Source organism: Plectropomus leopardus, chromosome 16 (assembly GCF_008729295.1).
Source record: "Plectropomus leopardus isolate mb chromosome 16, YSFRI_Pleo_2.0, whole genome shotgun sequence".
Lineage (NCBI taxonomy): Eukaryota > Metazoa > Chordata > Actinopteri > Perciformes > Serranidae > Plectropomus > Plectropomus leopardus.
The window spans coordinates 24,219,843-24,364,021 of record NC_056478.1 but is presented as its reverse complement, the minus strand read 5'-3'; the positions used below and the strand labels follow the sequence as shown (position 1 = coordinate 24,364,021).

At 39.6% G+C, this 144,179-nt stretch overlaps 5 protein-coding genes and 1 non-coding gene across 9 annotated transcripts in view; 3 read left to right on the top strand and 3 right to left on the bottom strand.

Annotated features, from left to right (window-relative positions):
• cnksr3 (cnksr family member 3) overlaps window positions 1-2,978 on the bottom strand; it is a 51,306-nt gene extending 48,328 nt beyond the window's left edge. The window contains exon 1 of the mRNA XM_042503961.1: window positions 2,764-2,978. Within this exon, the coding sequence (XP_042359895.1) occupies window positions 2,764-2,815 (52 nt within the window). The 5' untranslated portion in view covers window positions 2,816-2,978. The remainder of the gene's footprint in view (window positions 1-2,763) is intronic.
• A 2,235-nt stretch (window positions 2,979-5,213) lies between these two features.
• Window positions 5,214-8,265, bottom strand: rps7 (ribosomal protein S7). Its single transcript, XM_042503960.1, has 5 exons — window positions 8,087-8,265; window positions 7,562-7,647; window positions 6,207-6,293; window positions 5,960-6,075; window positions 5,214-5,469 (listed from the first exon to the last, which is right to left on the bottom strand). The coding sequence occupies exons 1-5, from the start codon at window positions 8,136-8,138 to the stop codon at window positions 5,247-5,249; spliced, it is 564 nt and encodes a 187-aa protein (XP_042359894.1). The 5' UTR covers window positions 8,139-8,265; the 3' UTR covers window positions 5,214-5,246.
• On the bottom strand, window positions 5,872-6,092 carry LOC121956028. The gene has a single exon (XR_006106662.1). It is a non-coding gene; the product is annotated as a small nucleolar RNA SNORA73 family (small nucleolar RNA).
• Window positions 8,266-8,468: 203 nt separating the features above from the next.
• Window positions 8,469-13,239, top strand: rnaseh1 (ribonuclease H1). Its single transcript, XM_042504059.1, has 8 exons — window positions 8,469-8,979; window positions 9,633-9,754; window positions 9,963-10,142; window positions 10,359-10,458; window positions 10,598-10,652; window positions 10,779-10,863; window positions 11,015-11,139; window positions 12,952-13,239. The coding sequence occupies exons 1-8, from the start codon at window positions 8,846-8,848 to the stop codon at window positions 13,066-13,068; spliced, it is 918 nt and encodes a 305-aa protein (XP_042359993.1). The 5' UTR covers window positions 8,469-8,845; the 3' UTR covers window positions 13,069-13,239.
• Window positions 13,240-47,113: 33,874 nt separating this feature from the next.
• On the top strand, window positions 47,114-116,388 carry myt1la (myelin transcription factor 1-like, a). Of its 4 annotated transcripts, none has more exons than XM_042503364.1 (24): window positions 47,114-47,141; window positions 61,529-61,617; window positions 61,738-61,792; window positions 62,736-62,769; window positions 70,485-70,547; window positions 81,497-82,029; window positions 84,297-84,930; window positions 87,046-87,461; window positions 90,365-90,499; window positions 93,487-93,577; window positions 96,688-96,798; window positions 98,041-98,261; window positions 100,061-100,356; window positions 101,000-101,017; window positions 102,187-102,411; window positions 106,153-106,304; window positions 107,480-107,548; window positions 107,722-107,784; window positions 107,892-107,975; window positions 110,671-110,892; window positions 111,168-111,259; window positions 111,337-111,440; window positions 112,257-112,400; window positions 116,189-116,388. In XM_042503364.1, the coding sequence occupies exons 3-24, from the start codon at window positions 61,738-61,740 to the stop codon at window positions 116,327-116,329; spliced, it is 3,903 nt and encodes a 1,300-aa protein (XP_042359298.1). In that variant the 5' UTR covers window positions 47,114-47,141; window positions 61,529-61,617; the 3' UTR covers window positions 116,330-116,388. The 4 variants fall into 4 exon arrangements, with proteins under 4 accessions (XP_042359298.1, XP_042359297.1, XP_042359300.1 ...); XM_042503363.1 differs by lacking the exon at window positions 47,114-47,141 and adding an exon at window positions 47,424-47,492; XM_042503366.1 differs by lacking the exons at window positions 47,114-47,141; window positions 116,189-116,388 and adding exons at window positions 47,424-47,492; window positions 113,910-114,077 and having other exon boundaries at window positions 84,300-84,930; window positions 110,671-110,898.
• Window positions 116,389-120,478: 4,090 nt separating this feature from the next.
• Window positions 120,479-128,412, top strand: e2f6 (E2F transcription factor 6). Its single transcript, XM_042503483.1, has 9 exons — window positions 120,479-120,722; window positions 121,205-121,519; window positions 122,375-122,415; window positions 123,016-123,059; window positions 123,278-123,464; window positions 124,224-124,379; window positions 124,538-124,652; window positions 124,768-124,915; window positions 128,293-128,412. The coding sequence occupies exons 1-9, from the start codon at window positions 120,612-120,614 to the stop codon at window positions 128,328-128,330; spliced, it is 1,155 nt and encodes a 384-aa protein (XP_042359417.1). The 5' UTR covers window positions 120,479-120,611; the 3' UTR covers window positions 128,331-128,412.
• Window positions 128,413-144,179: the final 15,767 nt, after the last annotated feature.

Genomic DNA, 144,179 nt, shown 5'->3' with positions numbered 1-144,179 from the left:
CAATAAAATTCACAAATGAAAAAGTGCGCGTATTACACTCAACCAACACCAGGGAAGGCCACCAGAGAAAGTGTCAGCATGGGAGGAACTTTTACTTTGTAAAACCCCAGGGGGGTAATTTTTATTAATTCATTTTTATTTTCACTGAACTGTATAAAAAAATGCAGGGAACTTACTCTATATTATGTTGAAAGTTTCAGTTTTTATAAAACATTTACCAAAGGCATTTAAACAAAACTTTGTGCTGAAGTTATTATATTCCAAATTCTAAGTTTTTGTATATATTTTCATTTTTATTGTAAATGCAAATGGGGGTTTTTGGTTGCATTGAGTACAAGTAATCGGTATTTGTATCGGCCCAAAAAAAACAAATATCTGTCAACCACTAAGTATAATTATCTAAGCATGCTGAATACAACTTCCACTTTCAAGTTTATGAACCATAACAGCAAAGAACACATTTTACCAGTGCAGAATCTAAAATAAATGCAACTGTTACCTACTAGTCTGTGTTGAGGGGATCGACTGTTTAAATCTGGTGGTATTCTCTATTTTTCATGTTTTTGAGAGAGTGACAGGATACGGGGAGGGAAGAAGTTTAATTGGGCCATCCAGGTCATGTGACTGACCCCTGTGTTTGTCACCCCTTTTATGCAGAACAAAAGTCAGGTCTGATTAAATGGCAGCGCTGCCACAGGAAAGTGTCACCATGACCTCTTGACCTTCCACACAGCAGGAGGGCGATTTTTGTCAATAGCTGGTATTGTCTGGGTCTTTATTACACTCAGCTCTGCATTGTCTGTGCTGCTAAATGACATGTGTATTGGTATGTATGTGTGTGCACGTAGGTGTGTGTTTGTGCTTTAGGGAGCCAAGCTTGGCTGAATGGCCGAACACTTTCTCACAATTATTAATTCAACTTGTACAAATATTGCATAAAGCCACAAAAGCAAGAGAATAAAATTTAAGGCATACCAGGCTTTTGAAAAAAAAAAAAAAAAAAAAAAACAGCAAAAAAAATCAAAACATAAAATATGTTACTCATGATGCATGTTAGACTGTACCAACACTAAAGCCCTATTTCTGCACATCTTGATTTGAGTATACACATATTTAGGGCAATGATAAGTTTTTCAGTCCTGAATAGGAATAGGAATCCTGTGCAGGTGCAGTAATTACAAGCCATTCTTTCTATGTTTTACTTGTATGTTGAAGCATTCTTAAGATTGCAAAAATCTAAAATATTATAATGTAAAACAAGGATCATCATGCAACAGACACAAACTGTGGCCTCACACACTGCATCACTACAGATTTGTCTCCTGCTTCTGCTTGTTCAACCCTACTGGTAATTAAAAACAGGTCTTTATCATACCACGATTGTGGGCCTGATTGACATTTTATGGCTGAGCTGTTAACTGGTCGGGCCTGTTTATTGCTTAATGACACACTGTAATGAAAATGAATACTTGGCTCCGTTCTGTGAGCAAATCCCATCCAGCTGCTACTCAACAACCAAGTTCAACAACCAAGCAGAAATATGACAGTTAGTAAAAAAAGGTAAACAAGGTAACAACCTGCAGCGTGTTACTGAGCCAACACAAGCCCAATTAACTTGTCCTGGGCCACCACAACATACAGTCTAACATACTTAATCTTGTGTAATTTTATTATTTGATTATTCCTGGTTTACATTTGAATTATATAGCAGTTTTACTTCGCAAAGTTTTTGTGCTACTCCACCTGTTAAGTCAACATGAACATTTGAAAAAAGTGGTGTACAATGGTTTACAAGAAAACATGTTTATACTTCTCGAAGTTGAAGATATCAGTATCAAAACTCGGGTATTGAATTAGTGGTAGTATCAGACATTTCAAGGGACACCCAGCCCTAAATCCTACATAAAGGCGAAACCAGTGATGTAAAACATATGGGTTTCACCAACAAAATCCAAAATCCAACCTGCTCAAGTTCAATGGATTCATGAGTCTTTTAATACATGGACAACATGACTGTACTTTCAATTAAAATCAACTGAAAAGTCTCCTTTGCCGATTCAAACACAACTTTTTCACGGTCAAAATGACTAATTAGTACTTTAATTTGAGCCACAAAATTCTGAAAACAAAGGAAATCACCATATGAATAATTACATTAAATGGTTTAATGCACCATTTTTTAAATTTTGATATTTAATATGTCAATAAAAATCCGACGCGCCATGTTTACAGAATATAAACACGAAGACATACAGACTGCACAAAATTATTCAGTCCATGCGTAACCATTCCGTATTGATTTCACTATTTGTTTACAATTTATGGTACACTTTACTTGTTAACACGTTTTATTTGTTTTTTATTTTTGTTCTTGGTTATCAGTCCTTGTTATATTTATTTAGGCAGACACCAATTAACCATTTTCCCAGATTTTTCTTCACATACATAAAAGTCGATTCTTTAACTTTATTTGTTCAGCTTCTGTTGTCCTTGTTGTAAACTGTAATCTGTACTTCTGTGTAAGTTACACGCGAGCAATGCCACAAAAAAAGTTAATTTCTTTATATGTGTACAATAAACAACAATAATATAATGTCATTGATGCGTATTTGGCCAATAAAAGTGACTCGAAATCAAGCAGCAGGTGGAGAAAGGGTTGAATTAGCCGTTTTTAACTCCTAAAGGCTAACTGCTAACAACAGGACCGTTAGCTCTCCTAACATTAACCGTGATCCTGATAAGATAACGTAAGGTCAGTCTTACCTCGCATCCAGTCCACCACTTGTTGAGGGCTCCACTTACTCACAGCCTCCATTTCTCCAACCGGCTTCCAGTTTACCTGTTGTTCCTCCAAACTACCGAATTAAACCGTTAAACGGACATTATTACCGGAGGAGTTAACTTTGAAGCTCAGACACAGACGCGGTACTACTGACCCAACGGTTCGCCGCTCGCGACTGACTGAGCTCGTGGAGAAAGTTTACAGTCATAGCAGTACACACGCGCGTGGGGCGGGTGTCGGGTTACTAAACTAAGGGTTTTAGTCACGCCCCTCTGCAGTCTCCTCCAATCACAGAAGAGCATGATAATGCTGCCTTCAGGCGCTGTGGGAAGGTCGGAACATTAGAACTATTGGGTGAGATTTAAAAGTGACGATGATGATGTTATTGTTGTAGCTTTTGTGGTTTAATCATTTGAAATCGGAGCAAATTGGCTTGATTGTCAAAAACGTGGGAGGAAGGCAATGAGCAACGAAAGAAGAAATTACCCCCAAAATTAGCGAGAAACTGGTCGAAAATACAAGGATATTACTTCAAATTGGTTAAAAGTTTTAAAAGGGAAATGACCTGGAAAAAGTACTTAAAAAATATAATAATTCCGTATCATAATTTTAAATACATTATCACAATTATAGTTTTTATCTAGGTGTTTTTTTTTCATTTTTTTCTCAACATTTTTCCAAAGCCATTTAAAGAAGAATTTTCTAAATCTACTAATTTCTTGCAACTTGTGCAATATTTCCTAAGTTGCTAAAATAAAAGGGCCTTCAGTTTTGTATACATTATGATGTGAGACTTATTTAACTTCATAAGATTTAAACATGCAAATTCAGAACATGTTGGAACATAATACACAGACAAATGTCTTTCAGACTATGGCATGACAGAGCAAATTAGCAACAAGCTTTCATTACACCATTTTTATTGCATGCAAAGACCAATAAACTAATGTTTGTGCGGTATTTATCCAGTCCGATCTCCTCTGTGTGGAACAAAGCCTTCTCATGGCAGATTATCACATTAAAAACATGCCTCCTTCAGCCTTTAATCACAGCTCTCATCTGCTGAGCAGCTTTCTCATGTGTGCTGGGTGGGTGTTGGCTTGTTGGGCAAATTTAGGGTCGGCAGACATTTCCCATGGGAAGAGCAATTCAACCTCTTAACTGTGCTGGCTGAGAGGAAAAACATACACTACGAGTGAAAACACTCAACAGATATTCCATTAAATATTGTACTTAACTATCTGAAAGTGTTGGACAGAAGAGGCAACATGCAGAGCTATAGAAATGTTACGTTTGTCCTATAAGTGGAGCTATAGCAACTATGACTGTGACCAAAGTAATCCATCTAACGTTAAATTCAAATCATTTAACTGAGCAAATCACTGATTTAAAACAGAAAAAAGGGGGGGGGGGTGGTATCTTTCACCATAACTCAACTCTGCAGTTCACAACTTTCTGAGGCTTGTGGCCTTTGAAAAAGTTACAGTTTACAGAGTTTATGATATGATTCATGAAATATTTGTATAGGAAGAATTACCTCTTTAGTCAGGCTTCAGAAAACTACATTTGAGTACATTTTGAAGAAGGCCCTTCTTTTGTTTAAATAAGTCTTTTTTGAGTCTACATTGTAAAAAAACTGAAGAGAAATCTCACTCTGTTAAAGCACTTTACTAAAGATGACTGTATGACTGTTGCCGAGAAGAGAAACCAAATAAAATGTTTTAAAAAATTAAACATAATCTGGTGCTAATAAACTAAAGTGAAGTTATGTAACCTAGACAAACGTTTGTATCAATTATTTTTTTCCAGTTTTAGCTTGAACGTTTAGACGTCTTTCAATCAGCCGATTATCAAAGTCATGTTTATTATGGAAACTAGAGCAGATAATTGTGCTTAATTTCAATTGGAGTACACCTTGATGTACATTTTATCACTATCCACACTACAAATCCACCCCTTTATCACTTTACGACACTCTGACAGAAGTGCTGGTTCAGTGTGCACGGATATTTGGATGTGACACCAGGCGCAGGGAAACTTTTGTATAAAAGGGAATGCAATGACACTAACAGCAGCAGGGTTCACAACTCAGATAAAATCATGCACGTTTGGGCTCTTTTTGTTATCGTCTCAAGTTGTTCTGGTGTCTGGGGGGAAAAAAAATCTGCAGAATTTGTGTGAACAGACTGTGCGAAGAGTTCAACTACCTTACAAGGACAATACAAGTTTTAATTTAGTTTATCCCCCAACTCTAAAAAGAATGAACCTCATGATGTGGATGTATGACACGCCATAAAACTACTCTTAAACAGGAATTACACTTTTTCGAGAGGTGGGGGAAAAGTCTCAAGTTTGGCCTGAGGAGGGCACCAGAGGAAAGAAAACACCTCCTCTTTCTCTTCAAGAATAGAAAGACAACCATCAGCAACAGTGACAGTAAACAAATTTATTTTGCCATCTGCATTTACAGCTGGAATTCTGGGAATTCGAACACGACGTCTTTGCCTGTGAGTTTCTTGTAGACACCAGCGAAAGTCTCAACCTGTAAGACAACAAAACACAAACATCCCCTCAGTAACATTTTTATACACAGTAAACTGATTTGACAAAACATAATGAATGTTTTCTCAAATTCATGACTGAAGGTATGAATTATCACGACTACGTTGCTTGTCTTGGTGAAATTGCTTCAAGGCTGATGCTAAGACCTTAAACAGATTTTACTGTTTTTTCCCCCCACTTTAATAAAATGTCATCACAAAGACAAGTCACTAGAGCTCAGTATCAAGTCTTCACTTCAGTTTCAGGACAGAAAGCAAAAACACCACCTTATAATGAAAAAGATGATTAACATCTTTGCATTTTTAGGAAGCTGAAGGCATCAAATATTCTTATTTTTTTCATTTCTCTTTCATTTATTGAGTCATAAATGACAATTTAATAGACTCTGTTGGACTATTTAGCCAACTTCAGCAGAAATACAGACCATTAGTAGACAAACTCCACAAAAAAATACTTAAGAATCAGTTAAAGTGAAGCTCAAAACCAAGTTAATTCACTGAGTGAAGAGTTCTACTTTCTGAGACAGAGTTTGTGCACTGCATGGTTTAGCTCCCCAGTAACGGCCCCAAAGGGACTCTGGGAAGATGTAGGAATATGCAGGACGCCCGTCCTCACCGACCAGCAGCCGGGGACAGAGCTTGCTTTCTGACGTTGTGGAACGGGACTGTACGTCTCAGCTCGAGAGCTACGCTCCCATACGCCACCAGGACAGAGCCAGGAGAGCAACCTCGCTGGGTGTCCACGTCGGATTAGATCTCATTTCAGCATTTAAGAGACACATAGATTTAAAATGAACGCGAGCAGTAGCAAAAACAGCACTGCAGTTAAGATTGTTAGCTCTTTATGAACTTTAAAATCCAACATGATGTTCTCTTACCTTTGCTGCAGTGATGTTCAGCTCTCTCAGCTGAGCCTTCAAGTCAGAGTTCATCTCCAGCTCGAGCAGAGCCTGCAGGAACACACAGAAATGTTTCTATCTTTGGAAACTTCAGTTGTTGGACCAAAATGTTTATTCTTTATATTTTTATTTAGACACAGATATATCCAGTCACCTCTCTGACAGCTCTAAACTTGAGGCTCTTATGTCCATTTTGCAAGTGTTTTTCTCAGTGGTTCTTTATGTGGCTGGTATTGGATGGAGGTGTTTGGCTGCAAATCACTGATCAGGATGAGGAATCAACCCACCTGTCTATAAACCCTCCTGCTGACTTGTGTTTGCAAGCAAGGACAAAGTTCGCAAATGTCAAAATCAAGGAAAAGATGTAAAAGACAGTCATCGCCAAATTACCATCCTGCTCTTTACAGTACAGGTGTTGGATATGAAACTGTAAGGCCTCCATGCCAGACAGATTTCAACAGACATGATACACCAAAACTTAGCCAAAAAGAAGGCCAGCGCCAGTCAACTAGGTGACTCTTTACCTAATAGTCAATCTGACAAAGGGACTGTCCTGTTCCTGCCTCGCCTGCAGTACGAAGGGAACAAACACTCTGGATCATTCAATGTGCCATACAGCAGTGGCGCTGCCCATGTTTCGGGAGAAGTGACCATGTGGCCGTCTTGTTGAGGTATGTAAATGAACTATCGCAAATCTTCGCAGTGAGGGCAAAGATGGACACTTCAAGGACACTACCTTCCACATCAGTAAATTCACAGACTCTGTGGTGTCACACAGGCAGCTTTATCCAAAACTACAGTCACATCATTTCCTAACCAGAACCATAATGTCCAGAACCATCCAGGATGCTGTAAACACATGCACTGCAGGCTGTCTGAAAACACTGACAATAATAAAACAGCAGCCCAAAAAGTCAGAGAAGGCAAAAAAAAAAAAAAAAAGAAAGAAAAAAAAGGCTAAATTACAGTGCATAAGTTGATGGAGCTGACATGATTGCATTTCACTGGAACTGTACCTTGTATGAATCCATGTGACAAATGATGCATACAATATTTTAAAATAAACTGGATTTAGAAGCACAAGTATCACTTACATGGCACTAAGTATTTCTGGATGAGGTCTTAAAATTTAACCTTGTTGACCCAGAAAACATGTCAATTTGTCAAACTTTCAAGAACTTTGCCTCAACATTTCATCTTCAGGTTGACGTGTATGTCAAACAATATTCACTTTGGTCTGAGCAGCACACACACATGCAGTCTGGCATTAACTACAGAGTCAACACGTGATTTGATGATCTGAAACCTAATGGTCTTACCTGGGAGATCCCAGACTCAAACTCGTCTGGCTTTTCGCCATTAGGCTTCACTATTTTGGCGCTGGTACTGAACATGGCCTTTGTCTCTGCGGAGAGAAATGAAGACATGTTGGGTTATATGTGCATACATAACACTACACACTTGACTGACATAAACCGTGACAGAGCTCCTTTAGACCAGGCTAGGCTAACCAATGCTAACACGGAGCAGCAAGGTAAGTCTGGAAAATAGCCGATTTAGAGAACAATTTGGGGCAAAACTGATTAACCACAGAAAAAAAATAATCAACCTTCAAGAACTAGGCTCTCAGTCCGCTAAGACTAAGTGCTCGTTTGCTAGAATAAGTTACAGCTAGGTGAGAGGGAGCGCTAGCTAGCTAATATAACAGCCATTTACCGGTGTAACACTTTAGCTGAAGAGTTTAAAGAGGCAAAAATATACAAGTTGCTTTGTTTCACACTCAGCTACTGACAGCGAGAGTTTTATGATTCAGTTTATTATCTTCTCCGGTATAATTTGACTACCATCTGAACACATGCACGGCCTGCTAACTGCTCCCCGATACAAGAACACCATTCAACGGGGCTTCACTACTGTGCTTTATTCTGTCGTGTAAAACAGCCATCCGTCGCCACAAACGACATAATCTAACGTATCAGAGACTTAAGTTGCTTTGAAGTGGATTTACACAAAAACTAGACTATGTTAAAGCACATTTTAAGGTCGAAAAGCCAGTCCTGTTAAAAGTAGCACGACTAACCTCTGTCAACGACGGCCAAGGAAGAGGCCGGAACATCGCGAGAGTTGTATTAATCCAATCACGGTGTCCCGTTTACTATCGCGAGGGTTGTCCATATGTCCAAGAGCCCAATCGAAAGGGAAAACGAGAACATCGCGAGAGTTTCGTGAGAATTTCCGGCGTTAACGTTACTTTTACACGTCTTTCTTTTTTCTTGCACTTTTCAGGCTTAAAACAAACTTTTAACTCCGTTTACCCCGGCATTTGAAGACGGCAGCAGAGGTTATACTCTTGCCATTTTTATTAGGAATATTTTCCGCGTTTGTGTTTGTTTTTCGTCATTTTAGCAAGCAAACTAGCTAATCAGGTATCTCGCTAACGATAGTTTGGGCATCCTCGAAGTTACCCTGCTGCTCAATGATACATTTTTTGCGGTTTCACGAGAAAAACACGCATTGATCACTCACATCTAACGATGTTTCATAGTGTTTTGAGTTAACACCACGATGTCGGCAATCTCACGGAAGTTTCTCGGCAGTTTGTGATGTTCAGACTGACTGGTCTTTTCAGAGCAGTAACGTTACGCAGGACCGTTTGCAGCGCCGTAGAGGACATGGCGAAGGGCAAGTTTTTCTACGCTGTACAGAAAGGATTCAAACCAGGAGTCTATAGTTCATGGTGAGAATATTTCCATCTTAATATCAGAACACCTGTCTGTAAGAAAACCAAGGCCATGCATCCCTCAGAGAGCCTTTCCTTGTGTGAGTGGAGGTGCTAGCCAAACCCTATTCAGATATCTGGTGGTTCAGTGTCTCCTTGGCATTTAACTAACAGTAAAACAGCTAGGTGATTATTAGATATGTGCTTCTAAGTATTTTGTAATCACAACAATCAACTCTTCAATTCGGCTTGAAAATGATACACGATCAACCGCTTACTTTAATGATATTTTATCTTCTCCATCAAAACACACCACTGGGCGTTGCAGAGAAACGTTAAACCACCCAAAGGACTTGATTTGTCGACATGCCAAATTTATCAGAAAACCTCAATGATCTGCAAAAGATGTGTCCTGTTATTCTGCTGGGGAACAAGCATGTACAGCATGTAAAATTGCCTGATTTTTATTTGAGGTTTGGTCCACCAAACGTAAAGATATGAAAAGATGTGCAGATTAAACAGCCATGGCACTGTGATCACCTCACAATATTTGCACGATTAAAATGTCCATCAGAGTATGCATCTGATGGAGACACTACCAAGTAGATCATATATAAAGTTTGGAAAGACATTTAAGATTCCTGTTCATATTTTTGAAAACTGTTATTTAGGGATGAATGTAAGAGCCAGGTGGACAAATTTCCAGCTGCCATTTTTAAAAAGTTTGCATCAGAAAAAGATGCCTGGGCATTCTTCAGAGGAGTCGAATCTTCTGCAGTTCCAGAGGAGACAGGTAAGCTGGTTCAGACCAACATGAAGCTTTTCCACTGCTAAATTTTCTGCTGTCAGATTTCTTGGAGATAGCCATGGAGGACATAAACATTTATACACATAGTATATGGTTCTGGATCATGGCAAAATATTAGTATATAATAACTAAAACTGCTCTTTGCAAATATTTACTTTTAAGCTAAAAAAACAAATGTGTTATTTACTCTCAGGGGCTCAGAGTGTGGAGTCTGCTGCCACTCTGCTTCCTAAAAGAGGCCCTGAGCCTCTGGAGTACATCCCTCTTGGTAAGAAGAGATGTCACTCGGACAAGGACACTGAGTCACAACCCAAACGAGTGAAAGAGTCAGAAAGCTTGTCTTCAGAAAGCACAGACCAATTCACATACATGGGTAAGATGGTCAGATATTTGTGGGAATGAGATAAATGTGAAATATAAATTCTGATTATGAATTTGAAATGTGGCATCTTTGCATAATCTTGTGTAGATAGTATGTTAGCTGTTATTTTTTAAGCTGCCTGTTAACACACACACTGTGCTGGAATGGAGGTAAAGGGAGATTAAATCAACTTGAACTCACTTAAGTGTCACTTCATCCTCTGCCCAGGTGATGCTGTGGTTGTTTACACTGACGGTTGCTGCTCAGCCAATGGACAGAAGGGCGCCAAAGCTGGCATTGGAGTGTACTGGGGTCACGACCACCCACTGTGAGAAAACACACACACACACACACACACACACACACAAGCTTTTAATCTGTTCTTCATAATAAAAATATTAAATATTACAAAAAATGAGATCAGTAGATCCATTCATTTAGTTGCGTTCATCGCTCCATTCCTGCAGAAATGTCGCAGAGCGTCTGCAGGGAAGACAAACCAACCAGCGTGCAGAAATACTGGTACAGCATGTACAATCATTTTTTTGAAACATTTTGCTGTCATGCACCAACATAAATATAACAGTGTGTTAACAGTTTTAACAAGGTTGACTTACTATCTTTCCACTGTTTGTGTGTGTGAACCAGGCAGCCTGCAGAGCACTGGAGCAAGCCAAAGAGAAGAACATAAAGAAGTTGGTCCTCTACACTGACAGCATGTTTACAATCAATGGTGAGTTACCTTAAAGAGATCTCAAGCATTTCACTCTGATATTAAAGTCATGTTCATGTCCAATATGTGACAGGTTCTGGGTTTTGAATTTCACAATCTAGGACCTTGAAGAGTTTGCTGTGAGATCTGTGTTGTTTTTTTTTTCCTGCAGGTGTGAACAACTGGGTGAAGAAATGGAAGCTGAACGGCTGGCAGTTGAAATCTGGAGGTGCGGTCATAAACAAAGATGAATTTATGAAGCTGGACAAACTGAACGCAGAGCTGGAGGTTGTCTGGGTAAATATCAGCCTGACGTTACTGTACAGATGTGTCACTGTACAGTACTTACTTTCTTGCAATCAATAATTTATTCCAGACTCATTGAAGAGTCATGAGTTGGGGGTTGTTACTGTAAAATAAAAGTCAAATAATCACCACATTACTTTCACTTTATTCCAGTCAATGATTTAGAAAGTAACTTGGGTTGTGTGAAAAGCAGCGTGGTTCATGCCTGCTTCATAACTTTTGCATTACACCTACACTGAAAACAAAAATGTTCTTACAAACTCATATTACAGATTTTTATGTTCTGGTAGATAAAAAAATCTTTTGACAGTGAGCCTGCAGCTTTGATTTTGTATTATTTTGTGAGCTTATTCTAGTGTATTCTACTCCTGTTGCTTATATTTCCATAACCTGAAGACAGCTAAACATACGGATTTTTAAATCAATGTTACACCAATAAATAGATTTAAGAGCCAAAGAAAGACAACACTGTTAGATCAATGTATGTGATGTGTTCAAGGGCAGTTTAAGAGTAGTGTGTTATTTTACTTCTCCATGAGAAAAAGCTAAGTTTTTAGACTTATTGGTGGGTGATTGTGTGTTGTCATCCTTTATGTACAGTGCTGATGTTGTAGGTTTTGTTTTTTTTTGTTTGTCTATTGCTCCTTACCAGGGGGTGGTGACTTTGGGTCCCTTTCATCATGCAAAATTATGCTTCCTCACATCCTCTGTTCACCCGTGACCTGGAATCGTTCCTCCTTGTGCATCATGGAGGACCTTCTAATCCCTCTGATGCACCTCTAGGAGCGTAGAAACAGGTGTTTCACACAGGCGTCTTTCTCATATCTTCGCTGGGAGAAGACACCAGGAAGAGATGGGAAGTGAGGAGAGATGTTAGCATAATGAAAAGCACCCGTTGTCTACCTACCACCTGGAAAGCCACACCAGTCTCACAACGCTTAGATGGCCACAAGGGGCGCTACAGTCACAAATAAGGCTGATGTGATGCCAGAGTGCATTTTCTCAAGCTCGAGTTCCTTTCAGTAGGATTATTTCTCACACAGTTTGCCAGTGGATCATTCAGGCTATGTTTTTAGGGGCTGACCTCTTGGAGCTCTTCCACCATAAGAGTAGGTCTCAGGTTGACTTGCGTTTTTTTTTTTATTTTTTTGTTTTTTACCTGGTAAATGTTTTCTGTAAGTTATTTATTTTTGTTGTTTCTATAGAGTATGAGATGTAGATTCTACCCCAAAAAGGTTTAGCTGGGTTCCTTCGTTTGTTGCAGTGTTGCCCATTTTCCTCCTTATACAGATAACATAAACAGGCTTCTCACTTAATAAATGTGGACGGCACTCATAAATTACAAGACAATAAAATAGAAGACAGATTTCTGTTTTTACGACTGGCAAGGGTTTACATCACCAGCTCCAGACTGTTGAATCAAGACTACTATAATCATCACATTTAGGTTTAATTAACGTGAACAACGGACTTCATCTGACTTGAGGCAAACATGTATATGTTTGGTTTTTCAGGTTCTGCTTTACTGATAAGTGCCAAGTCAGACATATTAGCAGACAAATCTGCGTTTCTGAAATGAAATTACGACTTTTTTGACTTGACTTGAAAATTGATGTCAACACTGTTGGCAATTTAAAAATCCGACCAACCATAAAGAGGTCAGAGGGCACCGGAGAGCACATCATCCAATATCTGATTAGTGTTAACCCTCTAACATGAAGAGACAAAAAAGATGACGAAGAAAATATTTTTTTCTGACCTGTCAAGCTTCTGAAATGTTTTATCTTCCTCTTCTTTGTCCAGATGCATATTCCAGGGCACGCCGGCTATAAGGGCAACGAGGAGGCCGACAAACTGTCGAGAGAAGGAGCAGCGAAACGTTTACAGCTGCAGCATAAAGAAACAGAAGATTGCAGTTGAAGAGCTCGGCTGCAGGACTGTTAATGTGTTCTCTGATTTAATACAGATTTTTTTTCTTTCTTTCTCCACAAGCATTTGTGACGGGAATGAAACTCAAAAAGGGAAATCTGAGTTTTAGATGTTTATTTTCATTATGTTTTTGCTCTAAATAAAGTCTATGCTTCAAATGTTTATTTTTGTTTTCCTTAATCCAGCATGACATGAAAGTCGATCAGTGTTAGGGTTCCTCTGCAGATCGTTTTTTTTGTTTTCTTTTTGAAGAAAGGAGATAAAGACTAAAGTGGAGGAGAGTAGGCATTAAAGAGAGAAGGCAGGGAAATGGATGAGAAGAGCAAGAAGGAATTTAGGAAGTGTGTGGGGGGAAAATGAAAATATTTGTTGGTTTTAGTTAGATTATTTAATTAGAAATGCAGATTCAGTTCAGTTGTAATACAGTTGATCATCCAGCAGGAGGAGCTCCAGGTCTTTGTTAGAGCTCAGACTAAGATGATTTCGGGTTTATTTAAGGATCTGAAACACTTATGAACACATGCATGTTGTTGTACACGTACACATCACAAATATTGTTTTCAAGCCAAATTAAAATAAAGTCTATGGTCATTAAATTGGGAGTGAAGGGGAATCCAACCTCAATCGAAAAATTAAACTGGGAGTTGACAAACAGACTGTAAACCAGTGAACATGATCACATGAAACACTGCTGATTAAGTGCTGCTCAAACAGGTAATAAATTCATTCATTTTTCATTTATTTCTTGTTTCCATATGAGGAATAAAGACCTAAAGACACCTCATTATAAATACCTGTTATGCAAAATACAGTTGAATTTGACAGTTCAAAGCTCCTATCATCTCACACTAAGTGAAGATTTAGTTCCATTTAGGATTTAACATCATCAAACAGAGGCCTTTCTTTCTGGGATCCAATCTCACACCACATTAGCAGACGACATTATAACAGAGAAATAACAGGCGAAAAATAATCATTTTAAATGAACACATCAACAAAAAAACCTCAAACACGTGAATCAGGGTCCCTACAGCTTAAGGGGAGTGAGATTTAGGACTTTTAAAGATGTTTTTTTGCCATTCAAAGAAAAATTTAAGATCAATTTTACAATACCCAAAACTAAGGAAAAAAAATTTGCCCAAATGTTGACTTCAACATGAGACATTGTTTTGTGGTCAAGTTAAAAAGTCAGATGGTCAACTTCAAATGCTGACAGAGTGGAACACATGGAAAACAATGAACCTAATGTGTAAAGTATCCTTTTGGTTTGCCTTGAAAAAAGTTAGTTCATTTTTTTATTCATCTGGATGTAATAAATGTATATGTTGTAATGTAAATAAAATACAGAAAACCTGAGATTTCATAATGCATTGTCAGAAAAAAAATCACTTTTCCAATGTCAATGTCTTTCGAGACTTTTGTAAGACTGATATAAGGCATTTTAATACCAATTAAGGCCTTATTTTGAGAATAATGAATTTAGTACTTTTTCAGACTTTTTAAGGATCAGAAAAACCTTGGTGAATACGCCAACTTGGCTTTAAATATATAAAATTGTAAGTGGGATATTGAGTCAGGAGATGGTGTTAACGGAGCCTTTTTTTAAGTTTTCTGAATGTACAAAGAGTTTCATGCATGTCTCAGTACATTACAGTATTCTTCAGAGGTTGTTTGTAGTTTTGGTTTTATACCTCTTCTACCTTGCCTACCATACTGTAGTAACCCGAATTTTTATAAAAAATTTAAATTAAGTCTAACCAACTTAGTAACATTTACAGTATATTCCAAAAGACAGAGGCAAAAAATAACAGATATAGTGGATATCTAAATCTAGAAAAAATTAACCACTAGCGTTAAAGGTAGTTGTGTGCACATCTTATCCTATATAGGTCAGGTGTGGGATAACAGATTCTGTAAAGAGTGTCTGCACTCTGGGTTATATCTTTCAAACTTTTTTTTTTTTTTTTTTTACCAAACAGGCAACATTTCAACTCTACTGGGTCTCCAACAGGCAAACAGCTACCAGGACAAGGAATATTAGGGTACGTTTACCATAATGCAAAATTGCACACCAGGACCCCAAGACGGAAAGACGAGCGCCAAAGGATGTAGCGCAGCTGAGTTTGGAGAAGTTGGAGGAAGTTCTCTGAGGCTGAGGACAAAGAGGCCAAGGGAGACCTGAAGAAGAAGAACAGTATGTTAAAGTTGCTTAAGTTGTTTTTTTTTAACACCACACAGCAAGCTCTGACACATCGCCTTATAAAGTTTTTACGGCTTACTTATTTATAAGCAGTTGTCAGCAGACAGGGATCAGTATGATCATTTATTAGGAGTGATGTTTTGTATCTACCTGATGAATGAAAGTGCAATATTTGTTCTTCTTTTAGCTTTGTTTTTGGTCTCAACCGCCTCCTGTGGGAAATATCTGTCGTTCTAGCAGCTAAACGCTTCACCAGTTAGTGTCTACCTGTGTCGGTCTGCTGTTTGCTGCTGGGCAGGTAGTGTGCAGTGGCTTTATCAGAGCTTGTTTGCTTAAAAACAGATGCCCAAGAGATTGAATCAAAACAGTACAACTCATCAGGTAAAAAAAAAGAGGTAAAAAGATGTGCAGAGCTGCAGAGTTGTTGATAATTTTGGGTTCAGATTTTCACATTAACATTTGATCCATACAAATATTAATTAATGGAGCTTTAAAGAAGTGTGTGATATATTACGATTTTTCCACCTACGGCTTCATATTTTCAAATTCATGTTTTTCGGCCTTTTTCAACTCGACAGAACTTTGTTTCAAATTCCAGTGGAGTTTCCAAAAGTACAGTACATGAGGGTGAAATGTGGTGTCTGCTTCCACCACCTCTCCTTCTTTCTTCATGTCAGTTTTCTCCTCTCTTACCTTCCTCACCCTCCTCACACCCCTGGGTCCTTCCTCCAAGCTTTCCTTCTCAACAGTGTTTGAAAGTAAGTAACATTTTGTGTTAATTTTACTTGAGTATTTTTTTTTTTTTAAATCTCCGTTTCTACTCCATTACATTTCACAGTAAAATACTGTACTTTTTACAGCACTTTTCATACATCTGTTACTAAAATATAACTAATTTTTCAATCCACAAAATGTCCACATCATGTCATTTTATTCTGTAACTGAGTCATTTTTTCTTTTTCTGTGAAAATCTAAGAATATTCCAGCAAACTTCTCTTCTCAATGATTTTCTAAAAAATGTTTTCTTCATCCTTTCTTGTATCAAGCCACAGACTCTTTTCTTGAGCGTTTTTAGAGATAACACATCAACCATACCCAACCGTGTGGGATTGTTATACAAATGTGACATTTTAAAAAAAGATAAAAATTTGCCATATTTTAGGAAGTAATTATGTACAGAAATGTCTTCATGAAATTAGGTTTTTGGAAGACTAAAGTAACAGTTTATAAAATAGTTAAAATTGTTCAACCTAAACCCACTGTATAAATAATAATCTTATAATGTAGTAAATAAATACATATAAAGCCATTATATACGAGTATTTTTACTCTTGATACTTAAAGTATGTTTTACTGACAGTACTTTTACTTAAGGAAGCTTTTGGGTTGTAACTTTTGGAGTGTTTTTACGTTGTTGTTTTACTATTTTTACTTTAGTAAAGTATCTGAGTACAATTTCCACCACTGCTTCATGTCTTCAGTCCTCCTGGCAGACCTACTGTACGTGTTCGTAAAACATAATCAACACCGCCAATGGAAACAGAGAGAAGGAGAAATTAGAGACTCACCCCTCCTTCATCGCCCCCTTCCTCTTCGTCCTCCTCCTCCTCCGTCCGCCGGTCGATTGGTCGGTGTCGATGTTGGAAACGGCAGGACGGAGGCTCGGGGTTCCTTGCTCTGACCTCGACCGCTGCCTCGCGGCGAGCGTGGGGCGCCACGACCCTGCCGGAGGCAGCCCAGTCTGAGATAGAGCGCCTCTTGGAGGTCAAAGGTCGCCCTGCAGCAGCTTCACCTCCTCGCTGGCTGAGCCTCGTTAGTACTCCTCCTCAGCGCACACACATTTCTCCTCAGCAGACTGAGCTCTGGCATTGGTCCACCGCTGCCCTGCTGCAGGGGAAGAAGACCAAGCAAACTGTAAAGAAACTTAACAAACCAGACATTAGAAACATCCTGCTCGCACTTCAGTTAGAGGTTTTGTCAATTTTTAGACCAACAGTGTCTAAAACAAACCGCAATGTTCTGCTGGGGTTGAAGAACTCTCTGACACTACAAACCGTCTGACACTAAGCGGAGGATGTTCGGTAAAGTGCTCGCAGAGCTAATGGGGAAGAAAGAAAACTTCATGCAGACATTCGGCAGCTTGACAGAGAAGACCAGACTGAGCTGCTGTTGTAGCCAAGTCACTTAAGTCCAAGTTGAGTCCAACCAAGTTAGAAATTGCATCCACGTCTTGGTCATGTTTGGTCTTTGTAGTCGCATTTCAGCTGCTGTGGTCCTGCCTGAGGTCATGTCAGCATTGATGATCCTAAGTCTTGGTCCCTGAGGTCAAAGCTAAGCCACCAAGCTCATGTCCGAGTCCCTGAGGTCATGTCCGAGTCTCTAAATTAATTGTAATTGTCTGGACAGTTGCCAAAGCCACAAGTCACCGAGTTATAAAGTCACCCCATGAAAGTCTTGCATTTGCTGACCTCTAGTAGGCTAACCTCTCCCATTACTGCAGAGATGCACAGGTGTACTTCAAGACCCTGTGACATCACTACTGGGTGTGGCTACAGGTGCAACAAAGCACAATTCTGAAAACATCCTGCAGTCAAACTGGACTTTCAACTTATAACTGAAAATTACTCTTTAATGTCTAAGTGTGGGTTTATTTCCATGTTGTGGCTGTCGTGGCTGAAATCATACCTGAGTCTCTTATATTCTGTGCAGAGTTTCCGAGATCATATCAAGAGCTTTTTGAGATCATGTCAGGAGATTCTGAGGTCCTGTCTAATCCGCAGAGGCCCTGTTTGACTGGCTGAGGCCTTGTTCGAGTCTCTGAGTTGATGTGAGATGTTTGAGATACTGAGGTCATGTCTAAACCGCTGAGCTAATGCCTAAATCGCCACACCTGAGACTCTGAGTTAATATCTAAGCTGCTGAGGTCACGTCCAAGTCTCAGAGTCAATATCCAATTCTCCGAGGTCACATTTTGAAATGATGAGATCATGTCTAATTTAGCAAGGTCATGTCCATGTCACTGATGCTACCTCCAAGTCTGAGTTATTACTGGTTATGTCCAGAGTTGCCTGACATCCTTTGAGTTGTTTGAGTGTCTTCAGTGTAGAACCCACGACTGAAGAAGTTTCCTTTGTATGGATGTGCGGTCTCACACTCACTGAGAGCCACTCTGAATCAGCCCATCTGGACACTAACGGTGTTAGATGTTGATATTTGATTAAGAAATCTAATGCATCTAATGCCAATGTCAATTTGATGACAGATGAAGTTGATATTTTTGGTTTTAAATTGTGTAAAGTCGCCAGAATCGTGAAGAAGAATAACGACATTTATTCGAAAAATATGGAGAATGAGACTATGTTTTCTAACTTCACAATGTTAAAATCCGCACAACATGAAACTCTAGCCTCATTGACATTTAAAGCATCATCAACATTTTCATTCTAATAAAAGACATCTGTGCGAAGTAAGAGTCCAATGTCATTTTTTTTTTTGGTGAATATACTTTATTAGCATTTTGATTGTCTTGTCCAATGTCTATCTGACATCAAACCGATGTCCTGTAGCAGCTGGGGTAATGTCAGCTGATTACTAGATAGTGAAACAGATTTGTTTCTTTTAATTAATCTGAGCACATCTGGCACTGACCACATTGCTCTTACTTTCCTCTCCAGAATTTATCATCAAATTTAACCCAATTCAATGATTGTGTTTACACCCCCACTCCCTTTTTGATCCGTCATTGAGGAGATGTTTGGCGCAATACTAAATTGATGCAGGAGTCACACTCAAAGATCAGCAAAATGATACCTGTTTCCATGACAGCGGCCTCTGAAACCAGCTCCTCCACCTCCTCTGCCACCATCACGTTGTTTGATATAATGGAAAAAGAAGGTTTTTTCTTTAAGGTTTTTGTGTTGAGAGTAGTGGTTTTCTTGCTAAAAGAACTGTGTTATTAGTAAATAATTATCATCATTCCTATCAGGACTGGATTTCTGACTCTAACTTATTTCACAAAACAAACACCACAGCAACTACTTAGGTTTTTATCTTCAGATAAAGACGTATTAATCTATAAAATCCGAAAGCACAAGTGGTCAGAGGGAGTGAAAAACCTACCAAATCAGTGTTCATTTAGGAAACAACCAAATGTATCTTTAAAATAAATTCTCTTAATTCTTCTTTATTACTGTAATCAATAATGCTGAGATCAACTATAGCAAAATGTTGACACATAAAACTAAAATCTTCTTTTGTAAAGAATTTTTTTAATAGAAGTAAAACCCAAAGCAACTTTAATTTGATATTTCTGTTACTGGAGCAATCACATATACTGTTGTGGCACATCAGTGGAAACCTGAGTGGTTTTAAATGCTGAATGTACTTTTTATAGTCTATATTATGTCAGCTATTACATTAATTTATGTGCAAAAAGTTGTTAAAATGTGGTCTTACAACTCTATGTCCCTACTTGTTTTATTCAAAATGCCTTGTAATTTGATGACATAATGCCTTAAACTTTGCGCATATGGACAAAATCCTATACCTCATGGACTGTACCTGGCAACACAACACTTACAAAGACTAAATTTCATGTTTTTTGCGGATGGATGAAGCCGTTGGTCAGTCAGGTCAGTGAGCACACTACAGGCCTCAGTCAGACCTCTGTTTGATGGAACACTGATCCATTTTTTCATTATGTTAACCGATTGTATCAGCTATTAGCAGCTTGGCAGGTTCCTGTCATGTGGGGCTTCATTATCTCGTCTCCCTGCTGATTTGCATCGTGGACAGAAACATATGAATCAATTTGTGCCCTTGTGGAGAGTTTGGTGTGCTCTGCATCCCTGCAGCCATCGAAAGTTTCACTCCAAAATGAGATTTCCAGCATTTGGAAATTATGACGCCTACTCTGATTAAGAAAAAAAAAAAAAAAAATCAAATACTGGCATGAAAGTAAAAGTCATTATGGAAATACATTGAACTTATTGACTATTCATGGGATTTGCCTGCAAATGAGGAGACAAGTTTGAAGATGGTGTCTGTTTTTTTTTTTTTTAAATACAGAGAGGTGAGGTTTTTTACTCCCTGAACGAGTTTTAATCAACCAGCAATTATTTGTTTTGGATGAGGTTAATTACAGTGTGAAACTCCTTATTAAAAAATAAGCCCTTATTTCCTTTTTGTCAACAAATCTTATAAAAAGAACAAAACCAACAGTAAGTGTATCCATGAACAAGCACTGGGTGTGTATCAAAGCCTGACATATGTTTTTCCTTTGAGCCACAGAGCTCCAGTGTTGTCCAAAAACTATTAAAAACACATCAATGAGCCACATTGTTGCACTGGCTGACGTGTTCCTTCATTACCATGAACTGAAAATAGTCCCCAACAAATGCACTATTTCCTTTTTTTATTTTGTTTGATAAAAACTACAGTGACCAATATGTAGTTAAATTACAAAAATAATACCTTTTGAAAATTGAGATTTTGACAAGTGGAGAAGCACAGGTGTAAACAGCAAAATTAGCAGTGGTTGAGTTTCATTTGGTTTACTTCAGTCTCAGGGTCCTGGTATTGTTCATGCTGACACATTATATTAAAACGGAGAAATTCTTAATCTTATTAGTAACACCAGTGCTTTTCTCCTACTGTGACAAGACAAAACGACTGCTGTGAAAAGGGTATACTGGCTTATAATGGGCAGGGTCTTTATCAATTACAGTGACAGGCACATTTTTATTGGAGAGATTTTTTTTTTATTAATTTTTATTTATATGTTTTAATAAGGACTGCACAGCAGCTTCTATCCAATCAAAATTCAAGAATTACAATGATCATAGACTGCAGAAGCCGGGGGCGCAGGGTAGTCAGGGTGGCCACGGTGGCCAGGGCTCAGGTAACTTTTTGAGTCACATGTCATATTTTTATCAGTAAAAGCCTGAATTGTAACTGTTTTTTCTCAAAACCAGAATTCATATATAACTCACATTATAATAAAGGCTCTAATCATGGTAATGACAGAAGAAGTAAGTAGTATTTAGAATGAAAGTTGCACAAGGAAGAAGTTTGCGGTGGTAGATGGGTCAAACAAGCACAGGACTTTAGCCCAGGAGACTGGTGTTTGTCTCCTGTGTGAAACCAAATGAACCTTAAGTTATCTTAATAAAGGTACGCTGTCATCATAGGTGTTTTCGGACCTTCGGATAAGTGTACGTTGATGGGTCATACACAGCCAGTGCAACCACCATTTTTAAAAACCTCTTAACCGTGTAAAGAACTGACAACACATAAACAGCTCGTACTGAAAAAAACGAAAGAAAAGAAAACAAACTGGCCACCAGTGATGTCTAGGTTTTACCAAGCATATATCTGATATTTGACCGTGGAGACACAACACAACATTGACTGTCAAAGCAAAAGGGACACTGCTATACCAACAGCTGGTAGTACGCCACTTCAGCACTCCTTTTGGTAATGCGAATGCAAACAGAAAAAGGGCCCTGAAGGTATGTAGTTCTCAGGGGAGCACCTCAGTGGGCAGCTCCTCTCAGGAAGTCCCCAGGACTGTTTAATCCGAAAATGCTTTATGTTTCTTTTCCTAAACCAAACCTACATAACTTGCTTTAGATATCATACAAACTGCTAAATAAGGATATGTCGCACTGGAAATCTTAATGGCACACCATCATTATTGTTACATTGGTTTTTGCTGCTGTGACAACTCAAAATGTGTGAAATTTTAAAACACTCTACTGAAGGAATTAGAGCAAACAAGTGTGAACCTCTTGTTTCTGGTCCGTAGCACAGTTCCTTTTGCGGTCGTGTATATTTTGCGACCCGTACAGACCTCAGTCCCGGCCCGAGGTGAGGCCAAGGTCGGCAGGGTGGAGAAGCTGCAGTGCCATCCATCAGCTGCCAGAAGTCTAATTATGCAGCAGAGTCCTAACCAAGCGTGAGATGTCATTACACAGATGGAGCTCCAGAGGAGAGAGTGTCAGTTTGTCTGTGTGTCTGTCAGTCTGCATCAGTGTTCGTTGTGTGTGTATGTTCATTATCTGAGGCAGTGTAGCTAGAAGCAGCAACATATCTCCCGACAAAGTGGCGAATGCTTCCTTATTTTGTAGAGGTTTACAGTTTGGAAAGTTAAAACCTTTTAAAAATGAGGTGCCTCTTACACTGTGTGGAAAAGGAGAACTAGTACAGGTACAGTTACAGTTTCTGTACATTAAATAAGTGTTGATGTGTCTGGTTTGGTTTTATTTTGATCACAGCTCAGCCAGAAATTCCTGACCAGATCTGACGCTGCAGCAGAATCTGTATAAAAATCTTTTTCGCAGAATTATCAAAAAAAAAACAAAGATTTTGAAAGGTTTTACATCAGAGGAAAACACTCAGCTGACTGCAGCATCAAACACCACAACCCCACTTTCACCTCCGCACCAAAAACTGACTCATAAACTTCTTTTAATTGCTGCTTTCAGTGTTTGAACTCCGCACCATGAGCGCCCGCCGTCCTCATTATGAGGAGAGGTGAATTGTGGGTAGAATCTGCGGGTGGTTCGACAGCCCGCTGTGAGCGCTGATGTTTCAGAAGGCAGGAAACGGGAGACGAAAGAGAGGACGGACGTGATGGAAGTGAGGGGGGAAAAAAAAGAAAAAAGATGAGAGCAGGAGAAAGTGACGGCAAGGGAGGGGAGGGAGGAGACAACGATGGCGAGGGAATTGGAGGACATTTGAGGAAACAGAAGAGGCAAAAGACAGACAGAGAGGAGGAGGAGGAGGAGGGAGGAACTTCAGGAAGAAAGAGGGAAAAGGACAAAGTGAGAAGACGAACAGGAGGATTTAGGTGGTCGGGGAATGGAAGCAAGATGACTGATGGAGACAGATGGAGAAGAAAAGACAAAGTAGAATCAGCAGGAAGTGAAATGAGAAAACATCGATACGGAAAGAAAAATGACATGAAAACAATGGAAAGGAGAGAGAAGGAAAAAGGGAAAAATGAGAAGAAATAGAGAAAAAGAGTCAGAGGGAGTTCAGGGTCACTGAGCGAAACAACCAATTAAACACACAAATCAAATTAAATCCCATGACAACATGATTGTCCAGTTATTGGTTATATGTGTTTGTTTTGGGGGTTCTCAGAAATTAGGTTATTGCCAAGTAGGCTTTCAATACTAAAAATGGGCCTTTGTATTTGCTTCATAACAATAAATGAGAGAAAATTAAAGATAAAAGCAAGTACGACAAACAGTCAAGAATCATAAACAAAAACAAAATTGACAATAACATTATTTTAAAAATATTGTATAAAATACACCAATACATCTCTACATCTTAAAAATGGAGAACTACACAGTTTTTTTTAATAATAATATGCAAAATATTGTCTGAGGAATGTGCACCAGTGTTTAATATAAAAATTCGTATGTGGTGAGAAAGTATTCAAATAATTTACTTGAGAACAAGACCGAGAGTCTACAGTCATGTTACGGCTCTGTGAGGCTGTGTTTATTAGCCACAGTGTTTCTTCATTTGAGCTAAATGCTAACATCACCATACTAGCACGCTTATGTTAAGCAGATGTAATGTTTACCATCTTAATTTAGTGTGCTAGAATGGTTGTATTCACTAATTAGCACAAAACACAAAGTGCAGCTGAGGCTGATGGGAAAGTCATTAGTTTTGCTGGTATTTGGTGATGAACCATTCAATTGCTGAGGTATTTCAGTCTGGACCATAGACTGTACATATATAAAGCTCCCCCAAAGTGTAACTTTTCAATCTGGATCGCCACCTGGTGTCTGTCTGCAGTACAGGCCATAAAGCCCACCGCTCCATGTTAGTGAATAGGACATGGGCCAAACTAAAAGCTCTAAGTACACACCATATACATTTCTATGTATATATCTATACGTTTCTAACACTGAAGGTAGTTCCCATCACCCTGATGTTTGTTCAAGTGTTTGTTTTTATGATAAAGGTGGTTTTAATGAGTTATTCAATTCTACAAAAAGGAGATTTCCTGCCATGATTGACAGCTGTGACAGCCAATCCATGTGCTCACATTCAATCGAATCGCTCGCTCGACAGGTGTTTTGGCGGGAACTCCCCAACCAAGGATATTGCTACTGTGCAGACTCCAGCTCTCGAGGGTGACATCACTCCTGCAAGATGGCAGCACTTGTATCTCAGATATTTTACCTTCACTTAAGCACAGTGGGGGTAAGCAGGGGCGTGTAGTCCTTTGTGTACAGTCTATGGTCTGAACCAGGTGGTGGATCAACACTACCCCTAGAGACTTGCTGCTAGCATGGCTAAAAATGCACCCTATCTTGTAAGCTGGTGTAATTAACAATTTGAAAGGATAACGCCACCTAAATAAAGAATTCCAATATATTATTCCCATGGCCGAGGAAAGTTCAATCAATATTTGTGAAGATGAGCTACTCTGTCAAAGCCAGAAACCAGTGAATTAAGTCTTGAACTTGTGATGTCATAGGGTATAGAGTCTGGAGCTGCTCCATGGACCATGAATGGGAGCGTGATGTTGTGGACCCACAGAGTGTTTGTTTTCTTTTTTTTATACCTAAAAGAGCTTTATTCTATTGTTGTGATCTCAGTTCTGAAACAGAAAATGTACCCATTCACAACATCCCCCCGGCTGCTCTCAGTGTCATCTAGAACATCTTTCACCACTCACTGTCTGTGGAGCAGCTCCAGACCTTCACAAATTTGAGTTTCATTTTGTTTTTGGATTGTGGAGAGAGTTGATCATTTTGATTAATATTTCTGGACTGTGTTAGACCACAAGAATAATATGAGGGAATTTTGAAAATAGGTGCAGTTCCCCTTTAATCAGCAAAGAATGTAACTATACCTGTTAGATGTATGGATAGAAATATCATATATATATATATCATTTTCTAAATTGCACTGCTTTTTTATGTTTTATGTTCTTGACTTTTGCCCTGTGTATATTTTGATGCACCAAAACAACACATTTCTTGTATGTGCAAACCTACGCATACTTGGCAAAAAAAAGGTGCTACAACACCGTATTTAAGTGCAGTACTTGTTTAAATGTACTTTGCTCTCCTCAGAGTACTGTATGTGGTAAAGAAATGGGACAGTGTGGTGCTGCGAGCTTCCTGCTGGCTGTTAAAAATGCTGTTCAGGTCTGCAGCAGCAGGCTGAGATCCAGTGAGGCAGACAGTCTGAATCCCAAACACACATCCTGCCTCAACAGAATGCATCTTCTCTCTCTCTCTCTCACACACACACATACACACACACACACACACACACACACACACACACACACACACACACACACACACACTGTTGGAGGCGTTAGGCTACAGGTTGTATTTTAGCATCGATAAACTATCACAAACATCAAGTAAAGACAGAGTTCTGGATCAGCCTTGGAGGGGGTATCTGCTGTTTTATCCCAATCAGTGAGGGAAAGGGAGCTGATGGGAATGCAATCCCAGTTTGGCGAAACACAAACAATGACGGGCAGCATATCGTGTGCTCCCACTGTATCACTTGATTACAGGGAGCCAAAGTAAAACCCTCCGAGATCTGCCACAGGCCAACGAACATCTGCATATTTCTACATAAATTAGCTCTTTTGGCTAATTCCTTCGCTCAGTATCGAGTGTTTTATATCGTATGCTTCGGGGGAACCAGAACTTCCTCTGTGATTCATCTGCAGTTAATAGTGGGAATTATTATTACGTGGGCATCTCCTAATTGACTATAACACACACAAAAAAATTAATAATAATATCTCCAGTGCTGTGTGGTTTTTAGCCTAGTGATCTATCCTTAGAGTTTGGACATGTCAGCCAAAACAACCAAAAAAAAAAAAAAAAAAAAAAAACCAAAAAACGGCTTCATGAGATTTTTTGGGGTGACTTTTGAACGGCTCTTAATTTTTATTTATTCTGACTTTTTATTGGACATTTTTGTTGGTCAATTGAGCCAAAAAAAAACAAACATTCAAACATACTCAGTGATCCAGATCCCACTTTAACATGCTGCCAGGCTCTTACTATTTACAGAAATGGTCCACAGACTTTACTGTACTGTGTGTAATGATGAGTACAATCTCAAAAATCACTTATCAAAACAGATTTTTATAGATTTTCCCAGCACTTTGGTTCTGTAATTGTTTTTGTTTCGATTTTTCAGTTGTATTGTGCTGCAGTTGTGTCTGCAGCTTTGTTGAAAAACTCAATATGGGGAAAAAAAGAGAAAGAAAATGTCAGCACTGGAAATGTAAAAATGAATTTTGTTGTATTGTGTGTGCTCAGGGTGGTATAAAGTTGGGCAGCCTGAGAGGCATTGCTGAAGAGTAATTTGGTAACAACTACAGGTGGATGAGTGTATCAACATTTTGAGACATTCTCAGCAGCTTCCCTCTTCCTCTCGTCTAGGTTTTGGCAGCTTGACAATCAGAGTGTCCTCATTTTTTAAATTACTAATATCTAATAACATGTCTCTGTTTTTATCTGATTTTACATATGTCTGTCTGTTTGGCCCCAAAAAAATCTATTTCTTTAAAGGCCCTGAACTTTTATTTACTGACTCAGCTTCTCACTCTTGTACTCCTGAATGAATATATTTTTTACTAATTAAGTTAAAACATTGAAAATGAACATAAATGGGTGACTGTCAGTTGTTTTATCCTGTGTATCATGATGGACGATAACAGACGTCCCAAAAAAAACCCTCTAATCTTTTAACCTTCTCTTGCCATGTATGACAAATTCCACAACTTGTTCTGTGACATTGACCTTTAGGAGCACAGAGCGCTCTTTAACTGTAAACATGGCAAAGTGAAAGAGGAATGATGTTGATGCTGCAGGTGGAGTTAAGAAATAAAGGAAACATCCAGTCGGGGTTTTTTTTTCCCTTCCTTCACTGAATGCAAGACAGCCAGCGTCCACTTACACAAGAGTTTTACAGGCTTTTCTTGGGATTGCTGCAGCCTGAAATGTCTGATTTCACAGCAGCCTAAGAAAAAAAAGTATGCTGTAATGGTTTTATGCGTTTTGTTTTTTGCAATGAAATTGCGTGAACAAGTGAAAATAGCAAAAATAGTTGTGATGCTGTCTCAGGTTCAGACCCTAGCAGACAATCAGAGCTGGTCACCGAAGATCAGCTGTTGCTGCAGTTCAATGCAGCACTGAAGGGCCATCTCTGTGAGCCGCTCTCCTGCTTTCTCTGCGTGGTTAGCATGAGCTAACGCAGCAGCAGCAGCTTTTATCAGACACTGAACTTTTGAATAGTCCCAACAATCTGACACTGGCACCCAAAGGGCCGGACTCTGTCGTTAAATATGTTAACCCTTGGGTAACGTTAGCCATGTGATCCTATCAGTGGCTTTGTTCCAGGCATAGAGCTCACACTCCAGCAGCAGTAGGAGAGACTGAGCAAATCAATACGCTGCACGAAACTCTTCATGAAATGAGATGTTAACCTGTTTCAAAAAATCCAATTTGCAGTAAAGTGGCATTGACTGAATAAAATCTCAAGGTCGCGCAAAATTCACGGGGGACTAGCTGAGTTATCGGTTGCAATTGCAACATTGCAACTTCCTAGAGGGACTGAGTAAATTACACACCACTTCGGACGCCATTGGTTGTCTACATTCTTGTATCCAAGAGTTGATCTCTCATCACATTATAATCGCCCAATCTGACGCAGTGACCATTTTGTAGCAGTGTAGATGCTTTCTAAAGTTTGTTTTTGCAATCGATCATATTTAAAGCAGTACTCTACATTATCACATTTTAATTAAGTTGAAAGATTCAAAGATAAGAAGACGAATTAAAGAGTTAAAATTGAAGCAGCAGAGGCTGAGGTATCCTGACTTTCATCCTTTGAGTCAGGCCTCCAAATTACAATTTCCATTATGTTATTCAATAGTGTTTTTCATTAGACCCCTGTTGACATCATCACGGTTATTTTTTCATCAACGCTCCTCAAGAGCCACAGAAGACATTATGTTACTCCTCAGGACGAGTAAACTGAACTTCATGTGTCAAATGATCATTTAATTATAAAGAAGTAGTTTCAGGGGCTTTGGATTTAATTTTTATATGACAATACAGGATTCTTATTAGGAAATCATAATAAGACAATGTTCAATGTTGTGATGTTGTTTCTTTTCATTTATAGCACCTCGTATAAATTCCTTGAGTAACACTGTCGGTCTATCTGTCTCTCAGCTGTATTAAATGTTAATCAGCCTCCTGCAGACTCAGCGGCTCTCTCCGGCTTCGTGTTTCTTAATTCAGCTCCAAATCTTCTCCTCATTCTTTATGCAGAAATCAGGCTAAAAAAAAACATTTTTAAAGCCAAAACCCCACAGAGATACATGCTACGTTCCCTAAATACAGGGCAAATAGACAGACAGCTATTTTTAGAGTGTGTCCTAAGGGAGCCACCAGAGGAACTGTCATAGGGTCATCCTCAAGGGATCTTAAATGCTGTCATTTATTGTACATTTTATGGCATGTCATATGACATTTTTATATTCATTTCCCCACTATATATCCACTTGATGAATATAATTCCAACATTCACTCTTTTACCTCTGTTTTTGGTCTCCACCAGTTCATGAGGAAAATATCTGTCTCTTTAGCTGTTAAATGCTCCACTATGTTCAAATTAAAGAGCCAAAAATTTCGCACATATCCAGAGTTGGTTTTAATTCTCTGTGGTTTCAGCGTTAAGAGCAACACCTACTAGTCATCTGATTCAGCGTCAGTTTCAAAGTATTGATAAGTAGAGAGCATATAACCAACAGTGTCCTTCTCATTTCATTTCTCACCTTACCGTCAAGCCTGTACCATTTTTAATTAAGTTTTGGACGTCTTTTAATACAATGTATGTTGGAAAACAAGCTGTAAGTGTCAACATGCATGAACTAAATTTAAAAAAAAAGTAGGCTTAAGTGATGAAAGAAGTACTCAGATCATTTACTTAAGTATGAGGAGAAATACTCAAAAGTTCTGCATTTAAAATGTTATCCAAGTACAAGTACAAAAGTATTGAGTGCAGCTGGGATGAAGTTTTTTTTTTGTTTTTTTTTTACGGGCCAACACCGAAGTTAACATTGCCCTGGTTCCTTCATCAAAAATCCTACGGGATTTCTATTTGATTTCGGATTATTGCAGAAAATAAGTGTTACACATTCAGAAGTTAAGAAGATAATCTTCACAAATGAAGACCACTTTTATGATTTTCGAATTGTAAATGCAATCCCCAGAGGTACTGTTCGGCGTGATGATGTTCTGTAGTCTCATTTAGCCACTTGTTAGCAAATGCCTTTTGTAAGACACATAAAAGCTTCAAAGTTTACAGGTGGGGTATATACTGATGTATATTTATACTATATACTTATGTCATAAGACATAATATGAAAGTCTACCAAGCTTGTGTTAACCACAGACCTCATTTCAGGCTTCTAACCAAAAACCCTCTCAAAAAAACATTGACTTTGAGATGAGGGAACCAGGATCATTCACACACTAACCCATTTCCGGGTTTTAGGACTAATTCCTGCAGAATTCTATTAGATTAAAAATCTACTAAAGATACCAGAAGTAAAAGTATGAATTTTTTAGAATAGTCCATATCAGAATATGATTTATTATGTTGTTGTTTTAAAATTATTGATGCATTAATATGCTCATCACCTTTATGTTGCAGCTGGTACATTTCACATGGATGCACTGTATTTCCCCTTTTTGGATCGATGATCTGAACATAATACCCATCATGATGACTAATTGAGTCTCTACGGTTAAAGTGCATTATACGTGTGTGTGTGTGTATGTGTGTGTGTTTCTTTGTGTGTGTCTGCAGCACAGATCAGATGCCACTGTCACCATGGGGAACCACAGTTTGATTGATGGCAGCCGCATTTACGCCATCAGCTACCCAGTGAGAATCCAAAATGGCTGTCTGTTTCCACGGAGACAACAGACTCCCTCACCCCAAACACCCCCGGTACATTTATTTCAAAGCTTAAATAAATTGTGATGTATTTGTTTTGTTTATGCTTTTTTTTCTCCTTTTTTTTCTTTATTCTTATTTTAATTTTTACTATTTAAAAAATGTTGGAGAGTGGTGTATTTACCAGTTATCTAAATGCACTAATTATATTCATGCTACATTTGTATATTTATTAATAATTTCTAAGTTTGCGTATATATTGCTTACTACAAATTGACCCCTCTCAATAAATGCTTCAAACCAGATATTATGATATAATATTACAGATAAAGAAAACACTTGGAATGTGTTTCACCTTCACCAGAAGTAATCAGCACATTAATCCATCAAATAATTATAAATCTATAATATAAAATATATATAATTCTGAAATGGGCCATTCTGAATAATATGTCCTTTACTTTTCAGTACTTTAACGAGAGGAGAAGTTACCTCTGACGGAGTCAAATTTTCACTTTAGATAGATACATAGATGTTGATCCCTGTGAGAAAACCAATGACGAAGAGTTGGCCGACATCATTACCTCCTCTTCCTGTCGGTGGTGATTGCGTGTGCCTCTGATTGGCGATTCATCACTTTATACCTCTCTCTCTCTCTCCTCCAGCGTGGCGGCCGAGCGAGATAGGAAGTGACCTACATAGTGTGGCGGCTCCCTCGCCTCGGCTGTCGTTTGCATTTCAAGGGGTGATGAATAATTTACGCACACACGACTCCCAAATCTCCCCCATCCGAACACTGAATGTACAGCCCACCGCAACATGACAGGCCTCAATAACGTTAGATAACTGAGTTCAAATATGGATTTCTGTGTGTGTCTGTGTGCCTGTGTGTGTGTGTGTGTGTGTGTGTGTGTGTGTGTGTGAGATGCAGGAGGTGGTAGGCTTTGAGGAGGTGTGAGCTGGAGATCTGCGTGCCTAAGGTGCCAACGCTGAGAAACCACAGGTGAAACTTTCTGTCCCGAGGAAGGAGAAAAACATGAAAAGGAGGTAAAAGAAGAAGAGAGGAGGGAAGGGGTGGAGGTGAGATGATGAGGAGGAAACAAGGTAGAAGAGGAGTAGAAAAGAGGGTGAAGGAGAAGAGGAAGAGTTTAGAAGGAGGTGACTTCAAAATAAAAACTCTGTGACAGAAATTCACTGAATTTGAAAATACCCTCTTTTTTTTTTTTTTTTACAAACTTGACACATTCATGAGTCACTTGCAGTACATTCAGAATGGGCCTACGACCCACTTTTGGACCATGACCCACCAGTTGGGAACCACTGCACTAGAGCACAAAATATGGATCAATCTGCTGCTGAAAATAGTGCCAAACAAATGGAGCTATTTTTCTCAAATTTGGCACAAACATCCACTTGGACTCATGGATAAACTTTTCGCGGTCAAAGGTCAAAAGTCACGGTCAGTGTGACCTCACAAACATGCTTTCGGCCAAAACTCAAGAATTCATAGGCTAATTATGACAAAATTTCACACAGATTTCTAATAGGATAAAATGATGAAGTGTTATATATCCAAAAGGTCAAAGGCCAACTTAACTTTGACATCATAATGTTCTACGCAAAAAAACTAAAACAAACAAACAAAAAATTCAATTATATCTCAGGAACAGGGAGACACTCGGCCATTCACCTCAAAACTGTGGTGAATGTACAGATTTTCTTTGCTGCCGATGGGAAGATGCGTCTAAAGCATCCATGTTTTCACTGATATGGATGTTAACTTCAAGTGCAGCTTGATTGGTTTGTGGAGGCATACATCCATGAGGCAGTAATTCTAGTTTCTTTGTTTTTAGTTGAAACCGTTTCTTTGGGGGGAAAAAAGCATAATATTTTATTGCAGTCTAAGTATAAAAGAATCGGCCCCGTGAACAATCAACATGTTGAAAGAGAGGGATGGAGGGACAAAGAAAGGACGGATGATACCAAAAGATGGAGGAAAGGGACAAAAAAAAATCACTTTGTTGCTCTCTGTCATCACTGTGCCTCTCTCGAGTCCTTTCAGTTCATCCCAAAACCATCAGTGTGTGTTTAAGTGAGTGTCAGGAGCAGAATATAAAGCAGGTGAGAGACACTTGGGATAACAGTCTACTGTCACACACACACACACACACACACACACACGTGCACACACACACAGATGGCTGATTCAAAGGCTCTGCTCATATAATCTTCAGAATTAGGAAAAACTTAAGTAGAGTTGGGTAACACAGGACTCCACATTCATGATTTACCAAAAGGGTCTCACAATGTGTGAGAGTATGGAGTTGTATAACCTAGTTATAGACTTATATGAGGTATATGAGGTTTTATGTAGGAAAACATGGATGTTTATAAAGGTACATGTGGGAAATATAATGGATATCTGTTACGTAAACACATTCTCACTCTGAACTCTTCAAATACAGACGCTTGGTCAGTGTCTCTAAATCTACTAATTCTTCTTGTGTGTCTGTATTTGAAGTCAAAAGCCACTGACCAAGCGTCTGTATTCCTTGTTGGTTATGTAGACTTATATGGAGAAGTAGACATATTTGACTACTATGGAGGTACAGTAGGGTATGTATGCCCTGTATGGAGGGATATAAGTAATGGGAAATGTACTCAGCACCCTTTTGACTTTTTCTTTTCATTTAAGAGCAGCAATAAGACAATGGAAAGTACTCCAGTACAAGTAAAGATGAAAATGTCCATCTAAAGTAAACAACAAAAGGGTTAGTAATAAGAGAAAGTTAGGGTAAAATAATTAATTGTGAAAAGTGTGAAAAGTTTTGTGTAGTTAGTTGTCATGGTTTGATTTGCTCCACGCACAGTTCATTAGTAAGTAAGTATAAAAAGATTTTGTGGTGCCATGGTAACGTCACATTATATCTGCCTGGAAAAGATAAACATTTCAAAGGATAAGGCTGACAATATCCTTCTTTAGCCTGTATGTGGCCCATAGGTTCCTACTGAAGACATACATCTAAAAGAAAACAGCTCAAAATTACTTTTATTTTAAAGTTTTGAGTTGATTTTAATTTAAGTTCCAGTAATTTCCTAAAACAGCTGGTCACTGTGGTTTTTATCCAAACCATTTTTTGGGAATATTTACAGCAGCAGATTAATCCATATTTGGTGCTATAGTCTGTTTTTGAGGCAGCAAGATGTTGTATGTGGGATTAAGTGGAAATAAACTACAATATTTGTTCATGGTAATGACGGAACAAGTCAGCCAGTGCAACAGTGTGGCTTATCAATGTGTTTTTGGTTTTTTTGGGGTTTTTTTAATAGTTTTTCGTTCTATGGCACAGAGGAAGAAGATATATATCAGGCTTTGATACACACACAATGCTTGTTAGTAGATACAGTCATAGAGTCATCTTTTTAAGTACTAAAAAGTATGGACATTATGTGGGAATACATGTAGGGAGGCATGCAGGTATAATGGGATACTTTAGATTGCAAAAAAAAACCCTCCTGAGATGAACCACATTGTGCATAGGCATATATGGAAGGGTATACTCAGGTACGGAGGTACAGTACATTGTAGTTTATTGGCGAGTATATTGGTGTATTGGGAGGTGAATGGGGGTATATGAGGTATAACGCTGTAATCAGCTCACTGCAGGAGGGAAACCAGTGGAGCTTATTAGCTTCTGCAGACAGAGAGAGAATCAGGCTGACATTCGCTCTCTGTTTGAAACGCAAGACTGCTAATCCTGTGCAGCCAGGAGCTTTAGGCTTTCAGAAACACACACACACACACACAACATTTTATTTCTGTTCGTGCGAGGACCCTCCACTGACATAACACTTCCTGTATCCCCTCAAAGTTGTAAATAAATTCTAACTAATTTTAACTCTCAAACAGCCCTTTGAAGAAATGAGGACCAGGCAAAACGTCCTCACTTTAAAGCAGCAATAATACTTCATGAAATGACAATGTGAAAGAGGTCACTGGCTTCTCTCGGCTTTACAGAGCTATACAGTGAGTTGCAGCTATTTGTCTGGCCCATAACTGAACTGTTCTGGTTCACTCTCGCCGCATCAGTTTTAGAGACAAAACTGTAAAAAATCCACTGTGCACCACATGCTCAGCAGAGACAGAGACACCCAGAGACTAGCTGGTGAACATAGTGGAGTGTTAAGCTGCTAAAAAGATGAGAGATATATCCCTCCTGAGTTGGTGGAGACCAAAAACAGATCTAAAAGAAAATGAATATTGGACTTATATTCATCGGGTGGACACAAACACCGCTGCTATTGAACATTCACGCTGCTCAGTAACTGTTGGATGTTATTTGCCTGATATCAGACAGAACTGTCAACTTGTTAAACCCACACTGTAAAAAGAAGCTATTCGTTATAATTTAATAAAAAAGTTTGTGCCTGGGCTGCTTTTAATTTTTAAGTCGAGTCAATTTGTGAAGACATGCTGCATCGTTACAAAATTGCCTCAATTCGTCATCTCAGATTCGGACAACTTAAACTTTTAAGGCAGCCCATACACAACTTTTTAAAGTTAAAACAAATAATTTCTTTTCAGAGCACAGCTTCAATCTTCAGTCTGACATTGCGTCTGCTCTAACCGATTTCTGTGGGGGAGGGGGATTCAATTTTCCCTTACCAATCACTAAAGATCGAATACTTGGATGAAACGATGAATTATGTTTGTCACGAAGATGCTTCGTAGCCTATTCGTAGAGTTCTGTGCGACTGCCCTCAGGATCGTAAACTGCTCACAATAAGATACACCGTTAATACTGTCATACAAATGCTAAAATCTTAAATGCTATATTGTTTTTAAGATTAAATACACCCTTCTCTAGTCTCTATAAAATGGTAGTCATGTTTATTTTATTGTAAACTGTAGTATATTTACAGGAACTGTTGCAAAGAAAGCAACTTATAAACATCTGAGTGAAAGTTTTATTCCCTTTTATGTATTATTCAGTTATGTGTTTATTTATTCATTTACAGATTCTTTTTTTTATTTCAAAAAGATACCAAAACTCCAGTAAACAGCAGCCCATTTCAAATAAAAGTGATACAGATACATATGAAGAACATTAAATAAGAGTACGTATTATTTTCTCTATGGTTACCAAATATCACGACAGTTCCCTTTTTTGCCACAAAGAGGGAAGTTTGTCCCAATTGCTGCAATTTATACTCTACACCTTGATAAAGGGTGCTTCATTCAGCTGCAAAGATGACTATAAACAGAGTGACACTCTGAGACAAGGTAGGAGTGGGTAGGGTCCGATTTTGGAAAGGCCCATACAGATAATGCACCCGCTCCTCTATATAATAGAACAAGTCATTTTAAGTCCACACTGATGCGTAGCCATGCCAGGATACCTGTTTTGCCGGTATTTGGAGAGTGGAGCGGAGTGAAGTAATAGAAACTATGACGTCAGGTAATATTGAGAGGAAAAGTCGATTTGGAACTGCTTCAGAAGAAGCGTTGCATTGTTATTATTACGTTCCAGTGTACTGCTTAATGGTGTTAGCCTGCCCATGGCTCTGATTGGCTAATCAAGTGCCACTGTGGTGCTCATTGGTCATTTTTTATCTTAACTGAAAAACCACTGTTTCATATCACAGTGCCAGAGGAATCACTCACCTTCAACCTGGTGGAGTGGGCGGACTCACTGTTTTTGACCCAGGCAAGGATGTGTTAATAAGCAACTGTTTGCTCACAAGTTCACAACATCAATTGTACAGTATGTCATACTCTATAATGTATGTTGCATTCACAACTTATTTCCACTGGCCGAAACAATTCCCCTCAGTTATTGCAAGTTTAAGATTTACACTCAAACCTCAAAAATATAGAATTACAAGATCACACACACACACACACACACACACACACACACACACACACACACACACACCTGGCTGGAGTTGTTTTCACTGGTTTCTGTGCTGCAGACCCCAAAAACACACCAGCTGAAAGCCAATCTCTGCATATCCTTGGATTTATGTATGTTTATATGTGTAGCTTATGATCGAGTGTTGAACATACAGCTCAGAACAAACACAACAACAACAACAACAACAACCCCCAGTTTGCAGTCGCCTGGCAGCCGTCTGAGCCACAGATTAACATCGACCACACAGAGCTCAGCAACCTGTTTCACATCTGCTCTTTTATGTCTCAAAAACAACATTTACTCAGGGCCGTGGTTTGTCCCAAAATGCCCCCCCCCCCTTTTTCCCTGAACTTTACATTTTTCACATTTTAGTTTTTCAGATTTCCACAGTAAATCACCAAGTGCTTATGAGCTCAACACAAGAAATAAATAAAACCTCACAAACTGTCTAAGAACTCTTTGCCCTTTGGTTATAACTAAAAACAAGCAATCATTTTGTTCTTTCCAGGAAGCTTTCTAGGAAATCATGGACCTCTAAATATAAAATGCTACGTTAGTATTTCCCATAAGGAATCAGGGGCACTGCCGCATGAAAAGATATCAAATTGGGCCCCATCGCCACGTGAATCCTGTGTAAACGCTGTAACCACACCTCCAGAACCCCATCGACCCATTCAAAGCTTTAAATGACTCTGCTTTTGATATACTAATTTTTTACTCCACTACATCAATTTTACTTATTTGACACTTATGCTTGTGATTTTTTTTTTTAAAATAAAAAACATATATATCTATATTTGTTTGATGTTATGAAATATCATACAATAGTGCAATGTACTGAAGTATGAACAATGTCTTACAGTATTTCAGTATTTTTGGCAGAATCTGCACTTTACTTGGGTGTTACTTGGGTCTTTCACTTTTTCTTTTTTTTTCATTTCATAAATAAAATATATACTTTTCCTCCATTTTATGGTAAAGCATCTGTACTTTTACTTAAGTATAGCTTCAAGGTACATCATCCATCACTGGTATTATACTATTAATCTACCCAGTAGTATCTAAAATTGGCTCCACGCTGACAAACTACATGACCATGCAAACTGAACCATATGATATTCTTTGATAACCTTAGCAGCCCAGGCTATGATCATAGAAGTAATATTTGAGTGGTTATATTTTGAAAGGAGCCATTCTGTATTATAAGTACTTTTTGCCTTTGATACTTTAAGTAGGCTACATTTTGCTGATAACACTTCTAAACTTTCACTCCAGAAACATTTTTCTTGTAATGCTGTGGCAGTAAAACATCTGAGTAGGCCTACAGTCTCCACCACTGGAGATACCATCATACCCAAAACTTCAGTAACTATCAGCTGACATGTGATTTGACAGTGCTGCTCACCTCCTTCTTCAGCTGGAGTAGGGCTGGTTCATTGGCAGGACTGTGGGGGGGAGACAGGACTGCTGAGGATGAAGCTGCACCTGTACTTTGGCCTGATACCAAGCAGGGACAGGGACAACTATTTTACTGATGAATAACTCGCTAAAAGTTTGTCTGTGTTGATTACATGACGGCGCAAAATCAAAACTGAAGATATTAGCTAATGTTAGGGGAAAAGACGTAGACTCTTTCACTACTAACAGGTTAATTTCCACCATTCACGATGACCCACCTTTTTTTATGAAGAACTGTGACAGTATGTCGCCCTTTCTTTTCTCTCTCTTGTCTTTCTTTTGTTTTGTTTTGGGTTTTTTTTTGGTACTCAGACTTTTCTTCCTGGCGTCGTCACGGCCCCACTGACACTCCTCAATTGTCTCTGATGGTTTGTTCCGTATGCGGCAGGTTTAGGGGCGGGACTGCACCATTTCATGAAAACACAGGGGGGTGAAGCAATACAGTGGCTCTCTGGATGTTTACTACTGTTTTAGCACATTCTAAGTAAAACCTTCCTGTTAATGATGATAGGTTAATAATTTTTTATTGAAAAAATAAATCACGATGTTTTATTTTTTTAGGGCCCCTTACAATCTTGAGTCACTAAAATTTCTCCCCCATACGGCACCCCTGACAGGAAATGTTGTCCTCTCCACATTGCTGATTAAAGCTATTTAACTCTGTTGGAGGAATACTGCATTCTGTATTTTATTTCATTTTTAGTCAAAAAAAGCAATCAAAGTAAAATGTACTGAGTCTAGCAATACTGGTATCAGCCAGAAAATAAAGTTTTTAACTGTAGGATGAAAAATATCCTCCACAAAACTTCTCAAATTCTGATGACACGATATCAGTTTAGCTTCAGCCTTTTTTTCCTGTTCATTAAGGGGTTATCACCAATATTTCAGCAGTACTCACTTTCAGTTTTACATCCAGATGAAGTTGTTTAGATCATCAAGATAAAATGCTTGTTTACAACCTTGATCGCCTGTCTGCTTGTGTTTTATGACTCACTGAATACAGGTCCCAGATTCGCAGAGACCAAGCAGGTTAATATAAAAGTTTCAGAAACAGTCTGACAGGAAACATGTGGAAATGGGCAAGTGTATACTGCAAAGTTGATGAGGGAAGTGGGTATAGGTGGGTGGAGCAGTCATGTGATGGGAAATGGCAGGAGCAGGCCTTGCTGCAGGTCAAGAGGGAGTCGGTATAAATGAAAATGCTGAGAGAGAGAAAAATGGCAATAATCAGGTGGATATTGTGACAGCTCAACTTTGTTTCTGATTTCACTGTATTCCCCAGCTTTAAAAATAAACGTGATTTGTACGATGTTATCATGACAAATATAAATGATGGTCAAAACTACAAAAATACATGAAGTAAATAATAACTAGACGTTTCTTAAACATAAGCTGATGAGAAAAAGTGATTTAGCCTTTAAATTGAAAAATAAAAAAGCAATCGATAATAAACTTTAAAATAAATTATATTGAATGCAGTCACATTGTCTCCTCTCCCGTGTTTCTCTGCTGCAGCTCTCTGGCTCTGCGTCTGGAAAGATGCAGGAGGGCAAAGTGCAGCAGCTCGCCGCCCATGCATGCAGCCGGGGGAGCGCTCGGCGGCAGCCATCTTTACGTTCTTATCTCCCTCCCATACGCCCCCCCGCAGGCCAGGCTCAGCCCTGCTGTAATTGACTTTCTCCCACTGAGCCCGGTGGAGGCTTGAGGCTGCAGAGCTGCACTGAAAAACCTATTACACACTGCCGCACACCTACACACTGCAGACCTATAGAGAGGGAGGGGAGGGGAGGAGGGAGTGCGTCTCTGAATTCATCCAGAGAAGACGACAGCATGTGTCTGTTGGTTCAGATCCAAACAGGTAGGAACGACAGAAATCTCACTAACCAGCTTAGATCAGTGTGAGGATGACGGATTTGTGTGTGTGTGTGTGTGTGTGTGTAAAGGTGTGAATCTGATCAGACAAGACCAACCTGCAGAGGGTGGAAACTTGCTCAAGTTTCTGTAATCTATCACAGTAAACATCAAGCTGCTTTTATTGTCAGAGTTATGTGAACAGAGCCGACAGCGAGGGTCAAGCTGAGGAGGAAGACAAGGTCACCTTCATCTCATGTGTCATGAATCCTCATGAAAAAGTCTGCCAGCCATGGCCAGGGACAAACAGAGGCCAGGTGAAAAAACATTGAGGGGTGAAGTAAGTACTTACTTAATTCAGTTAAAAGTACATTTCCACAGAATAAGTAACATCAGTCATGTTATATTTTCTGCTGCTCCGAGTCATGTCTTCTCTGCTGTTCTTCTGATCAATTCAAGTAGCCCAATATCACAAATTTTTCTCAAGGGGTTTCAAAACAGACAACACACCTTATCCTTTGACCCTCCAAGTGGATTAGGAAAAACACCCCCCCAGAAAACTTAAACTGGGAAAACAATGAAAGTGACCTCAGGAAGAGCATCTGAGGAGGGATCCCCCTCCCAGACAGACAAATAGATGAAATAAATGTTGTTTACAAATGAACCAGCATAATAAAATTACTTTCAGGTGTTTCGTGACAGCCTGAGCCACACAACAAGAGTTCAGGCAAGACAAGTTATACGTCAAAAAACAACTCAATACTTCCAGATGTTTGTTTTTTTTTTATCCCACAATAAAAACTTATAATCTTGTGATCTGCCCATAATGGCAAATTCTGGGGGGAGTTAAGTTGATTGTCCTTTATAAATAATGGATCTAGCTACTGTAACAATATCCACTTGTTTGTGGACTGCTGTTTTAAAGCAGCAATAGAAAGCAGCATGGAGGCCAGTGAAAATGTTATGGTGATTACCTCTTTTTTATTTTTCTTTCAGTCTCTCTCTCCAACTTGACTGAATTTATGTCAGTGTTTGAGCACTGCTTGGGTTGAGACAGATGGTAATTTGTGATGGTATTTCACTGCATCTCGCTGGCAAAGTGGTTAAGATTAGCTCATCCACCTGCATGATGTATTTCTGTTGAAGTCAATCGGAGCTAGAGCCGATGAATACCGATCACTTTACCCCTTGTAACCTTTCCCATTACATTGTGAAGCGTCGTTACTGCACAAAAACCCACTTACACCCACCAAAATCTGGCTTTTCAGTCATGTGGCCCCACCCTTATATATGTGTAACTTTACGGCTCAATAAAATCTAACAGGTGAGTTATAAAAAGGCTGTAAACATGTTGACTTCTGCTCTAAAGTTGGGCATTTTAACATGGGGTCTATGAGGATTTACTCAATTTTGGAGCCAGCCTCAAATGGCCATTCAAGAAACTGCAGTTTTTGGAACTAATGTGTGGGCTCTGCCTTGGAGGTTGCCACTTGACCTCAAAATGTAACGGATAGAATAAGTGTTGTAAGAAAAAAAAAAGGACATATACTGAATTTATTGAGATAAAAATAAAGGCCTCTGCTTCTTTGAGAATTTAGTTTGAAATTATGTTTCCATCCAGATATTTTTTGAAGTTTTAAGCAAGTTTCCATAAGATGGAAAAATAAAATGCAGATCAGTGCACGTTTCTGTCACATGAATATTATCTTATTTGAAGATGAGATGGAAACCAGGCAGCGCCTCTCTGCTTCATTCCTGCATTTCTACACTACTGACAGGGCTTTCACCCTCATTTTTTATTCTCTTGTTTAATCTGTATATTCTCTTTAACTTAATTTTTATCTTCTTTATTTTTGTTTACGTGCTGTTGTTTTTATTGTATATCTTTTGCCTTTTATGTGTGTTGAACTGTCTTGTTAAAAGGTACTGTTAAACTTACCTTGCCTTTCACAGCAATCACACAAGTTGAACACTGCACAGAGCAAGACCATTATTTCCAATCGAGAGAGAAGCCAAAGTTCAACTAAATTGAAGTCTGACTTCCAGCATGTGGCTCTGGAATTGATGAGAGGCATCTGTTACGACAGACACTTTTGCTGTCGAGCAGAGTGATGGAAAAGTGCATTTCTGTTGCTTTCTGTAGCTCAATGTGGGTAACAATGCGGGGAGACAAGTCAAAATAAAGTGCCAGTAAATGTGTCTTTTAATACAAATAAACAATCATAACTATTTCCAAAAGACAAACTGTCAAATCTGGCCAAAGCCCAGGAGAGAAACAGAGACGAATGAGAGGAGGGCTGGTTTTTATGAGCTCTGTGGAGGCTGAAACAGGTGACACCACATTAGGCTAATGACCTCCTGACCGCAAGAGATGATGAGGTTAAACTGAGCAGACACTGAGTTTTGTATTCATCTTGACGCTTGTGTTGATTTGCAGTACATGCGGTAATCTGCCTTGACTTAAGGATACTACTGCAAAAATAGCAAGCCTAAAATGTGGTGCACTAAAAAGTAACACAATCAAAAACACAGAAAAATTAACTGATGAAGGGAAACTTCACCTCAGAATAAAACAGAGTCAAAATAGAGAAACTCAACAGCAATGACTCTTTACAGAAATATTGACCTGGATCAATCTTCAGTAACCAGGTCATGACTTCTGAAAAGACACATTGCCTTTTGAAATTTCAAATGCATTTTTTTTGGCACTTTGAGCACCAAAAGCCAAGCGCCATGTAGTTCCATCATATTGGAGAGAAAGCAGACATCTCTGCAGCCAGTGTCTTCAGCACAGCACCTCACATCAAAATAATTGAGATTGATAAATAGCAATACAGGTAAAAGGAAAAATGTGAATTTTTGACTTTGGGCTGAATTGACCCTTTAACAATAAGTAAACAGATTTTAATTCCTTGAATAAAATATAATACACAAACCTGGACAGTATGAAAGTATAAGTACTTGTTTGGTCGAACGGTCCCCTTACAAGTGTTATATTATTGAATTTATCATATTGTTGTTATATTTGGGGATATTTTAACAGCATGATTTACCAGTGAACAGAACAGTAAGGTCTTGGGCCTGATACAGGTATGCTTATTGTAAGAATGCCAACTCTGTATGTAACCTTACAACTCATAATTTTGTTTCCTATGTTTGTTAAAATTATAATAATAAAACATTTTATCACAAAAATAAATAAATAAATAGACCATTTAGTGGAGTAAAAAAATAGAATCTATTATTATACACTAAAATACTCAAGTAAACATAAGTACTTGCAAATGTTCTTAGTTACTTTCCTCCACTGCAGATTGGTGGGGTGACATGAAACTAGCATCTAAAACCACGACCCCCCGACACTGCAAGCTGTGCGGCGTAGACCTCAGGGTTACCTTGACAACCTAACATGACATGTTTTATGTTTTAATTTTGGGGTCTCTAGTTACTGGAACAGTATGTGGCAACAAAACATGACTGCTTGGTTACTCGTCCAGCTAGTATTACTTCAATGCTCAATGTAGAAAGGCTCAAAAAGAGAGAGGATGTAAATTAAGTCTGGTCTAAAAATACATACACAGTATACTGCCTTGGCAACTGGTATGTGAGAGATTCATATTCACCAGCCTGGTGTTTTCTGCTGAGAGGACATGATAGAATAATGTGTCCATTCAAAAATTTTGCATAGAATAAAAAAACCTGGTGAGTGAAAGTACTTGTTGGGCAGAATGGTCCCTTTTAGAGAGTAATATTATCATATTTATCATATTATTGTTATATTGGGTGAATGTGGAGCACATTTGATAAAAATGATTATCTTTTTTCTTTTCCAAAACTCCACAATTGTCATTACCTTTTGCATTGTTTTCACAGCTCAGCTTCCTGTTGTGTGTGTAACAGTGTGTGTGTGTGTGTGTGTGTGTGTGTGTGTGCGCATTGCTGCCAATTAGTGTCAATTTTCAGAATTACCACTAGGGGTCGCCAAAGTCAGAAATGTTCAAACTTTACGTAAAGAGGCTTTGACATTGTGAGATTGGGGGAAAAATCTGCTAAAAAATAAACCAATATGTGAGGAAATGTACTTGCTTTGGTACCTACAACTTTTATTTTTAATAGTGAAATCATCCGTATTGACCTTTGTTGTTAGCTCAAACTGAGCTGAAAATGAATTTGTGAGATTTTGGACTTAAATCTTGAGCTGGAAAGTGAACTCTCCAAAAGAGGCAAAGATAGTGATGAAGAGAGAGAGAGAGAGAGAGAGAGGGAGAGAGACCTGCACTTCCTCTCTCAGTCTATGTTTTATTGAAAGGAGAGTCTATCTAGGTCAGTCTGTTCAAATCGAGCTCGCTCTGCCTCCCTCTCTCTCTGTCTCTGTGTCCTCAGTTCACTCCAGTCTGCTGTCAGAGAGACAGCGGGAAGACAAAGAGATTGTAGGTGCGGAAGACGAGGGAGACGGATGAATGGAAGGACATAGACAGTCAGGAGGATGCGGGAAGAAGGGTGAAGGGAGGAGGAAGTCATCAGTGGAAGAGGGGAAGGGTGGAGGAAAATATTGGAGAATAAAAAAAAACAGGAAGTAGGAAAAAGAGGAAAAGGTGAGGGGGATACCAGACAGAAAATAGGTAAATCCTTGATAAATGGAGGGAAATAAATAAAGAAAAGGTCAAGGGAAATGATGAATTTAAGGATGAGGAAGGTGAATAATCAAAGGTGGAAGAAAATTGGAGAGAAAGATGGAGAGAAAGATGGACAGAAAGGCAGAAATTATGTTGAGAGAGGAAGCAAAAATATCAATCTTTACAAAATAAAAACACCTTTATATTCTAGCTAAAAATAAAAGCACAAAGTGATAGATCTATAAGGTGCCAGTACTCTACTGAATGCACTGCTTCCAGGAAATAGTTCTAGCCTTGCATTTAGTCTGATAGACTAAATCTGCCACCTTCTCTTGTCTAATCTGCTTTTCAATGTGTTTTAGAGTTCCGGGGTACCATGATGAGTTGATTTTGAGCCAAAAACTGCGCAAATTGCAAAAGTAAAACACCAGAAAAATTTTTAATGTGGAAGCAGGAATGCTCCCTATTAACTCAAAGTGCATAATTACCTCTTAACATGCAGCAATCCAGTCCGAACCCTAAAGATCGGGCATACACTGCATGATTTGAATTTGTTTCTGACATGATTTTTTTTTGAGCTGCTCGACTCATTTTACAGTTGGACCGAATTTCAGCTTTGTTGTGGCATCATTTTCTGTGCAGCGTATGAGGGAGAGCAAGGTCCAATCATGGATTAATCAACTGCTCTCAAGTGGCCATTGGAAATTTTGACGTGAGAAATGTCAGTTGACCATTGTTGAACTCTTGCATAGTTGAAGAGTTGATACGTGCACCTTTTTTCTCACAGCGCATGTGAGCATTTGAAAGTGCAAAGAATGGTGACATGACACGTAATGTTGACGAAAAATACGAAGGCCACGTTGATCGTGCTATAGCAAGAACATATGTGCCTCTTTGAGGTTTCTATTTTTTCCTATCACGATTAGCATGAACAAGAGAAATGTTGGCAACAATGCATTATTATCATCCATACAGGTGTAATTAAACAAACTTATATGTGCCTCAGCGCTTTCAAATAAATGTTTATTGACAATTGTATACAGCCAGAACATCAACAGGCCAATTTTTTGTCTATTTTACACATATGATTTAAGCACATAAATCATTGTTTGAATTTGTTTTGCCGGTGATTTACCAATGGAAAGGTTGGCCTTTGTACTGGTAAAAAAAAAGGTTGTTTTAACAACATTTTAACAGCCTCAAATTGTACATACCCAGCTTAATATGGTGGCTACTTTTGAACATACATGTGCAAGGACGAATGGTAGCAAATAACATAGCACTCAATAACAGCATTCATGCAGAGGACTAGAGTATGTGTCTGCAAGTATCAGACCTATCATCGAATTTACAGTAACTAAGATCTTTCTCCAAACTTTACAAAGTGTTTTAGTTGCCCAACCTTAACAAGACCATCAATCATCATCATCATCATCAAACCATTGTTTATTTAGGGAAAACTGACTCAACATTAAGCTAATTTACAGCAATGTCCTGAATACTATAGCTGCCATGCACTGAGTCAGTGTACTACTTCCTTTTGAATTTGGTGAGCTTTTTCAATACTTAGCTCTGCACAATTTTCTTTGATATAGATTTGAACATATTTTTTATCTTTGCTTTAGCCTATTTTGATTTAGAACAAATAGTTGTGATCTGTAAACAGATCTCCTGATGATATATATTATGTATATATCATCAGGATACACAGGACAAATCACTTCAATAGGAAGTTTCCCCCCTAATATGCTGAAGACCTTGACCTCCATTCTTTTACCATTATGGTAAAGGTTTGGTTTGGTGAACTTGGGTAGATTTAGGGAAAGTCAAGTTTTGAGTTACAATGACTTCCTCATTGAGGTCAGGGAATGATTGTAGTTTCTGTGTAAAGAAACCAACTCAGAAACAGAGAGCAATCTTTTTCCTTCTGCGTCTAACCTTTCATGGACCCATCCATCCCCCTTGACCTCCTCCCTCTCCTGAATTTGTGGATTTCCTCCTTTGATTCTTGCAGATGAGAGTCATATAGCCTAATTCCTGCTGGAGGGCTTCATCACTTGACCATAAAAAGTGTTGTTTTGGGGCATCCTCTCTGAAATGCTAGCATTTCTCTTGGGAGTTCAGTCTCTGTTGGGGACTGGGAAATATCCCGCCACTGTGAGTGTATGCAGACTGTGCTGCTCTGTTCTACAGACTGAAAGAGCCGCGACCACCTTTACAGTTGATACTGTAGAGAGCAATTTTTAAAATGTTGGCACAGGGTGTAAAAAATACCCCCCCCCCCCCAAAACATTTTCTAAATCTAGTATTTTGTACATGGACTTTGTTGTGGACGCTGTGCAGCGCTTTTTGACCAGTCAAACAGTCTATAGGAGGGTCTTCGTCATGAAGTGGAAAGCAAAACAGGACAAAGCAAGCACTGTGGAGGAAAGTAATTTTAATGAACAACATATCAATAATCAAGTAAGCTTCAGAAAATGAAAATGTAGTGATACTAATACAAGGATATAAGTGATAATAACAATAAAGTTACAGTTTAAATTACAGTCTGACTGCTTTGTTACACAGAGCTGAACAAAGGAAATTACACACTGATGCATTTCAACGCCTATAGAGACTTTTGGTTGTGTGTGTGTCTGTATGTGTGTGTGTGTGTGTGTGTGTGAGAGCGAGCGAGAGAGAGATCTGGTCTGCGGGGTGGAAAATCAAAACAACACCCAGAGACTGACTGCAGGGCCGCCACACACACACACACACACACACACTCACACACACACACACACACACACACACACACACACACACAGTCTACACGCTTGGAATTAATTCAGAAAGAGAGAGAGAGAGAGAGAGAGAGAGAGAGAGAGATGAGTGGTGGAGAGAGGCAGGGAGTGCACTGCCATCCTTGGAGAGCCTGCATGCGCGCTCCCGCCGCTGCTGGCTCTCCATCATCGGCGCGTCACCGGCTGTGCGTGCGCGCCCCCGTGAAATAAAGAAAAAGGGAGGAAAAGGGAAGAGGAGGAAGGAAAGAGAGAGAAAGAGATAGAGGTAAACCCGCCGTCTTCACCCTCTTCTACTGCTGCAGTGTCTGATTCTCCCTCCACTATCTTCATCATCGCCACCATCATCATCCTCTTCTACTCCTGTCTGTCTGTCTGGGTCTCCCCCCTCCTTCTCCTCCTCCATCCTCCTCCTCCTCCTCCTCCTCCATCCAGTGAAGGCACGGCCAGATATCACGGCGACAAAAGAGAGAGAGAGAGAAAGAGAGACTGAAAGAGAGAGAGTGTGTGAAAAAGAGAGAGAGAGAGTGAAGGAGGCTGCAGACTTTCCGACCAGAGAGGAAGAGGAGAGGGAGGAAGAAGAGACACAGCTAGAGGAGTCTCCATCTTCGCCATACCAGTATGTTTTTTCATTTCTATCTATAATATTCCCCATAATACTCTTGCGCGTCCTGACGCTCTGTATATGCGCTTTTTAATGTCACCTCTACCTATAACATCCACACAGCCTGTCAGTCATGCTTGTGTTGTTTCAGTTTTGTTGACAGTCTTCTAAAATATCCCTCTCCTTGTGTCTGCACGCGCCTCTACAGGGACATTGTCTGCTTTATGGCACTCCTATAACACTCCTATAGTGTGACTGTCATGCCTCTGTTGTCTCAAAGCTGCTGTGATATTCCTATAATACTCTTATTACATTGTGTCATGATGCTCTTTGTTGCCACTCTTGCGTTTAGTTTAAAGACATTCCTACAGTGAGCTGTGCTGCTCAGTCTGTTGTGACCTCATGGCACCTTTTGATTATGTTTATGTTTCATTATCATGTATAATTTCCGTGTTATTACTCTGAGGCACCCAGTGCTCCATAATATCTTATTATATCCTTGTAATATGTCCGTAATGTTCCTATAGGGTGCTGTGAAGCCTGTTTTGTTCTGTATAGTGAGTGTAGGCTATAGGACCGTAATAGGATATGATAATCCAGCCTGGGACCAGTGTGTGTAATATGTTATATTCCTACAGGGTGTCAGTGTTCCTATAATATCGCAGTAATGCTTCCACAGTGTGTCTGTGTTACTAATTAGTGAGGCTGCAGTGACCTTAGAGCACCTTTTATATTACATTTATCTCCTCTGTTTGCACTAGGACATTTATGTAGTATCCACATCAGTGGAATAATAATAATATTCTCAAAGTATTTAATTAATTTGCTGAGATTTTTACGAGAGATCGTTGACTTGCGTGTTGAGATATAGGTAAATTAAATTTATGTTTAAATAACAGAACTGAAATAGCCCAAATAAACGATAGAAAGTTGACTCTGCTTTACTTCTGTTCAATGTGATTTTTAGACTTACATACATAAGAAATATGCAAAACCAACTCTAATATTACACAAAATAATATAGTACATCACATGACAGAATCAGGTAAAACCTGGAATACAAACCATAATATAATAAACCATTATCATTACTAGAATAATCTGAAAACAAATGATGTGGCTAAAAAAAGGCAAATGAGTGCAACAGTTTGCATCAATCTTTTTGAGTTCTGACAACTTCTAATGAAATCACCTGCAACTCCTACAATCAAAGGTATGTAAATATAAGTAAATATACTTTGTGTCATAGTTGTTTGGCCTGCAGTGTCTGAATTAAAAGGTATATTAAAGTAGTCAGAGGATGGGACTTGAAATCCTGAAGAGACATAGAATCCTGGAAAAAAGTTAAATCATTAAGCCAGTTTCATTAGGTTACAGTAACTTGCATTTTATTTTAAATCAATTAAGGCAGAAATTTCAGTTTAAATTATACACAGCATTTCGTTGTTGTAATAAGCAACATTTTAATGTCAACACGACTCATCAAAAATAATGTTTGCAACTTTAAAGGTTTTTCTAAATCAGTTAATTTGATTTTTTTAAATCCTCCACCCATACATTTAATTAGGTGGTGGTCCCTTGAATTACTGTTCGGCAAAGTAATGCCACTGTGTCCTATATATTCTTTATAGCAGGTGTACAGTGGCCTTGATATATCCATATTTTATGCAACTGATGCTGAGATCAAATGAATCAAAAAGTTTTTTTTGCTGCAGAGCTTAACTCGCTGTTTTTGTCACAGCGCTGTTAAATATTGTCTGGGAGGTGAACTGTGGGAAAATTTAGGTTCTGGAGGCTCCAAGTTAAACACCAAACACTGGAGCTATACTCTTTGAAGATTCAAAATCAGAGGTTGTGTAGAGCTGCTGCCTGTATTTTCAGAATAATATATTCAGAATCAGATGTGTTGCGTTCACATATACTGTAAGCTGAGACGCACACATCCTAATGTGTTTTTAAATGAATGGTTAACATTTTACATCTTCTCCATAAAATTTTGTTTTTCTTATAAAGACAGCTGCACATCCAATCTGAGACATTTTGTCAGTTTACTTGATAATCGTTGTCCCAGTCGCCAAGATAAAATGTTAACATATGGATACAGATAGGTCATGTTTCACTGTACTTTTTTTTCATGTGTCATTTAAACATTTCTAAAGTGACGTAGTTTAGATTACATGTCTATAAGCTGAGTTTCTCATCATTCGAAGGAGATGGTGGATGGCGTGAGACCTAAGCAGCAGACCACTGTTGGCAGCCAACAAAAGCAGGTGTTTTATAATGAGCCTTATTTAGGGACATTTTCAGCCATGTTTATGTTGACAAACTTGGTTATTTTAAGCCAAAATGTGATTTTTTTTCCTAACCCTAACCACGTTGTGTTTGTGCCTAAACCTAATCATGCGTTCACTACTGTATCGTCACAACATAAAATTGAAAATTGAAATGTAAAGAAACCTAAAATGTCAACAAATCTGCCACATATGAAACATACAAATGTAACACATCCATGGTTTGCCAAAAACGTACAATACAAACATTTTGGTGATTCGGTTGCTTTTTATAGAGTTGATTAGTGAGCTAATTAACCACTTATCTGGTTATTTTGCTTGTTAGTAACTTAGTCAGTTATGTGTTCAGGAAACACTTTTTGGTCAAACGAATAATGGAATATTGACCTCTGACCTTTGCTCTTTGTTGATTTGGAGCAAAAGATTGTCGTCTCTGGTGAGATTGAGGATGAGCGGAAACGGGACAAAACACTAATGTGTTTCAGTTACACCTGACTTGTGGCTCCAGTAGACGAGACGGCTGTTTTGCTGTGTAAACACAGATCAGGTGAACTCAGCCGAAAAGTAATGCAAGAAAAAAAAAGTCCTTTATTTCCTGTCTGCTCTCAGCAGAGCCGGTGAGTCGGAGACACAGCAGAGCCGGTGATCATTCATAACCGCAGAACAAAATAAACCTTCCCTCCTCTCTGCAGCCTTACACCACCTGTGTGTGTGACAGAGGATATTAAACGCAGCTTCAGCTTACAGTCCACCAGTCATACCAGACTGCTGGCTCACAGATAAAACTCTCCATTCACACCTGTGGGTCTGTTCGCATCACGGCTCAGTAACAGGCCAGTACCAGCTCTCTGCGAGCTTGTGTTTCAAGTCAATGACTGCAACCTGAGTGTCACCGTATTTTTGTAGGTTTGGCTGTCGTACGGATAACTTTTTCATTACCAACTTAATTGCAAAAGTCTGTTGTTGCAGAAACAAGGCTGAACGCAGTTTTACAACAAACCAAACCTGGGAAATGTTTCACCAAATTTGCAATATGCATGTTTGGCTTTTGCAACATCAGATTCCTTTCACTTAAATTGGCACGTTTCACAAATTAAAGCCCATACTTGTTGGATGAGCATGAGAGCTTTGTGAAACATGATGCTGCCACAACTTGCAATCTGCATGTTACAGAGTGAATTTGTTTGTGGTTATCACAGCAAATACACAGCTCTCTTACCTTGAGCATTGACTTTAAACTGCCTGTGAATGTGTGTCTCAAGCAGACAAAGAGCAGATATGCAGATACTTCAGCTCCACCAGTCTTACAAATAGCCACTAATTAGCAACCTTACTGGTATCAGAAATGTTTCCATGCATGAATCTTGACCCCTAAAGAAATAAAAACAATTGCAGTATTATTCAGGGTCATCAGGTGGGGACCCCTTTCAAAAATTTCTAGAGAGCGGAGTAAATTACACATTAAATATCTCTCTCTGTTAACTTAACCTGTAATCTTCACATTAATGTGAGGACACTGTATGTTTTTATTAATGATGTTAATTGATGTTAATTTACACAACATGTTTGTATTGGTCTGTCTGCATGGCTGTATGGATCAACTGACCAGCCACAACACTGAGCTCACTGTGAATTTATTTGGGAGAACCACTGGTTGGTTTTGTCCACTTACACTTCCAATAAAGTTTATTCAAACGAGACAACCATGTCCCCTATGTTGACACAAAAAACGGAGAAAGGGAGCAAGGCATTATATGTTCCTGCAAACCGCAGATGATGTTACATTGGTATATTTCACATGTTTTGTGTCAACATTTCTAAAATGACTTAATTCAGATTTGACATTTTTCAGCTCGTTGTGGTGACAAATCCAGGTATTTTAAGACATAACATGATGCTTTCCTAACCCTAATCAACTTTTTTTGCGCCTAAACCTAACCACATGTTAACCACAGCACTGTCACAACATACAATTCAAAACTGAAACATAAAGAAATGGACAATTTCAACATATCCGCTTCATATAATTTCCCTTAGGATAATAAATAATACATTTCAATCTTTTCTTATATGAAGCATATAAAGCAACATATCCAATGTTTGCAGAAACTGACTATGCCAAAATTTATTCTGGGGACGGGTTACACAACAGTCTCAGTCAAGATTATAGTTTTAGAAATGTAAAACATGTGAAATACAATCCCAGTATTAATTAAAAAAAGACATCTTTTGCATGCAGCAATGACAGAAATCAGATAGTTGAACAGCTTAAAATGAAAGGCATCTGACTAAAATTTCTGATATGTGAGAAATCCATATCAATGGCACTTCAGCCACATCGTTGATCGTTCATGGTGACCTCAAACTGCAGGTCAAAAGACAGCAGATTTGGCAGAAATTTGTACATATTCTAAAAATTAGCTGCGGATGACCAATTTGGAGCTAAAATCTTCTAATGTTTGCATGGCATAACAGAAATGGTACTAAGAAGAACAAAGAAAAAAAATACAGCTCCTATGCTTATGAGATGTAGGCATGATGCTCACATACATTTATGTAGCCAGTTGCGTGTCGGAGAGGGTCCCTCCATGATGGAGGTTCAGCTGGTTGCTGTTGAGGTTGTAATGAAATCGTCACGCTGAACCGGCGAGACCTCGTCTGAACTACCTGTCCGTTTGTCTGTCTACGGTTTATTAAATCTGAGCTGCTGCCAAGACGCCCATCAATCAAATTAACTGATTCTGATCAATGGAGGTCAGCAGTGCATATGCACACATGCATGCATGCACGCACACACGCACGCACACTCACACACACGTAGCAGCAGGCATCATCCACTTTCTATTCTGGAGCTCCGAATGACTCATAGTGTAAAAACCACACACACACACTAGTTGATGACACACACATTTTTAATGATTAATCGTGGGGAGCTCCTTTTCTTCAAGGTTGCGTGTGTGTGTGTGTGTGTGTGTGTGTGTAAAATCCTGGGTGTGAATGGCAGCTGGTTTACAGCCGTGATTAATGAAAAACTTTGTAATTTGCTCCATCTGTTGTGACCTTTGACCTCAGTGACCTGTAGCATGTCTGTTGTTTGAGCTGAAGGGTTTTCACTGCCGGTGAGTCTGGATAAAAAGTTAAATATCTTCATTTGTTTCAGGCTTCTAGTCGTGAAAAGGAAAAATTATCAGCTGAATCACCTCCGCTGCGTCTGGATGTTTTCTGTTCACACACACACACACACACACACACACACACTAATCCTTCAGGAGTAACGATCGTGGATCTCTGTTGCCACTGACGACCTGCCTCATCTGCTTGTTACAGATCATTAAAGCTTCACTCACTGACCACATCCACCCCTCGACCTGTCAGTCTCAGAGCAGAGCGGGGGGGGGCTCGACAGAGGTCACTAATTAGCAGGATTAATATCACTAGTGATATTAATATCACGATTAATATCACTATTCGATCAAACTTTCATTTTAAAGAACTAGAATTTAAAGTCAGTTATTGTAAGCTGAGTTGAAGAAGCTCTATGTGAAATTCAGAGTGTATCAATTGTCTGCACATGGCTCTCAACATAAAGGCAGCTGAGATGGCCGCTAACAGTTAACAGTGCTAACCAAGTCCCCAGAAAGTGCGCCAGGCTCTGAAGCAAATTTTACGTAGTGGCCAAAAGTAGAATGACACCGTCCAGGTCCATCACATAATGTCCAGGGGCCCAGAAAAACTTTTTCCAATTAACTTCCATTAGGAAAGGGACGTCTGTAAATCTGTGGATAATTTTTTGTGAGTGTCAAAACCCCACAAAATGTCTCATTTCACTATCAAGATTTAATCAATCCAGTTTGATAACATTTGGAAAGTCTACAAGAGCCACAGGATTACATTTTTTTAGACCACCATTCAAGCTATCGAAACTGCTGGCGAAACTTAATCGCTTGGGCACGCTTGGCCTTCCTTGGCTGCCGTAAGTCTCTTGTGTGCAAGCCTCATGGTCCCATTGTGGAATGATCCAGGCCTTTTTATACCACAGAAAAAAAGCTTTTTTTGCTTTTTTTCCATATGCTACTGAGCAGCACTCATAGGAATGAACAGGGCCCAGTCTTTGTGCTGTATCCAGATCTTTTTAATACATCCATGGTACTAACTAAATAAACAGCACTAAACAGCAACCATGCTGACAGAGCTAACAGCGTTAACCAGGGGTGGACACTTGCCTTCGCAGTACTTTAATTACAGTTTGATGCTTTTAGTTAAGTAAAATTTTGCATTGATCAGAAATGTGGTACCTTCTTTTCTTCAGTCAGATGTATAAATGAATAAACTTCAAAATTAAGTTCTCCAGAGTCCTCCAAACTAAATCCTCTAAGTTCAGTCTTTCATTTTGTGTCTCGACGTGATTATTAAAGTAGTTAGAATCAGATTTTGGGAGAAAAAAAACAAGCAATTGAGATCAATGTCTCTTTATTCACAATCATTGGGTTATAGGTTCAAAGCATGTTAAGATATTGACTCATACAAAGGCCTTTAGATGAATGTGGCATCATAATGAACAGATTCAATGACAGAAATCACTTGACCTTACTCTTATTATTCACTTTTAACTTTCTGAGACTTTTCCACAGTCATCCAACAACCGTCATGGAAAGCCAAATCAGCCTGCAGACGTTAAATATTGTGACTGTGTACAGATGCTCACAGTGGATGAGTTTCTGTTATAAGGTGAATATCCTTTGACAGAGGATAGTCTGAGGGCTGAGGAGGACTTTATCTCTTCTGAAGTGCTGACATGACACTACGGACCTGGTCAGCGAGCTGTGGGGCGGGGAGCAGGCCAGTGGTGCGTTTGTGTCTGGACCCCTTTCACATTCTCATATTTACAGGGCTTAAAGGGTGAACATGAAGTGTACCAGGGTTCATTACAGCCAGTAAGCCCTGCAGAGACTTTTTTAAGCTCATGTGTGGAGAGTAGGCACACGTATCCAGCCATTTATAAGGCATGGGAATGTGGAAATCTCAAAAAGAGAAAAGAGTAATAGGGTTAAGGTTTGGGGTTAGGGCCTGTCCTAACCAGTACTATCCCTGGATGGATTTCATCTTAAAAGCAGGAAAACATTAAGTTATTTTTACAATTTTGAGACACAAAAACAAATACAAAAACTTAGATTTTAAAATTTTTTTTTAAACCCTTTGAAACCTGGAGTGACATCACTTTCCTTGTGCTACTTTCAGACACCTTTCACAAGTATTTAAATCTTTGAACCTTGAGAAAAGGGTTCAGTTTTTCTCCAAAATATGGGAAAAAAGGCAATGAGCGTCTTGGTGGAAAACTTTAAACAAATTGCAAGAAATACGTAGATTTAGAAATTAATTTTTTTAAATGATAGGGAATGATAGGGAAATGTCTGTGGAAAAAAGCTATGGAAAAATGTCTCAGGGAAATACATGATAAAAGCTAGGGAAAAACTATACTTATGCCTACATATTTAAATGATATTACAAAATTATAATAGTTTTTAAAGCACTTTTCCAGGTAGTTTTCTTGTTTTTCTTTTAAACTTTATTCTTGAAATTATTCGTTACTAATTTTCAGGTTATTTTCTTGTACTTTCTACTAATTTCTTGTTAGTTTTCAGTTAATTTCTTCTTTTGCTGATCATTGCCTTCTTCCAATGTTTTTAAAAGAATTCAAGGCAATCTGGTCAGCTTTCAAAGGATTAAACAGATGATAAAAAATGCATCATGACACTTAAAAAGCAAACAAACACAAAAACAATTCTGTGGAGCTGGTTATGAAACAAGTGCAGAAATGCAATTCACTATGCTAATGCAGAATTCCCATATGCTTTCATTGTTAGTTAGCATGCGGCGTGGAGATGTCTGATTTCAGCTGTGGCCGTATCTGCAGATCACAGTCAGCTGCTGCTGTTCGGGCTCTCTCGCTGTGATTGGTCAGAGGTTAATTGACGCGGCTAATCACCCGATCAGTCCAGTCTCCATGGAAACCATGAGTGGGGCTGATGTACAGGAGGGAGTCGGGGGGCCTTCACACCAGCAGGCTTAGCTGCGGCTGCTGCTTTTGTGTGTGTGTTTACACCACCAACTGTACGAACTGTACTGCAGAACAGTTTGAAATGCATCAGAATGCAGCAGAAATCATCAGCAGGGGATTATAAAGGTTTGTACTGAATTTGGTGCCAAAATATCAAGCAGATGTTGAGATATTTCACCGGATAAGTGAGAATTTTTGACCTGCAGGTGCAGCTTAAATACAAAGTCAGAAGGATCACTGAGGACCTTAGGATTTATCCTCTGGGAAACCTCAATGCCTGCGCAGAATTTCATGGTATTCCATCCAGTAATTGGTTAGATATCTGAGATCGGACCAAAGTATTGGTCCAATCATAGCCCTCCCTGGAGCCCTGACACGACCGTGGCTAAAAATGTAGCACTTTGACGCACTTTTGATGTGCAGACAGACAGAAGAACAGACAGAGCTGAGGCAGCACTGCACCTCTCTCTGTTCAGTTGTGTTGTTTGGTTTGTGCACTGCAGCGTCACATCACACACCAGGTGTTTCTGTTTGTTGGGTTTGATAAAAGTGCTCTGCTGTAATAAAACACTGAGCTGCTGTCGGGCTCCGCCGCAAACACACACCTCACCTGGCTGCCGTGTGTGTGTGTGTGTTCTGTTTGGGCTCACAAACATTTGCCTGTGAGTGTTTGTGTTTCTGTTGCAGACTCTGCAGGCCAGAAAATGGAACATTTTTAGGGAGCTGTGACATGTGACTAACAAGCATTTTTGTGTTCTGAATTGAGTCTTCAGGCGGTTGGGTCATTTTTTGATCCGATCTGATCATGATAATTGGCTGGGATGACTTTATGGACTAACCTGTGTTTTAGAGGAAATAAACAAGCTGCATCTCAGTTGTAAAACTGTGCAATGACACTTTATTGTTTCACTTCGAAAGCATTTTTTGTACAGCTTTTGCCAAGAAATGTGTCCAAGAGATCCAGTAGACCCTCCTACATATCAATGTATTGTCATATAAAACTTTTAGACATTATGTAGCCCACTTTTACTGGATGGCTCGATGTATTTTGTCCTGCACTATCATTAACTATTATCATTTCAACTATTTTCCTTTTTAATTCATCCAAAAATGCTCTGCTCTTTCCAAACACCACATGTTCTGCACAGTTATTGTTTACTTTTATGCCAAAAAGCATAATTTCCCTTTTTTTTGTTTTCTGGTTTTTCGCCTGTCTGCCCTTCCCATTCCCATGAACACAACATCTATCTCAAGAGTGCCTTGAGGGATTTCCCTCCAATTTGGCACAAATGTCCTTTAGACTCAATGATGAACTGATAGATGGTCATAGGTGAAAGTTCAAGGTCACTCAGATTTTGCCTGTCTTATTTTTGTTCATGCAAAATCTAAAGAATTCCTTGAAGTAATTTTTTTTTTCAAATGTGATACAAATATCCATATAGATTCACAGATGAACTGATTAGATTTTGGTGGTCAAAGGTCAGTCTGATTTTATAAAACATGTTTTTGTCCATAACTCAAGAATTCATATACCTATTGTGATAAAATTTCACACAAATGTCTGATAGGATAAAATGATGACAAAATGGTATTTTATATCCAAAAGGTCAACTTCACTGTGACACTGTGTGTTCAGCAAAAACACTTTTCTGGCCATTATTCAACATCTTATCTCAGAAACAGGAGGGGAGACATTTGGTCAGATACTGAATTGGTGACACTCATATTGGGTGACCACTTCGAAACTGCGCTGATTTAATAGATTCTCTGTGCTTTCGGGTAGAAGATGTGTGTGAAGCATCCATACTTTCTTAGACACGTATGTAAATTGGAGTTGAAACTTGACTGGTTTGCAGAAGCATAGAACTGTGAGGCCGAAATGCTTAATATACTAGACAGCACTTTCAGATCCATTGTGTGTATATTGGCCAGACTGTGTTTGGATAATATTTTTACCAAAGCAATTTTAGAATTGTGTCTATAAGATTGAAAAACAAAAGCTGTCAGCTGTCAATTTTTCAGACACCTATAGACATACATACAACAAGTTATTAACAATTAGCACTGAAGTTACATTAAACTGCAGGTAAGTATAGCAACAGCCTTGATGACTCCATTAGCAGCTAACTGACAGGTAAAATTTACCTAATCGTTGGGTTAAAATGACAACAAACACACTCTATACACATCATAACACCTTTGAGTTGTACTAATAAGGAAAACACTTTTTTGTACACCTTGCCTAACTTACTAGTCTCCCAAGCAGTTTACGTGCTTATTTTATGATCCATCAGAGCATTAAGAAAAACAAGTGTCATCAGTGTGAGGTGTTGTGGTGTTTTTGAGCTACAGGGGGCACCGCAACCACCAGGCTCTGTTAAGAAAGAAAAATCACACAGTACAGAGTGTACATTTCTATACTGCTATGGCAAAATGGGTGAACCTCTGTGCTAGTCTGTTAGTCTACATGTCAGTGTGTGTGTGTTTGTGCGTGTGCGTGTGTGTGTGTGTGTGAGTACACGCTGGTAAATTGATGTGTGTGTCTGTGTGGGAGCTCTGCATCATATTGTACCAGACAGGCAGAGTGTTGGACTGAATACTAAACAGCAGGAAGCTCCTCTTCACACAGCGCCAACCCAGCCATATAGGACACTGTGACACACACACACACACACACACACACACACACACACACACACACACATATATACACAGACTGACTACTCTTTTTTTTTCTTCAATAATTCAGGTTAGTCCTCCATAACACCAAAATAAATTCAAGATTGTGGGAAGAAACGAACAAGGAGCATAACAGTATAAATTGTAGCCTAATATTGTAGATTATTATACATAAATGTGTACACCCACAAACTCATGGTTGAACTTTTGTACTTGTGAGGACCCTCACTGCCAAAAATATATTCCTTCACCCTGAAAAAGTTTTAACCCTTTGAAGAAATAAGAAATAATAATAAGAAAACTGAACATAATGTCCCCACTTTCTAAAAAATGTTTTAGTTTTCTAAATACGTCCTGACCTTCTCAAAAGAATGTCCTGACTTTCTAAAAATATCTCTCCAAAAAGGTCCTCACTTTATGAAATGTCGTGACCCAAGAAATATCTTACCTGTCCTCACTAAACAAAAGGTCCTGCCTGACTCTCTAAAATGTCCTCACTTTCCAAGTGAATTCTCATTTTCCATAAATGTCCTGACAATCCAAAATATCCTCATGTTGCAAAATATTGTGGCCCTCCCAAAATTTTACTTTTCCTTGCTATACAAATAGTCATGACTCTGAAATAGTCATGAAATACACCGACGTTACAAATGATACCTAATTTTCCATAAATGTCCTTATAATCCGAAATGTCCTCATGCTGAAGGTCTAAAACTGAAATTGGTCCTCACAAAGATAGCAGCTCAGGAACAGACACACACACATACATGCAGAGGCAGAACAAGGACACAGTCTATGGACACATTTGTGACGATACACATGCACTCACTGAGGTTAGAACATCATCTGCACACACACACACACACACACACACACACACACACACACACACTGACACATATGTACATGCATGCACACAGTACAGCACACAGACACACATACACACCCATTAAATGTGCAGCCCACTCAGTCGTATAGTTTCCAGGGAGGTGGAGGATTTTTTTTTCTTTCGGCTGAGCTCTTCACAGTGGAGGGAGGGAAGACTATGTTTGATGTAAGTTGCGTTGGAGCACGCTCAGTGGAGTGGCGGCCTCAGATGCACCCGGCCTCGGTACGCTGTGGCAACATAATGGGAGTAGGCTGAGAGTTCAGGCGAGGCTGTCCAGAATTTACATTTATATTAACGCTGCAAACCCCCCGAGCTGCACTGCAGCTGAGGAGAGAGAAGCACGCAGAGCCGCTGTGTTAACGTCTTCATCATCAAACTGTTGTTTCAGTGTTGTCTCACTCTCTTTCATGTTGCTGTTCGCAATGTAACATTCCCTGCAAGATCTCAGGAGATTTTAATGTTATTTAAATTTTTTGAAAAAGAACAACAAAAAAATGTAGGTTTGTTTGGATGGCATTTGTGATGTATTAGCATTGCAGTCGTCTTAATGATGATGATTAATAAGTGTCCCAAATCTCAATTTACTGCTAGTTTTAGAGTAAACCACTGAATGAGTGAGTAAGCGAACGCATGGGAATGATTTCAGAATCAGCCTTTTGAAATTTAGCTGTTTATAGCAAGTTGGGCTCATTTACAGAGCTCATTTAAACAGGTACAGAGTTGCAAAGTGGGGTATTTTTCTCTACTGTATATTAGTTTAAAATATACAGTTTTCACACCAAACCTCAGTTTGTTTATTCTAACCCCTGCATCATGCACTTAAAATGAAACGGTGCTGAACAAATGCTGTCTCAGCGTAGTTCGCTTTTAGTCGCCTAAAAGATTTTGATGGGCTTACCTTACCATCAGACAACTTTTTCTGGCAGGGAAGTGAAGCCGTTATGTCAGAGCCAAAGACTCCATTGACAAAAACAGTAATTTTACTTTGCAGAGCATGGGAGTTGCTGGTTTACTGCTGACTCCATTGGTTAGTGTGTTTGGTTAAGTGGAGAAAATATTCTTAATTTAGTGTACACTATACCACACTACACACTGATATTGATGTTTTTTTAGGTGGTGAAAACTATATATGTAAACTATATTTTTCTGCACCTCCTGTCCACAGCAGTAACATTACATTGTTACACTGCTTAGCTTACGTGCCTATAGATTTGATTTATGAAAATGCTAGTAAAGCAAGGCAGTAGGATAAAATAAGCCCTGCAGAAAAATTAGATAACCACCATGATATATCTTTAAATGTTACCGTCACAGCTGAAGTGCCAAAATGAAAAAAGTTTTCTTTTGTTCTGTACTGATAACTCAACCAGTTTCATGTTTGTCCAAGCCTTGAAGAGCTCCAACTCCCAGTCACATAAAATTGTTAATTTGGGATATGACATTATAAGTGTATGACGTCAGCCATATTGCCTATGAAACAGTGAAATTACAGCTGCTGTAAAAAGAGATTGCAGTGTGGTAGGCCTATGTGGTAAATTACTGCACAAATGTTTAACATTGTACTTTGTTTCTGTGTGGTAAGATGATACTCAAGATGAAATGACTGACCGAGATGTGGTTTTGTCATCATATGTTTCGAATCGTCTCAGTCTCGTCTGGTGTAGTAAGAAGATGTCTAGTCCTTTGAGGCAACTCATCCTTTCAGGAGTGGATAAATGCTGTAGAGGACTTCTTTTATCCATGTTGTTGGCCTTATTACAGGTCATTTGCAGTCTTTGCTGTGGGTCACTGAAATGTTTTTAGCAGTGAGTCTGTGAAACCTCTCCAAAGAAACACCTAATTGACTGAATGAATGAAATGTTATGCTGTAGGTTGCTGAAATCTTTTCAGTCTATAAAAGCTGAATGAATGAAATGTCACATTTAAAAAAAAGCAGTAAAAAACATGTAGATGCTATTTGGCAGGAGTCTCTCAGGTGTTGAAATGTCATTAGAAAACTATAATTATATGTTGCACAGAGACAATCAAATTCAAAGGCTGGCCACAGTCTAGTGTCTTTCTAAAGGCGACTTAAGCAGAAAGGTTTGATTCCTTTAACAGGAATCTGACAAGTGACTGTGTTTTGGTGTTGCAGATCATGACTCTGGAAGACGACCTCTGAAATTCTGTTTGGTGTTAAGACTCTTCAGCTACAGGACCAACGCCACACTGAGTTCTGACCAGGTATAACGGGACATTTTAACAACCAGCTGGTGTTTTCGTTAGAAGGGATTTTCTCTGCTATTGAAAATGTGATGAACAATAAAACACATATTTGGTGTTAACATGTGTTTTCCTCTGCAGATGGAGGTGAATGCGGTTAAAAAACGTCATCGCACACGATCAAAAGGAGTCAGAGGTATGGGCCTGTCTGTCTGCTTTCGGTTCATAGCCTGGTTCAAGATGTCTGAATTTCTGCACATTTAAAAAACATGTTAATGTTGGCTAATGTATGCTGGCTAGCAAGTAACAATAGCTAACAGACTGTTACAACTGCTCAACCTACTCATAGTGTCATAACATATGCTAAGTTAAATGGCTCTTCGTTTTGAAAAATAATAATAAAACCACTGCTGCAAACATAAGTAAACAAGCAGGGATGTAATGTAATGGACTAATAATACTTTGTTTACTGAAGTACTTTTGGGTCAACTTTAACTTTCACACCACTACATTTCTAAATAAAGGCATTTACTCCAATACATTTCCTCTCAGCATTTTACTTACTACAAAATGGGCAAACTAGGAAAGAAACTAGGGAAGATAGGAGGGAACAGATGGACTGTTGAAGGAAAGGGAAGGGAAAAGGGAAAAATGGATTTTGTTTTTAAATCCTTTAAGTTGCAAAAAAGACCTTGTTTTTCTTCAAGTGTAATGTAGGCTACATTTTTAAGGTGGTGTATGTTACAAGGAAGAAATAAACATCATAAGGTTTTTATTATCAGCATTTACTTTTACTTTTACTTTCAATACTTCAGTAAATTTAAAACCATAAAATTAATCTTGATACTAATATTCTAATAGGAATTAGAACTTCTAATTTTCCTGCAAGATATCTGTACTTTTACTCAAGTATTGCTTTCAGGTATTTCATTTAGCATGTAAAAGTAGCTATTATCAGCTAAATGGACTTTAAGTATGAAAATAAAAAATAGCCACTGTGCAGTAAAGTGTTCCCTGTCAGTGTTTTACTTTTATATATGATGATTTTGAATTAATCTGTCCACATACAGCAGATGTGCTAGTTAATTTTCATTGTTGAAGTTACAACATGACTCTTTTTGTTCTGTCTCTGTCGGAAGCCACCGTGGAAGCAGTGACACAGGAGTTATTCAGGTAGGTAAACCTCCCTGAAATATATTCATTATAATTGCAGTTTTGCTATTGTACCATTCTGTCCTGGTTGTGAAACGCCAGAGCAGACTGTCTCTTCATGCTTGCATGGGGAGTCATGGGAGTTTAACCATCGAGTGTACATATCGGTGTTCTTGACAATCTAAAATCATAGTTGTTTTTAGAGAGGGTTGATTTTCACCAAAGTCGAGAGACAGATTATTTTTGTTACTTTTAGTTTAGTTTGGTTATTGGTATTTATTGTTGAAATATGTATAAATACAAATTAGTGCACATCTTGCAGAGTAAGCCACAGGCAAACATGTTACAATCATATAATCTGTGGTTTTAATCACACAAAAACTTTTGTTCCCTGGCTTTAGCCTTTAAGACACTGCATCTTCACAGCTAGCACAAGTAATCCAGTAAAATGGCACCAAACCTGGATTGAAAAGCTGTCTTTAAGACAAAACCACGAACCAAATGGCCCCTTTTTGTTCCATAAACCATGAGCTTAATAGCTAATTAGGCACACAACTACAAATTTGAAGTGAACACTCCATTGTTCATTATCAAACTTTATGAACAAGAAAAACCTACAACAAGAAAGACATTGACATTGAATTGATGTTTACATGCATAAAATATTTGATTATACCCTTATTCTGAAAAAGACAATATTCCTACTAAGCTGTTACTACTAAGTCACTAGTTTTCAAAGTTTTCCACCAGTGGCGGCTTTGTTTGACCATGCAAATGATCAATGATCAACCACCTTCTTCTAAAGGTCAAAGTTGCAGTATTTGCGTATATCCAAAACTTGTTGATATCCAAGTCTTTTATATGGTTTAAAAGTAGATGTATTTCTTCTTCCAAACAGAAATGTGAGCTTTTCTTTTGGACATTCATCTCAACACCAGCCTTCAAAACTTGGCTAGGTTGTTTGTATTAAACGCAGAAAGCTGATCATAAACAGGCAAGAGGTCATGTGTTGCAAACTGTGGCAAAACCCCCAACTGAAATGCATATGCACTGTATGCACGCCCAAAGAATGCTCCTAAAACCATGATGATACCAGCACATCTCCCGTCTTATTGGAAAATGTTACATATGGGGAAAAAAAGACATTTTTTTTCATTTTTATTTTTGCATAATGTAAAATACACAATATGACATAGTATACAGTGACAGGAGAGGCAAAACAACAACAACAAAAAACGAGCAAGCTTATTCGAAGCCTCTACCCAAAAAAAGGCTGAAATTTCACAGTGTTATAAGAAACACTAATGTAAACACACAGAAACTGAAATGACTGAAAGAAGCAGTACTGCAATACAGAACGACTCTAAGATGTGCATTGAAAATGTCAGCAAAATGTGCTTAAAGTATTAAAAGTAAATAGGCTTGAAGCCAAAGGATAGCCACCTATCAACACTGCACCACTGGCTCAGAATGACGTGTTTGCTTTTTCCAGATGATAGAGTTCAGCTGAGTCCTCCCGTGCTCATTTGGGTGGTTTTCAGCTGAGTATGATGCAGATGGATTGATTCAAGTTTGAAATGATGGTACTTGCCGCAACAGGAATGGATTGGCTCGGTCATGAGTGAGCATAAAACGGAGCGTGAGATTAATAGGTGAATTGACGTGTTGCATTGGCAGAGATGCAGAATCTATACCAGATTTTTGAGCTGAAGTGGGAGCTGAAGTTAAAGGCAAAGTGAATATATGGAGGTTGTGGATCTTAGAAAATGTTATCATCACATACAGTTGTGGGTCAGAAATGTGTTGTGTTAATATGTGACAATTCCAATCTAAATCAACCAACAATTCATTATATTTTGATGACTCACTACATTTTTCATCACGACTGAAGAAACACACCAGCAGCTGCAGACAGTTAATGCTGAATATCACTGCTACCTGCGTGAGTGTGTGTGTTTCTGCTTCACTTAATCTCATTTAGTAAAACTGACAAATATTGGTGTGTGCAGCAGATTATGGTTGAACCCGGTTTGATCCAGGTCAACGCTTTACTGTAAACAACATGTCCTGTCTGTGCTGTGCGAGCCCCAAGCACAGGAGGAGCAGACAACTCAGCGTGATTCACCCAGAATTTAAATCTGATGGGTGCCGAAGAGGGCTGTGCACCCAGGGCCCGATGTGGACAGAGATGCTTTGAAGTTAGCAGCAATGCTAGAAATGACTCATACAGTAAATACTGTGAAATACTATAAGCATGGCATGAGCAGTCATTGAAGATTTTTCATCAATTTTATTTTTTTCCCATCACAGCCAGTGACTAATCTGACTAATCTGCAGGGATAAACATACCGTATATAAATTAATTTGTCATTGTGGTGGGATGTGGCAGATTTGGGGGAAAAAGACATGTGGCTGTGATATTAGAAGATATTAAAAGTCTTTCATGACTTAATGTTAATTGCTGAATAAACTCATCACATCTGTCAGCTCAGTGGGAGTAAAAGCTGCAATCTCTGCTGCACTGAAGCTCTGAATTTTAACTTTAATTTGCCTGTAAGTGATTTTTATTGTGCTAACTGAGGGGAAAAAAGGTGGAAGTGTTGTAACACAGAGAAACTGGCCAAATTTGATATTCATTGTCCCCTGAGGATGAATCCTAACATTTTAGTTACCCACTGACAATCCTCTTTTTCCAAAATCGTCAATTCTACACAAGAAATAGCAAAATTTAATTTCTGGATTTTACAAATTTTTAGGAGTCCACTCACGCTCCTCTGACAATAGAACGGGACAAATCTAGAGAGTGCTGGATGGGTTTTTGGCTGCAGTTCAAGTTGAAGGAGTTAAAGCACCCTGATAACATTGCAACCAAGTCAGCAGTTGGGGAGTAAATGAGTGACCTCCTTCCTGAAGTGGTACAGTTCCACCTCAGCCTGATGTTTCAAGAGTGGGTATTGAGATCAACAGTATTTTACACAGAAGGTCCCAGGGATGATGTTTTTCTGTAGGATGATGTGGAAGTTACCTTTGTCTTTGACAAAAAGCCTTTGGGAGTTTTCCATTGGATTTTGGATTACTGTAGAAAATAACCTCTTTCGTAAACAAATGTTTATGATGCTCACATTTTTTTGAGGCCTAAACACAATTGCCAGAAGTAAAAAGCTAATGTTGAGCTATAAACAAACTACACTGCAGTCTGAGTCAGTCATTGATTTAACTCACAGCCACAACAAGGCTGTAAAGCCATGTTTGACATGATGACGTCCTATAGTCTCACTTTTCTATTTTTAGCATACAGCTTTTTGTTGGACACATTCAAGCTTCAAAGTTTGTGAGTGTTGTATTTACATATTTTATGTTGTAGAACTTGTGAAGGTCTCTTAAGATGGTGTTAACCACAGACCTTATTTAAAGTTTTTAACAAAAACCCATTTAAAAAAACAACAACACTGACTTTGAGACATGGAAACCAGAGATTCTGAAATGCTAACTTATTTAGGACTCATTACTGGGCGACTCTGTTGTGTTCATGGTGAGAGAAAAAAAAAGCAAATAGACAAAAATAGGCAAAAGAGTGGTTTTAAAAACAACTTTGTGTGCCAAAACGTGTAGCATTCTATGCGTGAAAGTTGTGTTATATGACTTTACATAATGTCACTAACAAATATTCTTTTTTTAAAGATGATGAACTAACCTTGTACTTTTATTGCCAAAACTTGAGGACGTAAACATAAAAATTACGTTTTTTTTAACCTACATTCAAAGACAGTATGCATATAGTAAACAGAAACTGTACATTTTCTTTGAAAATAGAAGTTCATTTTGAAAAGACACAATGCATATAACAAGAGTTCATTTACACGTGCATCCAAATCTGACGCAGCGAGGGTAGGCTTAACAGGAGCGTTATAGTTTTGATTCTTCCGTGCAACTTGCTGGTGTTTCTGGACTTTAGTATTTTTTTTGGAGAGGGGGGGGGGGACTGCCCTCAAAGTCTTTACTGTTCAATCATAAGCCTTCCTGTTTTCCTTCACAGCTTTGCTCTTCTGGTTTAGCTTCAATAGCTCAGGCAGGTTTTCTACGCCGCCCTCCGTATTAAAAAAAAACGTTTCTATCTGTCTCCTGTCTGCGTTGATGTTGACATCAATAAGTAAAACAGATCTCTGCACTGAGATCAAGAAAAATAACACTAGAGTCAAGAAACTTACTGAAAGAAATATTCAGTTGCTTTGGAAACAAGTGGAAGTTTCTCTCCACAGAGGGAAAAAATATTTTGTAGTCTTAAGAAATGGAGGATTTCAAGACCCAATGCAACAGCTTGTTAAGGTTAAGGTTGCACTGATGCATTTTGGGAATTTTAACATGATTGGAAAGCGTGTTTAGACATTGTGTCTTACACACGCACGCACACGCACGCACGCACGCACACACACACACACACACCAACACGATCAGGCTCCCACTCTGATTGATGAGCCGCCTCACCTTGAACAAACCACCTTCTTTTCCTCCTTTTTTCCTCCTCTCGTTCTTCTTCTCATCATGTTTTCTCTCTCTCCCCTTCCTTCTTTTTGTTTCTCTCTGCTTCTAATCATTTTTTTTCTTCCTCTCCTCTTCCTTCTAATCTTCCTCCTTTTTTCTTTCCCCATTCTCCTTCTCATCATGTTTTCTATCTCTCTACTTCCTCATTTTCTCCCTTCTCTCTGCCTAATCATGTTTTTTTCTCCCTCTCCTCTTCCTCTTGTTCTTCCTCCGCCCTTTTCCTTCCTGCTCTCCTGTTCTCCTCCTGTTCTCTCTTTCTTGTCTTCTCCCTCTCGTTCTCCTTCTCATGATCTTTTTCTCCCTCTGCTACTCCTCCTGTTCTTTCTCCTCTTGCTCTCCCCGTCATGTTTTTTCTCCCTTATCTCTTCCTCCTTTTCTTCTGCCTCTTGTTCTCTTCATCTTATTTTTCTCTCCCTCCTGTGTTCTTCCTCCTCCTATTTCCTTCTCTTGTTTTCTCTCTTATTATTTTTCTCCCTCCCTTTCCTTTTTTCTTCAACCCATTCTTCTCCTTATAATGTTTTTTCTCCCTCTCCTCTTCCCCCTGTTCCTTCTCCTCTTGTTCGCCTTCTCATCATGTTTTTCTCTCCATCTGCTCTTCCTCCTGTTCTTTCCTCTCTTTCTACGGTATTTTGGTCCTCCTCTTCTTCTTCCTCCACCTATTTTCTCACCCTACTTCCTCCTCCTCCTCATTTTCCTCTATTCCTCTTTTTTACCTCCTTGCCTCCCTTCTCTCTCCATCATCATCTCATTTCCTTTTCTCCCTTTTCTTCCTCCTCCCCACCCTTCTCGTCTTCTTCTCCTGCCCTGCACTCGTGATGTTTAATCTTCACATTTATCTTCGTGCAGCTCTCATTTTTAGCCTGCAGTTACAGAGTGTATAGATCAGGTGATGTTGGGTGGAGGGTGGGTGGAGCTCCGCAGTGTGTGGGGGGGGTCAGAGGTCGTGGGTGTGAAGTCCCCGGAGGCAGGCGGCGTGCGTTGGCTGGCGGTCTGCGTGTCTTCAGGGCAGAGCGGGCCTGAGAGCTGCAGCAGAGTGACTCAGAGCTCTGGAGAAACCTGCTGCCGACTGCAGCCACGATACGAAAAAAAACAAAACAAAACATCCAGACAGAAACACTTCAACCTGCTGCTGAATGAGACATGTTGGTGTTCTCCAGATCAAGGCCAGATGAAAATAATTTTGAAAATCATCCTTTAGCTTCATGGGCTCTTTCAAAATCCAATTCACTCACATTTCTTAGCTCTGCGCTGATCCACACCTTGAACTGCAGAAACCCCAGTTTAACCTTATTTCATTCATATTTATTAACCCCAAGCTTACAGTAAGCCAGGGGTTACCCAGCCGGTTCTCATTCCAAAGTTGTCTAATGCCGCCACTTTTACAGTGCTTTCGGTGTATGATCCTGACGCCAAAAGCTTGCGGTGTTATTATACACAACCATTCGGCCAGACGGCACCTTCTGCAGAGGGCTGATACGCAGACAGGTGGTGTCAACTGAGAGCACAGCTGGACATATCTGTGGCATCCACATGATCACCAGGTTGAATTACAGTTTTGTTATCCTTGAACATATAAAGCAGACGCAGAAAGATACCTACAGTGTAGTATGTGGATCCAAAAGTCGCAAAGCGGCTATGTTAGGATTTAGAATGAAAAGGGGCAACACGAGGGTCCATGCTGGTGATGGAGTTGATTTAGGTACCAGTGAGAAAATGACACATAATCAAATAAGACTGATTTGAGCTACAGATCCATGAATTTTAAGGCTTATCCAGCTGCACAGTGGTTTTTACAACTACGAGCCAGGTTGTTACACCTCTTGAAAGTTATCGGGGCTGCAAACTTTTGTTGTTGGAGATCATAAGGGAAAATCAGGAAAGTATGGTAAAGAAAATAAGTTTCCCTTTTAAAAGTACAAGGGAAAGTAGAAATGCAGCGTTCATGTTACAAAGTAATCTACCAGGAATGTACACTTGCATGTATTTGACTGGCCAACATTGTGCGTTGGCGGATGAGGTCGTATTGAGATGCGAAAAAAGTTATGCCAGGTTAAACTTTTTTAACGGACCTCTTTTTGCCAAAACTCTCTGTGTTGCAGTGGCCTCATTGAAATGAATGAGGGGGCTGAGTTCTTTCATGCAGTGCTGTTGTCTGTCTGAACACAGCCTGTAGGAATAATCCACCAAAAATCTAGGAAGCAGGTTTGTGTTTTGCTTATTTCCGGAGGACTGTAGCAGAAGTTAGCTTGGACTCATACTTAAGCAGTTATAACAGAGATCTTGAGTCATGGTGGAGGGATATTGTCAGAAAATTCAGTAATTTCTCAGAGGACTACTGCAATAGACTCCACATCTCCATCGTCTGTAAAGAAAGAAACCACTTGTCGTAATACTTTTTGCAGAGCTTAAGAACTAGCAAGTGCAAAACAAAATCCAGCACTGTTTGTATGTGTACCTATGGAAAGTAATGCACCGGAATTTTTATATAACACAAGATATCATGAGCCAGTAATTCATATATAACCCATGTAATCACGAGGGCTGCAATCATGTGATGGATGTGCTGATAGAGGTAAAGAAGGACGTAGTATAAGCCCACGTAAGGAGGCAGGATGGGGTGTCAGATGGGTCAAACACAGAACTTTCCCTAAGGAGGCCTGTGTTTGTGTCCCATGTCATCTTATTTTAAGGTACATTTCACATTATGTTAAGTACTTAGCTTTACATTAAGTACATAACGTCATGACGCACTGCCACCCGAACCTACCTGACTTAACTCTCCTGAATCTAACCTATGCAACTTTACAATAAGTACATAACTTTGGGCTAAATATGTGACTTTACGTTATGTAATTAAAGTGATGACACCCAATCATCATTCTATTCCCAAACCAAACCTAAGTAAACGTAACGTGAAATCGATCATGATTTTATTTGTTCGAAGTTTCCGTTAAACATGTAACTTTACTGTATGTACATAACCTGATGACTCCCAAATGTGATTCTCTTCTTTAACCTAACCTAACTGGTAGGGGCGCTACTTTTTTAGATATCATATGAACTGCTGTCTGAGGACATGTTGGATCCAGACATAAGCGTCGGGTCAGATGGATGCACATCCTCATGTTGCATCAGCACTACAGTTTGCGTGCTGCTGTGTGTGTCCTGACCACATGTGTGTGTTTCATCCTCAGCTGTCCCACTCCAGGCTGTGATGGCAGCGGTCACGTCAGCGGAAAGTACGCCAGACACCGCAGGTAGGAATTGCTTGACATATTTTTTAAATTTTATAATAAAATTATCATTTAGGTAGTTCTTATACAGTTCTTATACAGTGATTCTTATGTGTCAAAGGCAACTCTGGATGTAATGGGAGACATATAGCAGTAGTGTCACCTGATATTGAGGACATGGGCTCTAAAGCTGTTTAGTCAATTTTCCTCCGCACTGCATGTCTGGTTATTGCTGCTGCTTTATAGTAATTTTCTTCCTTCCCCTTTAAGAAATCTACTTTTGTATGAAGTCTGAGAAGCTCTGCTGAGCTCTGAGGATGCCTCACACTTTACATGTGCAATGAGATCTGATATTTTGTGTACAGAACATCAGATTTTGAGATCTCTGGATTCAGTCATTCAGGGTTTGCCATTTCTCTGCACCTTTTATTCTGAAAAACTCAAGGAATAACAGTCTGTAACAGGGTGCTCAGGAATATTTTTTGTTTTTGTTTTTTGTTACCCGTTTCATTTTCCTGCAACTTGTTATGTTTCCCAATAAAAAAAATTACAGTGACCTGTGATCCCCCCAAAGCCTGGATTTCATCCTACAAGTCAGGAGTTTGATGCTGACCCTGTATGACCACTGTAGCTGAGGACACTGATTTCTGTCTTGGCTGTTTTCTCTGGGATTTTAAGAGTTTTAATAACCTGACAAGGATAACGGATGCCACAATAGCACACAAATTATTTGGCTGATTGTGATAAATTTGAATATATTTGGGCACAGTAATAAAGTTGGAATGAATGAATTTTTTTTTCCAAAATAAAATTTACAGAAAATAAAAGTCAACATTGACATGAATAAAATGAAAATAAGATGTAGAAAAACAAAAACAAACAAACAAAAAAAAAATTAAAAATACAGACTTTTCTTGGTGGATTGTGAAAAATTATGAACAGGGTGGGGCTGGCTGTGGCCTGGCCTGCAGGCTTCAAACGTCTCACTCAGCATCTCAGAAAACCGAATCGTACCAACTATAAATGAACTCACGTCACGGCTTAAACCTCCTGGATTTGCAACAGGCCACAGCCTCCAGCTCAGTAAATCTGCCGCTCTGTCACAGGGCCGCACATAGAAAACCAATCAGGCAGAGTCTGGAGCTGTGACAGCCTCAGGTCACCCCGGCCGATGGTTGTCCGTCCTACAGCCTGAAGGGGTGGGACTGCTTGATGGTTTCTGCCTCAGATCTCCGTTGCCTTTGGAAACGGTGAATTGCTAACAAACGCAGGGGTGCTGCTTCAAGAAGTGATGCTTGCTTCAAGTCATTTCAGCTTGTGTCCTGTGCTGAAATCTGCAGGCAGAGTGAGATTCTTATACTTAAGTCCCACTATTATCTTATTTTTCTTACAATAAGTAAAAAGGTCCAAATAGGATGTGATGATTTCAGTTTTTTTCAGTTTCTCCCAATGCATATATTCCATTTTTTGTTGAAGCTACAAAAACTTTCTTCGGTACAAATCTGCATCTAAACATCATGCATTTTATAAAACAGGTGAAATATACATCAAAGCAGGTGTGCTGTGGCTGCCTTGAAGTGGAGGGGGTTGTCACTCAAAGAAAATATTTGAAGGCTTTAAACGAAGCTGCAGAAAAGGGAAATTGCACTATTTTTTCTTTTAGGCATGGGCATATTTTAGGTTAAACAATCAGATTTAAACATCCATTATGAAATCAAAGCACTCGTTGAGATGTTTTGAGGTTATTTTGGAATATCTCCATGGTATTGTTTTTTCAGTGTAGAGGCTTGTGTGTGTGTGTGTGTGTGTGGGAGGCTGGCATATAGAGAGGTTGCACGGCTCAGGACAGCGGTGGTTTGACGCCCGAGGTAACAGAGAGATAATGAGAAGGGCAGGATGGCGAATCGCTGGCAGAGCAGACTGATGGTGCTGCAAAGGGCACAGAGACTCTCAGGAAAATTCAGCACCAGGCGTGCGGAGAATCAAACTCTAAAATAAGAGCTCTGATATTCACATATGATGTCCTATAAATACTTTTATGTAAGTTTTTAAAAGGATAATGTTTATGTAAACATTAATAAACAGAGTTATGTTCTTTTTGATCATGACATGATTTTCATCAGCAGATTGTCATAGAATTGTAAATTTCCACGTTTTCCGAACATTTAAAGGACTTCTTGTTCATGTTGGCTTAAAAGCTAAGGCTCAGAGTTCTTTCTTGACAGTGGAAACAAGCGGTAACAATCTCGCCGCAGGACTGTTTTTCCTTTTATTGTCTCTCAGAAAGTCGTGCCGACAAATTACTGAAGTGACGGAGAAGGGAAGACAGAGGTAGAGACACGTAGAGCCAGACAGACTAAGAAAGGGAGAGAGAGAGAGAGAGAGAAGTAGGTCGTCTGATGTCTCCCTCTCTGGGGAAACGACGGCTGAATCATTTAATCAGTTAATCATCAGCTGATCACAGGAGTGTACAGTACACAAACGTCTGATTTTACAAAGAGGCACAGCGGAGAGGGAGAACACAGCATCTGCACAATCATCCATTTCCTTGTTTTCTTAGTATTTATTTCTATACAGGTTGGGAAGTTTCCTCTAACTCTACCAAACATTGATCAGCCATATCTGACTTGTTTTAATTGACGGAAGTGTCTTCCCCAGAGTCTGGATGTAGATGCGTGCAGAAGGTGTTAAGTCCAGCTTAGAACAAAGAGTGGAAGTAGCTTTTCTCAAGTATTAAGACATATTAAGTAACAGTAACCACCTATGTCAAATGGAGTGAACTGCATATTATTCTTTCAACTTTATTGTATCCAAATGAAAATTATGTACAGTAAAGACTACTCTGAGTCCTTAATGTGAAAGTCTTCTAGCTGATTCTCTAATTGTAGCACTTCAGATGAGGACCTTTACTGTGAAGCAAGCAACTCATGGTATTCAATCTTATATATTCAACTCAACAAAATTTCAAAACATGCTGTCAAATTTCTTTTTACGAATGTTTATCTTTCCATACATCTGTGGCATTTTTTTTCAAACATTTGTTTTCTCATCAAATATTACTTCACAAAAAAGTGACAGAATATTTTTTTCCCCCACAGAACAAGGTTGATGTTTTTCAGCTCTTGCACCACAGATAAAGGCATCAGCCTTTCACATTGTGCACATACTCTGAGGATAGCAAGGGACAGCAGCACAGAAGCTCAGTACTCTGGACCTTAATGGAAAACTTAATTACTCCTTCCATCTTGACAAAGGCAGTGCATACCAGATCGACTGAGTATGGTAACGGTAGTGAGGGAGAACAGATCAGACGTTTTTCTAAAAGCAAACTCAATGAAGTAGTTTACAGTGGCTTAAGCTGTGCAACAACTTAAGTCAGACTGCCAGACGCTGCTCTGGGTCTATAAGATCACAATAGCCTAGTTGTTGCAAATTTGCATAAAACCTTATACTGAACAAGTGTTGCAAGTGTCGCAAACTTGCATCACTGCCAGTTTGAATAGTTGTGGTGTGAAATATTCACAGGCGAGTATTCTGCATTTTAGTGTTCTTTATTCATCACATATCCAGCGTGTAAAGACCTTTATGCAAAAATAATCTAAATTCTATTTGATGTATACTGTAAGTATGTAATATAGACCCAGAACACATCATGTGAATCCCTTGTGCACAGGCATGCCGTCTGAATCCCATGCAGGAAATTTGGACTGCCAGACCTTTAATGGAATTTTTCATAATAAGAAAATGACAGAATATAGGTGCCTATTTTCCTTTAACCCTAAACTCACTCCTAATGCCCAACCTTGTGGTTTGAGAGCCAGTCACAACATTACTCTACATCATCCTGCTGGGATCTATAACTTCTTAAAGCAGAGACACAGTTAGCACTGCGCATGATACTGAATGAGTTGGAGGTGGTGAAGGGGGGGTTCAAAGTCATTGTCTCTCCCCTCTCTGTTTCTTTCCTCCTCCCTTACCTTTCTTTGTCTCTCTCTTTCACTTTACCTCTCTCTCTCTCTCTCTCTCTCTCTCTCTCTGGAGGATGTCACCATGGCGACAGCACCGTGCGGATGCTGCAGTATGAGGACCAGGAGGGATGCAGCCTGTCTCCCATGGCAACCGCCAGTATAGGATGTGAACATTGTGTCGCCCACATTACCCCTCCCCCCCTGCCCCCCTATTCGTCTCACTGCCACCACCCAATCTCTTATATACCCCCCACCCCCCACCTCCACCCTCTGTTGGTGCCAAAGCGTTGCCACGGCAATGAGTGTTGGCACTTGGCGTTGCCGGGGGCAATGATTCCACCTAACATACCTAGATGTAATTATCACACTGCAGCTGATATTTCTGTCACCTGAATCAGTCTCTACATTGACACTTGTTTTTTTTAAAACCGTGATAATATTAAAATAACAATCATCAGCCAAGAAAATGATTTGATGAATTAAACAGTGATTCAGTCTATTTTCACAAAAGTATTTCACTGCTTTTAATAAAACTATGCTGCCTAAGAAGAAGGATGATGCAAACACTTTTGAAACTGGTGCTACACGACAAGAAAAAAACTGAGGAAAAGTACCTTTTGCTCAAAAGGTAGAAAACCTACCCACTACCAGAATGCACTGTGCTGCACCAGACCAAACCGCCCCTCCCCGCTGATGGGTGACATAACTCAAACTCGCTTGTGTGATACAATGGCAGCTGACCAGCAAGAGACAGTCTTATATGGCAGGTAACTGAGAGCTAAAACATGTTTCTGACTACATTTTTGGGCCTCTGTTTTGACGATACTCGAAACAGTATGGCACCCACTTCCTGTTCACAAACTCTTGATATTACAGCTAAACACAGCACTAAAATGTGTTTATAAGAACATATTAGTAGAGAAGTAGGCAGTACATGACAGTATCTTTATTTATCTTCGATCAGCACTGAATTTGATCCAAGTTTGAGAGAGAGAGAGAAATAGAGAGGCAGGTCTGTGTCTTGATGCATTTCTATGCTCTTTGTGTCTGCGGTGGCAAGATGGGTGATTAATATGAAAGTGCAAAAGTACAGCCTGAGTAGTTTGAACAAAAGCCCAGGAGAGCCCACGAAACTCCACCAGATGATGTGTTTTGCACGTCATTCAGTGGGGGGTGTCTAGGCACTGGTTAGATAAAGGGAATCTACCACACTTCATCTACACATACTACCCACATTGTTTTGATACAAAGCTGGTTGATAATTGACAAAATATCCCTTTAAAATAACATTCTTGAGTAAAAACTGACAAATTAAATGGTTATTCAGAATATTTTAATTACTGTATAATTTATTGTAAACTGACTGTGACTAGCTATAACCAACACTTAAAAACATAATTGTGGATTTAAACATAACATCTGTTTGTTGCTTTTGTAAGTTGACAATGGTATAGGAGACAATAATAGACTCCCAGGTGTCCTTATGGACTCCAGGTATCCCTACAGAGACAATAATGGACCTCAGGTGTCTACATAGAGACAAAAATTAACTCCAGGTGTCTTCACAGAGACAATAACGGACTCTCTGTTGGACTCCAGGTGTCCAACAGAGACAATAATGGACTTCAGATGTCTACGTAGAGACATAAATAGACTTCAGGTGTCCATGTAGAGACAATAATAGACTCCAGGCGTCCCTGTATGGACAATAATGGACTGCAGGTATTCTTTTAGAGACAAAACTGGACTCTAGACATTCATGTGGAGACAATAATTGACTGCAGGTGTCTGCATATATAGACAAAAATAACCTAAAGTGACCTTGTATTGGACTTCAGGTGTCCACATAGAGATAATAATGGACTCCAGGTGTCCATGTAGAGATTATAATAGACTTCAGGTGTCTACATAGAGATGAAAATGAACTCTGGGTGTCCTCATAGGAACAATAATGGACCCCATGTATCCCTGTAGGGACAATTGTGCACTGCAGATTTCCTGATAGGACAATAATGGACTCCAGGTATCCCTTTAAGGACAATAATGGACTGCAGGCATCTACATAAAGACAACTTTCCTCATAGTGACAAACATGGACCTCGTGTGTCCACATTTGGACAATAATGGACCCTAGGTATCCTTTTAGAGACAATAATAAAGTCAAGGTGTCCTTATAGAGAAAATTATAGGTGTCCAGGTGTTTATGTAGAGACAATGGACTCCAGGTGTCAGACCCAGAGATAAGTGTCCACATAAAGATGATGGTACATTGCCAGAATGTACACATAGACATTAATGGACTTCCAGGTATTCAAATGGATACCATTAACAATTTAGAGACAATAAGGGTTTCCAGGTGTCCTCATAGAGACAGAAATGACCTATAGATGTCCTCATTGAGACAATATTGGAGCTCCAGGTGTTCTGGGTTAAGAGAGGCTAACTAAGCATTTTTAAAGCTAACCCATGATGCAACACTCTCTGCAGAAGCTGTCTATGGCACTCTCGTCATTCAGAAAGAATCTGATGTTGGTAATGCACAAATGTGTCGTCCAAAAATATAACAGTTTCTAAAAACGTCATTTCCAGACAAATATTTATGTTTGGGCCTCATTGGCATCAGCCAAGGTCTTCTACAGACAAACAATAAGTTATTGATCGATTGAAGACACAGTATGTAATCCATCACACTGCATCATATCAGACTGCAGCAGATCAGATTAGTGTGAGGAGAAAATGTGATGTGTGAAGCCCCCCTCCCCCCCTCTCTCTCCCTCCACATAATTACCATGCGTAGTCTCTCGCCCTTGTCTGCAGCATTCCCTCGTTTCTGATCTGCTTTAATTACCACCAGAATTTTAATTGGCGGGAGACAGGAAGGTGGCTAAGGTCACACACACACACACACACACACACACACACACGAAAGCAGACAGCCTATAAGGTAAAAGATGGAGGGATCATTTGAGGAGAAGTGTGTGTGTGTTATCTGGTAGTAGGAATATATGCTGCAGTGTTATAAGGTGAATGAAACTGATGTAGCCACTGTTTATTTCTCTGTCTTTCTTTCTCTCTTTCTTCTTAATTAAAATTAATTTGGCATTTTTCATGAAGAAACACCTAAATACAGATCATAGCTGGAAGACGGTGAGAAAATAAGATGACAAATGATAATGGATAACGGCCTCCTCTGAGGCAAAAGTGTTCTTCTATACATTTTCTTTCTAATATGATAACAGCATAAATACATTTAGTATGGATTATATGGCATATTAAATATTGGGTTTTACAGTGATTTAGATTTATTGGAATTTCTGTAAAACATTGCTAAAGCTGGATGACCTTGTTTGTCTTGCTTATGCTAAATCCAGATTTATGATTATAAAAATCAGAAGAGTGACACAAAATATAATCTGTTCTTTGGAGTTCCACAAAGGTCATCTGTGTCTACATCATCGTAACATCTGTCAACTATATATTGCAAGACAGTTTTAAATGACAAGATAAACATTATAAATGGGTCCTTTTGTATTACTTTTTTGAATGTAGCTGACAGGAAGTAAACAGGGACAGACACTGTTGCCCTAGCAGCAGAATAGCAATTAAAAGGGTCTATTGCTGCGTTCTTATAGGGTCTTGTTTTCTGACTTCATGAGAAGAGTTCATATGACGCCCCAGCTTTCACAGCTTCACAACTCTCCATGTCACAAACAAGATACAGTTATGGAAATTGGTATTTAGACTGTTTATTAGGTGTATCAAATTGGAAGTATATGAGGTTTCAAAACATATTTTTTTATCTGGCTCTCAAAATCAGGACAATCACCAAAAACCAGGTCTCTTTTTCAATTGTCAAGCGTACCACTCATAAACTTGCCATGACATTTGAGTCTTTTACTGTTACTAATTTTTTTTGCATAAATAGTTACGTCACAGATGAATTAATGAAAATTTCTGTATCCAGGTTCCTATGTTCCCCATCTCAAAAGCCTTTTATGATGACACATTAGGGAGACCTGTCAAAGGTTTCATGTTCTCCGCAATGTTTTTCCAAGGCTCCACCCTCTTTTTACCAAATTTGGACTTTCTGGCTCCAGTAAACATGAAAATATAAAATAGCTAGTGACGCTTCACTGCCTTCCGTGTAGTTTAGTTTCTCTCTGACATTTTCAAGAAATAACCGACTGACACTTGAGTAGCAGGATAACATTGATTGAAACACTGACACTTCATGAGGAAAGAGGAAAAAAATTGTTGTAAAATGGTTAAAATGTTGAATGTTTTGCAGGTTTGTCAGACGAACACACAGCGGTTTCAGTCAGAAAAGCAGCGTAACCTCCTCCAACCCGCCCTCCAAACACAAAATAAGCTCTTTCATATGGAAATGGACTAATTGATTTCCTAAAATCCACATTAAAGCCGTGTATAATTGTGCTTGCTGTTTTGGAGCAATTAAAGCAGAATTTTCCCAACAGTTAATGACTATTATGGGATTTGCGTAATTGAGGCCCTGGTTGAATAAGCTTTGGGTTTTTTTTTAGAAGCTGATTCTCCTCCTCAGCGAAAGCGAGTGGAAACCCACTGCAGTGTTTCAACACATTAGGCCCAGCAGAGGGAGTCCCAGCACTTTGACCTTTGACCTTAAGACAAAGCCCTCTGATGACCCTCCTGAGTATAGCAATTTATTATGACATCTGACTCTAGACATTTTTGGAGAATTTATCTGCAGAAAGGGATTTTTCTTTGAGCTAGAAAACAGCTCTCAACACTATATGATGGCATTTCATGTATTTATTTTTGTGACAACTTCCATATGTAGCAAATCACAAGTACAAGAGCCATGTATATCCAAGGCCTCCATGTGGGTATGTCAATGCTGATATTTGCTGTTTGAAAGCTATTATAAATATCAAAGTCAAGGGAAATCTGTGTCATAGGTTTTTTGTTTTTGTTTTTCTCAATCTTGACAGCAGTTAGCTTTGTTTTCAACTAGGAACAACTTTGGTGTCACCTCAACAGAACAAGCCTCATGTTTTCATGAAAGATGAATTTAGTGGTCACAAAATAATTTTTCAAACGGTTATGTAGATTAAAACAAACAAACTGTTGTTATTTAAAAAAAAAAAAATACTCCTTTAGTGTCATGGCAAATAAAAAGAAAGGGTCCAAAAGTGTAGTTTAAAGAACTGAATTATTTAATTATTTGCAAAAAAAAAATCCCCAAAATTAAATAAACAGAACGCAACAGACATGAAATGCGGATGGCAGCAAGTATAGCAGTGTGGTGTGCAGGTGACCCAAACAAAGAGCAAGGAGAGCATCTCAGAGGAGGCAGCTTATGTAGTGACTGGGAGCACTGGGACCAGGTGCTTCCAATCAGCTCAAGTGGACGACCCTGCCTACCTGTTACATGTACCTGCAAGAGGAAAGCACACAAGGCACAGCCGAAAAGGGCCATTTCAACGGAGCAAAATTATAATTACAATCCATTTTGCGTAGCTCTTTTATTTTATTATCTCACAGGTCATTCACAGATGAAAACAATAAAACATTTTTCAAAACATGCAAAAATTATTAACTTGTAAAGCTTATTATTATTAAATAGCCTAAACTTTTCAAAATGGATCTGAATGGGTCAATCCCCTTCTCACTGGCAAAAGGAATGGCTGTAAACAGAGAGGCATTTTTTATCTAATAACCGAGACATATTCAAAGTGTGCCACCATCACATGATCAAAAATAAAATAAAATAAAATTGTACTAAATTGAAGTTGTTAAATAGCTGTGGTCCAGGACCCCTAGGGGATCCTCAGATTATAGATTATATTTCAAATATAGATCAAATTTTAAATTGAGGTTTATATTTATTTGTTTATTTTTTCAGAAATTATAATATGTATAAAAATACACAGTAAAATTAATCAGCAGGATAAAGACGCTTTTTTAATTTAAAAAAAATCACAATAGTCTACTAATGAAAAGCTAGCTGTTACCTGTAAATCTTTGTGCAGTCATTTTAGCAAGCTAATGCTGAATTACTGTGCAGCACTCATCCATAAAGTCAACTAGTTAGCTAACAGCACCAGTGAAACATATTGGTCAGTTTGCTGAATTATTATTCCAAGTTTATGGACATTATTTTGAGCCACAGTGGATTGTTTTGCAATTTTTTGAGCCATGAAACCACCATGACTCATATTCATAATACAACCGCTGCCACTGCAGCCACAGGCAAGCACAAATATATTCCCAAATATTTTCAGATAATTAGCTTAAGCACAGTTAAGTTTTATACAGTATATGTAGTAGGGGTTCCTGCTCTGTCTGTCCTTCAGGTAAGGGGTCTCAAAAATGTTGAAGACCCCTGCTCTAAGGTTCTTCTCTGCCAGAGACTGGCCGCAGCTAACATTTGGTTAAGTTAAATTATTACATTATTACACTTCCTTTAGCTGCAACTGAACACAATGTCCATGTTATATTGTTATTGAGACTCATATTTTCTGAGGTTTTCAAATGTTAGCACAAAACAGTAACAGTAGTTTACTTCATATGAGCTGCCAAAAGAGTGCACTGTCACCATTAGCAAAATCTGTGTAGCATATAGTGTATATAGCAGGATATGATAGTCACAAGAAGACAACTGAAATTATATATGAAATGTTTTGACCTCTACACGCTCATCTACAGCTGTGTTTTTTTTCTCGATCAACCCCTAAGTAGTTCTGAAGGGCCAAATATAACATGACCAAGTTAGCCATCCAAGTTGTCCTGTGTACAGCTGAGTGTCGGCACATTCGGCTTTGTTCTGGCTCTGTGGGATCCAGTGTGAGCCAGGTCTGGCCCATATGTGTCTGCCAGATTTCGCTGGTTGTTCAGGCTTATTTGACCCGAGAATCGGCTCCAGTTAGCGGCAGGAGGGAAAGCTTTGGGGCAGGGAAGATCAAATAGTAAATAAGAGAACAAAGATGGCTACTGATCATGTATGTGCCCTCTGTTTCGCTTCAGTGTCTACGGCTGCCCGCTGGCCAAGAAGAGGAAGGCTCTGGAAAAACAACCACTGGAGCCAGCTGCCAAGAGGAGGCCCTTCCTCACCTCCTGCACAGGGGAGGAGGAGGAGGAGGAGGAGGAGGACCCCAGCGCCTACACCAACTATGAGAATGAAGCCATGGAGATGGGGGAGGAAGGAAAGGAGCAGGGAGAGATAGTAGAGGAGGACGAGGAGGAAGAGGAGGGGGAGAGAGAAGGAGATGAAGATGGCGATGTGGAGGACGAGTTCTCGGAGGATAATGAGGAGCAGGGAGAGGAAGAGGAGGAAGAGGAGGAGGAGGAGGAAGAAGAAGAGGAGGAGGTGGAGGTGGAGAGAGCGGATACAACCATTGGGGGAGAGCGGGCGGAGGAGGAGGAGGACGAGGAGGAGGAGGGGATGTATGAGGAGGAGGAAGAAGTGGAGGATGGTGATGATGAGGACGAGCAGGAGGATGATGGAGAGGATGAAGAGCAAGAGGAGGAGGAAGAGGAGGGGCAGAATCGTCAACATGGTGAGTTTCTCTATTTGGCTATTTCCTGCTGATTTCCTTGATTTTCATTGTGTTTTTATCTGGCTGTTTTTCAGGTGCCATCATATGGGTTTAAAAAGTCTTTTGAACCATGCCACCCTGTCGTAGAATCTTTTTTTCACGGTGTCCATAAATATGGAAAATTGACTGTTCTGTCATCTCACTCTTGATAAGCAATCACAGTCAGCGTTAACCTACATTAATGGCATTTCCTGTGACTACTTCACATTAAAAGCCATCCCGTATTTCACCAGCTAAATGCTGGAATACATAAATGCCTCTTTTTTTGTGAACCCCTTGTGCATGCATAGTCTATTAATATTAAGAATTGGAATGGTGGAGTAGTGGATAGGATCCAACAAACCCCGGACTTTCACCAAGGAGCCTGCTTGTTCGTCTTCCATACGAGTGTTGAGCCAAACCATAATGTTTTTTTTTTTTTTTTAAAAAAACCTAACCATGTGCTTTTGTTGCACAAGGAAATAAACATAAATATGAGGTGTTTTACTAATGTTGTTAAGTTTAATTTGGAAAGAATGTATGCATCTAACGAGCAGAAACTGTACATTTCCCGTGAAAACTATTTTGAGAAGACACATGCATTTATCAGGCATTACTTGACACGCTGTTCCAGAGCATCAACACCAGAGGCAGGAGTACACCTACCGTGTCATATTAAGATGTGACTGACAATGATAAAGCAACAATATTTGACAAGTTGGGATGAGAATGTCTTGCAATGAGGACAGAAAACATCTAAAGATTGAAAAAAGGAAATTCATGTATTGATAAATATTGTTAATGTCTCTTTATTAACTGGCCATTGGCCTCTGTTCATTTTGCAAAAGTGGCCTCTGGGCACAGGAAGTTAAGTATCCCTGCTCTGGAATTATTGTATTTCAAAGCAAACAGTCGTAAAATGAGATCCAGACTGTAATGCACCAACTTTGATTGTAAAGAATGAATGGATTTGTGCCAAATATCTGCCAGTCCAGGAGTTAGGGTTAGGGTTGTATGGTCTTGCTGTGTCTGCGTGGGTTTTGTCCAAGGTGCTCCAGTTTCCTTCCCGGGCCCAAATACGTTCTGATTAGGTTAAAAGGCATATATAAATTTCCGATAACAATCCGATAAAAATCCCAGCTGGTCTTTGTCTAGTTTATGATACATCCATAGCATCGCAGTCATTTTTCGCAGTCACACAAGGTCATTTTTCAAGAAAACATCGTCATACATCAAGTTTTTGTGGAAAGTCTGATTATGCTTTTTTGAGAGCACAGTCTCAGAAGTTTGCATATTAAACGCTAAAATCTTGGGACAACTGCAGCTCAATCTGCAAGAGTCCCATCACTTTTGAACATAGTCATCATGGAACTTTTCCAAAAGATGGAAATATATGAAAGTCAAAAAGCTACAACTGTAAGAGATAGATGAACACAGCAACGTGCTCATATTCAGGTCCTGTTCTGGGTCAAACTGGTGTCCAATCTTGGTTTGCATTGTGTTTTGGATCTGCAGTGTGAGAGGAGAAAGTGATGAGAGCAGAATGTGTGGTAGACCAGATGCTCTGCGCTCTCCCTCCCGCCACGTTTCCCTCGATTCCCCCCAACACCCCCCGTGTCCTCAATCGCTTCTGACAGCGCTTCACGAATAATCGGGAGAGGAGCTCTGCTGAGTTATTAACTCCCACCCTCCCCTCCCGTCCCCGTTCGCCTCCTCGTCTCGGCGGACGTGTCACATGCGCTCTGCCTCGGCTTCTCCTCCTGAGAATATTTATGGCTCCCGAATCGGAGCACCTAACACGCCTCCCTTTTCAATTTCTCTGCTCTCATTCGCTGTCTCTGTCCCCAAAATCAACAGCGAGGCTTAGCAGGGAGAGCGGTGCTGCTCTGCACAGCTCTGCACAGCTCTGGGTTGTATGTTTTTTGTGAGTAAACAGTGGATCATAATTGGGAGGGATGCAGCTAATGTATTCAGGAATATATGAGAAGGAACTGGGTTCATCAGCACTGCTGAGTTTATTAGAGGCTGTGAAAGCTTCATTTCCTTTTCATCTGCAGGATTTTTATTCTAAAAATGAACAGATAGTTATATTATCTACAAAATGAATCAATTTTCTCTTTTATTTTTGACCAATTATGTTGTTTAGAGTGCAAAATACTGAGCGAAACTATGCTGATAACTGGCTTTAATTCAAGATGGGTATTTTCAGATGTGAAACCTGAGAGGTTTGTTTTTTTCCCTCCTGACAGTAGAGAACCACTACAAACCCAGTGGACAATCAAAGCTCATTTCAATTCAGAAGGACGACAACAACAACAACAGCTGCACCATCAGCGCCGGAAACGGCACCGGAGAGGAGTACGAGAACTACGACGAGCTGGTTGCCAAGTCACTCCTCAACCTAGGAAAGATTGCAGAAGACGCTGCCTACCAGGCCATGACCGAGTCTGAGATGAACAGCAACTCTTCCAACAGTGCCGGGGAAGACGAAGACGACGAGGAGTATGATGGCAGCAATCATGGTGACCGGAAGGGTGAACTCAGCGTAGACCTGGACAGCGATGTAGTCAGGGAGACGGTAGATTCCCTGAAGCTCTTGGCGCAGGGACATGGCGCCATGCTGCCCGAGGACGGCTATCCAGAAGGCACCATGGTGGACGATGTCGGCCACGCTAACGGGCGAACCGGGTTGGGGATTAGAGGTCAGGCGGAGGAGAGCGAGGAGGAGGTGTGTCTCAGCAGTCTGGAGTGTCTGAGGAACCAATGCTTCGATCTGGCTCGGAAACTCAGCGAGACCCAGACATGCGATCGTCCCACCCACCATGCTCTCCATCACCAAGTCCAAGTCCCAACAGACCATCAGGGGGTGCATCACCTGAACAGGTGAGTCATCTCTAGTCTTTTGATCATGCTTCTGTTAATTCCACATATTCATATTTTCATCCCCCTTTGTGATAGTAAAGGTTCTGCAGGTAGATTCCAGCATTATTTTTTACTAATCACCCATATTAGCATACTTTCTGTTGACATTTCTAGTGTGACTCAATGGGCTGGCTTTGATGAGAGTTAAAGGGTGGGCGCAGGGGGAGAGACATGAGGCAATAGTCAGATGAAAGGGACAGGTGCATAACAGTCGTCTAAAAACAACAGGATGTTAGTTATTGTACGACCTGGACCCCTTTTCAACACTGTCAACAGCTGTGACACACAGCTCATAGAGGCAATTAAAATACTTAAAAACCATAAGAACCTGAAAAAAGGAAAGTGATGGCGGTTTTCTGTGGGCTGATGTGGAAGTTAGAGTTGGCCTTGTTCCCTCGACAAAATGCCATCTGGATTTTTATATCGGATTTTTGATTATTACAGAAAATACGCCCTGTGGGTTGCAAAGGTTTGATATTTTCATATTTAGCTCAGCAAGACGATCTTCATAAGTGAACACCACTTATATGATTTTTGAAGCATAAATGAACTCACCTGAAGGCTGTAAAACTGTGTTCGGCGCGATGACGTTCTGTAGCATCATTTAGCCAATTGTTGGCAACGAACCTTTTTCAAAGACAAATAACAGTTTCAAAATTCACAAGTGGGGTATTGACTGAAATGTTTTACATCGTAGAACAATATGTTAAAATCTTTTAAGCGTTTTGTTAACCAAAGAACTTTTTTCAGGCATCTAACAAAAAAGCATTCAAAAACCCTTTGACGCTGACATGAGGGAATGCTAAAATGCTAACTCATTTCCAGGTTTTAGGATGCATTACTGGAGCACTCTGTAACTATGGAACACTCTTTTTTTAGGCTTTCTTCATTATAAGAGTAATCCAGTGATGGTTGTCTGGACATCCATGCATCCATTGCAAACAGGAACTGCTAATAGCTCATTCAGCATACTTTAAATAGCACCATCTTAGCAAAATGTAAACAGACATTGACAAATATGCCCCTGAAGTTGTAGCCCAGAGCTAACTCACTGGCTGCATGGTAATGCATTATAATTTGTTGTTTAAGTTATTTTGCCTCTGTACATGTACAGACATATATGTAACAAGGTCATATTTAGGATTTATAGAAGTATTTTATCCCCATAGTTATCAACAGGATATTTGTAAAATATCAAAGTGTTGATAGAAACTATAAAAGTAAAAATTCAGTTTTTATTTATTATTTTTGCTAGAAGGCCAGATCCAACCTACAGGTCAACCAGGTTTAAATGAACAAAAGAAAGTATGAGCTTTGTATATCAACAACTGGCAGTAATGTAAGACTGCTCACAAAATGGTTGAAGTGTTGCATTCACAACAAAACTGAAACCAACTTCTATTGACTGGGTGGGACAGGATCTCCAGTGTCTTGTTTCCTGGACAAATAATTATTTCAATCAGGAGAGACAGGTGAGTGAAGTAAAGGTAATTGTTTAGCATAGTCTAAAGACATACAGATCAACAGATGATGATGTGATGATTAAGATTTTGCAGAAAGTCTTTGGTGCTTTGATTCTGCGGGGAGTTTTTGTTATTGAGCTTCCTCTGCCCTGAGCAGCGGCAAGCTAAATCCCCAATGGAGTCCAGACTCTTGTGGTGGTGGTGGCTGATGACTCTGAGACTGATGGCTGATGACGCTGATGAATCTGAGAGGACTAGGTGGTGATGGGGAGGCAGGGCAGGCATGACTGCAGCGTGACAGTGGTACAGACAGAAAGAGACCCAAATCTAAAGCGAGACACAGTAAGATGATTAGCTAAAAGACTAGGTGCGTTGCTGTCGTAGTGGTTAGCTGTGATCAGCTGACACAAGTGCTGATGTCACCACTGACAGCCACATAAAACCACAGCAGTAAACTATAGATGGATGGATATAAGCATGCAGAAGTGCGATAGTCCTTATGACAGAACTGCCACCAGAACTTAATTTCTCCAGAATCCGTTTGGACCTTTTCTAACTTTTGAGATCAGTTATTTGTCACTCGTGGTCATTACTTGTCCTACTTGCCGCTCAGGTACGACACCTGCCAACAGAGTGAACAGGAAGAGCACAGGTCTCTGGAACGCAGCTACTCCGACATGGTGAATCTGATGAAGCTGGAGGAGCAGCTGAGCCCGGGTTCCAGAGGTTATCCAACCAGCTGCAGCCAGGAGGGCGACGAGGACACCACATCGGTGGCCTCTGACCGCTCGGACGAGACCTTCGACATGGCTAAGGGAAACCTGTCGCTGCTGGAGAAAGCCATCGCCTTGGAATCAGAGAGGGCGAAGGTCATGAGGGACCGTATGGCCTCAGAGCACTCGTTGTCCCGTCGGGATCACCATCATCATCGAGGTCATGGCGAGCATAGCTCGAGGCTGAGCTGCGCCGGCGAGGAGCGCAAGTCCAGGATGCACCACGACGGGTTGAAGAGGGCGTACTACCCTAAAGGTAGGCAGCGAAAACCCACACACTGACCCTCACTGTGGCATCATTGATCCGTTTTCAGCAGAGTTATAAGTCTATATGTTGATTCTTTATGTTTGTTCATTACTGTTGGAAAATGTTACATATTGGGTTGTAGACGTGTTGTGCTTTGTGTTCATGAGGAGTGTTATCTACATTGTTTGTTCATCCACGTGGTTCTACACTCTGATATTTCACATCTGCGAAAGAGAAAGTATTGTCTGGGAGGTTTTTTTCATGCCAGGACTATTTTTACCTCGACGGCTGGACTTCCAGAGGCAAATTTAGTTCAGTCAGTCAGTCAGTGTGGAGCTCAACAATATTAAACTGTTCACAGCACCTGAACAAAATCATTTCATAACTGTATTTAAAGAAACATGCTGCAGTAAAAGAATTAAGAAATAAGTAAGCTATAATACTACACACAGTAGAAGTCACACTGCAAGATGATAAAAATAAAAATACTGTTTGTTCCCCACAACAAATATTCTTAAAAGCTGTATCACAAACTTCTCTTCTCATCATGTTTCCTTTCCAAATTCTGCCAATTTCACATCACCTCTTTGCATCATATTTGACCTGCAACTGCTTTTACTCCAAAAATCTGACCCCAGGTCAGCAGGGAGGAAGTTTATCTTTTCTGCCTGACTTATTGTAATCCTCAACACTGCAGCAGCCAGAGGCTATCACTGCTGCAGCATGAAAAAAAACATAACTGTAACTTTAATGTCTGTCTTTTCCCCTCCTGATTTGAGCGTTTCTGTGCACACTGAATGAGTTTTCTGACCCCTGGGCTCTTGAAACCTGTTAAAATCCCATTGTGTTATTTCAGAAATGTTGTACATGGCCGCCGATGAGATAATGGGCGCTCTTTTTCAGCATTCAGGACCAACACAGTTTTTTTTTTTTTTTTTTTTCCCGCAGATGCATGTTTTTCCTCTGACAGCAGCTTATGTTGTTAAAATAGGCCGGTGTGGGAACATCAGACGACCGGGTTGTCAGGCATGAGTAATGGCAATCTGCACGGCCCGTTAGGAGAGCAAATCCATCTGTGGGACGCTATCTGCGCCCTATTTCTCTAAATCCACTCAAATACAACCCCGCCGCCGCTGAGAGGGAGTCGGAGCTGTGCGGTTATCAGCCACACAGCAGACTCAGATTGGCTTCAGACTGCCTCATTAGCACACAGGATACCTTTGTTGACCCAAAGGAAGTTTTTATTAGTCCACAGGAGAGCCTCAAAATCAAGAATCTCACCAAGGACATGAGACTCGGGTCAATTCTAGCTGTCACTTTCTGGCCCTAAAACTGACCTGAGGTCTGTTAACTTGAGCTGATTTTCAGCCCAATTGCTTCAAATCTCACCCTTTAAACCAGGGGTGTCCAAACTTTTTTGAGTGGGGACCAGATTAGATCATGTGAAAACACCTGGGGGCCAGCTGCCTCTAGCATCAACTGAATTAGTACGATTTTTTTTGTTTTTACAAACAAGCGAGACAAACACAACTCTGTCATCTTTAAGTGAAAATTTATTCAACTTCTCACTGCTCCATAAAGTGTCAGTCTTCACTGTTGATGCCTCTTTACTGTGGACATTATCTTTTGATAAGGAAAACACATTAGTTCCTACCTGATGCAGGACTACAATCCCTATGATAAGTCCTGTCAATGAAAGGTGAAAGGAAAAAATTCACAGTGATCTTGCATAAATAGCCAATATTGTGTGGCAAGCCACATATAGTATATTTTGAAACACAAGCCGAGGGACGTTTCAAATCAATTCCGGAGCCACAATTGGTCCCCAGGCCGAACGTAGTCCATGTCTGCTTTAAATTATAGCCTGACATTTTGTTTTATTTTATTCTTTCAGCCTGATGTTGTGCTTATATCAGCTGTATTTCCTGCTGTGTAGTTCGTTTTTGATTTTCCAAAACCAATCAGTAGCTTTGGATGTTTTCCTTCCCAAAAGATAGTTTTCAGTTGTAATAATAGCTGTGTTGTAGTGACTGAAATGTGTCAATTTCAAGAAGTTATTTCAAGTATTAACAACTTGTTCATCTGTACCAATCTCATCATAGCATGTCGCCATTTTTTGGCGCAATTTTTCATGAATGTAGCAAGGTTGCTATGTGGGAAGATGAGGTACCCATTCCTAAGGGGAGACTGCCAGTGTTTCGATGGCCCAAAATATGAAAGCATTGTTATTCCAAAAAATGTCCCATTGGACCAAAAGCCAGTTTCTCCGACAGCCCATCATCCCCCAAACCAATGCCCATTGCTCCAAAGTCCCATTTCTCCAAAAATACACACTGCCTGCACTTAGTCAACCCAATTGCCAGAAAAACTTTCACATTGTACATTTCTTTAAAGCACAGATATGTTTCAATTGTGCATTATTTTGTTGCCAATCCATGGAAACTTTATTTCCATTAATGCTTTAAATGCGTGCTTAGGTTTTTGGAACAAAAACGTCTTGGTTTGGAAAAGATCAGCTTCAATGGTTCAAACGCCACTGGAAAATGCTGACAAGGGTCGGTAAAAACACCTGGTCAAATGCAGCAGGGAAAACTGTATACAGGCACAGAGCCTGTATTTTCGAAGTCCAGTTGGACATTTTTCTTTAAAAACGAGACTTCTGCATTTTTGGCAGTCAACCTTGCACGGAATATCCTAATCCTTCATACAAAGTTTTGTCAAGAATTTCTCCAACTATCTGAAACAGCCATCAGTGGGTACAACATCAGACATATTTGACGAATCTGAGATGTGGCCGCCAATTCAAAGTATTTGCACCAGACTACTAGCCAAATCTGCCTTCCATCTATGGACCATAACTCGTTCGCATTGGTCCTTTGACTCAAATCTCCTCACCTCTCTGTCTCTTCCAGACTCTTCCAGGGGCGAGAAAAAAGAGAGCAAGTGTCCGACGCCGGGCTGTGACGGGACCGGTCATGTGACGGGTCTGTACCCGCACCACCGCAGCCTGTCTGGGTGTCCTCACAAAGACAGAGTCCCGCCTGAGAGTAGGTCCCACTGCCTGGATGTTAAATCGCATTGAAAACACACAGAGCTGTAAAACAACCCTCAAAATAAAAACAGTCTGACAAGTCATTTCAACCAGCTTATTACTTAAGGCGGGTGTTGTGGGTTGTGGTTTTAGATGTACAATCATTTCTAAGAGGTGGAACTGCTTTGGAGGAAGAAATCATGTCATTGTTTGAGTTAAACCTTAGCTAGGGGAGATTAAAATCCCCAAATTTTCTGTGCTGTAGATAACTGAAGTTGGCTAATACCAAAATGAAATAGCAAAGAAGAAACTCCAGCTTAGTGGGTCTCACTGGGCCTAATGCTGCATTCACGTAAATTTGGCCATAATTACAAGAAGCAGAAATGCTGATTTGGGAAAATTTGTTCATTTCCTTCTTAGAATTCAGATTGGATTTTAATAGCTACGATATTTCAAGTTTACTGAAAAGTCAGCGGCAAATAACCCCACCATGCTGGCAGTTTCGTAAAAATGAAATCCAATGTTAACTCTTATTCATTTGATTCAGCCACTAAAAGGTGCTTTACACAAATAAACAACTCTGCAAACGTAAACTTATTTTGGCTATTCATCTGGTCTGACTACAAGGCTAGCAGGAGAGGTTACTTCTTTATGTTTGAATAATACAAATATTACTCCTGCGGGTTCTTTCACCTGAGGTTTAACTCATGATGAATCAGATTATTTTTGCCTCAGAGAAATATTTGTAGATCTGAAACCATAATCTTTTATTTCACCTTGAATTAAATATCTCCTGACATTAATATCTGACACTATTAGAAGTAATTGTCAACAGGTAGACCACAGTGATAAATGTCTATAAAAAAAAGGAAATTCCTTTACACATCATGTTTTGGCTGAGAGACATTTGATCCACTTCATGATCCAAAACTAAAATACTTAAACTTAAGTACTTTTATTGGTCAAACCACTCTAAATCTCCTGATTTCAGAAAACTCTTAAAACTAAATTTCCATTGGACACGACTGAGAGAATTTCAACATGCAGATATTTTCACAATAAAAGAATTGACTCTAACTTCAAATGATTTGTCAGATGGATTGTGTCGCAGTGAAAGTTGGATGCTGTTGGGCATGTTAGCCATCCACCATCATGCATCCGTCCTGCATGACTTGACATTTGTGTTTTGTTGTGTTGGAAGTGTTTTACAGATATGCTGAGTCGGTAAAAAGTGGAGCTGAGGATGTGTTGCTCATTCATACATTAATACTTTGTTATAAATCTGACTTTAATCAGAACATGCGACAAAGCAAATTCAGACTACTGGTGGTTTTAATTTTTTTGATCATTGGTGTTGAAGTGAAAATTTAGTTTTTCCTGAACAAAAACACTCTTAAAAGTTTGTTATCTTGTGATAATGTGGCACAATACTTTTTTTTAATTTTTTTTTTTTAGTTTTTTGCTTTAGCTTTTGTGTCCTCCTTTCCTTTCTTTTCTTCCTCCTCATCACACCTGCCTGATGTCTGGTGTTGGTATGTGTTGCTGATGTAACGTGAAAAGTGAACAATACGTTTAATTTACCTGCTGGCTGCAAAAAACTCACAAAGCAACCTGCATGAGAACACGTCCAAACATCCGAAGGTGCTTTCACACACACTAAACCCAAAGGTAATATGTGACATTAGGTTAGACAAAACCTGAGTCACCTAGGTGGTGCAATCTTTGTGTCACACCCGCAAAATGTGACAATATAAATGGAATACAAATTCAGACTACTACACACAGCAGTTGTATTTTCTTTTTTGGTGTTTGCCTCTCAGCAGAGCAGCTACATTTGAGCAAAGACTGCATATACTGCATGTCTTATTACATAAAATAAAATGATAGCAGAACAGACATTGTACTTATTGCTGTGGTAATTTGACCAGTACAAATGCTAATGGCGATTTTTGTTGGTTGTTATGATGACAACACGTCAGTTGGGCCGTAAACTGTGTCGTCTTCACTAGTTTGAGAACTAAGCTTATTCTTACCCTTAGTTTCCTTGTTACAACTGCACACATCAATCCAAGTTTCTCTCTCTCACAAAACTAAGACTAACATTATCTTAATCACCTTATTAACTCTTTATAAAACATAGAAACTTGACAGAAACAAAAAAAAAAACTCAACAAAAAGGTCTTAGTTAGTCTTGTTAGCCATCTAGTTAGTGAGTCCACTGTTCCAGCAATCACCAACTCTGGTTTGGTTAACATAAATCCTTAACTCACAGAGTTAGTTGTGAAAACTATAGTGATCATTTTTCAACAAACATGCAATTAATGGCAACATAAAAGAGGAAAGAACACTGGCACGTATACCAATTTCACATCAGAAAGAAAGGGACAGACATTAAATTTTGGTTGGGAAGAAAATCGTGATGACGACATTTATATACAACTAATTCATTTGGATGTACACAATACTAAGTTCTTATGATGCAAAATCACAAACATTTGTATTTTATCACCGCACTCATTGTTCCTTTACCATCTGCAGAGCCATCAACAGATTTTAACAGTGCATGACAAACTTTTGCTTCCAGTATGTTCTCGTCTCATGAAATTTCATGAAATGAGCACAGTGATCAAAATGCAAATGAGACTTGTGTTTCTCAGCAAGAAAGGATTACTCGCAGAAGACATGACTTGAAACACAGGGAGACATTTACCTTGAACTTAAATTGTTTTTACAACAAAACAGTTGTGCGTTTATGTTGTGCTATTGACACGTAATCCTTTCAAGCTGGAGTTTGTCACAACACTGAATCTTTGTTTTTAGCTCTCATGCTCATTTTCTGAAATGTTGTAGCCCGCTGTCGTGTCAGTCGTGCATCTGTAATCTATTGTGCCAGTTGTGCAGCTGTAATCTGTGCATGCCTAACCGTCGCAGCTGAACGCCCGGTAACTCTCCTGTCTGCTCCTAACCCTCACTGTCTTTCTCACCTTTTCCTTTCTGTCAAAGTCCTTGCCATGTATGAGAATGTTTTAAAGTGCCCCACTCCCGGCTGCTCTGGACGGGGTCATGTCAATAGCAACAGGAACTCGCATCGCAGGTGAGTGAGCGACCTTCAGCCGGGCCGCTAAAAGCTGAATAACGCCGCCGGCATGTCATTGTGGCAGATTTACAGTACAGATACTGTAAGTTTGTGCTGTTTGATAGAGATGAGGGTCATTCCAGTGCTGCCTGAAGTCATGTCTTCATAAGAAAAGTCAGTTATCTTTCAGGTCTCAGTGCTGACCGTTCAGTGACACAGTATGTTTTTTCTTTCAAAGCTGAGTGTTTTTATGGGCATGTGAGATTTGAGCATGGAGGCCAAAACATAGCATTGTCTAAGGTCGGATCTCAAAAGGATCAACACACAGGAAGTCTCTTATGATTGCTCGCTTTACGTACAACCATACATTTTGAAAACTTTGTTGGTTTTCGCAGGTCTTTGTCACAGTTTTTGTCCCATTAAAGCCGTTGAACAAAGAATTTCAGAGGTTTATCTCTACCCTGATACCAAAGATTTTTATTTTCTTTTGTAAAAAAATTATCTCTGTTTCTGCCGACTTCGTGCAGATATGCTGGATCATTCACAGGTTTGGATGAGTGTGGGAAAGGGGCTTAAATTTGAATGTTGCCATGTGTGAGCTGAAGGTGTGTCTGCGTCACATCAGCAGTTCAGCTGTTTAACAGGCAGAGCAGAGCATCACACACAGGCGGCAAAGACACACACACACACACATGCATTTCTTTGAATTATGTAAAGTGATTAGGATTCACACTCATTTTCTCACACATACGTGGAGCCTCAAATCACATACAAACTGTTTTATGCACACAAAGTCTTACTGGAACACACACTCGCACACGCACACACACAGACACTTACAAATTAGCTCACAGACAGCAGCACACGTGTGCTGGCAGACAGAGAAGCACACACACACACACACACGCGCGCGCTCAGACTTGGCTGCAGGGTGTGTTATGTAGCACAGCTCCGCTGGGAGAGGAAACAAAGCACGAGCTAGCTAGCTTAGCCACTGTTAGCTACCAGCTCACATAGCTTTCATGTCTGGCAGTCGCCATGGAAACGCCTTCATAGCAGCAGTAGCAGCAGTAGCAGCAGCCGCCGTGCTGATCTGTCACAAACTCTTCACACACTCCTATCATCCTGAAAATGTGTGTGTGTGTGTGTGTGTATTGGTAATAACAATATTTCACTCCCTCTGTGTATGAAGTGATTAGGAATTGCCCGGAGTGACAGACGGAGGGAGAAGCAGGAAGTTTTGAATAATAACTGTGTTTCAGGCTTCTCTCTAACGCCAAATTCACACTGCAAAAATCATGTCAGCAACTTTGAAATTACTGTCCGTCCAGTCAAAGCCAACTTTATTTATGACTAACTGTCTTCACCAAGAATACCTTGAAACTATCAGACTGTTTAGTGGACAAAACATTTTTTTTTTTTGAGTAGCTAAACCAATAGCTATGTACGTGTCAGTCTGGATTAACAACACATTTTAATTGTCACTTTTCACTTGTAATTCTTTCTTTTCCTTTTTTTTTTGTTCAGAAGCGCTGCACAATTGTTGGCAACTTATAGCCTTAATTCTCGAAAATGACAAGGTTTATCAGGGTCCAAAGCAACTGCTTCAGTAAATAAACATAATTTACCCTAAATGAGACAATCATTAGATAATTGCAGACATAGCAACTGATGGAAAGTAGTAGATATGTGTCATCTGCATAGCCGCCTGTGGGGTTACACTTGACTGCGAAAGAAAAAAACAAAAAAACTTGAACTTGATACAAATTTAGAGGGTGTTGCTTAGTTATGCTCGTCTTTGGGAGTTGGTGTGAAGTAACACGTTTATTTAATGGAAGTGACTGCAAACACATTTAAGAGAAAAGCGTTTGTGTGGAGCAGGACCCACTGCTTCTTACTCCCAGCTGTCCGTCAACCAGTCAGTAAATAGGTGGTGGGTAAAATAGCAGACCAGCACCTAACCGCTTAGGTACAGTTTGAGGAGTTCACATAGAGTCACTGCAACAGTAAGGTAGTCATAACGGGCACAGTGCACGCTCTAATGATGGGCCCTTATGCATGCTAGTCATTAATTATGTACGTAAACTAGCTACCGTATAATTGCATTGTGTTATTGTATAACACCCACATATGTATTGCCCAGAAGCCATCATTGCACATATATAAATAACAAAAATACCACAGAAAACAAGGAACTACTCATTTGATTTAGTTTTTTTTAACAGTTTACTTTTAGTTCATGTAGAATAACCATACATTTTTTGAAAAGATTTTGTTACAGATCGCTACTGACTATTTTTTATCCCTTGTGTTTATTTGTTTTTTTTTAAAAAAAAATTTTTTCTAAAAAAATTTCATTATTGTTGTAATTTTGTAAAATTGTTGTAATCGCTATTTACTTTTTCCGTGGTATTTCAATCCTGCTCTTTGAAGCACTTTGGGCTGCATGATTGTATTAAAGGTGCTCTATATATAAAAAAGTTTGATCTGACTTTTTTTCATATATAACACAATCTTTGGTTTAATGTTAGTTCTCCTTCAAACACAGGAATGTTTCTAAATTGGCAAAAAAGAGCCCATTTTCTGCCCAACATATTGTTTGAGGGCTTACTCTTTCTATGGATCCCCTCACTCTGTCAGCCCCAGTACAAATACGCCTGCACTGTCTATATTTACACCCCTGGCCAGTATATAACGAGTTAGTCAATGAACTAGTAAACCAATCAGTCAGTAACAATTCTGCTTAAAAAATTATAAAGCAGTCCGACAGTCAGTACAGAACTTAACTACCAGTTAGTCTGTTCTCTAGTTGTCCAGCTATTATCAAGAAAACCATCAGTCTGTAAACCAGTCAAAGTTTGACTTTGTAAACCAGTAAGTCACTGCATCAGTCACAAACCATCAGTCAGTAAACCCGTAATGCTGTCATCATGAAGTAGGCCATATTAAATCCATAATTCATTCTGAACTGCTGTTACTGACAGCTGAACCGGTCTCCATTCAGAGCCAGATGCTGTGTGTGTTTGTGTCTGTGTGTGTGTGTTTGTGTGTGAACAGTACAGTATGTAACCAGGCTGTGTGCTGTCCCCCCCCCTCCTCTGTCCTCCCTCCTCCTCCTCCTCCTCCAGTCTGTCCGGCTGTCCCATCGCTGCCGCAGAGAAGATGGCGAAGGTCCACGAGAAGAGCCTCCCAACTGACAGCGGCAGTAAGACCAATCAGACGTCAGACCGTGTCCTCAGGTACCACCCACTTAGAGACTTAGACCATAATTAAGATTACATGCATCACACGTGTTTGTCATGCAGGGCAACATTTAGACTTCAGGCCTACCTTGCCTTGATCCTTTATGGTTTTGGAAACAACTATGGAGTACATTATTATTATTATTATTATTTAATTAAATCAGGGATGCTAAGTGGTGCCCATTCTGAATTGTGCTGAATCCCACAATTTCAGCTACAGATCACGTGAACCTTAATGAGATAGGGAAGCTCAATAGTGCAGTAAAGCTGTAAAAAACAGTCCAGCCTTGCCTCTTAAAAAGTATAAGACAAGAAGGCTTTCGCAAATGAATTAAGATTATTATGAGTCTCTTAAATGAAGGATGTCAAATGGTACAATTAAGCCACTAGTGCATTAACTCTGCCTTTTTTCATTAGTACACAGTGGATAGCAAATGGTGACATGAAAATTTTAATTTTCTAAACCAGGAATTGCAAATAGCTAGTATAGATAACCAGCATAGAAAACAAAGTGACTGTTTGTGTTGACTGTCTCCTAAGATGTGGAAACACATAAAGATATGTTTTTAGAATCTGTTGGTCATACTGCTTAGCTTAAAACTGTCATGTGTAAATAAGGGATGCTTAATGGTGCTTTGAAATGGAAGCACAAGCCATTAATACAGCACCTACCCTGGTTTGTTCATTGTCATTTTGGGATGTGAAAACAGCAATTTTTTCTTAACTGTGTTGCTTAAATCTGGGATGCTAAATGGTGCAGAAAATTCCTCACACATGTTGGCGGGAAGCAGCTGTAGATCATACAAACTTTAATTGACTGGTGAAGCACAATAGTGAAGTAACAACCCAGTCTCTCATACATATCCACAAGACCAAAAGACGTAATTTCTTGTCTCTTAAAGATGATGTCAAATGGTTTCCTGTTTCCTAAGATTTGGAACCATGTTTTGATATCATTTACATATAAAATGTAAAGCAGATACGTCAGATAATGCAGAGAAATGAGCAGTGTGCAGAATTCCCCTTCTGCACCACTGTGTTGTCATGCAAATAAACTGTTAATTATTAATAAGGGATGCTGAATGGTGTATACAAATTTCCAGAATACACTATTAAGACAGCGTCTACTTTGTTTTGTTGATTGCCATCTTGGCTTTGGAAAATATGTTTATATTCACACTTAATGCTAAATCAGAGATGCCGAATGGTGCGGAGAAATCCCCTCTGATTGCCTTTCAGGCCGATGTGTTTCGTCAAGCAACTGGAGATTCCTCAGTACGGATACAAAAACAACGTTCCCACCAGCACGCCACGGTCCAACCTGGCCAAGGAGTTGGAAAAATACTCCAAGACCAGCTACGACTACGGCGGCTACGACAGCCAGCACGGCAGCTACGGAAAGAGAGGCCCGACAAACAAATCCCACCACGGGCGAGACACCTCTCCAAAGGGTTATGATGGTAGGAAAAATGAACGCACATCAACAAGATGATCAAATTCTAAATCCTCAGTCTCACAGTAAGACTGTGTGACTATCATTTATCATTTATGTCATTTATTTGTCTCCTTTGTTTATAGGAGGTGTGGTGTTCTGTTTTTTTTCTCCAGCTTGCTGGTGGAAATAAATATGTCACAGTGGGTGGCAACAACACAGATGCTGTATCTACAGTACAATACTGGAATTCAAATAAGTTAGAAGAAGAATAACAAGCAGTATCGAGAAGAAGCAGGTGTTGCAGCATCATTATTTTGTCTGAAAATCTATTACATTCAGTCTAAATCCCATTTTCTGTTAATGAAAATGCCAAATTTCCCACTTCAGGCAAACGTAACATAACATTTATTTGAATTCATGTTGCTTTTATTCCTAATTTCTCTTAATTCAAAATGACCAGCAAAAACAGGTGGACTGAAACAGATCTACTATCAGTCCTTTGTCTCAGTTTAATGAAATAAACCACTATGAAGAATTTCTATTCATTTTCCTATTCTAGGGAGAACATTTTGTACTTGACGACAAAGGCTTGATTACACACACACACACACACACACACACACACACACACGCTCAGCACTCAGTGTATTCTCTTTGTTACAGCGCTGAAAATGCCGGTGTTTTCCGCCTCTCCACATGGTTAGAGTGAAAGCAGAGCAGAGTTATGGAAATGCCAAGCCAAGAGCCTGCCTCCTCTGAGCAGTGGATGGAGGGATGGAGGAAGGGAGGAGGTGCAGATGGAGGGATTGTGAAACAGGAGAGAGATAATGGAGGCGAGCCCTGTTTCTTTGGCTGGGAGCCATTAGTGAGACGCAGGCAAGAGGGAGGTTTTTTAGACGAGGTGTCTGCGCTCCCCTCTCTCCGTCACGACTCCCTCCCTCCTTTCCAACATCCTTCCCTCCATCAGCATCACTCCAGCCTGCCGAGCCCCGATTCACCATTGCACCAGCATACAATAACTGTCTTTCTCCCTTTTTCTTTGTTCCTACGTCTGCCTCCTCTTGTCTGGTGTTATTCTACATTTTTATTGTTGTCAACAAATCCAATGAAGAAACCCAAAACAGCAATGTGTTTGTCCGTCTCTCAATACTTTTCGACTTCTCTACCACTTGAGTATGTGACTCAAAGCCCATTCGCTCCTACTAAAGACATAGATCTTCAAATATGTAGCTTTAATACATAGTCCAAAATTTCAGAAATCAGCTGGACACTGTGGGTTTTTTTTATTTGCAAATGTTAGTGAACCAGGAGGAAACAGTGCATTTGTTGGGGACTATATTCAATGGTGGATTAATTCACAGTTGTTGGTCAAGCGAGTATTTGGGGCAGCAGGATAGTGTTTGTGGGATTGAGTCAAAATAAATTACATTGTGTGTTCATGGTAATGAAGGAATATGTCACCCACTGCAGCAGTGTGGCTCATTTGTGTGTTTTAAACAGTTTTTGGACAACAACGGAGCTCTATTGCACAGAGGGAGAAGGCTTTGATACAAACACACACACACACACACACACAATACTTAGTCGATACATTCACTGTTGGTTAATAAGGAATATCACCATTCTTTCTCCGTCTTTCACTTCATCAGATACTTTTTTGGCATATTTTTAGATGTGACAGAACCTTTTTTTTTTTGTAAATTTGTATCCATCTGCCTCACAGTTTGGCCAAATGCCATCACCAATCTAACAAATCACCCATACATGTGTGTGTGTGTGTGTGTGTGTGTGTGTGTGTGTGTGTGTCTGTGTGCCTCCCCACAGCCAAGCGCTACTGTAAGACGTCAAGCCCGGCCAGCAGTACGACCAGCAGCTACGCTCCCAGCAGCAGCAGCAGCCTGAGCTGTGGAGGAGTTGGAGGAGGTGGTGGAGGAGGAGGAGGTGGCGGTGGAGGAGGAGGAGGAAGCAGCGCCAGCAGCACCTGCAGTAAGAGCAGCTTCGACTACACCCACGACATGGAGGCGGCCCACATGGCGGCCACGGCCATCCTCAACCTGTCCACGAGGTGCAGGGAGCTCCCGCACGCTCTGGGAGGGAAACCCCAGGACCTGCTGACACAGGTAGTCTGAGGCGGTGTGCACAAACACGTCTGACTTCATATATCACAGTTACACACAAGAGCAGGAAAATAATAAACACTATGTTAGCATCAGGAAGTTACTTTGATACGTGTAGAATAAACGATACATAAGACATTAAATAAAGTTTGAGTTATGCTCATCACAGTGAGATTTTGTTGGATAATTCAGATTTATTACATCTTTAGTCTTATTTTCATTGTTTTAAAATCTTTTCTATCAGTAATGATAGCATTGTATCCATCAAGGTCATTTTTGAGATCTGTGAACATGGTGAAATCTATAAAAAGACAAGAGATATTCATAGTTAGACATCTGGACAAGTTGTCAACTTTTTGGGAGTACGAAGGCGAGTAATAATTGAATTTTAACCAAAATGTCTTTTTTAAACATCCTTCACAGTTTACAGATTCACTTCTTGCGTCAACTTTGACCTACTGTTTTTAATATAATTATTTGCACAGAGTTATTCTGGGCAGTAAGGGGTTACCAACATTTAAGGTGTACTTACTTGCTGTTGCCAACATTTAAGGTGTACTTACTTGCTGTTACTACCTCTACATGAAGCAGTTCAGATAATCTGGATAAACTTTTTTTTCCCATCCATTTTTCTCCATGTTTCCAGATCTCAGCAGTCAACTTGGTGAGTACATTATTATTATTACTGGTAGAAATGATGAACAAGACCATGAAAATCAGACTTGAGTTATAATGAAATGAACATCATCTTTTAACGGTGCTTTAATGCTAGTATTTAATATGAATCTGAAAACTTTGGCAATATGAACTATCCAATATGCCAATATTTTATAACTCATTTTGGCCAATTGCTGATATATGTACATATCTTTTTCCACCTAACCGCAGAGAACATCAAGTTTATCTACTACTACTTTAACCTAGGTTATATATAAAGCATTCCATATTTATTATTGTGCAACAAATTTTGAACAAAACTAAACTCTATTTTTTTTTAGGATCAAGTTTTTTTGGAGCTTGACTGTACTAGGGACTAAAAGTCAGGCTGTCTTGGCTTCTGCTCTTAATTTTTTACTATTTTGTGTTTAATCTTTAATTTGTAAGTCCTCCAATTTTACAAAAGTGCAATGAGAGAATTGTGACCAATTCATGTACTTAAAAATGCTTTTCAGCACCCACCTTGAGGCTTGTCAACAACCACGTCAATACAGCATCGTATCATGATAACTTGTATGGCAATATTGTATCGATGCACAGACAACGAGTATTGATTTTTATTTATCTTTTTTATGGAACTTATTATCAGTACAAGAAAACAAAGCAATGTTTATTTATATACACAATGATTATTTATATAGCACCTTTCATAGACACCAGCAACAAAGTACTTTACAATCAAAATAAAGTAAAGTAAAGTAACATAAAATAAAATAAAATATAAGTAGCCTACTAAAATAATAAAGTCAAGTGTTTTCTAAATCCACTAGATATACTTTGCTGCACTGAAAAGGATTGAAGTGAGATGAACTGACTGAAAACATTATCTATCTATCAAATTTTTTTTAAGTTTTCCTTTGGGGACATCATTTGTAGTTGTAAAACAGTAATAAATTGCAATATATCGTGATATATGTTATCGCAATACTCAGTAGATCACAAATGTTTAAATACTGCAATACATTTACAATAATATTGTATTGTGACTTAAGTATTGTTATATATATATATTATTGTATCGTGGGGGCTCTGGTGATTCCCATTCCTACCAGCCAAAGTTGTTTGTGAGCTGTGACACCAGTGATCATCAGCTCTCTCCCTGCTTCTCTCCATCAGAGCCCAGTTGGCGACCTTGATGACAGCGGTGCTGTGGATGTAGCTGGTCAGCCCGGCGGTCCGGAGGGCAGCGGGACAGTGCTAACCCCCCTGCAGCCGATGTCACCCCAGCGGCAGGCTCTGCTCAGCAGCCGCTGCTACCAGCTGAGCGACACAGACTGCTGGGACCTGCCCGTCGACTACACCAAGATCAAACGGCTGGGGGATGAGCAGGACCACAAAGAGGTAATGGGAAGGTCTCAGAAACATCATGATACGACTGATGGTTCAAAGTTTACAGGCATCATATTGAAAAGAGGTACTGCAGATCTGTCAGTGAATTTATATCCAAAGTACCACCGCAGTTTGTAGATCTAAAGACATATTTACGCCGACACATTTGAGTGGATTCTTTGTGTAATTTCTGCACAATCGCTTTAGTTCAAACTGTTCAAAAGTTCAGTGATGTGAAGGCAGAGAGAAGAAAAACACTAAACTCTAAACCTGAAAGCCACCTTAAACTTTTCATTAAAGATGAATGTAAGGTGCACATTGAATAAGTGACCTGAAAATGTAAAAATTTAATCAATTGTAGACCAAACTGAAGCCCTAAAAGCTGCTCATGCTCCACACTCTGGCCTTACAGTTATGATTATAGGCTTTAAGCACCTAATTTAATATTTAGGCAGCCTGTCGCCTAATCATGCCAAGTAAGGATAATTTGAAGCATGAAATTGAGAGATTTAAGGAACCCAGAGTTTATATTAAAGGGTGCACACATAGATTAAGAGATGATTACACTTTATAAGCTATTTAAAGGGATGCTTGTCCCCTGGTGCATAGCAGAAAAGCACCACAGAGAAGTTGTGGACTTATTTTGCGAGGGCGTAGTTGTGGTTGCTAGTACGCATAATTTTTGCATCACTTTGCATACATATGAGGGAATTTTGTGAGTTTGGAAAGGTCCACTATGTGTGTATGTACGACTTCACTAACCAAAGGCATGGAAACTGCACAGAACGACGGTGCTTGCCAAAGTTGTACATCACAGTGTGGGTTTTGTTGTTATTCTTCACCCTGGAGCCACTAAATAGAAATAGTTCAGCACTGCAAATAATAAGAAAAGGCCAGAGACAAAGACAGTGCTTCAAGGAGCTTGTTTTACTCTCAAGGAAATAAAATGTGTTGTTTGAGTTTTTAAAACTTTGATATTGAAGGAGAAAAGGTGCTGCAGCCTGTGCAGAGAGGGAGTTTAAATGTTAAAGTGACAATCAGCGAGGATAGAGCTAATCCTAATCAGAGCAGGATCCATATTCATCAAACTTCAGAGAAGCACACTTAAGAATGCTTAAAGAAAACAGCTACGAAGGTACCTTGCTGAAAGAGGAAGAGGAAGACATTTTGTTGTGACCTATTTTCTCATTCTTTCGTATTACTTTCAGCAAAGTGTGAACATTTAAGAGCTATGGAAGCCAAATTCTGCTAGAACTAAAACAAAAAACTAAGTAACTCGGAAACTTTCTCATTAATTTAAGGAAATGACATTATTTTGAGATACCATGCCATTTTTTGAGTCATTATTTTCAGATCCCAAGACATTAGTTTGAGATACTATGTCATTATTGTGAGGTACAATGTCATTATTTTGAGAAGTTTCTCAGTTTTTGAGATATAATACCATTTTTTAAGATACCGTGTCATTATTTTTAGCTACTAAATTATAACTTGAGGAAGTTTCTCATTATTTTGAAGCACTGAGTCATTAAGTTGAGTTAATAAATAATTATTTTGAGAAAATCTCATTAATTTGAGATACTATGCCATTTTTTTAAGATTCTATGTCATTATTTTTAGATACCAAGTCATTATTTGAGAAAGTTTCTCATTATTTTGAAACAGTCATTATTCTAAGTTAATAACTCATTATTCATAAGTCATTATTGCAAGAAAGTTTTCTACTGTTTCAAAAAAGTTTCTCATTTTGAGATATGAGGTCAATATTTTGGGAATGTTTCTCATTTTAATGATTTATATGTTTTTTTTTATCATTGGATGGAAATGGGCTTCTAAACCTGCATCGACGGCATCGCTGTCTTTTCAAATTCTTAGCTGTAACCTACTCAGTGATATGTTGTTCTGCAAAAACACAGTGGAATACAATCAGTTTTAAATACACAAATCCAATATGCAAGTTGATATTTAGTACTGAATTGATATGTGCACACAGTGGAGATGCATGAAAAGTGATTGCAACCTAAAATAATGCCAACCTCAGATTTGTGCTTGTTGTTATGCCAATAATAGATTAGAACTACCTTACTCTGAATTATACATTCACCATCAAAGGGACCTGTGGAGCTTAAGAACATTTTGAGTCAAAATAAATGTGATAAATAGACATGTTTTTTCTTTAAGTGTGTGTGAGAAGGAATAAAAGTAAAGTTTTGCTTTCACTTAAATTTAAAAGCTTACTTTTACCAGTCTGATAGCTAACTCGGGTTGATAGCGTGGATGCAGCCGTCTCTCCATCAGGTCTTAGTGCGCTCTCATGTGGTGAAAAGCAGCACTGCATCAGCTCAGACCCAGCAGCTCTCTGAATGAACGCTTCAGGAGCTCGAGCATGGTGCATTAAAATGCTGAATTACACCACTAATACACAAGTAAAACATGATAGATCATCTGCACGCTTTAAATCCTCGCAGATCTGATATCACACAGAGCAATCCATGCAGCAAATTGCTACATTTGCCTCGTTGGATTTAGAGCGCTGAAGTGAAAGGTTTTAATCAGGAGAGTAATTGCGTTTGTTAATGAAGCACGACATTGCAGAGGAGGCCAGAGCCTGGAGCTCGCCGGCTGATGGGATTTTTCTCCAGACAGTCCTGAACAATTTCTGCTCCCGACTGAGGAGGTGTGATGTGTGGACTGCAGAGCAGACTGCAGTGCTCACAGCTACAAAGGCTCCTGTTCACTGAGTTCAACTGAGTCTAACTGGTGCAGGACGACACTGAACTGGTTACCCAGGGCTGATACATTTCACAGAGTCATTACCATGTGTTAAAGTAATCAAACAGGGCATATATAGACATACAACATAATAAAGAAATCATAACAGGCTCTCAATTTCAGCAACATGGTACAATAATGAGATTATCAGACTGTTCTAGATTATCAGACTGTTAGTTGTTAATAGTAATAATCATATTAATATGTCAGATGACTTCTGTCCTTCCTGTTATTTATTAAACAGCACTTTTTCTCCCATGTAAATGTATCTTCTTTTTACAGCCTCTGTAGGTTTTCTTTGGTCTAATTTTGGAAATGCACACACACCGTCGACAGCTGCAGTTGCTCATAATTCTTTAAAGTTTTCATATTGTAATTACAGATGCAGTCACCTTTTATTTTCATTTGTTCTATAAAATATACTTTTCTAAAGGCCCAAATTAGTCTGAGCAATAATCATAATCACAATCATGTTGATCATCAGAAAATATGCAAGAACACACAGTGAATAAACACCAAAACAGTTTTTGTCATTTTGCCAAAGTTTAGCAGTGAATTGAAGGAAGTTTTCGTGTGTTTGAGTGACTTTTAAAAGTTTTAATGACTTTAAAAGGCTAAATTATTGCACAACTGCATGTTCAGCCATGCGACAGAGCGGGTGTGATCACTCATATGTCCCATTTGGGGTTAAGGGAAAATTAATTATAAGCTGTCCCACAGAGGATAAAATTACACTGCTTTTTAAAAAAAATTGTAAAAAAAAAAAAAGTCTGTCTTACAATAAAATGTCATTAAGTCTTGCAAATGAAAAATATACCAGTGGATTTTGCCTTTCTCAAAAATAAGTGTTCAAGAAAGTGAGATTAGAAAGCATTACATTGAATAACTTGATGAATATTCTTTGAGTTATCATCTGCGTCTCACATGTAAACATAATGTTGCAGAATGTGTTGACATGGAGCCCGTAGTGACGTGTCGTAGTCTGCTTATTTCTCGTCTCTACACCAGAGCGACGAGCTGGATCCCTTCCAGGAGCTGCTGGACGAGCAGCGCTACCCAGCTGAGGTCACAATGCCCAGCCCCAAACACCACAAGTACCCGCCCTGCAAGGAGAGCAAGAAGGAGCTCATCACGTAAGACTCACTCGTACCTCTGACCTGATTAACACAGCACCATAATGGGATGTCTAGAGGGACTTAAAGTCAACCTAACTTCACTTTATTGTCCCTTCTTGGAAATCTACTCTTTAAAATATGCAGTACATAAACATACATATAAGCTTAAATTCAAAAACACAGTACAGTCTCCAGAGGTCCAAAAGGAGTGCATGTGATTTTATGCCGTCATCAATAGTTGTGGCTAAGAGCTAAATGTTTTTAGACTGTACATATCTCAAGAATGACCTGAGGGAATTTTTAAAAAATATTTGGCACAAACATCCACTTGATTATAACGATAAACTAATTATATTTTGGTGTTCAAAGTTCACTTTTGGTGTTTCAAGGTCACTGTGACCTTGTCTGTGTCATGCTTGTGAATGCTGTATATGGAGAATGCCTTTCTATGAATTTGGCACAAACGTTCACTTGGGCTTCACAACGGCCTGATTATATTTTGAAGATCAATGTCAGTGCCACCTTGTGTTTGTCTTATTCTTGTGAACACAATATTTCAAGAAGGCCTTGAGTGAGTTTCCTCAAATTTGGCACAAATGTCCACTTGGACTGGAGAATGAATTGATTGTAATTTGGTGGTCAAAGGTCACTATGACCTCACAAAACATGTTTTTGGCCATAACTCAAGAATTCATACGCTGATTATGAAAATGTTCCACACAAATGTCTAATAGGATAAAATGATGAAGTAATAACATTTTATATCCAAGAGGTTAAAGGTCAGCTTCACTGTGACATCATAATGTTCTGCAAACACATTTTTCTGGCCATTATTCAAAATCAAAACTCTGGAACAGAAAGGGAGACATTTGGTCAGATACTGATTTGATGTGTGTGAAGCATCCATGTTTTTACAGACATAGATGTTAAGTGTAAATGCAACTTGACCAGTTTGCATAGTCATACAACCATGAGACGCTAGTTCTAGGCTGCTAATATCAAGAGTGAAAAACAGAAACTTTTGTTTCCAATTTTTTTTCTTGCTTGAGGAAAATAAGGTTAATGCATTAGTTTGATGAACATGCACTTGTTGTTAAAATGTTTAAAAAACAGCCTAGTTTTTGTGAATACAACTTTCAGAATCAAGTTAAGGTTTTGCTGGAGTTCAGTTTGTGTCTCCTTCCCTCCTGCAGGTTGTCAAGCTGCCAGCTGGCCGACAAGAACATGCGCGGGATGATGACATCCAACTCACAAGAACTCAGGTGAGTCTACAAAGTCACTGTACTTTGAATCATATTCAGGGCAGGGCTGTTATTATGACCACTAAAAGCAGGACCAGGTTTGGACAGGTCAGAGGTTCAGATGGAGTCCGAATGTTGGTTAAGCTCACAATTCAAGACCAAGATGCTGTTTAACCCTTGCGTTTGTGCCTCAGGTGTCCGACCCCTGGCTGCGATGGATCTGGACACATCACTGGAAACTACGCCTCCCACAGGAGGTACAGTAACTACAGTTCAACTACAGATGCCTGCAGCTGTGCATGCAGCTTCACTGTATATGTCTTTTACAGTTATAAATATAAAAAATTGTCCTCCTATCCCGTAGTCTGTCCGGTTGTCCACGCGCCAAGAAGAGTGGCATCAAAATCCTGCACAGCAAAGAGGATAAGGACGACCAGGAGCCAATCAAGTAAGGTTTCTTTCAATTGTAGCTTTGATAGAAAGCCTGGGAAGTGTCAGCGGGGGATTTTGAGAAATCTTACCCTCAAATGCTCCCAAATTACCACCTCACCTCTGTTTCATGGAAGACAGCCATACGCCTTCATCACATAAACATGTCAAAAGTCAAAAGCTTTCTGCTTGTTCTGTCTGACAAACATGCCAAAGCCCCTGGATGTTCTTTTGTTGTTGATAAACTGTCTTTTGACCACTCGATTCATCCAGCACCAGTTCAATGAAGCACTGTGAAGTGAAAAGTACTATGAAATGAAAAGGTGTTGAAAAATTCTGCCCCTTGAAATCGAAAAGATTATATTTCTAAAAGATTTACTGTATATTTCCTGGTATGTAAATAGAACAACAGTCACTTTATAGTGACGGCTCTCTGTCTGTCATATAGTCATCCATCTACTCTTTTAAAATGCTGCCTGTGTGTGCTGACCTTTCTAACTTTAGGGAAGAATATTTTAGAGAGGAGCTGTGGTCAGTCCTCTACTTCACCTCCCGCTCCCAGCAGGCCGAGTCCACTAAAGGTTAGCACTAGTGAGCGTTTGACATTTTCCTTAAAGCAGAGCCATAATGTTAAGCCAATACGACCTTGTGAATAATAAGTTCAGCTGGTGTCAGTCTGCAGCCAGCTGTTGCTGCCACCTCTGTTCCATCCGCCATCATCGTTAACAGTGGAATCATAATTAAGCTTAACCTGAGCTCGGCTGGGGAGCGGCCCCACCGACGCTGGGCTAATTCTAATCAGCACAAATGTCACTGCGAAGGGCGTTTTGGGATGCAGGAGGCAGAGCAGAGTGTCTGGAAGCCGAGAGGGTGTCATCGGCAGAGCAAGCCGTGTTTGTCCTGCTCGTCGTTGCACCGCTGTGGCCTTGAGGCAGAGTACGGGCGAGAAGGAGGGGGTTGTAGGTGACTCTGTGCCTTCCCCCTCCTTCCATCAAATCCTTAAGAGATACCGTTTTTTAAAAAACTTCACAATTTTTATGCCTCTGCACCGGCAACAGCTGCAGCCAGAGGCCTTATGTTTTTGGGTTGTCCGTCCATCCATCACATTCTTGTGACTGTGATATCTCAAGAACGCCTTGAGGGAATTTTTTAAAATTGCAATTCGATTTCGATGGTCATAGTCCAAAGGTCAAGGTCACTCTGACCTTGACTGTCCCATTCTTATAAACACAATATCTCAAGATTCTCTTGTGGGAACTTTTTCAAATGTGGTACCAACATTCACCTGGACTCAGCTAAAAAGGGATTCACTTCTGGTGGTGAAAGATCAGGGTCACCGTGACCTCATCCATCACATTCTTGTGAATTCAATACCAACGATTTCTTCAAATTTTGCGCTAACATCCACTTGGACTTAACAATGAACTGATGGCGATTTTCTGTTCAAAGGTCAAGGTCACTGTGACATCATTATGATCTACAGAAACACTTCTACTACTTTTTATTCAGAACAGAAGTGGAGACATTCGGTCTAGTACTGAATTGATGACACTAATCTTTAGTGCCAGTCTTAATTCTAATGATGTTATGATTGTTTAATTGGAAGTGTAAGATGAGATTTGTTTAATTTGGTAGATGATCTTGTTTTCTACTCTGATTTATTTAGATAAATAAGTTATTTTAAATGTATGCCTAATTCATATATTGTTTTGAGTTGCTCTTACGAAATAAGAAAACAGGAACTACTTAATGTGATGCACATTTTGCGGAGTGATACAAGAGATGCTGTGTGTGTGTTCTGTGGAGTTGAGTAGTTGTCCTGTAGTTGGGGCAGATATTAAAAACTAACGGATAAACTGTGAAAACGTCCCCGTGCTTTTTCTTACTCACAGCCCTCAGATTGTTTAACCTTTTAAGTTAAGGCTGGAAGAAGGCAGCTTCACACAAGCAAAAAAACATTTTGATTTCTCCTGGTGAAGTTTAACTTGCAATGGCATTAGAAACTTGCAGTTTGATCAATATTCCTCTGCATGAGTTTCATCTTTCCCTGTCTCTATTGTATACAACCTTGTGGAAACTTTGATGAGTCCACTCTTAATTCATGTTTTAACAAGTTTTCCCTTAATTTCCAAAAAGGGGTGAGGGTGGGATGGGAAATTCTGTGAGGACAAGGCAACAATAAAACTCAAGCTGCTTTAAAGGTATCTGCTGCTGGCATTTGAGAGAGAAGGCCTGATGCAGATCTGTCCTCTTGCATTACTCTCTCTTAAGTGAGGTTTGGAGAGGAGCCTTTTAACCCATGATGAGCTGATTGAAGATGAGCCTCAGCTGGTTCTCCATGACTGCAGCATGTGGTGGGGGAGTACTGATCAGCTACTACAATCCTCAGCTGCGTTTCTACTGAGTTTTTGTACTTTGCTCTGGCTCCATCTCCTGGTGTCTGAAAAACCACAACCTGTATAAACAGTATACAATGACAATTAGTTTAGTGCACAACTATTCATACTTAATATTGTTGTGAAAAGGTTAACATGTAATAGTTTCTTGCTTTAATAAAAGCTGATGAATCTTGTTCTTGAACGCACCAACCGGGAAGAGGTTTTGAAAGGTCTCAGTGCTAGTCAGCATTTAGTTGCCTTTGTTTTTTTTTTCTAGATTGTGATGGACTTCCTTTATTAAGCTCATTGACACCTTTATCTTGTTTTTCCTCTCAGGTGTCCAGTGCCGGGCTGTGATGGACAGGGTCATGTGACGGGGAAGTACGCCTCCCACCGCAGCGCATCAGGCTGCCCCTTGGCGGCAAAGAGGCAGAAGGACAGCTACGTCAACGGCTCGCAATTTGTCTGGAAATCTGGCAAGACAGACGGCATGAGTTGCCCAACCCCAGGCTGTGACGGCTCGGGACATGTCAGCGGCAGCTTCCTGACGCATCGGAGGTTGGCGTGGCTCTGTGTCATTCTGTTTCAACTGTATCACAGACATTTGTATTTGATGTATTTGTTATGATGAAGGATTTGAATTTACACTTTCCTCAGATCTACAATGCTTATCCTAGATGACTATTTTACAATACGTAGATTGATTTCCTTCTTTACAGGCTGCCATTGGTTTCGCTTAATTTCTGAAAGTGAAATCAGCTAGCACTGACTAACCCATGGCAGTCAAGCTTTCGTCAATGTGTGTGTGTGTGTGTGTGTGTATTTTATTCCAGTCTTTCCGGTTGTCCCCGTGCCACCTCGGCCATGAAGAAGGCCAGGATGAGCGGTGTGGAGATGCTGACAATCAAGCAAAGAGCAAGCAAAGGTTAGAGCTAAACCCTAACCCAAGACATGGGGGAAAAGAAGTATTTGAATCTAATTCAATGTACTTTTTGGTGTCAGGCATTGAAAATGATGAGGAAATCAAACAGCTGGATGAAGAAATCAAAGATCTGAACGAGTCCAACAATCAAGTGGAATCCGACATGATAAAACTGAGGACACAAGTAAGTTGACCTCTCAGTGTGTGTGTTTGTGTGTGTGTTTACTGTCGCATAAATATATTATATGGGTAGATTAACGTTGTTTGGAAAACAGATTAAAATATATCAATCTGGTGAATCTTGTAACAAACATGTTCATTTACTAAGTGAATATTCCAAGGATTGATATCAAACATAAAAATACATTCACAAGTAGAACATTTGTGAAGTGAGTTCATGACAGCACAAGAAAAAAGACAAGAACCCTTCTGAACCTTTTGATGCCGACTTTATACAGATGATGTGGCCTTTTACATGTAAGATCTTGCAAACTTTCCATGCATAGTATTGTATGATAACACATAAACCTTGTTTATGTGCTTCATTTTCAATTATTCCCTCCGTGTTTACCTGTTGTCTTAATAAATAAAGTATATTACTGAATTCCTCAGGTCTCTTACAACTTCATCCGGCTGATTGTACGTTGCTAATTGTTTTAAAATCAATGTCAAGCTGCTATTGACAAAATTTAACGGTCACATCTGTACAGATGTTTCACATTGAAAGCCTTTCAAGAGCATTAAAGGCAAAATCACTCCTGTTCTTGGTAGTCTGCTTTTATTCTGAATCAGGCAGTGATTTTAAAAAAAGGGCAAATGGAGTGAAATAGTAAATAAAAACAGTACTATAGATAAAGATAGAAACTCGTAGCAGAAGAGTGGTGAGTATGATGAAATAAAATTGGTACAAATTTTCTGAGCAGTTTCTGTCCTTGTTTTGCATCCCTTTCTCTCCATAAAATGCCTCTCCCAAAAATGTAACTGCTGCTCATTTTGATAGATCACCACCATGGAGACCAACCTGAAGTCCATTGAGGAGGAGAACAAGGTGATCGAGCAGCAGAACGACTCACTTCTGCACGAGCTGGCCAACCTCAGTCAGTCGCTCATCAACAGTTTAGCTAACATTCAGCTTCCGCACATGGTAAGAAATAAGTTGATTGCACCGTCAGGCAAATGGTTTGTGAAGACTACTTTTACAGGCTTAGGATTCAAATAGAAGAAAACTACCAAGAGAGAAAAATAATTCTTTCATTCTTTCATTTCTAATTCAAAGACACTTGTTTTTACTATCATCTATGGCGGATTGTCGAATCTTGAGACATGAAAGTATTGTCAGACTATTTTTGTTCTTGCATTAAAGAAACTATTATTTTTTATTACTAAATAACCCATTTCTTCAAATTGAGATATATTGATAAACTCTAAAGTAAAAGAAAAGGGATCCTTTATTTTCATTTTATTGTGTTTAATCAGTTTATCTGAGGGAGTTTGGAGCTTCAGATGTTTGTCTTTTTCATATTTAATGTGCTGGATTTGTTTCTTGCTTTATTCTAAACATTAAAATCTGTTTGTGGGACTACAAAAGATTTGAATTGATCTGCAAAAAGCTAACATCTGCTCACAATATGAATCCAGGGAGGTGTTAAAGTCGTCTCCAGCCTATTCTGTAGCGACACTCAGGTTTATTTCTCATCTGCTTCTTTCTGTTCGCCACCTTCTTCTTTTTTTCCCCAGCAGTCCATGCTGTGCTTCTTCTGTGCTTTACAACGCCTCACAGAGTTTCACACAAAGAAACGGCGCTGTCTTTTTTTCAGTTTGAGTGAAGTGCTCATGGCTGTTTTGACGTCATGTTGTCTCAGTGTAGAGAGAAGACTGGGGCTAATTGGATAATCTCTCTTCAAGCAGTATGAAACCGAGCTGCTTGATAACTGGACTCTTAGCTTCCTGTGCTTTCATTTATGTGCTGGATCGCTTCATATCACACTGCGAGAAAAATGTCCGTCTTAAAATGAAATTTGATCTTTATCCCTCCTGAAATCAGCTCTAAATTCTGCTTACTTTCACTTGCTTTGATTATTTCAAATAGAATTATATCTTGTTTTTAGATAATTACACAGTTTTCTTGAAATTAGTTGATTTACATCGTGCATAGAGAAAACTTAATAGAATTTTCCCTTTATTGTTTCCAGAAAAGTACCAAACTGATTCTCAGGTTTTATTCACACTGCAGGACTTTTGTGCAACCGTTCCTACTTTTTTAGGATAAAAGATACACCCATTTTTAATAGGAAACTATCAATATGCACAGTAAGATATGACAAAAAGAGGCCATATCCATTTTTGTTTCAGTACAGTCATTTGCATTAATAATAACTTTAAGGGGGCGTAGTGTCTGTTGTTCTTCCTGTCATTAAGACTGTTATATCAAGTCATTGATTACATATATAAACAAAGAGAATTTTTGTTTTGTCATTTGTTGGAAAGACTAAGAACTAGGGAAACCTTTAGCTGTGATGTGAATAGAGCTGGAGGGGAAATAATTTGCTTAGGCGCGCATTGTGTGTTTTTTCTCGGTGTAGCCTATGAAGCCTTGTGACACCGCCATATGTCTAGCGGGCTAATAGACTTTTCTGTACACCCTCTCCTGTAGAGACCGCTGCCACAGAAAGAGGCCCCAGTAAAGCATAACTGCTGTTTACAGATGCCTCCCAGAGTAAGAGATCCATTTATCCTTTATCCAATTATCCTTCTCTTCTGCACTGTCATCCTCCCCTTCCTATAGCTCCCTTAGCCCACTGTAGTGTCCGCACATCACAACTATCCATTTATGCTGCAGTATACCTCAGTCAGTAATATACCTCAGTCATTTTCCCAAATGGGAAAAAAAAACAAAAACAAAACGTCAAAACTGTCTTTAAACATAATTTGTTTCATGTATTTTATTTCCACCAGCGTTTAAGTTATAATCATAATTCCATTAACTGGAAAACACTTTAAAAATTTAGCGATCAACAAGAAATATAAAGTTATAGCTCATGTCACAGCTATGCTAACAGTACTTTTTGATCCCCAAAACTGGAAGCATAGATGCTCTGAAATCACAAATAATTGGATTGGTTGAGTTAAACCACAGTTTCCCAACACTGGTCCAAGTTTGGTTACTAACAACTTACCAGAAGTGGGCCTAAAATCAAGCCTTGCATGGTACCGGCTCTACCCTACTCTACTCGCCTTTGGTATCGTGTACTTTTCTGGGAGTCGTTTTCCATAAGAAGATAGTACCTCCTCAGTGTAGCTGGTTGTCATGGTGTTGCTGTGGGACGCTGCTGTGATGTCAGTTTCAACGCGACACACACATACGCACAGGGTTCAAATTACACAGTTACTTATTACAGAAACCTTAATGTGCAGATAATATATCATCTATAACACAAAAGTCATCAATTTTCTAGAGCTCCCCCTGAACGTCTCAAGAAAGGCTTTCAGTGGAGCTGAGCTCCCATTAACTCCCCCATAATTTGAACTATGCATACATAGACTCGCACTCGCTGGATACGCTCGTCGGCCAGCAAGGTGAGGAACGTTTGCACCTCCTCGAGCAACCACGGCGTGATCTATCCGGTTGGCATTTTTGGAAAGAAGAAAAATATGATACCAAACTGCGGCTGCTACAATAGCTTTGATGTTTGTGCTGTTCAGAGTATTCTGTGCGTGACGCGCATTGATGACACAAACAGTGACGATTCTGTCTGACCAATCAGTGGTCTGAAGTGCTTCATGTCACCATTTAGTACACCTTAGTACCCGGCCGGCCTTTTTTGGAACCCCAGGAGAGCAGGTACTAAAAAAGGTAGTACCAGGTACCAGGTACCAGGTACTTTTTCCTAATGGAAAACCAAAAAAAGGCAAGTAGAGTAGAGTAGAACTCTGTGCTCATCCAAACAAACAGAAATCACAACCTTACCAGACAAACTCTAACTAATTTAAATTTGATTATAAAAACACCAATGCTTGTTTGCTTTGCCCACTGGGGTTAAGCCAGTAAGACTCATTTTTAAACCAAAGCTGCCCTGTCTCTTAGAAATATCTGAATGTAATTTATGACACAAAAAGTAAAATAATTCAAATTCTGATAAATAACAAAAATGCAATGTGCTGTATGCCTCTCAACCCTTTTTCCTAGCCCACTGCATATAGGCCACACCAGTTCCTGCATTGGCACTGGACATAAATCTTAAGATGCAGAAATGTTCTCTGTGTATGGAATTTCCATGGATACTGGCCTCAGAAAGCACATACAGGTTAAAAAGAACTGGGCTTAAAATCGAGCCTTGTGGGACTCCACATGTAAAACTAACTGTGCTCATCCATACAAACAGAATTCATGACATTTCCAATAGAAATTGAACAAAATAAATATGACTTAAAAATACCAGTGCTTGTTTGCTTTGCTTAGTGGGGATAATCAATAAGATTATCTACTCTGTCTCTGAGAATTATCTTTACAACTTACACTCCAAGTCGCTAGGTTGAAAAACCAGTTCTGTGTCTTTCATCTGCCCACGAACCTCCCATCAGTTTTTAACATCCTGATTTTGTCTCCATATGCTAAACATTAACCTTCCATCTATCCACCCGCTAACCATCCCTCTCCTAATTTTTGCATGGTTTAAGGTTGCATTCGTAGACCTTCACAGGCTGAAGTATAGATATTAATTAAATACTTAAAATGTAATAAAGGAGGAGTATTTCAGCGAGTTTGTGTAATCGAGCCATACTTCCTTGATGGTGTTCCCTTTCTCCCTTGCTGCCCACTTGTCTTCCAAACCTTTCCCCACAGTGTTTTATAGAAATATACTGACTGACTAAAAACACAAACTCTAATACCTCTGATTGTTTGTTTCTTCATGGGTTTCTTCCCTCTCACAGGAGCCAATGAATGAACAGAACTTTGACACTTATGTGAGTACGTTGACAGACATGTACACTCATCAGGACCAGTACCAGAGCCCGGAGAACAAGGCGTTGCTGGAGAACATCAAACAGGCCGTTCAGGGTATCCAGGTCTAGCCCTGACAGAGGCCAAAATAACAAATGCAAAGCAAAAACAACAACAAAAAAAATCAAAAAGAGGGGAATGGGTTGTTTTTTGCTGCTGTAAACTACCATAGTTCTTTTATTTCTTCTGCTGTTATGCTCTCAACTCCATGGGTATCTCTTTTTTTAAATTATTTTGATTGTTGTTGCCTTGCTTTGAAAAACAATGTTTTAAAAGAACATCCACGTTTTGTACATTTTCATATGACCTAATATAATGTGATGTACTGTTTATAGCTGCTAATGTATGCACATTCTAGTGTATATGTATGTATTTATTTATTGTAAGCTTGAATCATTTCTTATTTTAACGCGATACATCAAAAAAACTGGGCGTCACGGGTTTAACGGGGAGCAGAGCGGGGAACTCGAAGAGCAATCATTTTCGAAAGGCTTTTCTCACGAGCTGCAGAGCTGGAGATTGTTTAATGGATGTAATTCATTCATTTTTGTAATCTTTGGAAGTTGACACTAATATTACTGTAAATCTTTAGCTAAAATTACGAGAAGAACCAATGCTATAAGCAAGAAGATCTCAAACATCATGACACGGAAACTTACTGGTGCAAATCCCATCATCCCCTTCGGAGTTGTTTCGTTTCAAACTGTCACTGTTCTGTCGCTTTTCTTTGTTCATGCGGAGAATGAAGCGGGAAAGACCAATGGCTACAGAAAATGTAGGAGACAATCTGCCATTCTGAATTTATTTTAATCATCAACCTTGACTAGCTAATAGGACAACTTGTCAGCAATATTGGTGTGATAATATTAAATCATTTGTTTAGATATGGGATGCAATCTATATGAAAAAATGTTTGGGTATATGCAATTTCTTATGAATAAAACTAGCAAAGAGCTGATAGATCTTTTTACTAACTATAAATGTATTGCGTTTTGTATAAACCTTTTACTACAATCATGTTTTAGGAATCTGACGCGGGTGAAAGGACTTTGGTTCTGTCATGTTCGACTTTGCACAGGGACACCTTTGTTTCCATGTTTTGATGTTTTTATTGTTGATTAAGAGGCACTCGGCAGGCGAAAGGATTTGTAGATATGATTTTTCTTTCTAAAGGCTGACGGCTCCACTGGACTTACAGGGTCAAACGTCCCCATCCGTCATTGTATATTGCACTCGTTCTGTAGAAAACGTCTTTCCAGTCATGCATCTCATTGTGTGAGCCACAATGGGACATGATGCCAGACGACTTGATGACCAAGCAGCACTTTTTTATTATCTTTGATTGTTCTTGAAAAGATGAATAAAAACTAGAGCCAGCAGTCGTAACGCGACGTCTGCGCACTGAATTTACCAACTGAGTATTTGATCTGAATCGGCCTTACGATGACATTCAGTCTGCAATCACAGTACTGATGGAAAATGTTTTCTCAACACCGTCGATCATGCATGCACTTTATTGGAGTATGTCAAAGTATTATCACGTGGTAACTGAAGCAAAAACTGTACAGCGAGTTTGTGGAAACTGTGACTTCGACAAGACTTTGTGCCGGTGATTCTTATTTGAAAGCAACCTGGAACGAATTTCACTGATTTGATTTGTTTTTTAAAGGAAAACTCCCCCTGTAGTCCCCTTAAACTGATAACCTTAAAGTATTTTTTTAATGTTCAAACAATTTAAAAAGAAAAACCAAAAACAGATTGCTGAACCGCACTGATAAGCTTCTCGCTAAAATGTTACCTTTTGTTTAATTTATTTATTTATTTTCGTAAGTATCAGGAAGCCAAGACATAATGTCCAATCATAGAGCTTAAAATTCTGTTTTGTGTACCCAAACGAGTTGAAACAAAAGATTATACTTTTTTTTTTTTTAAACCGCAGCTTAAATTTACTTCCTCTGGGTCAATTCTGGATGAATTAGGGAACTTTAAGCTAGCCTCTTATCCACAGAAACTTTGGCCTATAGACTCATGAGTCTATAAAGCCATCCGCCATAGGCTACCAAACTGACAACGAATGAAAATAACTGGATTTCTAAAGCACCAAAAATCATCAGTCTGGTTCAGTGTCATACCTTAACCTGCCTCCACTATTTTTAGCACAGTTTGTAATTTCCTACATTTCCCAGAATGCTTTTCAACAGGGAAAGGGGTCAAAATTGTCACTTAAATAATATGATTAGTTTTTTAACCCTTACAATTAAAGTATAGTCCAAATATATGAATGTATGAAAATGATGTAAAAGACCACGTATGTCAAAGAATGTGCCACATTAGGTTGGAATATACACCTTCACTAATGTAAGCACCATATAGCTCCTATGGAAAATAATTTCAAGTGACTGACCCCTTAAACATGATGTTTACCAGCTTCTGATCATTTTTAGATGACTGACACATTTAACAGTTTCCCATAGGAAGGAAAAACAAACACCAAACGGGAGTTTTCCTTTAAAGATACATCTTCTTTGGACTTTTACTGCTAAGCCTCATCCCTGACTTCACATCTCTGTCCAAAGCTTTGTGTCCGCAGCTTCCTGCCAGTAAACTACTGCATTAGATAGACTGACGGCTTGTATTTTTTATTCAGTCAGTTATTCTTACTGATAACAAAGGAAATGGGAGTTAAAGCACAATTCTGCCACTTAAAGACAGTCAATAGACTAGATATTGTAATATCAGATGTAAAAGCTAAACTGTAACTATTTACATAGAGAATCTCAACACTAACATGTGACATGCTAGAATGCAAAAGAAATCCATATGAATATTTGTGAAATCATCAGTTTATGAAAATGTTACAGTTTCTTTTCAGCGGTGCATTGATAAGGGGTTTTTATACAACATTCATTTTCTCTCCTCTTACCCCTTCTTCTGTGTTACTCGCAAACTTTCAACAACAGTTTTCTTACCACATGGCATGGGTTTTGTTGATATTTTTGCTGTATGTTTAAGGTCACGAGATACGCTACGTGATATTTTAATTTGACTTGTGAAGTTTGTACAATTTTTATCATGCTGGTGTTGGCATCTCTTGCTCTGAATAAATCTTGTGTTGCAACACTGATCAGCACCTGCTCTGGTTTTCAATTGGAAGCTGATTCAGGAAGTTTATAATGAACAGTTAATATAAGTGTGTTTTTTTCTGTCTTTGATGAAACTGTTTGCTTAAATGTATAAAAATCAACTTGTGGAGCTTCAAAACCTCTGCTGACAATTGATTAATTAATAATAACCATGACATAATAATAATCTCAGGACTGGTTGCTGGTAAAATGTAACTAAATACATTTACTCAAGCACCACATTTAAATACAATTTTGAAGCATACACTTTACTTGATTATTTCCATGTCATGTCAAATTATACAACATATGGTGTAGTATACAACATTACAATAAACTATTGAAATAATAATATGGTGTATTGTTAAAAGGGTTATAATATAATTAAAATTATTTCCATCCATACCAGCTGCAACACTATAATGGGGGGGCCATTATGATAAGAGTTCACATAATATGATGTTAATTCTACCACAGAAAAGACTAGATAAACACTAAAAATAGGTGGGAAAAAACGTGGCGTTGCTTATCGGCCAAATGAGTTGCTAAATATAGGCATATTGGATATTGGGGAAAAAATTCAGTAACGATCATCCCTAAAACAAGGTAGGCTATGGGATGTTATATGCTATTGTATAATATAGGGCTAGTAGAGGTTAAAGATATAGTAGCTTATATAGGCCTGAGTATAAGCTATAAATGGAACTGTAATAGTCGTAATAACATTTTTTATGAAATAGTATAGTATATCGAATAGTCTATATAAACATATAGGCTATAATTTTAAACTTCAGTCCTCATGTTTTCCTCTTAAAATAAAAAGTGCCGGAAATCTCATATAAGCAATGAGATTTCATTGTCATGATTTTCAGTTTTGTACCTTTATAAGTTATAAAACCAGATAATGGATTAAAAAAATAAACACACACACACACACACACACACACACACACACACACACACACACATATATATATTATTGTGTAGATGTGTAATAACGGGCTTCAGGCAGTAGATGGCGCTCATTTGGCGCGCTCTGCTATATCTCCCTCCGTTGTTGTATTTCCGGTTCATAAACACACCTTTTCCGGTCTGAAAAGCAGCGGCGACACACGACACATAAACAAACCGGGCAACGTTAGTCGTATTGTGGCGCTTGTTATCGGTTAATAACGGGGCTCGGTGAGCCGGTAGCCCGGCTCGGTTCGGGGGGAGAGGAGACGTCGGCATCATGGGGAAGTGTGTTGTCTCTGGATGTCCGAACCGCGAGGCAAACCGGGGGATCTTCAACCGGCCACCGAAGAGGTTCTTCAACTTCCCCAAAGACCCCGCACGAGTCAAGGTACGGTCACGTGAAAATTTGACCAAATCTAACATACGGTTATCTGGCTAACGTTACGTTAAGTTAGACTGTTAGCATAGCTTTTTGGCTAAAAACACCACGCATTACCAAAAACAAGGGTTTGCAGAAATCCGGGAATATACACGGTGGGAAATTTCCATTGGAAATAACGGGAAACAAGGGACTGCACGTTATTCATTAGATTAGATCAGCCTCCTCAAAGCTACAGGTTTTTTTAAATCTCTCTGAGGGATTGGGGGAAAATGTGTGACCCTCCCCCCAACATAAATAAACACATATGTGTGTGAGTATTTCTTTTTCCAAAGCTGATACGAAATCATTTTCAGTTTAAAAACAGAACCAGGTTGATGCAAACTGTTGAGGCAAAAATTTAAATGAGACATTTCGAATAAAATTAATTTGACAAATGACCTCTACTGTAAGCAGGGACATTTTGCAGTAACGCTGCTGACTTTGCTCAGGTATGGCTGGCGGCGCTGAGGGAGACGGACAAGCAGGACTCCACGGAGCAGCATTTAATCTGTGAGGACCACTTCCTGCCGGAGGACATCTCCACCAACGGGGTCAACAGTGACGCCATTCCCATCATGCCCCCTTGTCTGGACGGGCCCTTGATCAGCCCCTGGGGAGCCGAATCGTCCGAGGAAGAAGATCAGTGGGCCACCGGTGGCGGCTGTGATGATGATGAAGATGATGCAGATGACGGTGGGGATGATGGTCCTGCTCACGTGGAGCCTCCGGCACCAGAGCCTCCTGCAGTGGATCCACCACAGCAGGTCAGGACAGTTACTCTGTCACCACATTTTCTCTTTGAATATTAAACTGCATATTTTTATACATATGTGCCATAAAGTAGGTCCCATTCAAGTTTATTATCTTTTGATTTATCAAAATATCCGACCTGAATAAACAACAGATCCAAAAAAATCATGTTTAAATGCTTCCAGATGTGATGCAGGTTCTTTAGACAGAGACGGTTTTAATGGGTGTCAATAGAATCTCTCTGTAAAACATTTTGTTTTTAGTAATAACATGTAATAACTCCCAAAACTGCAACATGATTGTAACAAGCGAGATTCAGGGTTCCCACGGTCACCTGGAAATGTCATGAAATTAAAAAAAAGTTTTGGAAAAGTCATGGATTTTTGTTGTGTGTACAGAAGTCGTTACAGAAATCTTCCAGGGATACCTGTCCATGTAATGTAACATTAATGCTCGTTTATTTCCTGAAGCTGTCAGCATTACGAATCTTTAATATGCGTCAGTGTGTGAGGATGTTTTTGTTTATCGTCACGAAGGTTTCTTCAAAACAAAAGACATTTAAACCATAAATTGATGCAGAAATGGCACAAATTGGTGCATAAAAATATAGCGAAATGCTGGAAATTATTCAACCCCCCCTGTTTCATATGTGTTCTCCCCAAATTTGAAATGAAACCTACTCCGTTGTGTCTCTCCCTTCATGTATGCTCACTAGTCATGGAAAAGTTTTGAAATGTTATCCGTGAAAAGGGTCGGGAACCCTGCAGATTTTGTAATGTCAGTCTCTTCAATGTTGAATACCAAACTTACAATGTGTCAGATGTATCCAGAGCTGTTTTCATCTGCGGTTGTCACTTTCTGAATTTCAGGATCTGGGTGCCATGACGACTCCAGAGGCCAAGACGACGGGGTAAAACACACCTCTGCTTCTGGTTTTCATCTTACGTGTTTCTGACTGCTTCATCAGAATGATGTCAGCGGGCAACCGCATAACCAAAAGTGGCAAAGCACTTTTTTTTAAGAGAAAATTATCCAAAAAAATAGTGTAGTCCTTTAAGAAATAAGCACAGAGAAGTTGTCTCCAACCTCTAAGTTATTGTTTCAAGGCCCATCAGCACTGCACTGATTGGAAAGAAATTCATCTAAAAGTCAAGATCATTAATGCAATTACTTTGCATTGACTTGATTCCCGATTAAGACTTGTCAATGTGGACTTCACAACTGTTTTAAAATGCAAAGTAAAAGAATTTTAAACATGCAATTAATCGAGATTGACTACAGAAATGCAGCAGTTCACCAAATGAATTGTTCGATAGCCCTGCTTAAAATAAATGTTTGCTTCAGTCGTATTTTTTGCTCCAAGTCTTGTGGGGGGCCAGTGTCATGTGCAGGTATTGCGGGACACTGAAATAGTTCCTGCACACGTTGGCACAAAGCGTATTTTTCATAAGCTTTACAGAAATGACAAATTTAGCTGAAAGTTGATTGATATCTCTTCTCTTCTTTCCAGCATCAGCCCTAATCAGAGGATCCAGACCAAGAGAGTCACAGCAGGTGAGTGCTTCTGTCTAACCTTAAAGACCTCACCTTTTACGTATTTGACATTATTTAACATGAAGGATAAGATACAGACTTCAAGCACAAGATGATTGGTAGAAATGATTATTATTATTGTTTTTTAATCTGTTTTTATTAACACAGATGAAAGTAAACTCTGTAAAGGTTTAGAAAGATGTTCAGAGTCGTATCTTTGACTCTTGGTGTGTATTCAGATGTGTCTCTGGGGACGCTGACGCAGCGTTTCCTGGAGCTGTTGCTGAATGCTCCGGACAGCTCGGTTGACCTCCGGCAAGCGACCACGAGCCTGCAGACCCGCAGGCGGCGAGTCTTTGACATCATCAACGTCCTGGAAGACATCAGCCTCATCGAGAAGCAGTCGGCCAACAAGGTCAAGTGGATGTGAGTGAACAGATGGAGACGGGGTGTGAGGAGATGTCTTTAGGTTGCGTCATTCACTGCGCATGTTTGCGTCTATATTTTGGTGTTTTATGGAATTATATTCTTTAATAGTCCATGTTGGCTCGTGTTAATAATGACCGACAGCAAATCACATATTTGTCATTATAGCCCAAAAGAAAACAAAAAAAAAAGGGTCTGAAATCAATACATTGGATTTTATTTGTTTGTAACATAAACATTCATATCCTAGCATTTCTGTAATTTTAGTCAATGATTGGCTGTCATACACAATTAATAGAATGAATAGATGAGCGTATCGCCATTAAATTTGCCAACAATTCAACTGAAAACATTTGCTGATTTCAGCTTCTCAGAAATGGAAGGTTTTCTGCTTTTCTCCGTTTAGAAAATTGTACAGTTGATATCTTTGGTATTTTTCAGACATAAAAAATTGAATTTTTTTTTCAAAAAAATGAATTAAAAAAAAAATATATATATGTATATATATATATATATATATATATATATATATATATATATATATATATATATATATACATAAAAATAAATAAACAAATGAATAAGCAGTGAAAAGAACTAGTTGCAGCTTCAATTTACATTATTTATGCTCCGTCTTGTATCGATATTCTTCAGAACTATAATTTCCAAAGTCAAGATTGCCCTTTAACGCAAGTGAAAAAACGTCTCGTGTGTTGCCGTCAAGCGTCGCAGTAATGGCGCTGTCTGTGGTCTGTGCAGAGGAAGCTGTCAGATCTCCAGCTTTCTGTGGAAGAACCAGCAGAAGTTCGAGAGAGAGCTGGAGAACCTGAAGCTGGTGGAGGAGACGCTCGACAGCCTCATCAAAAGCTGCGCCCAGCAGCTCTTCGACATGACCGACGACATGGACAACGCCGCATATCCTTCCAGAGATTCATTTGTCACATGTTGTAAACCTTCAGTTTAACCCTTTACGCCTAAAATGTGTTTTTTTTTTTCTTTCTTTTAATTTTAGTTTGTGGACTAAAACAGTTGTGTAAAACAATGAAGCAGGTTTTCTTTAACTTTTCTTGCACGTTGGCTTATGTGACCCATGAGGACATCAGCCGGGTCAGAGCCTTCGAGGAGCAGACGGTGATCGTCGTCAAAGCTCCGGAGGAAACCAAGTTGGAAGTTCCTGCGCCCAAAGAGGTAAACAACAGAAGATACAGGCATTTTCTGCATCACTGACTGATACATTCAGGAGGTAGACAGAATAAAAGCAGCATCATCAGGCTGACGCAGGCTGTCGTGTGTGCTGACTCAGGACAGCATCCAGGTCCATCTGAAGGGGGGGAGGGGTCCCATCATGGTGGTGACCTGCGATATCGAGGCAGGAGACGCGACTACAGAGAAGAGCAGCTGCTTCTTAACGCTGGAGGAAAGCCGGATAAAGACGGCCACGCTGCACACAGGTAACAACACGGGGACTTAGCCTCTTAAGACCTTGCGTACACATGTGTGGACATCACATTTTGGTAAAAAATTACCATAGTAGTTAATTCCGCTTACTTGGGGCCTTATGGCCACGTGAATACTTACGCTACCACACAGTGGTAACAGAAGAGTACTACACACTACCGGAAGAATTCAAAAGGGCGACGAGTACAAGAAAAAGTTCAATGTGCCCAGGAATAGCAGCTATAAATAGGCTTATAGCTAATTCCAGTGCAGCTAAAAAACTGTACATTGTCCCAGTGAAATAAATAAAAAATAAATACATATATACATAAATTACATGGATTTGTATTTGATTTTTTCATGATTTTATTTTCAGAGCGTTTTTCTGTGGAAAGAGCACTGGAGCTAATCTGGCTACTTGATGGAGACAAGTCAGATTTGGATAATTTGTCTGACAACAATGATGCCATCCTGGATGCTGATTATCATCCCCCACCACAGGTTCAAAGCAGCAGTGAGGATGACAGTAGTGGTGAAGAAGACCCCATTCCCACTGAGCACAGCAGGGGACGTAAACGTCTCTGTTGTGAAAATAATGGTTAGCAAAGACCCAGTGGATATTAGTTTATTTTAGGCAGTTGGGGCTTCAAGGCTAGGTGAAGGATTGGGAGGAAAACATATAGACACAGCACCATTCAATGTTTGTAGCAGTGTGCTAATTTACTTCACTTGTTGACAGATTCAGGGACAGGGACAGGGAAGGGACAGGTTCAGACTATGACGCCAGATCCCACACTCCCAGACGTCGTCGTCCGTCAAACACAACGGATTGAACCTGATGACTCAAATAATGGCCCAGAAGAGCCAACACCAGGACCAAGCCCTCAGGGACAATCCAATAAAGGTAATTGTTTTTATTTTGGCACACCTTGAAGATAAATCTTCAAATTTCTTAGAAACGTCCACTCAGATTTAACTTTGTTGCATGCAATTGCACCAATACACCTCAGTGAATTGCCTGTATGGGTAAATGTGTAACTTTTTTGCACTAAGTGCTATTTTTATTCTGATTCTGATTATGCAGGACGTGGAATGCGCTGGAGGGCTACTCCATTGACGCCAAACCTTGCCGAGTTTGAACATGAGGACGATACTGAGCAGGACAGACATGGCTGGACCCCACTAAACTATTTTGAACAGTACATAGACAAAGATTTGATGAAAATTATTTCAGATTGCTCTAATGCTATGTCACTAGCCAGGAGTGGGGACCCACTCAACACATCAGTAGATGAGGTTTACCATTTTTTTTTTTGGTGCCTGTATTTTGATGTCCTGCGTCCGATACCCAAAAATCAGGATGTACTGGTCCAAAGCCTTGAGATTCACTGCCATCACTGACAGATTCACGCGCGACAGATTCTTCAGACTGAGGCAATCATTAAAAGTGCTAATTGATGATGATGTGCCAGAAGACCTGAGGAGGAGTGACAAATTCTGGAAGGTGAGGCCTTTTCTGGATCGGATTCTGCAAGGCTGCAGGTCTCAGACTCGACCTGAATGCGTATCGATCGATGAGCAGATGATACCTTTCACAGAAGCCTGTCCATGTAGACAATATCTGCCAATGAAGCCAAACCCAGTTGGCATAAAGAACTTTGTTTGTGCTACAGCAGATGGCATTGTGCTGGACCTTGATCTGTATCAAGGTGCAGGTGCACTGCTTGAGCAGGTTGAAGAACCAGAGGGTCTGGGTTTGGGAAGCTTAGTCATGGCTCGTCTGTGTCAAACTCTGCATCGTGGCACAAAAGTGTATTGTGACCGGTTCTTCACAAGCATCCAGTGTGCGGAACAACTGATGAAGAAGGAGCTGTACGTGACTGGTACAGTAATGAAAAACCGGTCGCTGCAGCAGTGCAGAAGTTACCCACTGACATAACCATGAAAAACACAGGAAGAGGTACCTCAACAGAAGTTTCCACTGAAGATGGAAAGTTTGTGTGTAGTGAAGTGGTACGACAACAAACCAGTACTGATGATGTCTGTTGTTCATGGTACACAGCCCGAAGACACCTGCCAGCGCTGGGACAAAAAAACTGAAACAATATGTGTCTGTCTCGCGACCAAGCATTGTCCGTGAGTACAACCTCAAGATGGGTGGAGTTGACTTGGTTGACAGAATGATCAGCTACTATCGCATGAGCGCTCGTACTAAGAAGTGGACAATGCGAATGCTTATGCACTTCACAGATCTGGCTTTAGCCAACAGCTGGATACTGTACCGCAAAGACCTCACAACATGTGGTGCACCAAAGAAGAGCATCATGCAGTTCCTTGAGTTCCGTATGGAAGTGGCTAACACCCTCTTGGCCCAGCATCACAGTCAAGAAGACGATGCAGAATTTTCAGAAGTGTCAGAGGAAGAAGACGATTCAAAACAAGGGAAAAAAACGTCCAGTGACTACAGTGCCCCATGTCTCAGTCCGCGGAGGGGGCTAATGCACATCTCCCAGAAATGATCAGCCTGAAGAATGCAGCGCGCTGCAGAGCAGCAGGCTGCACTGGGAGAACCCGAGTGCGTTGCGCGACCTGCAAGGTGTTCTTGTGCTTGCAAGCCGATCGCAACTGTTACACAGCCTTTCACACATAGTTGTGTACATGTTCCTAAGGGAAAAGGGCATTCTTAGTTTTTTCTTGTTTTTTTTTTTTTTTTTTACATTGCAAATGCAAAATGCTTTGAATGTTTTATACTTTGTTATAGGCATATGATGTCTTCCTGAAACTGTTTGCAGCATTTCAAATGAGCCATACTGTAGCTGTGACTGTCCAAAAGGGGCATTTTTTGTTTTATTTTGTTTTTTGCACTATGACGTTCAAAACATGTTAAAAATATGTTTGTATGTGTTATTAATATGCAACAGTGACAATGCAAATGCTTTGAATGTTTTATATTTTGTTACAAGCATATGATGTCTTACTGTAGCTGTTTGCACTGTGATTATCAAAACATGTTCAAAAATATGTTTCTATGTGTTATTAATACATGCAAAAGCAGTCAGGAAAAAAATGCTGTGTTCAGGGTGGAAATAAAGAGTTTTCCACTCTATTACACAAAGGTGACTTTATTGTGTTTTAAGGAAATTCAGACTGAGTGTCCACATATGTTGACAGCATTTTTGCTTAGTTTTTATACTCATCGGGGTCCAATAAGCCCAAATAGCAAAGAGATAAAAAATGCATATCAAACAAGCGCTCAGGTCTTAAGAGGTTAAATATCATCTGTAATTTCTTATTGGCCAACATGGATACCAGTACATCTGTGAAAAACTAATAATTGGCTGATAAGTGTGAAATATTGTTTTATTTCATTTAAATTTTTTTGTCGTTGCAGAGTCCTCCAGTCCACAGAGTGCTGTTCAGAGCGCATAGCCACCAGCTGACCACCAGGAGGCGCCAGCTGTCCTCACAGAAGCCTGAATGGATTGTGTCCAGATACTGAAATCACAGCTCAAGCGGGTTTTCAACTGACCGAGCTCACATGTGGTACAATATTTAAATAATGCTCAGCTGACGTGTTTAAACCAGCTGAGGCATACACAAATCTTAAAATCCAAAACTGATCTGGAGCAAAACACATTTATTTTGTCACAGAACTCAACATGGAAGACACTACTTATGGATCAGTTTTATTTGCACCATTGCAAAGTTGTTTTTTTTTCTTGATGTCGGTTCAGATGAAGGAAATGGTGTAAAAGACAGAGAGGATAGTGACCATTTGACCAGGACGTTTGTAGCTTTATTTTTGTATGAGAGAGGAGTGAATGAGCTCGCTTGTAGACGCAGTACGCGGCTGCGCCTCTGCACTGCGCGGAGGCTTTGTTTTATACACACTGATCATATACTGGCTGATAGTACATCCGTTGTATATTTTTACTTTGTTTTTATGTTTGTCTTTCTGTGTTTCATCATGGTTTGAACTTTGTAAAGGAGTTAACACCTCGAAAGATGCTGTAATCAATAAAAAAATGAGCTGATACAAAACATGGACAGCTTGTTTCCTAAACATACAGCTGAGGTGCCTTTGAGCAAGATGCTGCACGTAGGCCTGATGGAATTGTTTCCCAGTCCCAAAAAAGACAAAGAAGGGGTCTAAGGTTGATCTTTGAGAAGGCTTATTCCCACTAAATGTTTTATTTCTCTCAAATGTCGCCTAGGCCTTCAAATTAACGCGTTATATTTGTCTTTTGAAAGAATAGATCACACATACAAGCTGGATTGTTGTGGAACTCAAATTGTTAACTGTACTTATTTTAATCCACATATAAGCCACAGTGGTTCGTGATCATTGGCGATTTACTGTCTCTGATCATTTGCAATGCGGGATTAACACTTTGAAACCCGAGCTTTGTGCTGAATTTCTAAAAGGTGGAAGTAGACTGACAAATACCCTTCAGAAAATCTAAAACTGGGAGCAAAGTTTCATGATTCACTGAAAGGATTTATCTTGTCTGACAGACTTCATCCCCTGTGTCTCTGTCTTTCTGTCTGTCACAAATATACACGAGGAAGACGCAACTTTCCTCCCGCCGATGTAGCAAACATGGAACAGAGAGTAACACAGGAAATGATACTTGATTGTCTCTCATTTTGCCTGTGGACAGGAACATTATAGCTGCCGGGCACTGTGTGTGCGTGTGTGTGTCTGTGTGTGTGTGTGTGTCTGTGTGTCTGTGTGTCTGTGTGTGTGTTTGTGTGGGCGCAGATACTGTTTCTCATGAGTGCCACCACAACATCCCCAGACCTCAAGCCGAAATCCTGCAGCCAAACTGTGGCCCAGTCTTTCCTCTATCTATCAAACTGTCAGAACATCCCACACAGCACTCTGAGCTGTCTCACATTTTGGGTTTTGGAGACGATGCTTTCATCCAGAGCGGCTCATACTGACGGTAAAAGGAACAAGAAGAACAAACCTCAGCTGTCAGACCTCCGACATCTCGAGACACCAACAGCAAAGAGTGAAAGTGGTCTAAAACAAACAGGCCTAGAGGGACATAACAACTTAAATACAAAAAGGGCAACAAAAAAAGTAAACTGTCTCTAAACCTTTGTCTACACATCCAAGCTTTTGAGAAACAAAGCCTCAGAGAAAACAGACGAAGTGCAACAGAAGCTGTGTGTGTGTTGCTTCATGTTAACCATGATGCCATGATGCCATGACGGCAATACCTGTGACCAATCACACCTGAAGCACTTTTTGCACTTACTAAGGGTTTTTTCCTTAAGTCTAAATTCTTGCTTGTGTTGTACGTCGCTTTGGATAAAAGCGTCTGCTAAATGAAATTGTAGAATTGTAGAATTGTAGATGCCAAAATCCATGTCTGTGCTAACTTTTAGCATTTGTTAATTAGCCAAAAGCAGTGTTGTCCCAGCCAACACCAGATTTCAATCTGAAACCCCGGTCTCACTCCCAACTCGTCAGATGCTGATGTTCAGACAGCAGTCCTCAGCGTCAGAAACCGGCGCACCGAGGGACTCTCAAGTGGTAGAGACAGGCAGCACTTTCATGACACTGAACAACTGCCATATTGAAAAGTGTGAGAAAGTTTGCTTAGTTTCGGCTGGAGACCGCTTTTTGTGTCCTGCATAAAACTGAAAAGTACTAAAAAAGTGAGTTCTTGGAATAATGACAGTGTGCCAGTGTAGCACGCAATGCTGGTGACGTATGTCACATGAAGTTACATTACGCTTGCAACAAGTGTAGGGAACTTATTTTAAGCTAAACCATGATGGTTTTTTTGTTTTGTTTTTTTTTTTAATCTAACCAGATTTATTCTTTGCTTTCTTTTAACCATTTCATCAATTTTAACTGAGTGATCTTTTTTGTTTTAGATTGTTTTATTTGCTTCTTCTCTGTAAGATTACACTAATTTTCTCTGATTGGGCTTGAGACCACACATTTAAAGTGCAGATGTTGCGTGAATTTTGGGAAGTGTAGGATGCAGCATTTATGGAGCCTAGCCATATTTAAAAACAAAATAAAAACAGCAGCCTCCTCCAGTAGTCTGAAAGTGCTGCAGTGCTCTGTCAGATGACAAATGGACCACAACGTCAGCGTGCTGGATCCTTTTCCACCGAGTGACTCTGTCCTGCCAAAGTGTTTCCAGTAAGCTCCATCAACTCACCACATAAAGTGCTTCATGAATGGGTTAAAATAACACTACCAAGATTAAGTTTAAGCTCAACTAAACCTTTTTCCCTCATGTATTTTTTTAAAGTCATAATTACACCAAAACCTGAAAAAAAAACACCCCCTGTCTGAATTGCTACTCGCAGCAGTTTTACAGTGCTTTCACTCGGTTTTTATGGGGTTTGGTGACTCTGGCAGTTCCTGCAGTGACACTTTGAAGCTCCGAGAACACACTGAAAACATGTTGAGACACACTTGGCGTCGATGATCTGGCATTAAGTTGAAAGGAGAACAACAGATTTGCATGTAACATGGAGACAGATATGTACTTGCTACCGGTTTGGCACAAAATTGGTTCAGCTTTATAGCTATGTTTTTTTCTGTTCTTAGAAAGATTAAAAAAAAAGGGGAATATTATATTTAAGATCATTTCAAAATAATTGAGTGATGTAACTTTTTTTCAATTGTTTTTTTTGTACTTAAACTCTATTTTTTGTCCTTTGATGTTTTTGTATTGTAAAAGCTGAACACCCTCCAAAAAACAGACTCCAGTTAAATTAAAGCACATTATCTGCAATCATGCTAAAAATCTCCCTGAAAAAAATATTCCCAAAAATATTCCCAAATATAATACAATAATATGCCTAAGTGACAGACGTATGACAGAATATAAAGGATCTGACCTCATTTTGGGATCATCCACTCAGTCTGTGGTACAATTGAAGGGCTACTTTCTCTGATTTTCAACCAGCTTTGTATCAAAACAATGTGGGCAGCATGTGTAGTTGAGATGTGGTAAACCTTGCTCCATCCAAAAAAGTGCTCTGATGATAAACAAATTGAAAACCACGGAAATATGACATTTCTCTAAGTCTCATGTTTTAATCTGAGGAGTGTTAGTCTCGTCGTCGCTCCACAGAGATCCGATGTTTTCAGATCTTCAGTGGCATGTGGCGTGCTAAGCCACATTGCTTCATGTCAGAAATTATTCACCAAATCTGTTTCCATTAAACTTTGTCACATTTCGCAGCTAAGCATAAAAACTTTCTGCTGTTTTCGCTCAAGGTTTTTAAAGCACAGTTGAAAATGTCCATAAAAAGAAAAGAAAAGCCAGGAAAATGTATTCAAATTAAACATCAGGGATGAGACTATGTCTCAAAAATGAAGAATGAAAAGATATAGTTTCTGTAAGAAGGATGAGTTCTGATCACAGGATGATTTTCCTTCATTATTTCTTATGTGTTTACACTGACTTGTGGACTTGTGTTGGTAGAAATCTCATGTTTGCAGCACAGCTGATAGAGGAGGTTTATTCACAATGTGAATTAGCTGTCACATACACACACACACACACACACACACACACACGCGCGCACAGTGTGTGACAGCTCGGTGTGTAGTTGGGTGTGGGCCATGATGCATGCTGATGGTTAACATGTTGCATCGCAGCGTGACTTTCTGAAACAGCAGTGGGTTGTTCAGAGCTGATGACGCCAATCAGGACTATAAATAACAGGAACACACACACACACACACACAGAAAGGAGTCCACCTTGTGCGTCACACAGATTATAAATGCCACCATCCTCTCTCCTCCCAAAATTCACTTCTTTCCTCTCGCTATTCCCTCGCCAGTAAGGGCTGCAGAGTCCTCATCTGCTCCCTCTATTGTCAGATGAAAAATATTTGAATTGCTCCTCTTTTTCATCCAATCACTGGTATGCAGAGGAAATACATACACAATAAGAAAAAGAATTTATTAAGATTATCAGTTTTGAGGTGCCATCAGTTTAAACTCATAAATCTCAGTGATCTGTAATCTTTCCTAAACCTCCAACTGATGTCCATCATTGTATTGCAAATGTGAGAAAAAAACATTGACCATGTTTATTTTTCCTCTTTTGATCGTTTTTACTTAGGTTCTTTCCTTTATTTTAGCCTCTGAAGTTCCTCCAATCACTGTTCTCTTTAAAAAGTACAAAACATACATGCTATAATATCCTTTGTGCATAAAAACTAAAAGCAGGGTTTTCACACATTTTATGGACAAAGTTTCAAAACTTTTCCATGACTTTAAGGACACATAATATATATATTTTTTTCTTGCCCCACTTGCCTGTCACTGTATTTTCAGCTAGCTGGCCAACATGGAGGGAGAGATGAAATGCAGGGCCAAAATGAAGAATGAATGTAAACAAATGCTGTCACACAGACACATATTAGAGCCACGTTACGTTTTCAGCCTCAGAAAATAAATTTGCTGCTATGTTACAATACATGGACGTGTTATCCTTGAAGGACTACTGTCACCATTTCATTGCACACCACAAAATCCATGACTTTCCAAAACTTCCCAGGCTTTTAAAGGCATGGAAAATGTGATTGTGGAATGCTTTAACTTGAACTCAAGTTTTTCATTTTAATGGGAACCCTGTATTGTTTTTTAGTCTGTAGATCAACTTGCTTGGAGTATTCTTTGAGTTTTGAGTAACTGTCACTCTTTATTTGAAAATGGAAAAAGGCTTTTTGTCTCTTCACTGAACTTCCCAGCAGTGTTCATATTTCTCTGTGCAGTTTTGGTCTGTGTTTTTAAGTCTGTATATCAACTCGTTTTGAGTATTTGTAACTGGCCAATGTTGTGTGAAAACGGAGCAAAGCTGTTTGTCTCTTCACTGAGCTTCACAGCAGTGTTCACATTTCTCAATTCAGTAGGAGAGAGTATTTAAAGTTCTGAACCTCTGCATCTCAGATGGGCAGATTCAAGTCCTGGGATCAGCAATTAACAGCCTGAAAACTTCAGCTATGTAGTTTTTCCATACCATGCCTCACTGAAATGGAGTCAGCTTTGGTCAGAGCGAGCAGGATTCTTTGTAGGTAACGGGAAGAGTCAAAAGTCTCAACTCTCTTTAGATTAGGAAGCATTTAAGAGGCCAGAGAGCAAAAAAAAAAGTGAGTCAGGACAAGGTGGACAGCTTTGGGAATCTGGCAGAAAAGAAGAGAGGGAAGCTGCTGCTGTCCATATAAAGACCACACAGCTGATGAATTAACACAGAGCAGCTGCGTCAGGCTCAGCAGGTGACAGTCAGCCCTCATGCAATCCTCAGTGCTTTACAAAATAACATAAAATAAAAACAATGAAGGCTCACTTTAAGAAGGAGCAGGTTCATGTACACCAACAAAATAATATTTAGTGTAGCAGTTTGACATGTTGAGTTTACAGCATGTTCTCTGTTTTCTGCCTCATGTGCTCCAGATTAACAATGGAAGGGAATCTGGGCTTCATACAGACAAACACTTAATGTGAGTTTTATTGTAAAATAGCCAAATTAAATGGTTTAGGAGGCCAGTCATGAGTAAATCCCTCATGCAAACATGCATACAGAATATTTTTTCTTAACTTTTTTTAATGTTTCCTCGAATTTTTGTAACAATGGATCCTGTAGCCTTACAAGCCATTCGCAAAACAATAAGAAACTAAAATGGGGCATCAATGCATTACCTGTATCCCAATTATTTCCATTTTTATGTGAAGAGTTCACACCTTATGATCATTTAGAAAAAATAAAACCAAAAGCCAAGTTACATAGAAAGACCATTTATCAAGAACTTAATCTAAAAAAAAAAGACACCTTCATGTAAACAGCCTGTAAACAAATAACACAGTCACTTTGACCTCAGCATTCACAGACAATTATAGATCCATTAAGAGTATCTGTGCAAACACCAGGAAGACTTACTGTTCACTGAGCCTCGTTTCGACTACAGCAACTTTCACTGCTACTGTGGGGAAGTAAAACACAAAGAGCAAAAATCCTTCCTCTACAAACACTTTATTTTATTTTTTAGGCAATTTCTACATGTATACAGATATTTTTGAAAATGGATATTCTTCTGTCATTTAAAACAAGATTCTGTCCTCCTCACCATCATTTTACAAAATATGGTCTAGCGCTGGCTGTCTACTGCAGTCTCCCCTCATCATAAAGTGCCCAGCTAACATTTGTATGTGTGGCCCATGTGGGTGGTTAACAGGCCAAAAATGTACATGTTATGGGATTGTCCATGGGTTCCATATTAGTCTCATGTCATGTCCATGTCACTCTACACTGCTGACTTTATTTTTATTTATTCAGATACTGTTCCGCACTTTACACTTGTATATATGTATATAAGTATAGTCTCTTAGTTTTTAGTTTTTTAAGCGTATTCCTTTTATTTTCTATTAATATTGTTTGCTCTTTATTCTCTTTGTTCATACTGTATGGCGCTGCTACACACCAATTTCTCAGTTTTGAGATCAATAAAGTCTATCTATCTATCTATCTATCTATCTATCTATCTATCTATCTATCTATCTATCTATCTATCTATCTATCTATCTACTATCTGGCCCACTGCTTTACCCATGTGGGCCCCTCGTGGTTTATGCTCGGGCTACCTGGATACCAAGTGTGGTTATGGGTCCAAGATGGACATCTTATCTTTTAGAGAACTAAAACTAAAAAAAACTAAAGAATATGCATTTTCAAAAATGTGTCTATGTAGACAAAGCCTTATACATCTCCCCAGAGAGCAAGCCAAACGGTGGTACGGTAAAGAACCATGTCTCCAGCGTGACAATAACAGCTCTGTCAGAGATCCAGCTCCGACATGGTGTCACTGCTGATGAGACGAGCGGGATTCACCCTGCTGTCCAGCAACTGCGAGGCGACGGTGGCAAGGAACGACTCCCTCTGAGAGGAAGAAACCTTGGGAGGAACCAGGCTCTCTAGGGGGGCGACGGCCCATCCTCCTGAGGGCTGTTGGGCATCCAGCTGCTCATGGCCACAGAGCGTCTTCTTAGAGGTGGAGTTAAGTCACACACGAGCAAGTCACGAGTAAGTCTAAGGTCATAAGTCACATGCAAGTCTCAGGTCTTAAGTCACGAGCCGTCTCAGGTCATAAGTCACGATGCAAGTCTCTCAGGTCTTAAGTCACGAGCCAGTCTCAGGTCTTAAGTCACGAGCCGGTCTCAGGTCTTAAGTCACGTCCGTCTCCAGTCACGAGCCGGTCTCAGGTCTTAAGTCACGAGCCAGTCTCAGGTCTTAAGTCACGAGCAGGTCTCAGGTCTTAAGTCACCGTCTCCAGTCACGAGCCGGTCTCAGGTCTTAAGTCACGAGCCAGTCTCAGGTCTTAAGTCACGAGCAGGTCTCAGGTCTTAAGTCACGAGCCGTCTCCAGTCACGAGCCGGTCTCAGGTCTTAAGTCACGAGCCAGTCTCAGGTCTTAAGTCACGAGCGAGTCTCAGGTCTTAAGTCAGGCAGTCTCAGGTCTTAAGTCACGAGCACAAGCCGGTCTCAGGTCTTAAGTCACGGTCCGTCTCCAGTCACGAGTCGGTCTCGTCTCACAGTCACGAGTCGGTCTCAGGTCTTAAGTCACGAGCCAGTCTCAGGTCTTAAGTCACGAGCAGGTCTCAGGTCTTAAGTCATGAGCCGTCTCCAGTCACGAGCCGGTCTCAGGTCTTAAGTCACGAGCCAGTCTCAGGTCTTAAGTCACGAGCAGGTCTCAGGTCTTAAGTCACGAGCGGTCTCCAGTCACGAGCCGGTCTCAGGTCTTAAGTCACGAGCCAGTCTCAGGTCTTAAGTCACGAGCCAGTCTCAGGTCTTAAGTCACAAGCAAGTCCCGAGTCACAAGCCGGTCTCAGGTCTTAAGTCACGAGCCAGTCTCAGGTCTTAAGTCACGAGCCAGTCTCAGATCTTAAGTCACGAGCAAGTCTCAGGTCAAGTCTCAGGTCTTAAGTCACGAGCAGGTCTCAGGTCTTAAGTCACAAGCAAGTCCCAAGTCACTGCGGTGAGAATCAAGCAAGTCAAGTCTAGTCATCAGCCCACCCCGCTGCAACATGTGCATCAAGTCTATCATGTCAAGTGACTGGAGTCCCTCACCTCTGCGTCTTCCTTCCTTGTTGTTCATCCTTTGCTTGTCCTCATCCGTCGTCATCTTCGTGTTCTCCGCTTGGAGGAAAGACACCATACTTACCTTCTCTGTCCCCACGGTGTTCCCCTCTCCTGGTCCCAGGTCTTCCAGCCTGTTCCCCTTCCGAAGTCGTCAAATGCTACAGCTTTGTCAGTGATTTTGGCGTCAGAAACTGAAGGTTAACTCCGTGAGTGAATCGCAAAGTTGAACCATCAATCAGTGTGACTGATGGTGTGATATTCCAGTTTCTCGCATTGGCCTTTGTTCTTTATTGAAAATAAAATTAATAATTTTATTTAATAATAAAATAAATTAAATTAAATTAATTGGTGTGGACGCGGGGACACACTGACAGATGCTGAGTCTGTATTATTGTAAAGTTATTCTCATTTTCTGTAACCACTTTAACATGGCAGCATTGTGGAAATAGCAAGCGAGACAGCTAACGAGCGAGAGAGGATCACCTCCTTAGTCCGTAAGACACGAGCCTTACATTTCTTTAGACGTTAATAACTAATACTTGTCACAGTGTCTTAACAGGTGGTGAAGAAAGTCGGGCACCGATTGAGACTGCGTTACGTGTCGGACCAGGTACCGGCACAATGGCAGAATTCTCCGTTTGGTAATCAGCAGCGACAGGACAATTCACTAACTATTGGTATCAGCTTGGCTCTGATAGCGGCTGAAGGCAGCACAGCCTCCGCCAGTCATACGGGGGACAGTCACACAGAGTCTCAGTCACAACTTAAGACATAGTCACACAGGGGAGCTCCCCTCCGCTGTGTGGCTGTGTCTTAAGTTAACTGTACTGTTCTGCATTTAAATTTGTATTTAGGCCACATGAATTTTGGGCTGGACTGCAGCGTGTTTCACACACATCTGCTTCCCAACCTCAGGGTTCTGACCCTACTACGGGTTGCCAAAGCTTCCCAGTGGGTCATGAGGCCTTCTTTATGTTAAAAAAGTAAAAATATAGTAAATTAAATGAACAACAATGCCTATTTCAGCAGTTCATTGATTTCTGCAGAGATAACTTAATGTAATAGCATTTTTCTAAGTTTAGATTGTTGTTAAGAATTTTTTTCTTTTAAATCTCCCAGGGCACAGTGAGGACCTGAACTCAAGCTGTATTTGCAGAGCAATCACTGCCTGCTAAAAAAACTCATCCTTGTAGAAAAGATGGCCCGTCAAAAAGAACTTCTCAAAAAGAAACCTTTAAAAAAGTATGATTGTAGGTATATAGAAGCCTATAAATAGTCTCAACAAATATCAGGAAACTCATCTGTTCAAAATTCACCATAATTGCTAATCAGACACAAACCTCCTGCAGTTAGGTTTGGGGCAATTGTACACTTTAGCAGTTGTTTTCTACTGATGTTGTTATTAATTAAATACAATGTAATATAATATAAAAATAAATATAAATATAATATCAATCAATAAAATATGTCATCCGTTTTCGCAGTGATAGTAATAAATTCCCTGGAGGTAAAATGATGGGAACCACTGTACACCATCAAACCATACACTAGGTTTTAACTTAGTCTTGTTCTAAATTTAACCACCTGCTTTTGCTGCCTAAATCTAACCAAGTGCTTTCGGTGTCACCCTGCATTGTCTGGTGTCCCAGAGCGTCAACAGCGTTAATATGTAAACATTAAAATCCTCTGACAAAGCTGTAATATGTGACAACTTGGGATCAGAACCGTTGGGTCCTTTGGAGTTCCACTGGTGCGTCCCATCTTCTACTTCCTGTTTTAGTCCTGTAAATACATACAAATCCCTCACAGTATATACGATATGGTGCATTTCAAACTATGTTTCTTCTTTTGGACTGTAGTGAAGGATGTGAACAGTGTTGTCTTCTTACATGTTTCTTGTAAAACAGGATGTAGGCTGTCTTCCGCCGCTGCTCACACACAGACATTCCAGTTGTTTCTGTGACCACTGAGTCGTTAAACGTCAGCCAGCGGTCAGATGGCCCGTCCTGGTTGTCTGGATGAACGCCGTCACTGATGTAGTGTCCTAAGAGCAGAGAGATCATTGTTAACACTCGAAGATGCAGCAGAGGAGAGAGAACTTACTTCAACCGATACCAGAATCTGCGATTTCATTATTTGCTCGTCTTCTTCGAAATTCATCCAAAGATCTGGATGAACTTTCTAATAAGCAATCAAATCTGCAGTAAAACAGGTGAAGCCATTACTGACTCCTCACAGAGCAACAAAAGGTCCCACTGAGCCTTCAGTGTGTGATATCTTACCTGCTTCTCCAGTGAAGCCCAAATGGTTGATGACACTGACCAGACTGTAGCAGGCAGCGTCCTGCGAAGAAACAAAAAGGTGTTAGCTTTACATGCGCAGTCCACATAAATACTTTCACATGAGCCTGATGCTTCTGTTTGTTCTCAGGTTCGTTTTGTTTTACCTCCTCGGAAGACACTATAAGGTCCCTGAGCAGCACGATAGGGTCGTGCACCTTCTCCATCCTGTACGATAACGTGAAGCAGAAACGCTTGACGTGCAAAACAAGAATTCTGTAGGCAAAGAAAAAAAATGGTTAGAAAATTATCACAACACTTGAACTGTCATATCAAACATTTTTTAGAACACTAAGAACTTGTGAGATCTCTTAGGGATAGTGGAGCACAGTTCGGGAACCACTTAGATGTTGTCACATACATGTATTAAGAGACCTGAATGCAGCATTGAAGACGGGCCCCCGTTCATTTCTATAAAAGGTGCTCAGGGGTGCACAAAGCCAAATTTTTCTATTTCCACAGAATGAAATTACCCAAAATGATTGGTGCTGCTTCTGCAACATTGGGCCCACAGAGCAGATGCACTTAGAGACTTACAGCAGAAGTTGGCTGAGTGACTGACTTCTGGTTTATCACTCTGCTAACTTGAATGGGGATAAAATTATGCAATTTTGTGGCTCTTTCCAGGCTTTTCAAATGTTTTCAGACCAAACAGATCAAATCCTGATAGAGAAGCAAATAATCTTGTGGTGGTTATGGCGCTCAGAAAACGTATCCACTGATTTACAGACCTTTCTTTCCCGATGTAAGTCAAAGGAACAAAGTCTTTTTTGGCCCAATGGTATCACGTGATGGATTGTGGAAATTGCAGTACTACTATTTGGCCACTGCAAAATATGGCTTCACAGCCCAGCGCACCTCCTGGGGGCCCGCTGTTAGATCATTTATTACGGAGATAATGTCACTTACCTTGGTAGGGTCTTGAAGGCCAGCCTCTGTCCCGATGTGTTTCCTCCACATTGACATCTGTACTCCAACTTTGTCTCCTACAGAATAAAGACAACAGTCTCTGTGTTACAAACTATGCACACATACACAACCTGCATGTGTTAAGTCAATGATGATGTGACTGAACGAGGACAGATGGGTCTTACCTTTAGGTACTGCTGGAGCATGTCTTCTACAGAGCCTCCAGGAACAAGATCCAGAGACAGGTTGGTGTACACCTCCTGTCTTTTCGATTGGGCCCCACACCTGCACATTTAAGGAATAATACACTTTAGAATATTTTCCTTGACTTTTCCTTGACCAAGAAAACGTCAGTGTGATGATGATGTTATTTTTTTACTATGGTTTTACCTCTTGCATGTCCTGGTCGTGTCCATTTTGAACGTCAGGTGACGTTCCACAGGGCAGTTGAATCTTCTACCTGTGCAGGCTGCGGTGTCCTGCAGCTGAGAGGACAGGCTCCACATCTGGTTCAGGACCATCGTTAGGAACTCGTGAGCATCCTGAACACACAGAAACACACAGGGGAGTTAATACACAGGAGAGAAACTATTAGGGGAGGTGAGATAATGAAACATAAAACCAGCTGACTTACTTTTTGCTGACAGTCACTGAACTCAGGTGCCTGGACCGAGACCGCCTCCTTAAATGAGCGCAGGAGAAGCCTTTTTCTGTTGAAGTCCGTGGAGGTGTGGGCATCTCTTATCGCCAAGAATCGTCTGCAGAGGTGAAAAAGAAGAGATAGGTGTTTTGTTTTTTTGTTCATCCAACCTAAAGGTGACGTGACATGGTGATATTGCGGGGCTGCTGTACCTCACTAGTTGGGCGTTGGGGTTAGAGTTCCAGGCGCGCTCCTGGCAGCTGATGTCCCTGATGAAATTCTTCAGTGTTAGGAGACTCTGCAGGCAGGAATTCATGTAGCAGCTCTGCCCAATGTTTGGAAACCTGACAAACACAACCAGTTAAATCATCACTGACCAATCATATAGGGGAGCTCATTTTTGACATGTTCATGGGTGTTAAGACTTGTGTTACTGCTTGTGTAGATGTACTTACCCAAAGTGGTTGATGGAGGTGGTGCTAGTCTTTGCACAGACGTCAAATCCAAGATGACTCCTTCTGTTGCTACAGAGGAAGACAAAACCCAAAAAACACAATGTAAATACAAATGCAGTGTAAACATTCAATCTAAGACAGCTGTTACATGATCATCACTGATATTGATGCAGGGAGTTTTTATCATACCTGTAAAACGTTTCTACCATCAGCGCTTCAATGATTTCCTGCTCCGTCATAGTGTTGTAAGGAAACCCACAGTGCGAGAGGTCCTTTTTAAGTAAGTCCGGTTGGCCGCCAATGAGAGAGTAGATCTCCACCTTCTTTCTTGGTGCTCCAAATCTACTGCTGGGAAAACTGTCTTTCTTACTGTCACTCTTGTCCTCGTTGGTCTTGTTCTTGTCACTCTTGTCTGATTCATTTTTCTCTGTCTCACTTTGATCACTTTTGCTCTCATCCGTCTCGCTCTCATCTATCTCACTCTCATCCGTCTCCTCCTCATCTGTCTCCTTCTCGTCCCTCTCATCTGTGTCTTTCTCATTCCTCTCATCTGTCTCCTCCTCATCTGTCTCCTTCTCGTCCCTCTCATCCGTGTCCTCATCCTTCTCATCCGTTTTGCTCTCATTCGTCTCGGTCTCATCCGTTTCCTCCTCATCTGTCTCCTTCTCGTCCCTCTCATCCGACTCCTTCTCATCCCTCACATCCATCTTGCTCTCATTCGTCTCGCTGTCATCCGTCTCCTCCTCATCTGTCTCCTTCTCGTCCCTCTCATTCGTCTCCTTCTCGTCCCTCTCATCCGTCTCCTTCTCGTCCCTCTCATCCGTCTCCTCCTCATCTATCTCCTTCTCGTCCCTCTCATCCGTCTCCTCCTCATCTATCTCCTTCTCGTCCCTCTCATCCGTCGCACTCTCCTTTGTTTTGCTTTCATTCGTCTCTGTTTCCATATCAGTCTTGTTTTCTTCCATCTTGTTCCCATCAGAATCAGTCTTGTCAGACTTGTTCTTCTTGGTGGTCTCTCTCGTTTCTTCTGGTGTTCCAGGACAGATTTCTTGATCTTGGACTTTAGAACCCTGTCGTCTTTTCTGTTGGTGGAAAAATCAACTGTCATTGTTCAAGACACTAATAAACTTCATCACTTTTGGGTAGTGCTCTCATTAAGTCTAACATAAACCATACCTTAAACCATTTAGAGAGACGATGCCACCAACGAGTCTTCTTGGCTTTCTTTGGCTCAGTCGATTTTGCCGTTGAGATGTCATCACTAGTGTTGGAGAGAAACATGGTTTGTTATTTCATTGTAAACTTAATTTTTTATTCACCAAAGTCAGAAAATAACTAAAACATAAATGTAGGTAGCAGAACAATGTTTTTTCCCCTTTATTATGTCATAAATCATTTTACAACCCATCAGATTTATCTTGTGAGCCATTGGAGGGGTCCTGAGCCTCAGGTTTTAAACCAGTGCTCTCATGCACTTCTGAGTCAAATCAATCAGCTCTTGTGCACCCTCCAGGACATTTTTATCTTTTTTCAATAATAAGAAAAGCCAATGATAAACAACGTAGCCAAAAACCATCCTTTAGAACCTTCCAGACAAAAATGTCCATGTTGAAAGCCATTAAAATCACAATTTGATCATGCATTCTGTGATTTCAGACTTTCAGCCAGGGCTTCAATTTTCTTTAGTTTTTACCAATTTTCACCACATTGAGCCATTTCATGTTTGTTTTTTGGGGAAAATTCATGCCGTTTTCCCTGGTTTCCACTTTTGGCATCAATTCTGTATTATAGATCACTGTTGGCCAATGCAGCAAAACTAAAAATGGTGCATGTGTGAGTGGAGAAATTAGCATGTTTGTGTTTGTGTGTGCAGTTTCAGTGTACCTATTGCATTGCAGCTACACTGAAACCCACAATTTTTGGTCCTGCATTATATAAGAAGAATATGCAGAAGGTAGCATCATGGATGTATTAATCATACTGCTGAACGGAGGACAGGAGAGGAGGAGGCCGTACTATATTGAGTGAAATTAGGTCACTGAGGGGCAGATGGTATTTTACTTGAAGACTAAATAACAGTACTTGTGTAAATGTACTTGTACATTGCATGACTTGGTTGAATCCTATTGTCATTTGTGTTTTGAGTCTTTCTTTTTTTAAGTATATACGTTCAGGGTTTTCCAATAAGGCATAGTCTATTCACATTGTTTATAAGAAAAAAATGTAATTTGATTTGATCGAAGCATTGCTAACATTTGAATTGATGAAGATTTAAGTAACTTTATACTGACTAACTTTTTAAAATACAAAGTAATTACACACCTTTGAGATCCAATGTAACTAACCTCCTAATTTATGATACATTTATACTTGCAACGTTTGTAATTTATAATATTAAAGAGCCTCATTAACTTGTAAAACTTAAGAAACCTATACATTTGTCTTTGAACCAGATTGTTGCTTCACAGGAAACAAAACACAAAGATGACAAACTTTCTATGGTGAAAGGATGTGATTTCCTGTTATGTGCTCTTATGCGAATCCGCTCATGGAGATCTTACTGCGCATGTGATTATCGAGGTCCTTGTGTTTGCAGCTAGGTGGTCTTGTATTTATATGGTAGTCATAGGAAGTGGACATTTTTTGTCCTCGAAGGTTAAAAAAGGGGGAGAGATTTTTTTTTCTTTTTTTTTAAATGTGACACTGCACAAAAGATAAAAAAGCATTAAAGCAGTGTTGTTGCTAATCATTGGCATGTCTTAGACTTTGAATAAAATAAAAGTAAAAGTCCCACTTTGCATGTAGTATATAGAATA

What these genes read in the sequence shown, in the direction of transcription:
- rps7 (XM_042503960.1), bottom strand. Translation starts at nt 8,138, where the DNA reads ATGGTGTTCTTGTATCGGGGAGCAGTTAGCAGGCCGTGCATGTGTTCA. An exon ending in GCCGTGCATGTGTTCAGATG is followed by an intron (nt 7,648 to 8,086) that starts GTAGTCAAATTA and finishes TTCTCTCCGCAG; the next exon opens with AGACAAAGGCCATGTTCAGT. An exon ending in TTGAGTCTGGGATCTCCCAG is followed by an intron (nt 6,294 to 7,561) that starts GTAAGACCATTA and finishes GTGTTCCTGCAG; the next exon opens with GCTCTGCTCGAGCTGGAGAT.
- rnaseh1 (XM_042504059.1), top strand. Translation starts at nt 8,846, where the DNA reads ATGTTCAGACTGACTGGTCTTTTCAGAGCAGTAACGTTACGCAGGACC. An exon ending in AGACCAATTCACATACATGG is followed by an intron (nt 10,143 to 10,358) that starts GTAAGATGGTCA and finishes TCCTCTGCCCAG; the next exon opens with GTGATGCTGTGGTTGTTTAC. An exon ending in TGGGGTCACGACCACCCACT is followed by an intron (nt 10,459 to 10,597) that starts GTGAGAAAACAC and finishes CCATTCCTGCAG; the next exon opens with AAATGTCGCAGAGCGTCTGC.
- e2f6 (XM_042503483.1), top strand. Translation starts at nt 120,612, where the DNA reads ATGGGGAAGTGTGTTGTCTCTGGATGTCCGAACCGCGAGGCAAACCGG. An exon ending in GACCAAGAGAGTCACAGCAG is followed by an intron (nt 123,060 to 123,277) that starts GTGAGTGCTTCT and finishes GTGTGTATTCAG; the next exon opens with ATGTGTCTCTGGGGACGCTG. An exon ending in GACGGCCACGCTGCACACAG is followed by an intron (nt 124,916 to 128,292) that starts GTAACAACACGG and finishes TTGTCGTTGCAG; the next exon opens with AGTCCTCCAGTCCACAGAGT.
- myt1la (XM_042503364.1), top strand. Translation starts at nt 61,738, where the DNA reads ATGGAGGTGAATGCGGTTAAAAAACGTCATCGCACACGATCAAAAGGA. An exon ending in GTGACACAGGAGTTATTCAG is followed by an intron (nt 62,770 to 70,484) that starts GTAGGTAAACCT and finishes TTTCATCCTCAG; the next exon opens with CTGTCCCACTCCAGGCTGTG. An exon ending in CAAGCAAAGAGCAAGCAAAG is followed by an intron (nt 111,260 to 111,336) that starts GTTAGAGCTAAA and finishes TTTTGGTGTCAG; the next exon opens with GCATTGAAAATGATGAGGAA.